The sequence below is a fragment of the Haemaphysalis longicornis genome, unplaced genomic scaffold (assembly GCF_048455015.1).
Source record: "Haemaphysalis longicornis isolate Haplotype H1 unplaced genomic scaffold, Haemaphysalis longicornis Haplotype H1 scaffold_10, whole genome shotgun sequence".
NCBI lineage: Eukaryota > Metazoa > Arthropoda > Arachnida > Ixodida > Ixodidae > Haemaphysalis > Haemaphysalis longicornis.
Window position 1 is genome coordinate 59,185,721 of NW_027526204.1, and position 117,990 is coordinate 59,303,710.

The 117,990-nt window shown below is 48.0% G+C and overlaps 1 protein-coding gene and 1 non-coding gene across 4 annotated transcripts; one reads left to right on the forward strand and one right to left on the reverse strand.

Moving 5' to 3' along the window:
- Nucleotides 1-40,174: 40,174 nt before the first annotated feature.
- Nucleotides 40,175-105,742, reverse strand: LOC144158609 (uncharacterized). 3 transcript variants are annotated; one of them, XR_013320148.1, is made up of 6 exons: nt 105,408-105,742; nt 101,516-101,670; nt 97,515-97,580; nt 79,432-79,555; nt 42,543-53,727; nt 40,175-40,310 (listed from the first exon to the last, which is right to left on the reverse strand). XR_013320148.1 is itself a non-coding variant. In XM_077689619.1 (5 exons), the coding sequence occupies exons 2-5, from the start codon at nt 101,595-101,597 to the stop codon at nt 71,884-71,886; spliced, it is 297 nt and encodes a 98-aa protein (XP_077545745.1). In that variant the 5' UTR covers nt 101,598-101,670; nt 105,408-105,726; the 3' UTR covers nt 67,522-71,883. The 3 variants fall into 3 exon arrangements, 2 of the variants coding, with proteins under 2 accessions (XP_077545745.1, XP_077545746.1); XM_077689619.1 differs by lacking the exons at nt 40,175-40,310; nt 42,543-53,727 and adding an exon at nt 67,522-71,908 and having other exon boundaries at nt 105,408-105,726; XM_077689620.1 differs by lacking the exons at nt 40,175-40,310; nt 42,543-53,727 and adding an exon at nt 79,046-79,099 and having other exon boundaries at nt 105,408-105,725.
- Nucleotides 105,743-106,333: 591 nt separating this feature from the next.
- Nucleotides 106,334-106,436, forward strand: LOC144160178 (U6 spliceosomal RNA). The gene has a single exon (XR_013320365.1). It is a non-coding gene; the product is annotated as a U6 spliceosomal RNA (small nuclear RNA).
- The last annotated feature ends 11,554 nt before the right edge of the window (nt 106,437-117,990 follow it).

The window sequence follows — 117,990 nt, forward strand, 5'->3', positions numbered from 1 at the left end:
AAGAAACGCTGCTAATTTCCTGAGACTCATTTTCTGCTTCAAATGCGCGTAATGTTCTCGTTATGATGAATAGTTTATACGTACAAGGCACGATGTCATTTTCAGTGGTGTGGAACATTTTACTATGTGTACTTGTTCTAGCATTCTTTCAACATTTTGAGCGGCGGGTGAATCGAGAGGTTGGTGGACAGGCCAAACGCTCCATGTTTAAGTAGTCCGGGAATGTCTTTCGTCTTTCAAGGGGTCCCTGTCAGCGATCATGCATGGCAGCGCTCAGGAAAAGTCTGTCAACATTTATAAGCGCTACTCCTGGCGAACCTTTACTGAGACTTTCTGCATCGAGAGAGGTGGTGCACAAAATACACACGCAATTGAACGATGAGGTTTTACGCAGGTTGTTTTAAGCCCATTTCGCTAACAACATGTGATTTTTTCCCCTGGCTGTTGCCCGTACTTTCGCTTGGTTGAAGTGTTTTCGGCTAGCTCTCGGGTTTACCCTCAAGCATCTATCTTTTGACTCCAATTGTGTGCGAGGCAAAAGATTTTGTTGAAATCTAAGCTGAAACAAGGCGTACATCTTTGTTGAGGGGTTCTATTTTATATATTTATATCTGACGCTTGTGTCTCTTAAAAACACATAACAAGCAAGAGTACCCGGGTTCATGTCTCCAGATTTACAGGCCAATGCCCGAGTGCCTCTTTCAGAAAAAGTCTTGTGGAAATTCCACTAATACCGCTTCTCCTTATTCAGGATAGGTGATGTAACAAATCGCAGTTCTGGAAGTTAAATGAAGGGGGCGACACTAGTTTTCCGGATTCTAGTACTTTTTGTATTAATAAACAACTTCCGCTGGTGAGAGAGCTACATTTGTATTCACGACGTTCAAATCTACCAGTAAAGGACAACTCCTATAAGCAGTTTAATATACTTTTAGGTTAGCGTGTACGCCAAAGTGTCTCGTCACAGACATAGTCTGAGGGTAGATTTTATATAGCAGTGACTGCTCCTACGTTTATAATTTCTACCCGCCGCTCTGCAGATACATTTGTAGAGACTAAATTCACTTGGGTAGTTACGTTCGGATATATCCCATGAGCTTTTTAAGCAAATCTTTAATTCAGAAGGCATAGAGAAGATAAATTGTGTTTCTCCCAGCAAGATTGGCGTCTTCGAGCAACCAACCGTTCAAAGAAGTTAGCTGTTTATAATGTTGTCCAGTATCTAGACAAGCCAACGAAAACATCAAAATAAAATAATTCGTGCGAAAACAGAAAGGCCGGAGATGAAAGAGGTTGCGCGCCTTCCACCTACTTAATTTACTTTGCTGGCTTCATTAAATTGAATTTGGTGCTAACTCCCAGCCCACGCAAGAAAGCACACATATAAACTGTGTTTTTAGTTGATATATTGGCGCACCACCATGTTAAAGCAACAAAAAATGAAGCATCTCCACTCCGCGGATGATGGCGAGGGTGCGGAGTACGGGGACTCGAAATGACATCGGATTTGCGCCCCGACCGTCATTCGATTTGAGCCGTCAGTTGCACCTTGATTATTCTCTAAATAAACCTGCAACTCACCGCTTCAATCGAATTTCGCTTGATATTCGCTTGATGGTGGTGTGCGCACGGATGGACGCGGACAGGCATTGGGAGGTCCTAAGGTACTCCGCACCGTTACCGGTGAGGGAATAGGCCGTTACCTCCATTTTTGGGGAGCGAAAGAAAACCAGCCAGGCGCGTTATTGCAGCGGGGACAAACATACCACTAGCGTAGCCAAAAATATTTCTTGGGAGGTGCGACACGCGGCATTTAAAAAATGAAAGGAAAGAGAGAATGCGGCTGTACAATGACGTCCTAATTATTCCACTTTATTAAACCGATACTCTTCTTATTTTCATTTTTATATTTTAGTAACTCCACGCGATGTGTAATTGCCACTGTCCAAAACTGGCGGAACGGAGGGTGGGTGCAGCGGACAGGAAATTTCGGGGGTGTTCTGACACCGAAACAAACCCCCACCCTCTAGACTGGCTACGCGCGTGAAACCGAGCGTGTACTTGCGTTTTTTATGACGCAGAACTCAAACGCAGGAAACTCTAGCCATAACCAGCGTCCCAATAAATATCTATCTTGGCCCCGAGTTCGTACGTTTGTTCAAAAATCTGTGTCACCTCTGCGTCGATCGCCATTCACTGTCACATAGTTAAACGACTCATTATAGGGCTCTTGCGCTGCCCAGGTGGCGCTGCGCAACAGCAACCGACTTCCCGTTAGCACTTCCGAGTAGTACGCAGCTGCAGGGGTCCCATAGGATTCCGTGATGACAAGCAAAATGATCTCGATACTCGCGATTGTTTTGCGACATGGTCTCCAGCCCATCCCCGACGCGTCCGACCTCTTTCGGCAATCAACTTGGCATTATGGAAAAAGCTTTGTACCGCTAAATACGTTTACAGCGTCGATAAAAGTGCTGGGACGTTAACGGCGCTCTGCCACTCACAGGTTCACCGATAGATGGTCGTGTGAAGTAAAATTTGACATCAAAGCTTCTTGTTTGAACTAATACACTTGATGACAAGGAATTTTCAACGACAGCCAATCAAAAGAAACGAGTAACGCGATCTGCGATGATCGTGCCTAAAAGTCAGCGGGCCCGGCAGACCGCAGGCTCGTCTGCTGCACTGTGCGCGCTTTTGCGTACCTGCGCACTACACGCGCACTTTCATTAAAAACTGAGGGTGTGTGTCGCCGTTACGAATACATAGTCCAGCGGTAGCTTGCCGTTTTGCATGGCTCTTCAGCGAGCGTCAGAAGGGGAAATCTCTTTTGTGATTCCGAAAGTAGTGGCCGTACAACAAAAAGGTCGGGGGAACTGAATGGACGCTTGTTTCCATGTTTGCTCTTACTTTATTCAGTTACGGTCTTGAATCATATATTCCCAGTTCGCTCTTAATAGAACAGAATAAAGGTCGGCAACGTTGTGAGGTGGAGGGCCGAGTTGCATAAGTCGACACGCCGGAGGGCTGGACGGCAAATCGGTTGGGCGAGAGAGGGGTTTCAAGGCAAAAAAGAAAAAGTCTACGAATTTCAAATAATGCTTCACAATAATCTGGCTAAGTGTGAACATGGGGGACGATGCAACTGGACGCGATCAATTCGCTGTCCTTGTCTCGCCGTCTAACCCCATTTGAGGTGAAAGAAAACTAGCGTGTCGGCTTTCAGGTTGTTAGTGACAGGGGGAGGGGTAAGGATTCAGACCACGTGCTGGGGGCCGCATAATACAGCCCCGTACCCCACATACGGCCCGCGTGCTGTAGGTTGCCGACCCCTGCAGTAGAACATAACCAACACAGTCAGTGACGATCGCATGTAAACATTTGAACCGCGCACCGTGTATGCGAATTAGCGTCTCGACTGAGGCCAGTTGGTTCATTCTGAACTTGAACAACAGCGCAAATGACAACGACTAGGAAAGAAGCACAGACAAGCGCTGACAAACAACTGAGCGTAATTTATTGCGGCTCGCTTATAAATACGCTTGTCACACATAAAATACAACAAAAACAGAAGATTTACACAACCATGAGAAAACGTAATCACATCTTGTCGTATCTACACCACACGTTTACCCATTAAGGCAATTTATCTCTTTTTGTGTTAAAGCCACCGGCGGCTTACTGGCACATTTTTCTTTCTTCATCGCAATTTCGAACGCTTCGTGTATCTCCCTCGTCTCTGTATCTCTGTACCTCTTCAAAATGGCGCAGTCATCCAGATGGGGCACACAGCCGCATGATGTGCAATGAAGAGCGAGGTTGCTTCCCGTGCGTGTCTTCATCGAGTTGGCGTGTTCACGCAGCCGGGCATTCACGCATCTTCCAGTCTGGCCGATGTACGAGCGACCGCAACGAAGGGGAATATCGTAAACAACTTCTTTGGTGCACTCCGTGAAGCGTGTGGCATGATTCGTGGTGCACGTTCTTTGATCTTCATTATGCGACTCAGCATTCACTTTGCCGCACAAGTTACCCAACTTGTTTTTTTGCTGAGAAGACAACATTCACGCCCGCCCGGTTTCCTACTTTCTTGAGCCGATACGATACGCCATGAATATACGGTATAACCGCGACTTTCTTCTTGACTAGCTCCGGCTCTTCCTGCCTACGAGTCCGTCGTCCAGTAAACTCGGCTAGGAGCCTTTCCGCTACCGCCGTCAGGCATTCGTTCGGAAAACCTGCCGCCCCCAAACGCCTCACTTGGGTATAAAAACTTGTTGGAGCCTGGTGGGGGCACGAACGAAGCAGGGCGCTTCTTAGTGCAGCCGTGGCGATACCCCTCTTCACCAATTTCGAATGCGCCGACGAAATTGCGCATTCTTTTCGGCGAAGACCCACAAAGACGGTTGTCCTTTTCCGGTGATTGTTTCTGAAAAGCGGTCGCGGCAAAACGTAATGGGAAGGTACCTGCAAAAAGGCTTGTCCCTCATTCCAATCGTGGACCCCTTTCTTGTAGAAAGAGCGCCGGCGGTATCCGAATTTTTCGACCAGAAAAACCAGGAAGGTCTAAGCACCTTCTCGGTGGACGTGAAGGATCTTTATTATTCGATGCCACAAACGCTGCTTCTCGATGCGGTCAAGGATGGAATTGACGAGGGCGGAACTATTGGGTTCCAGAATTCTGTTGGCATCAGTGCGGATGACTTCGTCAGCATGCTCTCATTTTACCTGCAGTCTACGATAGTGAAGTTCGATGGTGAAGTATTCATCCACAAGGATGGGGTGTGCATCGGTTCATGCCTGGCACCCACACTCAGCAACCTCTTGTTGGCCCGCTTTCATCGAAGACTGGATGAGGCCCTCAGGGAATCAGACGTCGTGAAGGTGTTCCGCTTCGTGGATGATTTATAAATGCAGAGCATTTCTTTAACTCACGATGTCACCCGGCGTTGACGGCGTTGGCGTGCCTCGGCGTCCGCAGCAGCCGTTCCAGGTGCGCCCGCCCCCCACTCCTCATCTCCCGCATCACGCTACCCTCATCGCTCTCAACAACAGGTCCGCACCCCTCCCCCTACACTATATAAAAAAATAATACTTACCGGCGCCTGGTTTCGATCCCACGACGCTGCGGGCGGAACGCAAGGTACATGGTGCTCTACCCACTGCGCCACAAAGCCGACACAGAATGGAAGGCTACGAACGCGCCTTATATACTTGACTCATTCAAACTACGCCAAGAAGCTGCTGATACAACGCATTCACTACCTGTGGGCGGAACGCGAGGTACATGGTGCTCTTCCCACTGCGCCACAAAACCGACACAGAATGAAAGGCTACGAACGCGCCTTATATCCTTGACTCATTCAAACTACGTCAAGAAGCTGCTGATACAACGCATTCACTACCACCAACTCCCCAAACACTAAACGTTAACACAATACACCCACCCCCTATGCGACGCATTTACTCGTGTCCCTCTCGCGGGGAGATGGGCCCTTTTTGGTGGTGTACAAGCAGGGTGACGACCAGGCGGCACAGGTTGAGCGGATATATGGGATATTTGCTTCGGTCTTGGATGTGTTTACCCTCACGAAGGAACTCCCTGAAGAAGGACGTTTCAGGTTTTTGGATCAGAGTCTCCTGTTCGCAAAATACCACGTGTGCTGGAGGTACAAACCGCGTTCCCAAAAACGTCTCCTCCCATTTTCGTCGGCGCAATCGAAATTGGTGAATAGAGGTATCGCCACGGCTGCACTAAGAAGCGTCCTGCTTCGTTCGTGCCCCCACCAGGCTCCAACAAGTTTTTATACCCAAGTGAGGCGTTTGGGGGCGGAAGGTTTTCCGACGAATGCCTGACGGCGGTAACGGAAAGACTCCTAGCCGAGTTTACTGGACGAAGGACTCGTAGCCAGGAAGAGCCGGAGCTAGTCAAGAAGAAAGTCGCGGTTATACCGTATATTCATGGCGTATCGTATCGGCTCAAGAAAGTAGGAAACCGGACGGGCGTGAATGTTGTCTTCTCAGCAAAAAAACAAGTTGGGTAACTTGTGCGGCAAAGTGAATGCTGAGTCGCATAATGAAGATCAAAGAACGTGCACCACGAATCATGCCACACGCTTCACGGAGTGCACCAAAGAAGTTGTTTACGACATTCCCCTTCGTTGCGGTCGCTCGTACATCGGCCAGACTGGAAGATGCGTGAATGCCCGGCTGCGTGAACACGCCAACTCGATGAAGACACGCACGGGAAGCAACCTCGCTCTTCATTGCACATCATGCGGCTGTGTGCCCCATCTGGATGACTGCGCCATTTTGAAGAGGTACAGAGATACAGACACGAGGGAGATACACGAAGCGTTCAAGATTGCGATGAAGAAAGAAAAATGCGTCAGTAAGCCGCCGGTGGCTTTGACACAAAAAGAGATAAATTACCTTAATGGGTAAACGTGTGGTTGTAGATACGACAAGATGTGATTACGTTTTCTCATGGTTGTGTAAATCTTCTGTTTTTGTTGTATTTTATGTGTGACAAGCGTATTTATAAGCGAGCCGCAATAAATTACGCTCAGTTGTTTGTCAGCGCTTGTCTGTGCTTCTTTTCTAGTCCTTGTCATTTGCGCTGTTGTTTAAGTTAAGTACGATGTATGCGGCCGTGTTATATTATGTAAACAGAGAAGTACACATCTCTGCAGACAGCGGACGTGCAATTTGGTGCTTGTTTTGCGTCCTTCAATAGTGCTTAGTATACTTGACGCTATTGCCTCACCTGCTCGCTGGTATACATGTACCCTGCCGATGGTAAATCATGCGGCGTAAAATGTTAAGTAAGAACCATTTAGTTTGCGAAAATACAAAACAAAATTTCCACTCATTTTCAAGGCGGTGCCAGGCCAGCAGTGTCAGCTTAGTCGGCTGCGCAATTCTTGCGTTCGCTTGCATGCTCCCGCTGAAGCAACTTTTTGAAGTTACATCGGGTTATAGGATGAGCAGCGTTCCCTGTTTATGCTCATCGTGAACTTTCATTTGTCGACCGTACGCAAGGAGAAAGAACGATAATTATAGACGAGAAGTCAGAACGCCCGAACTGGCGATACTGCCCCACATCGCGACGATGGCGACAGCTCGTTCAAAAGTTAGCGGATAAATCGGCTTGTTGGAGTCTCTTTTATTTTGTTTAGCCTCTGCAACTACTTTAAGGGCTATTTTATTCAGTATGGAGTCATTTAAACGCACCAGAATGCGACTAAATTAAGCACAACCAACTTTCACTCTGGCTTCTACTTGAAAACACATGGAGGACGGCGAGAGTCGTCTTCTTTTGTACTGCCCAGAGGCGTCGGACATGAGGGGGCGCTGCATGTCACCAATACTCTGGAAGTGCAGGGGAAACGACCAAGGCAATAAACATGAAGTGAAAGAAACAGAAACAACGATTTGGAAAACGAGGATGGATGCGAAGAAGTCCTTAGATATCTACAGAATCGGGAAGCAGGAGATCACAAGGGAAAAATTATTCGATAATACCAAAGGGAGTGCATTGCTTTTTGAAGCGCGAGCGGGTTGCTTGCGGACAAAAACGCTTATCCGTGAGCCGGTACAGGAAGAACTATGCGCAGGCTGCGGAAATGAGCCAGAAACCATGCGACATATTGTAACGGAGTGTAAAAGTATCCGTGCAGTCCTCAGTGATGGAGCCATCCAGCTTCCGGAAACCCTTGGCTTTAAGGTTAGCGGAAAAATGAACTGGACAGCAGTAGAGGTTAGTTAAAGAATGTTAGAATGTTGGTGGGAAAAGAGCAGAGAACAATCTGGAAAGGCATGCGAACAAAGAAGTCAGACTAGCACAAAAATTTCGTAAAAGCATTTTCTTTTTATTTTAACAATATTTTTTATTTATTTCGTTTGTATTTTTTCGGCGAGGTGATTCTAGAGTGTCGTTGCGACTAAGGCCGCTGTGCAACGCCACCCCGTTACAAAGGGGAAGCTACTAAGCATCATCACCCTAGCGCCGGAGCTCTATTTTTTGTGCACAAATACCCGACAGGTTACAGAGTGTTTCTCATAGAGTGAAGATAAGCGTCGGCAGTATTTTGCCGTGAAGAGGGCAAACTCGTTGTATCGTGGGTAGAGGGTGAGGGGAAGAGGAAAGTGCTAGCATGGTTTGGGGAGGGGTTAAGGGCCCCTTTTGCAACCCCTGTGGACGGCCATTTATATGAGCCTTCTTAATAAAAGATATTCACTAAAAAGACAGCGAAAGATATTGGGAGATGCAGCCTAAGGTAAAATTGTCAGAGAGTTTTGGGTACAGTTCACAATCATGGAGCTTTTCTGCCTTGTATCATCTCGCATGCAAGATGGACTGTCGAGTGCAAAACCTTTTATTCAGTAATTTGACTCCACACAACCGAACAGATATGATTACGTAATTGAAATTTGTTCTCCACACATGGAGAACGTTTTTATTCAAGTAGGCAATAGTTAGCACACAAGACAGATGAGACGTGGTGATACCACAAGCACAACTTAGCTAAATTGTCGCTTTATTTAAAATGTCATAATTAGGCTCTCAAACCCCAAGTCAGCAAGTACACATTTGGCATGTTCTGGTTCATCAGTCAGCCAGAAATAGATCAGAGTGACAATTTAGGCATACTCCTGACAAGACCAGCTTACTGCTACACTGCACCAGGGATTGGCAGCTACAACAATACTGAAAAACAAGGCATAGCATGGAGTCCACAGCTTTTCCTCTGACTGCGCAGCCAGATTTTCTTTTTTTAAACGCTCAAGAATTTCTATTGCGAATTGAAGAAGTAACCCTTTCTGATCGTCTGTAACACTTGACATGTCTCATTTTCTAAGCATACGGCAATAGTTTTATAAAACGCGCGAGGTCCCTCATAATTTTATATCACATCTCCTACATTCCTAAAAACGTCTTTTAGCAGTTCATTTAGAATAGCAGTGAAGCCGACTCTAACGAGGCTTGGAGCATAGCGCCGCTGGGTGGGGGATGGACGGGGGGGTATGTTCGGACGTGTATGTATATGGCCCTGGCGCCTTCTTTCTTTTAAATGGGGCATCTGATGGAGCCTCTGGAATTAAGTTTTCTAAGCAAATAACTTGCTTATAGTAGTCAAATCGACTTTAAAGTGCCCAGTATAGACCACATTGTAGGCACACGTGGGGTGTCGAGTTCAAAGAAGTATTCAATGAAAGGTCCAAGGGCCTTCCTACTTTGGTATTGGAATACTTAAACGGCAGCTGAAAAATGCCTTCCCACGAATGCTTAGCTGTACTAGTGATCCATGTTTACCGGTACTCTGTGTAAAGCAAGGGGGCCTTAAACATTCCCTTGAATTTTGCCACATAAAAGATACCGCAATTTTTTTTCTTCGTCAGGCGCAACAACCTCAAATGGCTTTCGCGGTAGTTTGAACTTGACAACAGCAATTTGTTTTCGTTCTCTGTTTTTTTTCCCCAGCCACAATGGCTTTTTTCTGGCTACCTCTCCGTTGCGAGCATTTTCAACAGCACAGTTTATGTCGACTGGTAACTGCACAAACCCTTCATGACCTTTTGGCGCAAAGCCTTCCATATTTTCTCAAAGAGAGTGTATGGTGTAAGCAAGCCTTGCTATCACATTCAGCGCGCAGTTCTCTTCGTGAGAGTTCATGCTAGTCTTTATTAGGCAAAGCCGGAAATTAGGTCGGCAAAGTCCACAATTCACCCCAAAACATTGCACTGACAGTACATCAATCAATATTTAAATCAATATCAGTAAACTAATAGTTATGTTCACGAGATCTCGACACCCTAGCCCTGAATATTAGGAAACATGGTAATGTTATGCCCTCAGTCAGGTTTCATTTTACCAAGACAATATGTACCCGAAAAGGTACAAAAAATTGATGATAGTACACAGCCAAACAAATATAACTACTATATTAAAATATATTAAACACAAAGCTCACAGAAAAAAACTGTTGTACGTTGGGCTGAACGAAGTTAAATTGTTCGAACAAATGATTCGGAATTTACGTCGTGACGGCAGTGTCTTGCTGCCTAAAGCTGAGCTATCACCACCAGAAACAATGGTGAGGAAATCTTAGTGATTAGGACACTCGGTGTCTGAGCAAGGGTAACGTGTTCATAGTTTGTGCTCTTGTTTGGCTCCCATGAGGTCAAAATTAGCATTAGCGGAGTTCTTATAGCAATGCTAAGTCTTGCATCTTTTTTCCCTTCAGGTAAATAGGTATTGCTCATGACTAGTTATCGGAACTACAGGTTGCCTCAAATTAGTTACCAGTTATGTTGGTGCCTTTTTCTAGAGACAGTACTTGCTGAAAATCTTGCTACTACCAGGTCTGTCAACGGTGAGAGTAGTACTCACGCGGCAGCATTGCATGCAGGATTGAGTCGACTATAGTTGCACTCCAGACGGGATTCTATCACGGCCGCTGGGCAGAGTCCTTAATAAACAGGAATGAACCCATGACAAACAGATCTAATTGGTAGACAGTACAACGAAAAATTAATTGCAAGCTGTTCAATGCAAGAGTCCTGCATAAATTCTTGCATAAAACTGTAAAAGCAACATAGAGTAGCCGACCAATTTTTCGAGCCTGGAGGGCAACGAAAAATAGTTCGAAAAAAAGAGGGGTCCGAAAAATCCCCGAGTCGCAAAAACGAACTTTCTTTTATTTAAACAATACTCAAGAAGTCGCGAATGGTTCCTTGCATTAGATTCCTCCTTCGTGTGAGAGCGTCTGCTTGCATCTCTGCAAGCAGACGCTTACGTTTTTTCGTGGACATTGGAAGAGAACGGGGAAGCGTTGGCAATGTCTTTCCTTGTCGGTTGCTGGAGGTTGGAAGTGTCTTCGTAGAGGTCAGAGTCGCTTTGCGGCAGTGCGTTAACTTTGTGCACCATCTCGTCGTCCATTACCTCGACGCACAACAGTGCGTTTCTGTCCCATGTATCAAACTATCGGAATGTCGCAAAAGATTGAAGTTGGTTACCCCGCCGGGAAAGCGGACCGGCATCCAATCCCAACCTAGCCAGGTGTTTAGGATTCAAAATGGCGTCGTCCTGTAGTCCCACAGTGGCATGTCCGCAAACGTTTGTCCAAAAAAATCGAACTTTTGGCGTTATTTTCCTCTACATATCCGTTTTTTGTACACATTACTCCTATAGGACAACTTGCGGTTCCTCGGGAATGTCCCGAATATCCAGCAAGTCCGAATTTGAGTCCAAATAAACAGTCGGCTAATGTATGTGTGTATCGTGCACAACGAACAACTTCATCAATTTATGGCGAGATATCGACAGCACGCAGGATGGTACAAGAATCAAAGTTTTGCGTGCCAAGCCTACATTTTTAAAACTGTTTCTGACACACCTACTGGTGTTCCAGTATGTTCATTCGTTGTGCCCAGCTGCTGTAATGAGATATGAAGGTCATGGCTGAAAAGTTCCATTAGTGACTGGAACAATCTAGCGTTGTCTTGCACCTAAAATTCCCTGTGAGCACATTGTCACAGCGAAAATGCATTAGCCCCGCCCCTGTAGACAGCACGTGTGTGAGCGTGGCCAGGTTATGGGACATATTTGCGCCTACATATACTTACTCACCCGCAAGCTTGCGTTAGACTGGGTACAAAGAATGTGGCCAAACAAAGCACGCCTGCTGATGCACCTGACCTTGAGCTAACCTGAGCCATCTCGTCGAGGGGTGTGTATTGGCTCAACGAGGGGTGTGTATTGGCTCAAAATGAGGGGTGTGTATTGGCTCAAAGGTGGCTCCTATGCTTAGTAATATATTCCTAGGTAGGGTTGATAAAATATCGAAAGAAACGTGTGCGGCTTGGCAAAGAAAATTTTTCGTTATGTAGATGATTTTCTAATAATCGTTGAAAATAGAGATCTGAATGCAGAGGGCCTTTTAAATGTGTTCAATGAGTGCGGTCTCGGATTACAGTTCACATTTGAGCTGCCAAAACTGAACAAACTGCAGTTTTTGGATTTAGAATTAACTTTCAATACAGGTCATGTATGCTGGTGTTACCGTCCCAGATCTCAAAAACCAGTGCTAAACTTCAAATCGGGTCATTCTAAGGTAATAAAAAATGGGATCGCATTTTCTTCATTACGCTCAGCCCTTTCAAAGTCATGTGACCATCAGCTGAATGACAGCTTCTCGAACCAGATAAGTAGAATGCAGACGGCTGGCTACCCTGACAATGTTCTCCTCATGGTCGTGCAGAAGTTAGTCAAATGGATAAAAGGGAAAGATACGGCAGGTTCTGTGACGCAGCCACCAAGGCAAAGAAAAAGATACCCCGTTGTGATACCGTATAAGCACCGGCTCTCTCATAACTTAAAAAACGTGGCAAAAAGGTACGCTGTCGACGTGGTATTCTCGGCTCCAAATAAATTAGGAAAATTGTGCAGTAGGGTTGACCGAAGATTAGCTTCACGGAATACAAAAAAAAGTGTGCCCGATAAATCATTCAGACCCATTTGTGAAATGTGCAATGGGTGTCGTGTATATGTTACCACTTCGGTGTGGACATATATATGTGGGACAAACCGGGAGGTGTCTGAACACCAGGTTTTCCGAGCACCAGCGTTCATTTAAAACGAATCCAAACAGCCACCTGGCAAAACACTGCTGCAAACAAGATTGTGAGCCGCTTTTCAATGAAACCACTGTGTTGTCGAGACACAAAGATAAAACAACACGGGAAATTATCGAGGCCTTTCAAATCAGACGAGCTGCTGACCGTTGTATAAGTATGCCCTCAATAGTGCTGCATGACCGGGAATACGCGTATCTGAGTGACGCCTTTGCATGACCAAGTAAACCAAAGACTACACATGTGCAAACCGATTAATTATTGCGTTTTTTTTGTTTGTGGTTAGCGGGTGCAATAAGTTACCGCCACGTGGGAGACTGATCTGTATATATGACCAATGTTTTCTTCGAAATAAATCAGTTGTGAGTGCAGCGCTGTCCTGTCTAACTCTCGTTCTTTTTGTGCCGTGTTTTCGCGCGCTGGATTGTCAATCATGAACTTTCACCAACTCGCCCAAATCACAGTCCTCTTGAAGAACAGGTCGAGCAAAGAAGCCATTCTAAAATCCCTACGAGGACAGCAATGCAGCACACTTTCGCTTATTACTGATATAGCAAAGCACGCAATGCAGAAGTACGTTTCACCCGAAGACGGGAAGATGCAAACTCAATTTCAAGACACCCATCAACAATATGAAAACACGTGCAGCGTAACCGAACTGGCGAGCGCCATTGTGACTGCAACGCGTAAGCCAGCGTAATACGTGGCCAGACACGAGCTCCTTGGCACGACGTTGTAGACGTCGGTTTCTCAGAACCCCAGGGCATACTGAATAGCCCTTTAACAAATTGTGAGTCATTCTCTCGTGCAAGCGCAGCATGCTTCTCGTGCAAGCGCAGCGTTCTCTCGTGCAAGCGCAGCATGCGCTGAGTTTTGTCTGTCTTTTTCTTATGCAGTGTACAAGGATATAGCGTCATGCTGTTTCTCCCCGCTTTTGAAACTTTGCGAGATATGCTTTCACAAGCTAGTCATAGGTGCCACTTTTTGTTGACTGGTGTCAGCTATATAGCGTTGTAGACCGCTTTTCGATACTGTGCGATGCCACATAATATGTGCACTGTTTACCTTTTTCTTTTCGCAGTGTGCGGGGCTGCCTTAGTGTGTATGTTTTATTTATACTGATTCTGATTTTTTTTTTGTCATTAGTGCTTAACCAGTTCGCTATTAGCTTGCTCCCTGTGATTTGGGTAAGCGTGGAGAGTTTGCTTTGGTGCTAAGTATCATTTTTTTCTCATCTACAAATTGGTTTTTACAAAAAAAAATGTTTTTGGGCCATCGCTCCTTTTTATTTATTTTTTATTGGCGGTTAACCTGCCATAGCTTGGCTGGAGCGGGTTTCGTTCCCCGAATTTTTTTTTATGGGGAACACGGAATTAATAAAGGAATAAAGGCGTTCGCTGCAGCGCCGCTGGAAGCTCCAACGCCACAACCGCACGCTGCGCAAGCGGGTGGCGGCTCTCGGTCGCGAGATCGAGCGTTACAGCCGTCAACTGAGCGCGCAGCAGTGGTTCGCGCTGTGCAGCGAGGCCGACGGACAGCTCCACCGCGGAGGCACGTGGAAGCTGTTGCACCACTTAATGGACGAGAGCAAGAGCAAGGAACATCAGCGCAACCGCATGGCGCAGATCTTACACACGGCGACCAAGCAGCTGGGCGAAGAAGAGATGCACAAGCGCCTGAACGAGCGCTACCTCCCTTCGACCCCGCACGAAGACCACCCGGAATACGCGGGCCCGCCGAACCCCGCCCTCGACCGAGACATCGAGGAGTGGAAGTGAGGCAGGCGACGCAGTCCCTGAACTGTCGATCGGCCGCCGGCCCCGACAGGGCGACCAACAAGGCGCTGCGGAACCTGAGTGATGCGGCCATCTCGTCGCTGACCCGGTACTTCAACGAGTGCTAGCGCAGCGGCCGTCTCCCGCGCCAGTGGAAGACGGCCACGACCATCCTGCTACTGAAGCCGAACAAGCCGCCGGGCATCGAGAACCTGCGCCCCATCTCGCTCACGTCGTGCGTGGGCAAGGTGTTGGAGCACGTCCTGAACACCCGGTGGCAGAGGTACCTGGAGCAAGAGGAGTTGTACCAGGACGCGATGCTGGGCTTCCGCGCGAAGCTTGGCACCCAGGACGCCATGTTACTGCTACAGCGGGAGGTCCTGGAGCCCCCCGGGGGACTCCCGACGAAGGACAATCCTGCGAGTCTGGGCCTGGACCTGCAGAGCGCCTTCGACAAGGTGCGGCACTCTGCGATCCTGGCTCAGGCGTCGCGCCTCGGTCTGGGGCGCCGTTCCTACGAGTACATTCGTTCGTTCCTGTCCCGGTGCACGGCGCGGCTGGAGGTCGGCGGAGCGAAGCTGGAGGAGCGCGAGCTGGGCAACGTGGGGACCCCGCAAGGCTCGGTGATCTCGCCGCTCCTCTTCAATCTCGTCATGATCGAGGTGGCGCGGCGACTGGAGGAGCTCGGGCCGGCCATTAAGTACCGCATCTACGCGGACGACGTGACTATCTGGGCAACGGGCGGCAGCGACGGCGACGTCGAGGCCGGGCTGCAGTCGGCGGTGGACGCAGTGGAGGCCGCGCTCTCGGGCACGGGCCTTCGGTGTTCGCCGCAGAAGTCGCAGCTCCTGATCCTGCCCCCGCCCGGTCGGTGGAGGAAGCGGGCCGCCGAGGAGGCGGAACGCACCATTGTGGTTCGTGCCGGCGACGGGGCGCCAATCCCGCACGTCTCGGGCCTTCGGGTCCTGGGCATGTTCGTGGACGCGCACCGGACCAACGGCACGGCGGTCAAGCACATCGTGATGAAGATGGGCATCGCGACGCGCCTGGTGAAGCGGGTGTCTTCCCGCTCGCAAGGCATGCGGGAGGCGAGTCTCCTGCGGCTGCTGCAGGCCTTCGTGGTCAGCCACGCGGCGTACGCGGGGGCCTTTCACCGCTGGACCGAGGGGGAGCGGCAGCGCATCGACGCGGCCATCCGCAAGGCCTACACGGGGGCCTTGGGGCTCCTGAACGGCACGAAGACGTCGGCCTTGCTGTCTCTGGGGGTGCACAACACCCTGTCGGAGATTAGCGAGGCGCAACGAGCATCGCAACTGGCGCGCCTGGGCAGCACTGCCGTGGGACGCCGTATCCTCGCACGAGCGGGCCTGCAGCCTCCTGACACGGGTGGCTGCGGAGGGCCCACGGCATCATCGGCTGCCGGCGGCGTTTCGGAGGCGGACGAGCTGGTCCCCCTTCGGGAAGAGATCGCGAGAAGTTTGATCGTGTACCCGCTCCCGAGGAACGTGGACCCGGAGAGAAACGCCGGCAGACGGGCCGCGCGCGCGCGCGCGCTGGCTCACCAGTACAGCGAGGACGACGGTGCGGTGTTTGTGGACGCGGCCAAGTGCCGTGGGCGACCGTGCACGGTCGTGGCGGTGGCCGTGCGGGCCTCCACCGGTGAACTACTGACGGCGGGCAGCGTGTGCGCCCGGTCGGCGAGCCAGGCAGAGGAGGCGGCGATCGCCTTGGCCCTGGGCCTGCCCGGTGTGCGCACGGTGCTGAGTGACTCAAAGACGGCCATCTGCAACTTTGCTCGCGGCGTGGTGTGTGGTGGCACTGCGCGGCTCCTGGAGTCCTGGCGGACGACGGCGGCGGCTGCGCAGGGGGTCACGAAGACTACGATCATCAAGTGGTTCCCGGCCCACGCTGGCCGGGAGCTGGCACCCGGACTATGCAACCGCAACGAGGAGGCGGACGCTGCGGCCCGTGGTCTCGCCACGTGCCGGGTCGCGACAGCCCGTCCGCTGTCGTCATCCCTCGAGGACTGCGGTGAAACAACTGACATCGACGACGACGAAGAAGCGGAGCCTCTCACCGACTACGGCGGGGTGCTTCGTTGGCATCGGGACCAGAGGCGTGCTTTTACGCTCCCGCACCGGGACCTGTCTCGGGCGGAGGCGGTGAAGCTCAGGGAATTACAGACATTGTTCTGACGCCGGCGCTCGCGCGGCACGTGTGTCCGGACCTCTACGAGAGTGATCGGTGCAGTGTGTGTGAACGCGAAACTGCGACCCTGACCCCATATCATGTGGGGCTGTGACTGTGCAGTGCGCGACGGTGGGGGTGATGGACAGGACCCACAGGACCCGTACCCACCGGACGTGCGCGAATGCGTGGGCTAACAACAGAGGAGGGCCATCCAGCGGCTCGAGGCGGCTCTGGCTCTGCAAAGGCGAAAGGGGGCCCCGCGCCCGCCCGTCCCTCCCGGCACTCCGTCCTCCCATGCGGGAGGTGGGGGTCGGGGGCCGACGGTGGCGGCCGGGAGCGCACCGAGTAGCTCGAGCGGACGCCGAGACCAACCGCCTCGGGGTCTAAGCCCGATGCCCTAGGACTTTTGCGACTTAGGGTGATTAGATAGAGGGGACGCCACCGAGCCCTGCGTGGCCGGGAATCGTGTCCTTTGCACGCCGGATGCTTGAATAAAGTTCCATCTCTCTCCCTCTCTCTTTTCTCCGCGTTTTGTTATTGTATTTCCCGCGCTCAGGGCACTTAATGACACCTCCCAAGAAAGCATTAAAATGCTCCCATAAGCTCCCTGAGCCTTGGTAAAACGCCATTCAAAAGAATAAAATTCTTCCCTGAAACCCTGGTAAAACATCCCCCAAGTTCTACAAATGCTCCCCAAGGAGCAAACATAGACTTCAGCCAACCATCTGAAAATTCCATTAAAATCAGTAAAAACGCCCTGGAGGAATCAAAAAATACTCCCTTTTAACCTCCTTAAATTCGCCGAAGCTTTTCTTAAACACTACTAAATACCATTTTCCTATCTCCTGAGAAGGTAAGCAGAACCTCTCTAACCCACGTACTAAAAAAACTCCTAGAAGGAGGATCACTACATGACAGGTGATTGAAAACCTCTAGGGAGTATATGGAAGGATCTATTTTTTAGCGTGTAGCCTGACGGATAGAGAAAAGTGCATAACTTTGTGTATGTATGTTATCCTTTCCACTATAAAGATTTAAGGCTTTCTTGGTGCAACCAAGCACGTCCGCTGTATCAAAACACGCCCCGAAAAAAAAACATTTTGCCAGGATGCTGTCAAAGAACTTTCATTTGTATCAGAAGGTTGGAAAGCGGGGAAGCGGAGGGACATAATCCATCAGCGCCGCCATATTTGGAGGCTTCTACCCTCTACAACATTCATTTCTGCCCCGGTTGTAGTGTTTCGTAGGTATGTACACTTATAAAGTTATGATAGACGCCTTTTCCAAGGAGCGTTCGAGGGCGGTGAAGGAGGTCGGTGCGGTCCCACTAACTTAGAGTTTTGTGCGCCTTCCGCCATTGGCGCTGTGCGGTTGCCCGGCAAACTCGAGTGACCGGTGCCTATATCGTATGCTCCCCAACATTCTGATAGAAGCTATCTCCAGGCAAAGTAGACGCGTCGTGTTCCGGGTGCCATTAAAAGGGCACTGACACCAAAATTCTGCACCTTGTGTTTTAATGTGATAAGTAGCTAATGACCAAGTTATCGCGTGTACAAACCTCGTTCGCTTCAGCACGCGAAGGTTGTTCAGTCAGAGACGTTTTAAGTGCAATGCACTTCTTAATTAAGCGACCCTGAACCTGCGTCCACCGGCGATGTCCGCGCACGGGGAGATGGGCGCGCGCAGCCTGGCCGCTGACATGGCACATACCCACGTGGGGGATTGGCCAGGAATCTCCTCGTCTTCCTTGGCAACGGGGGGAGATGGGCGCCCAAGTTATCGCGTGTACAAACCTCGTTCGCTTCAGCACGCGAAGGTTGTTCAGTCAGAGACGTTTTAAGTGCAATGCACTTCTTAAGCGACCCTGAACCTGCGTCCACCGGCCACTGCGTCCACCGGTCACTCGAGTCCGCGCACGTGGATATCGGCGCGCGCAGCCTGGCCGCTGACATGGCACATACCCACGTGGGGGATTGGCCAGGAATCTCCTCGTCTTCCTTGGCAACGGGGGGAGATGGGCGCGCGCTGCCTGGCCGCTGACATGGCACATACCCACGTGGGGGATTGGCCAGGAATCTCCTCGTCTTCCTTGGCAACGGGGGGAGATGGGCGCGCGCTGCCTGGCCGCTGACATGGCACATACCCACGTGGGGGATTGGCCAAGAATCGGGCGTGAGAAGGGCTAATGCACCTGCTTAAAGGAGTACTGACACGAAATTTCAAAGCTGAGATCCGCTCTAGCAATCAAGTACAACGACAACACAAATAGATGTCTGTGAATAAATGCATCTTTCTTTCTTTGTAGTTGTGTGTGTGTGTGTGATCTCTCTTTCGCGAACATTACCGAACCGCGCAAATTCAACTCGTGCATTCGCACTTTCACATTCTTCCCCTCGGGGAAATGCGGGGAATTTTTTTAAGGAGGTCAGTCGCAGTTTCGGTATGAGCAGGTGCCCCGAAAAGTAGGATTTTCCATAAATAAAGCTCGAAAAACTGTGACGTTTGCCGCGCCCGCCAACGCAAGCACCTGAAGCGGTGTTCCCATGTAGCGGAAGCCGCTCGGCACCCGCGCGCATTCCTTTCTCTTTGGTCGGCCACCGGCTCGACGACATTGCGCATTTGTCGAAGACGTGTATTGGCGACGCCACCGCCGGCTTAGGGTCCTTACCCCACGCTCTTCAATGGTCGCCTTTGCGGGGGAGCGCTTAACTTGTCCGGCCGACTCCTGGCATTAGTCCTGTCCCCGTTGTCGTCTGCTGGCTCGGGGGGCCTTTTCCTCCCTCTTTTGAAGGACGCGGGGGTTCCCCTTCTTACTCTCGTAGGGGAAAGCTCTCGGCGCACGCATCTTTTGAAAATAGAGTCTTGTCTTGAAACTGCAAACCAGCTCCACGTCTGTTTTCCCGCCTCCTTCAGCAACCGAAATTCAGGGCGGCTACTAAACCCACGAGGGAGAATTTCAGCCGAGAAATACGACGAACATAGTGATGTCACCGCTAGCGGATCTCCGCTCAGCCAGCTCTTTCGCTCCCACAGAGCATGCGACTGTCGAACGGATATCACAGAGGAGAACTTCCCTACCACTGTCGATTCCGCGTCGGCGGCACTTTCTGATAATGCCCCTTACGCTCTGATGTCGTCAGCCGCCTAATTAAAAAGCGACTGTGGATGTGATGCTGGCGCTGCGAGTGCAGATTGCTGCCTCCGACAGAGAACGACGTATGACGCTTTAGGCAGTGGATGGGGAGACGCGCTCTGGGGGCCTCCAGCCGGTCTTCCTAACGGTCTGCCTACAGATGTTAGGAATAACACTGCGGCAGATATTCGATTGCCGCTCTCGCAAGCCATCAGGAAACAATTTTTATGCAATTCCCTAACACAATTACCGCCTTTCCCGTATGTGCACCTTTGTTTGGAACTTGTGTTTCATTTGGAGGAGCGGTAGCAAGATATCACTCGAGCAACCTGCGCAACCCTGCGCCACTTCACAGCCACGCCCGCCGTGCGCGCAACGACCCTGCTGGTGGTATACGCGGCTTACCCACTATGTCTCTCGTATTCCTTGCCCGTTTTTGCGCCCAGTGTAATGAAAAGGAATAAAAACAGTGCTTGAGGTTGTTGTAGAACTTAGGTCACGGGGAGCTTCCCGATGAGCCAACGAAATCCCGGGGCCCCTACGCCGCGATTCTCGGATCGTTTGTTTGCTCCCGAGCAAAAGCACCGACCTCCGATCGGAGAGGCGAGACAGCGAGAGAGAAATAAAATCGCGTAAACGCGCCCAGAGTGGTCGAAACATGGCCTGGGGACTCCGGACTACAATTTGCGCTAGTAATCCGGCAATGTTTACATATCACTTCAGTGTCTTTTTAAACGTCTGCACCATCGAGCCTCATTAAAGCGGTGATACAACTAATTATTTAAGCCAGGCATCTTGTTGCGCCATCACCATCCACACAAAACGGCTCATCCTAATCTGCGGTCATCCGTCGTTGCTTCCGCTGAGGAGCGGGAGCGGCTCTCAAGAAAGTGCAGTGTCGCCTGTTTCATTGGCTGGGACACGCTTGGGGCCGTCCCTGCGCCTCACCTCTGGTAGAAGGTACTTATGGAACGAGATGACGTTATGCACCAGATGAGTTGCAAAGGGTGCAGGTTATGATCGGTGGCTGTGAATTTTCGGTACTACCACGTCATTGGGTGCACTCCACACCCTCTGTTGCAGCTGGACTCGAGGGCAGGCAAGAACGCGATGTTTGCTGAAGTGGTTTGCGAAACAGATGGGCAACTTCCGAACTGTACTAAATTGCTCCAGAGTAATCCCACGGGTTGCTTGGGGAGCTGTAGAAGCCGCCACTGGCTCCATGGAAGGCGTCATAGGGGAACTTTGAATAGTTGGATGCAAGGTCACAACTGTGGCTTTGGTCTGAAGGAGCCCGCCCTGTTCTCCTACAAACAGGCTGCAACCGGCGTACTGACCAAACCGCCTGTGCACTTCACGACTGAGCACCGTTGAAGATGTACACAGGAAATATCTGTACACGGCGGCATTTCTCTACGCGAACGCAAACACCCAGCCCGCTCGGCAGAGACTTCCGAATAAGTCTTTGTTACTTTTTGCTGTTTTTTGTTACTGGAGAACCCGAAAAAGAGACTTGCAACCAATTTTCAGAAATATTACGAGGTGGCTTCAAGAAAACCTTGCAGTCCTCGGGGCCCTCTAGCATTACATTTTTTGCGCTGTAAGTTTACTCCGACCAAAATTCGTGCTGCGTACACACAAAAATCCGAGCGCACGCTAGGCGTGCCTCGCGGCGACCGCCCTGCGTCGTCCAAGCTTGAGCGTGGTCTTACCCCACATGAGGAGTTCTCGCCTTCGTCGTCGTCGTCATCGTGTAGCGATCGGGGAGACACGGGGCTGCCGCATCGAATACGAGGATGATGAACATGCCAAGCCATGCCTACACAATCCATGTGTGCAGACGACCACCGCACCAACTTACGAAGACCTAAGAAGTGGAAGTCCAGCGAGGGGAGGACGCACTACAAGAGTATTTTTCCTACGCTGCTCTGACGTCAGCAGACGACGACAAAACGGATGATTACAATTGCTAATGAACAAAACAGTTTAAAAACTTTAATGGTCGTTTGCTTTGCACTGCCCTCCCAAACGGCTTTCAACTCCCGGAGTCCGGCTGTTCCTTCTCACTTGGGACCTGCTGTCCGAGTGATGAGGAGCTCGGTCGACCCCCAGCCTCACAGTTTTTCTAGCCTTCCATCACTAGTGCAATTGCTGCGCCAATTTTTGGAAGCTGCGTCAGTCCTTCTTGGGCTACGTAAACGAAGAAATAGTGGTCTGCCTGTCAGTCTGCTTGTCTGTATGCGACTCAATTCAGCCACCCGGCCAAAGTGAAACAGAAGCTGCGCAGAAGCTTTATATACCCACAGCCAAATCTAAAAGTGTACGTACGGTGGCAATGTTCATACTTATACATAAGCAATATTAGCAGTGTTCCTTGGTTTAAAAGTTTATGGATGCTTGTAATTTGCGATATCAAATGGAATAATACAACTGCAGAAAAAACGATTGCCACGTATCTGCTCCTTTCCTTGCAGATGTCGACGAAACACGATAGTCGATTGGCGGCCGGGCCAATTAAATGAATTTAATAAATTTATTAATTTAACACTATTTAATAAATGAATTTCGGGGTAAACTAACGCTGATACTTAAGCAAGGCTGCGCTGAAGGCTGGACGGCTGGTGGTTGCGCGCGGACTCACTTTAATGTGGCTGGATTGAACCCAAAATGCTGGGTTTGTGCTGCTGCACAGCGCGACTGAGTCATCTGCTTGCGCGACATGCAGTGACCGGCCTCAGTACAGTTAACGTACTGTGGTTGAACTTCAATGCCCGCAGTACGGCCGTATTTCCAACGGCAGCGTTAGTCCGGCTGGAGTCCGACGACTTCTCGGCTGTCCTCCGGTGGCCGTACTTCACCCGCACACGGGTGGCTTTAGAATGGCCGGAGCCCTACGGCTGGAATCTGGCCGTATGAATCTGGCCGTAAGCCGGTCGACGACGGACATCGGCCGTTGAACAGCCACGGGAGTACGGCCGTATACGGCCAAAAGGCTCACATTTGAACACGGGCCGAATATGGCTGCCGGAAAAAGGCCGGACAGAAAATCACCGGCCAAAGTACACCGGCTTGATTGAGGCAGAGCAGTCCTGTGCTGCCTGAGGTCATGCGGGGTTGTCTTGTCATGCTAGCATCACGGAAGGTTCCAATTTCAATTGGTAGTTTGGACGTCTCCAGGTGATCATCATCGTCATCACCAGCCTATCTATGCCCACTGCTTACCAGCCTATCTTTGTCCAGATGATGCATGCGTTGTAATCTGGCTGCTGCAAGCGCCCGTGAAATTGTCTTGCGGGATTGTCTTGTGTTTTGAGTTGGCCCGAACGCTATGCGCGTCGGTGCCATACACAAATCCGCACCCTTCGGCGCAACAAGTTTTTTATTCAGACACGCCCATCCCAGTCCCCGTCACGGGTGGCGCCACCAGACGGCTGGCTGAACACGGGTGACCCGACAACACCTTCTTCAAGGGGTTGTGTAGCCTTAGAAGTCAAGACGGGCTTGTGAAAGTACGCAGCGGCCACTACATGTTCTCATAACACCCCGTCTCGATAGTCACTCCCGACATCCTTTACTGCGTTCTGTGAAGTGCCCGGTATGTCCGCCGTTGGATTTGGAGGGGAAGCACCCTGCGTTGTGTTAAAAGGAATTGCATGGTCCATTAGATTTTGCTGTGAGAACCCCGACGGGTGTCGCGGTTTACGCTTCAGGACTGAACCTAGATCAGTCTCTACAATATAGCAGCAAGGTCGTTGGCCCTTACTTAACACTGTATCTCGAATTCCTTCAGGTCGAACCCACACTAGTTCTCCCCTCCCGTGTCCAGAGACCGATGTTCTGATGACTTCGAATTTTTACCGAGATCCCATTCAGCTTATGGACACCGACTCCGCCGCCTTCACATTGGTTGGTACCCGTCCCACCAGCTTGGTAGCCCTGCCTTCTTCCTTGCCGGACTCCCAGGCACCATAGGATGATGAAGAAAGCAGCCCGAAGCCGCCGTAAAGGAAAATCTCTACTCACTTCATACTAAGTTTCTTTATACTACTAACATGGCGCCAAAAAGTTCATCGCCTTTCTTTCTTTCTTTTCTCTCGGCCCATTTGGTACGTCCTCTTCTTCCTCTGGGAATTTTTTCTACATCCGATGAATGAAATATAACATCCTCCCCGCACCACACATAAATGCGATTAAGCAGTCACCCTTAAATAAGTGAACCTCAAGTCCCTATGAGCGTCCATCAGTCAGATAAAAGACCACACAGGCTCCAACCACAATATACATTAACGCCGCTTCATTGAAATCCGCTGAAACAGTCAAATGTGCAAGCTGCCAATTAGGCCACACCTTTTGGCCACGCGCCGAGAGTACCGCTAGAGACGACGTATCCAGGTTGAAATTCGCATCCCGTCTTGTACGGTCTTGAACTCCGAGGCTAATTCTTCGGTTGTAGTAACAGGTGCCCTAAAAGGGATGTTTAGTGATTTCTTCCTCTTCATTGAGCTTTTGGAAATTCGACTGTTCATGTGTGATGTATTCTTACCGCCCCGACAACGCTCACTGTGACTTGATGGTCACTACAGCGAAACTCTGGTTTTCGCTTTGCACCGGTTTACACCTTGACGACCAAAGAACAAAGCAGAATCCAGCCTTGGTGCAATATCTCGGGCGAAATCGGCGATTGGTCAGAGCCGTGTTCTAGGAAGTTGCGGTAAGGCTTCCCCCTTCATGAAGTGTAGAACGAACACATAGTCGAACGGGTGTGGTGGCGGGTCTACGTTATCTTTTACGTCCTTTAGATCACATTTTTTTTGTCGTCTGTTTGGACGGAAGCAGTTAAGTAGTCTTTGTCTGGGGGAAACATATCCTCGTGTTCTTCATGGCTGTATGTCGCTCGGACGCTCTACGCTACATCGGTGTTGGCCCCCATCTGGATGTTCTTACCATTACCCTCACCTTCGGCATTCTCGAATAAAATAGCCTGGGCTGTAAGGGTGGCTTGTTCTTTTGCCCCCACTTGGGAGACGTTACCGGACAAATTGTGTTGATCGCCTTCTTTTGTGCCGATAGCGGCACAATGCGTTAAACCCGCGTGGCACGTCGCCCTGTAGAGAGGGGGTCCTCGCACCACCCACGCGAGCAGTTGTACACTGACGGACCTGTTGACTTCACGCTACCCCCCCTCGAGGCTGCTTACATCGGTATGCATGCAAAGCGGTGTAATGCATTATCGATACTCGTCGTGAACACTAACGTATCTTGCTCCTGCACGTTGACAACATCAGAAACATTATGGTAGCTCTGGACCATCATCTCGACACGGTAACGAAACCCCTTGTACCCTGATGACTCACCGTTGAAAGTAGAAGCCTGCAGCTTTAGCAGTACAACTGCCGAGTGTGATGGGCGTGAGCCGCAGGGAGAGGGGTCGTCTGAATGGGTTTGCCGTGAAAGCGCCGTTGGATACGACGGTCAATGGTCAAAAGTAAATGCCTTCGCTGAAGTACCGTTGCTGTTAAGTATCATGGCGGTCGTCTTCGAACACTTCAAAGCACAGCGCATCCGGCAGAAAGCACGACGTATATTTCCTTACTACGACAAGACATACACGTAGTACTCTTCCAGTTAGTCCTGTTCAAGCCGCTCTATAATTTTTCTATCCGCCTCCCACAATAAGGAGCCTTTGCTTCACTCACGAGCAAAGATGGTGATTCACCGTCAACGAGATCGGTCAGTTCGTTAAGCAGTTTTGTAAGAGCGCCGCAAAAGGTACATTGCTCTCGGCGGAGCTTATCCATCGTATATTCTTATGGTCGGACTTCATTAGCCGACCAGTGCCAGCTATGCCAAAATCCAGCTGAGGGTGGGGCTGAGCAGACGAAACAGTGGTCAAAATAGCGGGTGCGGGTTCTACTACCCTCAAGCCAATGGCTCCGTCAGTGGTCTCCTTCATGGCATGCAGTTATTTTCCGGGTTTAACAGCACTACAATGTATCGGAAGAGCCACGCAAGGTGAACCGGGGCTAAGGCTGCCCGAAACGGTCACGAAAGTAGTAGTAGTTGTTGCTCCTTCACTGATCGCACATACCCACGTAAGAGAGTGACCAAGAAACGCTTCACCCACACTATGATAATAATGGTGATGATTCCGCATACCCATCGGGGGATTCAACGGCATGAATGTTGCCCCCGTATCATAGCCCACCCAGTTACTGAGTGAATGCCCCTTACACAGACGTGAACCATTTTAATGCGTGTTGTATGCTGCGTCAAGCTGTCTGCTCTACCCCAAAACTATGCGCGCAAGCTGGTGACACCTGGAGAAGAACCACAGCAGATAGAGCTGGGTGAGTGACATCAGTCCTCACCAGCACGCTCAGACGTGTGCTCGTCTCGGTTCTCATACGTTATCAGCCTTGTCATCAAAAATTCCCGGCATTTCCCCGAGGGGAAGAATGTGAAAGTGCGAATGCACGAGTTGAATTTGCGCGGTTCGGTAATGTTCGCGAAAGAGAGATCACACACACACACACAACTACAAAGAAAGAAAGATGCATTTATTCACAGACACCTATTTGTGTTGTCGTTGTACTTGATTGCTAGAGCGGATCTCAGCTTTGAAATTTCGTGTCAGTACTCCTTTAAGCAGGTGCATTAGCCCTTCTCACGCCCGATTCTTGGCAAATCCCCAAGTGGGTATGTGCCATGTCAGCTGCCAGGCAGCGCGCGCCCATCTCCCCCCGTTGCCAAGGAAGACGAGGAGATTCCTGGCCAATCCCCCACGTGGGTATGTGCCATGTCAGCGGCCAGGCTGCGCGCGCCCATCTCCACGTGCGCGGACATCGCCGGTGGACGCAGGTTCAGGTTCGCTTAAGAAGTGCATTGCACTTAATAAACCTTGTCAGCCCTCTCCCGGGCGTTTCACAGTATGCCTTACAAGTGGTGGGGAGCTGGCATTATGGTCCCACTTTGGAGCTTCGCAATCGGAAGCGGCCTGGAATGTACCGAGAAACAAGCCGGCATAGTCTCTCATCGGGACGACAAATCTTGGCTCATACTATTTAAATACGCAAACCGGATGCGGCCATCTCTAGAGGCCCACAGTACAATGTTGAAGGCTCGTTTTCGGCGTGCATATATACGAGTGCACACTGCAAATGAGATGCTAACACCAAGCACAGCAATGTGAAATTGTATGTTGCTGGCTTAGCTTATTTATAGACAGAAGCCATGAGTACGAGATCCTAACGGAGTATGCCTTCTGAACTATTCTAAGTTTTACTGCACAGGCAGTATATGTCTCACCCCCCCCCCCCTCCAGTTTTCATTCCGGTGTCATCGATTTACTCGGCACCGCTCCGGGGCTCCTCCTCACCACCACTGACACCTCCTTCACAACTATTTTCCCCCTCCTCTCGACCGATGCCCCTTTGGCAAGTTACGCAGTCGGCAGCTAACGGCGGTAGTGCGGTTATCAGATGATTCCGAAAAATAAACAGAAGCCCGGATGGGCGTAAAAAATTCACTGACGATTACTGCACTCCCTAATATGAAATTTGTGCGCAGCGTGAGCTGCAGTCTTCTCAGTCACGGTGCATTTCTGCTGCGTCTCAGGAAGCGTTCGCGTGGTCAGTGAACGTACGGCAGCGTGCGCTACTCCGCTGCTACCTCGCAGTGCGCCGCCGGCGGCGGCCAGCATGTTGCCAATCGTGTTTGAACCTCTTGCGCAAATGTCACGTGGTTCGTATTAGCCCCACGCAAGGGAGCAGCAAGCATGTTGCTACATATCGTGTTTGAACCTCCCGCGCAATTGTAACATGGTTGGATTAACGGAGAATGGAACAGCGTCTGGGGAAAGTGTCAGGGGGAGGGAGCTCCTTGGTGGCGACACATGAGACATGTGTGAGGGAAAGGCAGTGAGAGAGATGACGCCGTAGCCGCACGTGTCGTACTCCACTTCACCCTTCGCTAGACGCTCCTCTCCGTTTTCTTTCTTTCGTCGCTGCTGCATTCGCTCGCTCGGTTACGCGACCATAAACAGACGGCGCTCCGGTGAAGCCCGGGTAATGGATGCCAAAGGGCTGCCCCCTAAAACGACCAAAACCCTCCGTCGCGCCGTACGTCACTTATAAGCACACGTACATGACTGGTTCTCTGTTTATCCGTGCGCAGTTTTGTAGTGAAAAGTAGTGGTAGGGAGGAGGGGAGGAGTGCACGAGCAGCTGTAGGTTTCATGCCCGTACTGATGGATGGTATGTCTGTTGTGATGGTACGAGATTTAAACGGGGACATTAAGCGGCCCACTGTCCTGTCCGGAGTCCTTAGTGGTAGAGCGGATTGGGTTTGTTAGGCTAAATTCATATTACCGACGCAAAACCAATATCGTGATCTGTGGACGTAAAAAAAAGCCATGTCACCCAGCTCGGTTAGCGTAGACGTGAAATAACGTCATTCTTTAAGTCATTGCGACAGTTGCGGCAGCAGTCTGAACCCGGCCTTGCACAAACAGTAAGATGCTTACGATGCGGGAGGGACACAGGCAGTTCCATGTTTATCTGCAAGAACAAAGATTGGATCCGTCAGAGGGTCATTCAGCTAATGAGCTAGGAAATATACTCTATCGCAAATTACGACAAACGTGTTTTGTTTCGTGCGCTTTGTGCACTACGTCCAGCTTTGCAGGTCATCCTTCATCACAGAGTGGAAAGGCATTAATTTTTTGGATACTCTTTTTTACGCAAGCTTCATTCCGAGAGCCGCTCACGGGTGCGAGTTCGAGAGACTGGGTACCGTTCAGCAGCGGTGTTGAAAATGTCTTTGAGCTTAGCAAATATGTCGACTACTGTACGTCAAAAGCATACAAGGTCCGGCACAACCAAAACAAGGTTGATGGCCAAGCTTTCCAGGTACTCCTGGCCCGGCACTGCACGCTTTCGCGGATGCCCTCAACCTGTTCACGAATTGTCACCACCCCTGCAAGCAACTAGCTACAACCCGGCAAGTTGGTGTTTGGTACGATTCCATCGAAGGCGCCGCGAAAATCGGTTAGGAGGACTCTACGCTTGTTGCAGGAATCGAGAGCTTCGTTGGTGAAGGAGTGGCAGCGGAGGAGTCCTCTCCACGGCACTTACACTCCCCGACGTCAGCGCAACAGGTATTTGATCCTCTACCCCTAGATATTGGACACGAGCCCTTAACCCTCTCCCGGACAGCAGGATCGTTGCGCCCTGCTTCGTCTTGCCACGGCAAGACTGCGATAACACGCCGCGTTCGTCCAGCCTCCAGTGCCCCTTGCACCTCTTCACGCACCAGTACGACCTTCGTCAGCCGCTGTGATCAGCGCTCACCTTGCATCTGCGAGACGCACGGGGTGCAACCGGGTCATCTGTGCTGCAAGTGCCACACCCGAGCATGCCGCTCGCGACTGGCGCCGACACCACCCCTGAGAAGTTCCGTCAACCTATTCCCTTAACCAATTTGACAAAACGGACTTACTGGTCCGTCATTCTAATCAGCTAAAGCGCGAAATAATAGAGGCGCTCAATATAAGCAGGCTTGGTGACGAGTGCATCAGTCAGGCTACCGTCACATTACATAATAACGAAGTGCCTTATCTTGCTTGTTGTTGATACTATGTAGGGGCAATCATGTTTCCCCTTTTTTATCTGTATTAGTGTTTGGCATGGCACGGATGTTAGCGCATGCACCGTTTCAATGTTTTGCATGTATGTATGTCTTTTTGTTCAAATAAATTTTCACTTGATAGTCAGCGCTCGTCCTGTCTAGTTTCTTCCCCGGGTATTTCGTTCTACCGCGCTGTTTTTAGATCATGCCGAAGTACCAACTCGCCCAATTTTCCATCCTGCTGCTGCAATCTGTTCAGTGGTCGTACACCATATTCTCTTGTGAGGAGCGGGACTGGCTCCCAAGAAAGGGCAGTGGCGCATGTTTCATCGGCTGGGACACGCTTGGGGGCCGTCCCTTCGCCGCACCCCAGGTAGAAGGTACTTATGAAACAAGATGACGTTGCACATCAGATGAGTAGTTGCAAAGGGTGTCGGTTATGATCAGCATCTGTGCTCGGCACAACCATGTACCCTGATGCACTCCACACCATCGGTTGCAGCTAGACTCGAGGGCAGGCATGATGCGGTGCTTGCTGAAGCGGTTTGCCAAACAGATGGGCAACTTCCGAACTGAACTAAATTGCTCCAGAATAGTCTCACAGATTGTTTGGAGAGCTGTAGAAGCCAGCCACTCGCTCAACCGGCAGGCGTCATAGGGGAACTTTGAATAGTTGGATGCAAGGTCACAACGGTGGCTGCAATGTCTCAACTGCGGCCTTGGTCTGAAGGAGCCCGCCCTGTTCTCCAACGAACAGGCAAGCAGCCGGTGTACAGACCGCCTGTACACTTCACGCCGGAGCACCGTTGAGGCCGATGTAGTTGTACATAGGATAATATGTACAACTGTGGCATTTCTGTACGCAAACGCGAACACCCAGCCCGCTCGGCAGGGACTAGTCAATAGGTCTTTGTTGCATTTTTTACGTTTTTTATTGTTAATGAAGAACCCACAAAAGACTTGCAAAAAATTTTCAGCAAGTTAGTCCTTCAAACTGAAATATTCGGAGATGGCTTCAAGAAGACAACGCAGTCATCGCGGCCCTCTCTCTGTCCTTTTTTGCGCTGTTAATTTAGACGGGCATAAATTCTTCTGGCACGGACAGAAAACTCCGAGCGCACGTGAGCGCGTGCCGTGCGGTGACTGCCCCACGTTGTGCAAGCTGGTGCATTGGTGGTGGTGGTGGTGGCCCGAAACATGGCGCATACCCACTTAGGGGGATTGGCCAAGAAGAGTTGTGTTACAATAAATTATGCGAGGCAAATGAATGGAGCAGAAGAGAGAATTTGGTCTAGGTTAATGGGTGAGAGAGAAAAACACAAGAAAAAAGAAAACAGACAGAAGAGTCGGAAAACTATAGTAAAAGTCAGCCTAATCGGAATGTTTTTAACACTGCAGACGAGCTGTCTCCGAAATGGAGTGGATGGCGTTGCACACCTCCTTATGGCATCAACCCAGCCTAGTCCCCCCAAACGACAAAAGCACCGGTACAGTCAAAGGCAGTCCAACGCGTAGCAGGGGAATCTCATTGTCTTACTCCACATGCGCAGCTCCCGCCTTTGTCGTCGTTGTCCTCGTGTAGCGACTGGCCCGCCACAAGTCCGTTGCATTGAGAACGACAAAGACGAATCCGTCAAGAGAAAAAGAGCGCGAACCATTTTGTTGTACAACTGAGATTTAGGAATGAGGGAAGGCCGAAACCCATATGACTGCTGCGAACGCAAGGGCCCGTGCGGTTACAATTTCTTGATACGCCAGGTTCGAGCTCCCCGAGGCCTGTTCCCAGTGGTGGGGCGAAGGGTAGGAGGGAAATGGGTCATGTGAACACCCACGGAAGAATGAGAGTGTGTATCACGTTGGTGGCAATGAGGGCAGTGGGGTGTTTGAAAGTTGTGTGGGTGCGTGTGTGTTAGAAATGTTCTGTGGGGGAAGCAGGGGCCCCTCCAAGTCAAGGTCGCTTCACACAACCGCTGCACAAGCGCACATGCGACGCTTCGCTGACTGGTACGCCAGTATAAAAATATAAGGCCTCTTGAAGGGGGAGAAGAATCAGCGAAGTCAATATAGGTACTAAGGAAATAAAATCAACTGATACTTTTATCGTACAGCGTAAAACTAGGGTGCGGGAAGCACTTTTTTGCGCTGGGCGAACAAGCACAGCGGTCAGCAGCACGACTACGCATCTGCGAACGCTTTTCCGTCTACGAAATGCAATTGATAGACGTGAGCTATTGTGGAAACTCGGGGGACACTTACTGCACGAGCGCAATACAACAAATAGTCACCTAAGCTGCTTGAAATACTAAAAGTAAATAAAAGTGTAAACTGGTTATACATTATAGAGCTTATATTTCCCTCATCGGCATCGCCCGCCCGTAGCCTAGTTGTTTGGAGCGCTAGGTATATCACACGAAGTGTTTTGCCAGTCTCAAGTTCGAATCCCCGCGGGTACATGCCTTTTTTTATATAAGTTCACTTTTAAATGCATAGCATTTTAGTAACTCACAATGTCACGCGGCGTTGGCGTGCCTTGTCGTAGTCCGCAGGGCGCGCCTTGTCGTAGTCCGCAGCCAGGCCACTACACTATAAAAGAAATAACTGTTTCCGGCGCCCGGTTTCGAACCCATGACGCCGCGGGCGGAACGCATGGTGCCCGGCGCTCTACCGACTGAGAAACGAAACCGACACAGATTTCGATGCACCGAACGCGCCTTATATCCTTCACTCATTTCTGGTTTTGCTTCGCAAGCGCCACAAGTTGTCCCGCGCCTCCGAAAGATGGCGACACGGGTCCCGCGATCGAGAGTTACGACTTGCCGCCGCACCCACACGGAAATGCTGTGCATTTGATCGTGCCCCTCGCGAGGGGGATGTCTTTCTTTTTTTGTTTTTCACCGATGTTTTCTATACTGGGTTCAGATTTTTTTGAGCCGCAACGTTCATTGCTCCACGAACTAGTCCACAGAACTCGCGCAGGCTGGCACTGGAGCGCTAGCGAGTTCTCGTTGGCGTGCTGTTGCCATAAGCACCGACTGCTTGCGGGCAGTGGGCACAGGCCAGAATCAACAGACCCTTGGACTGGTGCGAACACGCTTTTTACGATACAAGCATGAGTGAGGCAAGCTCCAAATATGGGGGGAAAATGCATGCATTTGAGCGTCTGCGGGGACGCGGAGGGCGTTCATGCACTGCGTAGGGCTCAGCTAATGAATGCTACGATTCCAAGCCGTCCTGGGAGGCTTATCTTTAGCATTTTACAGCCGATAACATGGAAGCGCGGTACTACGATTACTGTGATATTGAGAATGCCCATCCAACGATGCCATCGTATGTCAAACATGTTTTTTACAGAACCGAAACCGAAACCGAAACTTGTTTGATTGCTAACCTTGGGCATCGTCCAATCACGGTGCCCCCTCCTCCTAACGTCACAGCTTAGTTGGTGCGGCCACCGCAAACCGCGCATGGTAGTTTTTCTTCTTTCGCGCTTTGTAAAATAATTACCGATTAGTCAACCGGATAAACGATGAAAAGTGTGCTAATTTGAGCCAGTCTACGCAGTGCAAGCAAAAACGGGAGCTTGACAAATTCACTTCAGTGTCCCTTTAAAGACATAAAACGAGACCCCGAAGCCAAAACCGCACTAATATGGACTCCAGCGCACTCCGGAATGCCTGGCAATGAAGTCGCACATGAGGCTGCTCGAGATCTAGTCTACCGCGCCCCCAAACCCCTTGCGGACACACTGCCAGATGAAACAGCGGATGACAGAGACCCACTCAAGTCACAACATATAGAGAAATTTTGTACCACTATAGATGAAGCAGGAAAAAGTACCCAGAGGCACACGGCAATCTGAATAGATCCCAGGCCATCGCTTGACGACAAATACAGACAGGAACTTTCCCTAACCCACTTCTGTATAGCTACTACTACCCCGGGACAGTCAGCGACCTTTGCAAAGCATGCGGACAAAGGGCAGACCTCAAACATAATATGGGCATGCAGAGAAAAGCAAAAACACACACAAAGAATAAACATCTTTAATGAGAAGCAATGGGAGACGGCGCTGCTCAGCTCCGAAGAACTACTACAGCAACTACTGATCCAAGAAGCTGAAGAAGCCGCCAGGGGTCAAGGACTCCTGGCCGACGACTGAAAAGAAGGGCAGGAAAATCCCACTCCTTCCCCTTCTGGCTTTCTGGAAAAAAAATAAAGTTGTTTCTCTCTCTCTCTTCCAGAAGATTTGCAGTGCTACTTTAGAGATGGTGCCCCTGGCAAAGCTGCGAAGTGCTTGTTGGGAATCGGTGAGAATTTTCATGGGGGTGGGGTTTGTGTGTGGGCGAGGGCCACTGCCGATTCCTCCGCTGTCAGCGCGGAGTTAGTGAGGATGGTTAAGCAATTGGTTGGTGCATCCGCGAGTGAAGTAAGCACCACTTCAGCGAAGGCTTTCTTGGGGTGATATTGTGCTGCGTCCACGTACAAAGTGTGCTCCGAGGGTGGGTATTGGGATGATTTGAAACGAGTTCAAGACGCCATACGCTTCTGCCATGTAGTGTTATGAAAATGCAGTCTCACTGATGGTAACATTTGGTCCGTGCGCTGCACAAGAGACAGTAGCTGCGGTTTTCGACGCGTCGCTGAAGAATTCGGCGCACCTGTATACTTGCCTGGCAGAAACAGTGCTGCAGAATTGCACTTCTGGGTATACTATTTTTTTCTACTTGTGTGAATGACAGGTCGCATGATATAGGGCAGAGATGGCATGGCGGAATGAAATTATTGATGGGTGTCTTGTGCGAGTCTGAAGGGGGCACCTGAAGTTCAGAAGCCTTTCCCCTCCCTCTAAGAGAGAAAAGTAATGAATAGATGGCCTGTTTAAAAAGCGTGTTCGCACCAGTCCAAGGGTCTGTTGATTCTGGCCTGTGCCCACTGCCCGCAAGCAGTCGGTGCTTATGGCAACAGCACGCCAACGAGAACTCGCTAGCGCTCCAGTGCCAGCCTGCGCGAGTTCTGTGGACTAGTTCGTGGAGCAATGAACGTTGCGGCTCAAAAAAATCTAAACCCAGTATAGAAAACATCGGTGAAAAACAAAAAATTCCCCCGCATTTCCCCGAGGGGGAGAATGTGAAAGTGCGAATGCACGGTTGTCGGCCCGCTTGCGGCGCTTGCGCTCGGCCCCCGCAGCCCATCGCCTCGCCGCCTTCTCTTCCATCTCTTCCATCGGGTTTGTAGTATCACGTGTACACCACGCAGTTATCAAGCCGCTATAACGCCGCTGAGTCGCCAACGCACGCCGCTGACGACGTAGTTTGAATGCGTTAAAGATATAAGGCGCGTCACTAACACTGATATCAGCGTCGTGTCCGTGGCTTGGTCGGTAGAGCGTCGCGCTGCGGCCGCAAAGTCCTCGGATCGAAACCTGGCGCCGGATGCTGTTTCTTTTTTAAATATAGAGGAGCACTGCGGACGCCGACGCCGCCGACGCCGCCGCCGGCGGTGGATGGTTTGGGGTCGCTTATATAGTGCATTCGCACTTAAAAAAGAAAGACATCCCCCTCGCGAGGGGCACGATCAAATGCACAGCATTTCCGAGTGGGTGCGGCGGCAAGTCGTAACTCTCGATCGCGGGACCCGTGTCGCCATCTTTCGGAGGCGCGGGACAACTTGTGGCGCTTGCGAAACAAACCAGAAATGAGTGAAGGATATGAGGCGCGTTCGGTGCTTCGAAATCTGTGTCGGTTTCGTGGCTCAGTCGGTAGAGCGCCGGGCACCATGCGTTCCGCCCGCGGCGTCATGGGTTCGAAACCGGGCGCCGGGTACAGTTATTTCTTTTATAGTGTAGTGGCCTGGCTGCGGACTACGACAAGGCGCGCCTGCGGACTACGACAAGGCACGCCAACGCCGCGTGACATTGTGAGTTACTAAAATGCTATGCATTTAAAAGGGGTTGGAATTGTCATGTTGGAATTGTCGAAGGGGTTGGAATTGTCGTTATGATAGGATTTAAAGGGTGGCTGGTGGGAGACACAATTTTAGACGGATACAACAAGTACACATAATGTCGCTGATGCTCTGGTACCATTTGTCACACTCTACATAAAGTCTATCGACAGGGCTAGTGCGGAAAGCGTCACAGGAAAGGCGAAGCGCGAGATGCAGCAAAGGGTCGAGCATTATCAGTGCTTTTTTTGTCGCCCATCCATACACGACCGTGCCCTAGTGAAGCCGAGACTGCCAAGGCAGTATAGAGGCGCAGCAGGAGCTGTTTGACGGCCCCATAAGATTGCTGTGAGAGGACCTTAAGAATATCAGTTGTTTTTAAGCATTTGCATTTAAGTTTTATATGTGAGATCAATGTCAGCTTATCGAATAAAATACCAAAGCATTTGTGTTCCTTGTTCACAGCAATCGATACGCCAGTAAGAGTAATGTCTAGGTCTGGGTGGAACTCACGCTTACTCGAGAACACAGCACAAAAGCTTTTCCCAGGATCGAGTTTAAAACTCTTCAGTCTACCCAGCTGGAAAGTCTCTTGATGCCAAGCTGGACTTGAAGTTCGCAGATTGACATAATACATGATTTAAAGGAAATCTGGATGTCCTCTACATACATAGCACAATAAATTGTAGGTGAAAGTGCCTCCCCAAGGCAGTTCATCTTGACTATAAAGAGTGTGCAGCTCAAAACACTGCCTTGACGCCCGCCGTTTTCTTGAACATGTACCTTGGGGAGCGCACTACCAACTCTCACACAAAAGGTTATCTCCGACATAAAACTACAAAGGATGTTCAACGTATGCCCGAAACACCGATCGACTTCAGGTCACTAAGGATGCCGTAATGCGAAGCGGTGTCGTAGGCTTTCCCGAAGGCATCCTTGATTCGATTCAAGAGCGACAAGTTGCTCCTTGGTAGATCGCCCCACCCTGAAGCCTGCCTGGCAGCTCTCGAGAAGACAATTGTACTCCACAAAGTACACAAGCCTCTGGTTTATCTCCTCGAGAAGCTTGGACAGGTAGCTGGTCAGGGCAATAATTCGATAGCTAGCGGGAAAGGTAGGGTCCTTCCCCTCTTTCAGGAAAGCTACAACTAGAGCCTCCCTCCAAGAATTTGGAATTAGCCGGAAAGCCATTTCTTTTTATATAGGTAGAGGAGTGTTTGAAGAGTGTGCGTGTAGGCGCTGTATCATTGTATGCGATGCTGTCTGGGCCTGGAGCTGAGAGCTTACACGTTCACAGAGCAGCCCTCCGCTCGTGAAGCGAAAACTCGGAGTTATAGGAAGTGGTTGATCTGTCATTGTCACGTAAAGGCTTTTCGGCTGAGAGTTTGTGTTTAATGAAAGTTTTTGTGTAGTATGCTGAACTGGACACGGGTTGGAAGTGTTGTGCAAGTGTCAGCCTGGTCTTCGAGTGTGTCCACTATTGTGCTGGCCAGAGGAAGGCTGTTTGTTGTCCTATGAGTTTGAGTATTCGTGTCCTTATTATTCGTATGTCTGTGCACGATTTAATGGATGGTAGGAAGTTCCGCCAACTGTCTCGTTTTGCATCACGGCGCACACGTTTTCTTAATTCCTTTGCCATTTTGAACAAAAGGTTACTTGAAGTGGGGTACCGACGAAGGATACCCAACGCGTTGTTCTGCGCTTGTTCTGTCTTGTTCGCGCCAGCCTACAAGTGCCGATTCCACCACGGCCTCGTCTGGTTGCACGGGGCAACTGAAAGTTGGGGAATGAACTTTTCAGCGCCATCGAGGATGTGCGCCGGGTTGCCTCTTCAACGTGTAGGTGTCTTATGGACCTGTAGTGTAGTTTAAATGTTTCTAAATGTATTCCAGTTTGCTCTTGCTTCATTGAACCTGCTCTGGGAAGATTTACTGCTTGGACCTTTACCTATATGTGGGTCAGTGCCCACACCCCATTCATGAAATGGAAAGAGAACTGCACATCCAATAGCCAAGTCAAGGTGTGAATAACTGCTGTCCTATATGTTGGTATGTAGGCTGTTTCTTATTGAAAAGGCATGCTCCCGATGATATTAAGAATTTTTCAAGCAGGCAACCTCGGGCATCCATGCAGGAGCCCCACAAAGAGTTATGCGCATTCAAGTCGCCTATGAGAATGAAAGGTTCAGGTAACTCATGTATCAGGCCCTCGAAATCTGAGCCTGAGAGCTGGAAGTCAGGAGGGTTGTGCACAGAGCATAGTGTTATAGCCCATTAAAGTTTATGGTTCGAATGGCCACAGCCTCAAGGATGGCCTGTAGTTGGATGGTGTGGCAAGCCAAGGATTTTCGGGCAATAATGGCCACACTACCTGGGGATGTAGCTCCACCAACCCTGTTCATCCTAAATACTATGTGATTATTCAAGAAATTTGTCTGCTTGGCGTTTGTGTTTCGTGAAGACACATCACACGTGGCTGATTGGAATGCGACAACTCATAGACATCAAGATTTTTAAGGAGGCCTCTCAGTTCCATTGGATGATATTTTCTCTTCCCATTATAGACATTTAAGAGTTCCTGGAGTGTCTGTGCTCATGTGTTGTCTTTCAGTGCTTCAACTCTTGGACGGGGCTTTTGGGCCTTTTTGTTGGCTTGGAGGTCGGAGACCGTTCCTTCCACTGTGATGCAGGCAGGTACGCCCTGACGTCCATCTCTTCTCCAGATTTCCTAGGTGTGCCAGACAGACTGGGCTCCCTGGACCTGGATGTAGCACCCTCTCGGGTGCTCTTCTCTTCAGCCACCACTACTGAGGGCGTTGCGGGCGCCACGGGCGGGACAAGTGGTGAGGCGAGGACTGGAGATGGCACAGTTCCCTCCGTGTTAGTTTCTTCAAGGCTCCCAGGTATGATCGAGGCCTGTGAGAAAGGATCAGGAGTGACTCCGCTCCCATCAGTGGGGGTGGCCACCTCAACCTGTCTCGGTCTGGCAGGTGGTGTGGTGACGGGTGCGGCTGCCGCAGGCAGCGCAGCGGCGGTCGGGGGCGGGGGCAAGTCATCTGAGCTGTACTGTGTCGCCGCCGAAACCAGGCGCCACTCCGCCCGTCAGCGATCAGCGTCGGCGTGCCTTCCGGAGCTGAAGAGTGCAAACCGCTTTCAGGATTTGGTAAGCTGATATTCTCAGTGACCTTCAGTAATTATTTCTTTATCCTGTTGGAACTTTTTGCATGATCGTGAAAACGCGGCAGGAGGTCCATGGCGATTGGCACAAGTGAAGTTTTTCGCGTCGCAGTTGCCTGTAGGATGGTCAGTTTGCACACACTTCACATGTTAGTCTAGCCCGGCAGGAGTTCGTACAGTGTCCATACCGTTGGCGTTTGAAGCAGCAGTGTGGGTTTGGCACGTGCATGTGCGTGGGACAACGAAGGAAACCTGCCGTCACGGATTCTGGGTAGTAGGGTTCTGTCAAGTCAGGATTACGTGCCTTTTGATTGCTTTACCATCTCGTGTTATTGTGATGCGCCGGACTGCTGTGTCCCCTTGGTCACTTAGTCCCTTCAGGATGTCGGATTGTGTTTCACTGACGAGATAGAGTTCAGAGATGGGCCTTCAGAAGAATTTAGGGTGCTATGAGGTGTGTCTGTCATTTCTAGATCATGATTTTGGTTTGCTTCAGAAGCTTATTTGCTGCTCTTTGTGGCCGACTTCAATGAGCACATCTTCAGACGTAAGTGTCTTTGCCTTGTAGTTCTTTCCTGCAAAACTCTCGATTAACGTTGCAACGAGGAAGACCGATTTTCCACTTACAGGCGTTACTTTGTCCACAGACTGCATTATGAGGAAACGAGGAAAGTTGTCGTTGCTTTGGAGCTCAATGTTCGGTAGCGGTTTGAAAGTTACTTCGGTGCAGGGCTTTCCAGCACCCGATCATTTGGTGGGGGGGTTAGAGAATACCATACGGCATGTAATAAAAACAGGGGACAGGGGTACTTTCTTCTGCAGCCTTACCCTGATAGCTGAAGAGGTCGCCGAGCTCCCTGCCTGGTAAACAGACAGGGAGGCCATCCGCCGGAGCTCGACCACAGCTCTGATGGTCACCGTTTCTGGTTTTTTGCCCTTCACCTTAAACTCATTACCACGGTTGGTTACAGATGAGTATGGGGGCTTGGGGTCCGCGCTAATTACTCAAGGTGCCCAGTGCAGGGTCTGGGTTGGTAGACAGACACCCTGTACAGCTTCCAGGAAGCACACGAGACATTGTTTGCCCTGTATTGCTTCCAGTAAACAGAAACATTGCAAACGTGTGAAACATTTCAGACAATTTTATTAGTGTTTTAATGCCTATCGCTTCATTACAAAACATTTTCAGGCAGTTTCAAGCATTTAGTGTTCCACAAGTGTGCTAGTTCTCGTGCCTACATAGGTTTCTTTCCTGTACACTATTTCTGGCAAAGGTTGCCGGCATACATCTCTTTAACGTGCAGCCTCAGGTGTTTGAGCAGGGCTGTCTCCTGAGCGAACCTTTTTTCACAGACACTGCAGGCATAGGGCCTCTCACCTGAGTGCAGTCTCCCATGCCTCAGAAGTGTTGACTTTTGGGTGAAGGTTTCTCCACAGACGCCACAGGCATACGGCCTCTCACCAGTGTGCACTCTTTCGTGTTTATTCAAGTCTGCTTTCGTAAAAAAGCTTTTCTGACAAATAGTGCAGGGATAGGGTCTTTCATCGGAGTGTATTTTCTCGTGTTCAGCCAGGTGCGATTTTCGAAGAAACCTTTTTTGACAGCTATGGCACACGAAGGGCCTGTGGCCAGTGTGAATTTTCCAGTGGGCCTGCAGGTCGTACTTGTCACGAAAAGTTTCCTTACAGACACTGCACATCTTGGACTTTTTATGGCCACCAGCTCTATCAAGAACAGTGGAAGTAGTTTTCCTCGGGCTGCGTTGCTGACAGGATTGGCAGGAATGAAAGTCTCCTTCAGACAGGGCTCCCTTGTGGCCGTTGGCAACAGCTCTAATTGAACAAGAGAGGGCATACGAAAAAAATATGAATTTGACAAGCAATACGCTGCGAAAAAAGCTAAGAGCAAAGTGCTCAATGTAATACGTCCAGGTGAATTCCTGTGTAAATGGAAAAGCTCAAAATCGTTCACATTATGCACAAGGCACAGCTTTGATTTTATGGGAAGATACTTTATTATTTTATGGGAAGGTACAACAGCAAGCACAGATTAACGCAAGATTAATAAAAGGCTTCTCGTATTAAGCACAAGGAATCGTAAATTCTATTGTGGCACTAGTTTTCTTCCATATTCATTTGCTCTGCTTAAGGGGTGAAGCAGACAAAATACATGTTTGTTTTATACGAAAGATTTTGTGTTTTATGGTGCCCCCAGCACTAGTCTGGAAGCAAACGATGCTTTATTCACTGACAAATTAATCAATTCCACCTAAAATTTTCATTCTCCCACCGATTCGTGTGTTTTCGTGATGTCTGCAATGATTTATTATGTGCTTGGGCGCCTTGTTTACCGTTAGTCAACCTCGGTAGCGCCACCATGCCGTGGCGGGCCATTTTCTGCCTTTGTTTTCGACCGTATTTGTACATGGTTTGTTTTTATTAAGGTAGAAAATAATCGTTTCGTGAAACATGGTGTTCTTTCGACAAATATGGTCACGTAAGACACCATCGCTTTCGTCAATCGGCCACTGTCCTCTGAGACAACCCAAAAGCGTCGCAATGCTGTGCAGCTAAAACAGCGTAGTGCGCGCAGTACCAACACTACTACGTATTGGTACTCTATGTTCATGTGTACTTTCGTAACTTGCACTGTCTACCCCACCATTCTCACTGTTATAAAAAGAAGGTTACCTTAAAAAGTGCAAATAGCTCATTCGGCAAGCTTATAAGCCCTGCTAATTTGCGTTTGCGCTTGCCGACCTGAGCCAATCGCAGAGCTGTCACATATGATATCATAGGTTCTGTAGCGGGAAATGAACTACTGGGTCGCATGGCCATTCCCTTTTTTCCTAATTATGCAGCTTATTTGAGTGAAGTTTACGTTAAAAGCGGGGTCAGTATGATTATAACGAGGCAATGTTTCGAATGAACCAAACTTGTGTTTTGTCTGCATGGCCCCTTTAAGTAGACCATTGACAAACGAAATACATAGCCAGCAAGCACAGTAAGCAATGCTGACAAGCTAACACTATGTTGTGCTATCTTGATAGTGCTACACCCTAGCACCGCACGTCACACAGAAAACAAGAACCATCACGCCCAAACCTTTTGCCTTTTGCACCGCAGGTCAACTGCCTTAAGTACGTCATCACAGAGGAAACCCAACAGGTCTGTGGCATTGTGCTTCCCAGTGAACTAGTGGAGTGCCACAGCACATAAATTGCATTGAGGACTTCAACTCTGCTGGGGGTTTCAATGGTATTGGCATCAGTGTCACTGCCTCGGTACCCCGTAGCAAGCTTTGAAACACGTCCTACACGAGAGTAGTCACTTTCTAGGAAGCAATGATGCAAAAGTCGACACAGAAGCCCTCCGAAGTGACGTCACCTGGAATGACCGTCACTTTGCAAGCTCCTCTATGCTTGTTCAAGGCTAGTACGATCATTTTCCTTGCCATATCCGAGTGCAGGTGCAGTGAGGAGCCCCTTCATAGGCCCCTGCCCTGTCGTGTTCTTCATGGGTGCTCACTGCTGCAGCTGAACTTTTCTCATACTTGGCTTTCTACAAGCAGTTCTGTGTGACTCTCTTAGAAGTTGCCCGTAAAGATGCAGAGAACATATCCAAAGCTTGAAAAATGTCTACTTCGGTGTGGCTTTAGTTCACATATTGGTGGCTGATGAGCAGGAGCTGACTCCCTGGTCCAGCAGATAAATCAGTGAAGCATGGTTCTATAAAAGAAATCGTAACTCGTTCATCAGCTCTACGTCGTTGACATGATGGGTGGCAGACTCACAACTTCTTTTTCAGGTAAAAGAGATTTATGCTTACGACTACTCATGACAGAGATGTACATGGAAACAGAGGCAAAAATTAGAGCCAACATAACCAGCTTGGCACAAATACAGAGAACATCAACTGTGGGAGCCACAGTCAGCAAGCAGTGAGAATGGCTCTGCCAATGCAAGCCAAAAGAGCTGTAGAATCGGAAAACACAGCTTTTTGGCCCCATTGTTCCCCAATAACAGACCAACAAGGAGTTTAAGAGTGAATTTTTCTTAAACTCACTATGTGCTTGTGTTTCTCCCATGCAGCATTGCTGCGACAAAGCTTCAAAGGGCATGAGCATGCCACATCACAAGTCTTGATGTGAGCACCACTGGGAAAGGATGCTCCCATGACAGGGTTTTTAAAGCACTTAGGTCCAGCAAATCCTTCTTGGCTGATCCGCACGGATAATGTTGTAGCATACAGTTGATCGCCCTTTTCAGTAGCAGTACGGGTGACAATATTATAAGCTTTCTCGTACATAATTCCATTCACCACAATACCATTCTCGTAAACAGCAGCAAGCTGTAGTTGCCTAACTTGGTTCATGCACACAGGCAGCCCCACAATGCCGCCACAAACCGTGCTGTGCACCAAGCGCCAGGTGCGAGTGTGCTTATGGCCGAAATGGCCATTCTGCCCGTGAAGCATATCTAAATGCAGAATACACTTCAAGAAACTCAACTAAGCTACCATAGTAGACTGCAATGGTAATCAGGAAAGAGAGCAGCCGCCTTTGCTTCAGGCTTTGCAAAGGTACAGCAAAGTGGAACACCAGACAAAAAGACAAAAATGGGGGAGAGAGAGTATGCAGCACTGCCGTTCTGCCGGTGGCGAAAAAAGGAATGGGAGGGCTGCTTTGCTGCTTATCTGCTGCTCTTAGTGGAACAAGTGCTGCGTGCGTTTCCCTCGCTACCCACTGTCCAGGTGAATTTTCTTGTACTCCGTTACAATGAAACTACACCAACACTTAGTTATATCGAGATTAAACAGTTTGGGGTCGGTCACAACTAAGGAACGGCCATACTGGTAACTATAGAGCTTAGCCCTAGCCCATAGAAGAGCAAGGCATTTTCCCAGTGATGAAGTAAATCACGTTTTGATGGTGACAAACGATGGCTGGAACATCCAATGATGCAATCCAAGCCGTTTGTACATTGGCTGAGGACGGCTTTAGTAACATGCCCACATGCATTAGCGTGAATGTAGGTGGAAGAGATGCATTGAAGAAAGCAAACAGTATATAGCCATTCTTGTTGCATGTGAAAGCATTAAATGTTCCATTAAGCCGAAAAATCAGCATCCTGTGGCTGCAACAGTCAAATGGCTTCTAAAGTGGCTCATGTCACAATGAGAACAAGTTAAAACAATAAAGAAATTTGGCGGTCAATGGCATCTGAGCCCATGCCTTTGGAATGGGAGTAAAACATGCATCTCACCCCACTAGTTTACCTCCAAGACTGTAGCTTACTAAAAGTGGACCTAGTAGACTTCGACTAAAAGTATTGATAATCAGCGAATGCAGCTTGGCACAAGAATTTGACGTTGCTTGGCACGTAATCAAGCTCAAAACTGAGGTAAGCACGTGTTAAAGCGGAATATAGGCATAACAACATCCCTGCTAAGTTGCCCCAGCTCCTGGCAATGACATCTGCCATCACGTGCTAATGACTGTTTCACCAATTACTATTTGGTTACGATGACAACATGCTTATTGACAATTCCGACATATACACTGAAGGAGATTTGAGAACCTCCTCAACTTCCTAGTTGTGACAGGACTAGTGAAGCGTTTGTAGCCTTGGACAAGACAAATGCGACATAGACTAGACTTGTCCCCCACTCACCTTCTTCTTCCCTCCGTTTCTCTCTCCCTATCCTTTGAAACCCCACTTCGGTTCCCTGGACTGGATTGTATGAGGGTGAACTCCCCCTTGTGTTCAACAATATCCCCAGTTCTTTTCTCTTCCCTCCTTTCTTAATAAATCCCCACTACCAGATTCGAGCATGATAGTGACAGCAGTCAGAATTCTGCTTACAGCCCAATTACAAATACCCATGAAGCTGCGATGTCAACATAACCAATCAAGGTCCTCACATGCCTAAACCACCTATAACCTACGATGCATAGTGCATACCTTTAGAGGTACATTGGCCAACCCACGATGACAAACCAACACAGAAAATACCATCTGCTGCAACAAAATGCCTGGCCAAGAACATTGGCAGCAAAAATGTCCGGTACCACTCATTCTCCATTCTGCTGGCAAGAGTTGCCAGTAACCCAGGCTGCTCAGTGGCAGCTCACATCATACCTCGTTAAAGTTTGAACATCTACTCATCAAATGAAGACACCATGGCCACAAAAAAAAAGACTGGTCATGTGGATTGCCCCATAGATGTTACCAAATGCATTGCATGAGAATAAATAAGGATTATAAGTAATACAGTCCCAACGGTTCTGGTCTACAGCCAATGTGCTACCTCAGAAACTCTGAAAAGTAGCCAGCCTTTATCCAACACAATACTGCAATACATACCACACAGAAAACTAAAAACGTTACTCACAGCACAGAACACCCAAGGAGCACGAAGCAGCACTCAATTGAACATTGCTTTCATGTCAGAGTTCATAGAAGCACCTGGGTGTCCTCAAGGTCATCTTAAACATATATGGGATGCTCCTGCTGATATAAAATTGTTTTGTGAGCCTTCATTTAAACAAGGTCATTGTAGTTTTAGCTAACCAGCTACTACCGCAGATGCAGCAAAGCGCAGAATGTACAGATAGGCAGGCATCGGCAAGCTAAACAAAGTGTGATATATACATGGTGTGTTTTTGCCCACCATGCATGTGCATCTGCGGCCGTCTTTTGACAGTCGCACTGAGATTCCACACCAGTGGTTGAATGTGCCTCGGCTATAAAATTACGTGCAGCAGTGTGGCAGTGGGAGCAGCCTGACGACTTCTGCCAATGGGGAGATGCACGCCTTATGGCGGCAGTTCCGAAGTGCTCAGAGCAGCCAGCTAGGCCAAGCAAGCCAGCCGCGTCATCTGAAAATGCGCAAAGCTGGCTGCGTGACCTGCAGATGCAAGTATTCTGCAGGTTCTATGGCTCAGCTGTGCACCAGGACAGCGCCCATTGGGCACGTAATTTTTCTTCACCAGAAAATGCTCCTTTCCTTCCAATGCAGGAAATGTCAGCCCTGTGTGCATAGATGTGTGCAATATCCAATGTTCTCGGCTGTCGTGGTGACACTTTTTTGCTCAATAGCCATTGGCTGGTAACCCATGCGAGATCGAAACATAGTACTGCTCTTCAATGATGGAACAAGCAATACAACTCCACAAAGAACCCTCCATCTTATGGTTTAGAGTACTAAGTGATGAAATAAACCAATAGCATGCAACTGATTCAACAGGAAATCATTTCTAGATCAAGAAAACCACTTGGAAGTCAATAGGTGGCAATTTTCTAGCACTTGGTCACCACTATACGACACTGCTGTGTCTTTTGCTCCAGGTTTCTTGTTACACAAACACGAGGCAGTTGTTTCCATAATCAAACGAGTGCACAAAAAATGAGATGAAAACATTTATTTTTTATTTCGGAGCAATTAAGTCACATTTTACAGACAAATACATGCTGAAAGGTACACAGAAGGGTCGTAATTTTAGCAAGGTTCCCTTCTAGTTGTCTGTAGTGTTTCTTTAATGTGGAAGATATTAAATAACCTTGACGTGACAATGGCTTGTGAGATTGAGGTTAACATTCTTGACATAACAAACAGCAACCTCCGAGACAGAGACATCTAGACTAGCCTAACGAAATAACAGGTGAGCTAGAAGTAGCATCTTACTATGCTAACGAAGGGTCAACCACATTTTACTTAGTTTTATGTGAAATCATTACGCCCCCCCCCGGGGAAATAACTTGGCCATGTAAGTAGCAGAGGTTAATTTCTACACTTCCTGGACAAATGATGATGCGCACCATCATCTAACCAGGCAAACCAAGGGAGGGACTGAAATTGAATTTGGGAATATGCACAGACAGGCAAGTGACTTTACCACTATCCTACACTAGCACCACATGGAAAATGGCTGTTGAGGTACTTTTAATATTCACTGAGGGGCGCCAACACGAGAAATTAAACCCAAAACGAGTATGCACTCTCATGGCTCCACAGCACACCATAGGAAGCTAAAAATCTTTAACGTTCAAAGCATATGAGCACACTTATATGCCTCGAGAATATTTGTTCTCTTTGGCCAATGTCAGTGAAGACTTAAATTTCATAAAAATAAGTTTACCGAATGAAAAACCATTATAGAAATTTTTGCTCTGTGTAAAACCACATCTAAAATCTACACTTCAAAAGTAAAAAACCCTGGCTTTTACACAAGTTCACGCATATGTGGGTATGTTTACTCAGCACCGGTGAATTCTTCTGGACTTTTACACTGGAAGCAGGCATTCCGCTAAACTCCCCTTCACACCCCCGCCTCTCCAACTGTTCCACTCAGGAGTATTTTTCAGGCATCTCCACAAAAGGCCAACCATGCCTGTAGCTTTGTAATTCCAGGCAATAAGCAGATACTGAGGTGTAGTGGTGAGCCTTAGGCAATGTTTTTCTTCAAAATTCTTCAAGAATTCCCCACTGCGTTCAACTGTGCAATGTCAGCAATGAAGACAACAGAAATGCGTGACATGCACACGAACAAATGTACATACCGACACGATTCATGCGTGGATACAGGAATGCATCTAGAGCCACAACAATGAAGCAGATGGCTATGTGAAGTGCTAATGCAAAACAAGCAGGAGCTGAGCTCACTGTGGGGCGACACCTACAGCACCAATGCCCAACTATGCTGCACCCCTTCCAAAAAATTCCATTGTGCAGCCACTCTCACTGCTGTATGAACGGTGTGTTTCCAACAAAGAGGAGGTGTTTGGACAAAAGGAGCCCGCATCGAGACGTGCTAGCATCGAAAAAAAGTTTGTGTGGGCATATTTCAGGACATATTTACGTATTACGACAGTCACGCACAAACACCGATGAAAAGCACTAGCAACAGTTATACAAACATTTATAGAGGGGCCAAAAAGACAAAAAAAAACTTCATTCAGTTTGAAAGAAGCAGCCTTGGTAGCTTACTCAGCTTCGTTGCAGCCATGAAAGACATTTTTGTACCAAAAACACAATAGTGAAAACTTTTCAACTTCAGACGCATAAGCAGGAGTGACAAAATACAGGCAATCACTGAAAGCACTTTTATCAGTGTATTAACTGCACGTCGGCATACAGGTGTGCGATCAAACAGAACTATGGGCCCCAATACAATCGCTCAGTTATGTTTCCAGGTGGACTTGGGTCAGCAGCCACCAATTGAACGAAGCTAAAACGGAAGATTGGGTGCGTTGGTGCATATTCATAGTACCAGCGCTAACAAAACGAGACAGAGAAGAGGGCTTCTCGTTGTCTCGTTTTGTTAGCGCTGTTACTATGAATATGACCAATTGAACAATGAAGATTCTGTGGTGTCATAAGGAAGTTGCCAGAAAGTGGCTAGGGAGTTTTTGCTTCAATCGTTTTTCCTTAATAGCCCCTTCTGAAACTTGCAATAAAATTGGTATCCCTGTTAGTGGGATAAAGCAGTCTTTTTACTGGACCAAACTTGCATTTTGTTTTCGTGGCCCCTTGAGCCGTGTGAGCGACTAACAAGTGAAAACAAAAGTTCTCCAAGACAAAATGAATGACAACACGACACCCTGAAATGCAAATACAAAGCCACACTGGCGGTGTCTGCTCCCGATGCAATAAAGAAATTCACCCAGACAAGGCATCTCGGTAGCAAAAGAGAATGTTCTGATCACGTGGCTTCTTGTGCCATTACTGGTTCACGTGACACTGTATACTACTAGCCAGACAGATGGCAACGTGTCTGTAACCAGCCAGCAAATTGTTCAATAAGTAGTTATTGCGTAGTGACTGCAGGACAGTTAATCAGTCACTATACAATATCTTGCTAACTTAAGAAAACGGCAGTTTGTGAACCATTTCCATGTGAACAAGGATTCAAGAAAGAGCTGGAAGCATCATTTCCACCTACTGACTTTGTCAGTGACTGCATGGTACACACTTTGGCACACCTTGATTGCCAACAACCAGCTACATAAGAAAGTCAGAAGAAAACTTTGCTAGTGTGCCGAGACATAAGTACAAGACGATGAGCAGCTTAGTAGTTGGGGTGCTTCCATAGCGCTGCATCCAAAACAGTATGAAGATGTCTTTTGGTGTTGGCAGCACCAGCCACACATTTTCTTTCGAGACGTGTCCTACAAAATCTCTGGTAATCACATTAAGCCATTCGCACAAGCTAGTAACTCATTCTTTGTTCTTCTAAATGAAAAAAATGATACTAATTTTTCACGACATCAGCACAGATTACATTTTAGAAGATTTAAATGGCTCACAGCTATTTATTTAAAATTCTTTTGAAAGAAAAAGCATTATCACCACAATCTTTATTTCTTGCTGTGAGACAAATTATAAGCCCCAATGTGATATCTCTGGGAAGGAGAGTTATGTGTCGATGCTACATTTGTGCTATAATGTGCACAGTTGTGGAGGGCTGCAGATTAATTAAGACCATCTAGGGATCCTTAATGTGTGCCAAAGTCTTGACAAACGGCAATCAGGTTTGTCTCACAGCAAACATAACTCCTGTCGTCACTTCTACAACTGCTATGAGTTCAATGAAAACCTGAAATACCTTCTCAATTTATTGTATGCATGCACTATGAAGCTCTATTACTTTTCGACAACCTTCCCCAATGCTCAATGCAAGTTTCCTTGCAGTTACAAAGAGCCTGAATTTCTATAGAAAGTAATTTCTATAGAAAGTAACAGAACACTTTTGGAAAACCCATCCCACCAACTGCGATCTTCTCACTATGCATAAACTTGCTGGTGTGGCGCCCTTAATAGACTTTCCCTGCAATAATAAAAATAACAATATTAATAAAAAATAATAGATTCCTATAATATACCTCCACTTCGCTATAAATTTCAAGAGGTTCCACACCTTCATTCAGCCAAAACGGAATAGCAGAACACTGTCTCGCCCCTGGAGCAAACTTTTAGTGGTGCGGTCACCTTTGCACTAGTACTACGCTAGAGTTTCTGCGTTCACACAATGCTGTCACCTAGCGCACTGGCACACTGAAAAGAACCCATCTGCCAACTTACAGGGAACTTACACGATACTAGCACCATCTCTTGCTTTTACATTGCAAATTTAAGTTTTTCATTTCACTGACACTCTAATGGTTAAAACATCATGACAATGTATTCATCAGAAGTGTCATAAATGAAATGTGCACATTTGAGGAGCCTGAGTGAATTAGGTTAAGCAATGCCTAAAACCAACATCGCCAATGATCACTTCTCTTCTTGCCCACCTGCTCAAATGTCCCTATTTCTCGTTTATAAAAACACTGTTCTAATAGCTTTTGATATATTTGTCATGCCAGTTACCATATCAATCACATTTAAACTAGAAGTGAAATTTGTAAATGCTCGCCTGCCTTCACCTAAACACTAAAAACCAACCTAGAAACCCCCACAAGTAAAAAAGATCTATTGAACTGCCCCGCAGTACTTGGAACATATTTCCAAGAAACATCCGAAATTTATTTATTCATAATCCCCAAGGTATACGAGAAGGCTGTACGGATATTTATCACAAAGGAGTCATTAACAAAACCATCAACAGAGTACTCTTCCGCATTCATAAACACGGTAGAAGCTTGGTGATAGCATTAAGAAAGCCACTGGTACAGAAACACAGCCAAGAACTCCCACTGGTTTGCAGAAATACAGCCAAGAATTTCCCATTCGCTGTATTTCCCATTCGCTGCAAATGCAGCTATGCATGGGCTATGAACATGAGTATGCGCACTCTTAGCATCCTCATGGGCTATGACGTGCCATGAACTGGCCGCAAAGAAAAGTACCATGATGTTTAATTCCCCATTCAACGTCCTGGGTATGTGCTCATCTGACGTTAAGCCTAATACTATATTTCGAGGTCTTATGTCACCAAACACCAAAACATCCTAGCTTAACACATTGCTTGGGAAAAATGACAAAACCAGCCAAACTGCCGGCCTTGATGCTTCAACATCCTATGTCAACTGGTAACCGCAGATTGATGAGGCACAGAAACACAGCCAAGAACTCCCACTGGTTTGCAGAAATACAGCCAAGAATTTCCCATTCGCTGTATTTCCCATTCGCTGCAAATGCAGCTATGCATGGGCTATGAACATGAGTATGCGCACTCTTAGCATCCTCATGGGCTATGACGCGCCATGAACTGGCCGCAAAGAAAAGTACCATGATGTTTAATTCCCCATTCAACGTCCTGGGTATGTGCTCATCTGACGTTAAGCCTAATACTATATTTCGAGGTCTTATGTCACCAAACACCAAAACATCCTAGCTTAACACATTGCTTGGGAAAAATGACAAAACCAGCCAAACTGCCGGCCTTGATGCTTCAACATCCTATGTCAACTGGTAACCGCAGATTGATGTACAAATGTAATTTGGCACGTATAATGAAGTAGCCACTCGAAATACTGGCGCCACAGTGATGGCTGGATGTGGGATGCGTGCTGGCCTGACACAAGGCTTAACGTTGCACTCTGAGATCAAACATCATCAATGGGCACTTGCTGCTTGACGTACAATAAGTCTGACGTCGTTGGGCTTAACGTTATGGTTATCAAACATTAAGCCAAACTGTACGCCCTACCAGAACGACTCTTAGTCATAACGGGGAAAATAAAAAGACACAAAAAGGGAAAAGTTGATAACGAGAGAACACATTTGGCAACTGAACACTGATGCTTTTGCATTCACTACAACATAAGAAGCGATTAAGTGCCCTCAATTTTTACAATGCTGGAGGCAATCAATCATCACGTGATGTAAATAGCTCATGAATAATTAACAGCCTGTTTAGGTCCACTGCAGGACAAAGGCCTTTCCCACTGACCTCCACCCGCTCCTGATGGCAGCGCTGAAGTCTATTCTGTGCCTCCAAATTTCCGCATTTCGTCCATCCAACCAGTTAATGGCCTTCTCCATCTTCTGGAACCATCCCTCGGTAGTTACTCCATTAACCTGGTGGTCCACCAGTTATTAGTTTGTCTCACTACATGGCCATCCCAAGTTATGACTGACTGTATTTACAACTAGCAGGCAACTTTAGTATACACCGTGCCATGGCAAGCTTCCCACTCCTGCCGGTACTTCATTTAACAGCACAGCAGTAACCAACCAGCCAGCCTATTTTCCTCAGCACACCGACATACACCCTATGATCGATGTGTCTACTCCTGCTTGTCATGGTGCAGCCCATGGCAGTGTTTGCGATACCATGGTATTTATGAAGCAACTAGACAAGAATGCTTTTGCATTGGCAACTTATAAGTGCCTAGATGTGCTTGGAGGTTTTTTTATTGAGACAATCATTCATGAACAATATTTTTGCTACACAAATTATTTGTTACAAAGAGGTATGCACAAAATTCTAGACTGTGTGCAATCTCTCGTGGCCTAGTAGTTCGAACCATTGAGAAAACCGTATGAGCCACTGCCAATGTAGGGCTTTGGCCCACTGCAAACGAGTGTGTACTTGTAGGCCACTTTATAAAAGAGCACCTTTCAGTGTCACTAAGTTTCTGGTGCATAAACAGACATTGAATGGGAGACTTGGCGTAAAAAAGACGAGAACACTGGCGGACAAGGCGGGCGACAAGCACGTCTTGTCTGCTACCGTCCTCATCTTTTTTGCGCTGAGCCTCCCATTCAGTACCTACCAACTAGCCCAACGGCACATTTCATTCGACCAGACATTGCTTTTCGGGAAAAACATTTCGTATAGGTATTACACACCTGGGGACTCTAAGCAGTGTGCACACTTAGGTGCGCAATCAGGTATTTTTTTGCAACAAATCTTTTCCCACAGATACTTCACATATAGGGTTTCTCACCTGAATGTGACATTTCATGCTTAACCAGTTCTCCTTTACTAACAAAGCTTTTTTGACACATAGGGCAGCTATATGGCTTGTAACCTATGTGCAGTTTCAAATGATGTTCGAGAGAAAATTTCCGGGAAAAGGCTTTCCAACAAATCTTGCACACGAAAGGTTTTGCACCAGTGTGAATTTTTGTGTGCTCCACCAAATAACCTTTGAAAGCAAAACTCTTCCCACAAACATCGCACACATATGGCTTCTCACCTGTATGCATCCGTTCATGCTTATCAAGCCCTCCTTTAGAAGCAAAACTTTTATGACACACGGTGCAGGGGTATGGCCTGACGCCTGTGTGTGACCTCTCATGCAGAACCAAGTTAGTTTTCTGAGTAAATCCCTTCTCACAGATAGCACATGTGTACGGTTTTTCGCTGGCGTGTAATTTCTCATGTACGGCCAGATACGTTTTCGACAGGAAGCTGTTCTGACAGATGTTGCACGTATAAGGCTTTTTACCAGAGTGCAGACTTTCGTGCTTAACCAGCTCTCTCTGAGTACTAAAGCCATTTGGACACATAGTGCACATATAGGGTCTCTCATCCGTGTGCGATCTTTCGTGGCAGACCAGGTTCCACCTATGGGTAAAGCCCTTCTGACAGATGCCACAGGTGTATGGCCTTTCGCCAGTGTGGCGCCTCATGTGTCTGGTTAAAGAATCCTTGCGGGCATAGCTCTTTCCGCAGACAGCACATGCGTGTCGTTTTCCACCTGTGTGCGAACTCTCGTGAAAACGCAGGCGCTTCTTTGTGGTAAACCCTTCTTGGCACACACTGCACACAAAAGGCTTCTCTCCCGAGTGCAGCCGTTCGTGCATGACCAACTTGGATTTTGTAACGAAGCTCTTTTCACAAACATCACACACAAACGGCTTTTCACCAGAATGCACTCTCTCATGATTGAGAAGGTGCCATCTTTGTGTGAACCCCTTCTGACAGATATTGCATGTGTACGGCCGTTTTCCAGTGTGCAGGCGTTCATGTCTGGCCAAAGAACTCTTCCGAGTAAAGTTCATTTGACACGTACCACATTTATGATTTTCTTTACGAGTCTGTGATCTTTCACCATCAGGTACGCTTTTTTTTGCTGTAAACGCCTCCTGAACACCTTTGTGCGCTGTCATGTGGGTTCGCAGGCTGGATTTTTTACAAAAGCCTTTCTTGCAAACAGTGCAGATGTGATGCCTCTTTCTGTCATCCACTCCTGACTGAACAGGCAACATTGTTTTCGGATGATTCAGTTGCCGACAGTACTGGCAGGAGAAAGGCTTTCCTTTGGGCTGCATCATTTCGCTGTCATTGGCAAGTTTCCTAAGCAGACAAAATAGGGTGGAACGGAGAGAAAAATATGACAGGAAACAGCTTAACAAAGAGAAAACTACAAGCAGCTCAGACAGAGGTGTATGAATAAAAATATTTCAGGCGAAATCAAATTAGAATTGTGTAGCTACCAGAAGTTACGAAAGGTTTGAGTGGTATAATCTTAAAATTAAAACTTGCCAAAAAAATGCGCTTTGAAATGTCTTCATACTGAAACTTTTCTGCCAACACTATCAAAAAAAGTATTTAAGAAAGTTTAAACCATAAAATTCAATGTAGCCATTTAAAAAATGCACCTTCTTGCCCATTATCTGAACAAAGTTCGGTTGCCGATTGCTGGAGCCTAGTTTGTGCTAGCCACTGCAGAAGCTAGAGATGCAATGTAGAATTTTCATGACCTGATCGCTGCTTTCCCCGTCTCTTTGGAACATCAAAACTTTACTGCTCAAGTCAAAAACTGAAAAATACTGCATGGAAGGCAACTTTTTCTGCTAGACGCCACCAATCACATCACCCTCCCTCCCCCACAGTTCTTCAGCTCCAGGGAAGAAGGCTCCTCACCTGCAAGTGCTCATATAACACGCTCATCACAACTCTCATGCCTCATTACATTCCACGACTTTCATGTCGATCAGTTAGCAACGCGGCAACTCTTTCCCCCTAAATGAAAAGTAGTGTAGCTCTTCACTGGTTGTTCTTCACAGGTGTTTCTGACAATAACAGGTGAGTGTTGTCAGGACTACTGCGGCAATAAATTGGTGATGCCGTTACTTGCAAGCAAATGCCTACTGCAGGGAAGCTTGAGCCGACGTCAACTTTTTCTGGTCCGAAGCTATTTATCCAGCTTCTCGCCCTACAAAGCAAAACACAAACTGTGTAAGAACAACTCATGGGATATTAATTTTTTTCTCGCATTCTGCTTGCAACTCGTTTACCGATACTTGAGCAACAACTGAAACCGCTCGAAGCATTCTCCTGGGGGCAGGCCAGGGTTACTGCAGGTTTTACAAAACACTTTTCCCTTCTGCCTCCTTGTTTTTATCATTATATACAGCGCAGTCCTTGCTACTTCGGCCTAGGCGCTTGAAGATAAAATAGATCATCCCATTTAGCTTTTCCTCACACTCAATATGTGCACACAGGCCCTGCTTATTGGCTCAAGCGCTTAGGTCACCCACCAGCGTTTGGCCAGTATTTCAAGTTTTGCTGCTCTTTTTCACCTTGATTCTGCAGCTATGTGCACCCCAAAATAAAACTATTGAGAATCGAAACATCTAGAAGCCAGAGAAATCCTTTCATTGTCTTTCGAAAAAATGCATAGCTCCTATAGTAATGACCCGCAAATTGCTGCCTCCACTGCTGTCGTGGTCTTCGTCCCTCACTCCTGTCGACTACCTCTCATCACTATCTGATGGAGGCACATAATTCTCTTCCTCACTAAAAGCGTCATTGCTTTCACTAAGTGCATCACCATAAAACTCGTGCGATAAGAAAGCGGCCACGCTTCTCAGTGAATGGCGCACATTTGAAAATGCTCTGGGACCCAGAAGGGTCGTGCTGAACATTGTGCTGCACCCTAGTGCAAAAAGAAGTAAACTTCAATGAAGTTCACATACACCTCCAGAGATGGCGCAACGATCTTGATTAAAAACGTGTGAACATCACAGAGCGATAAACTGTGGAATTTAACCTTGAAGACCCAAGTCAGGTGAGCCAAACAACCGCTAGCTACAGCCAAGCTGTGGCCCATTTTCAGCAGAGCCTGACAGTGGGCCACAAAGTTTAGATATTGTTGGGTTTCACAATAAAGATTTATTAGATGTTACTGGCTTTTACAAAGAGCATTAGCCCAAGTCAGGGGCTTTTATTTGTCGTTTTGGACTGATAAAACTGTTCCGAACTAGAGAAGTGAGCGGCGAGAAAAAACATTCAGAAAAAAAACTTTTTTTTTCTTTTTTTTCATGCAGGATAGCAAGGAAGAAAAAACAGAGCTTCCCCAGGGAAATTCGTTGTGATGCGACCAATCTGCAGTTAGGGAAACACTTTCTGAAATTGATGATTTGACGTGAAATCATCAGCAGATTTCAAGAGCAAAAGCTGCGCTGGGACTTTTGTGATGCAGCATGGAGCAAATGTATTCTCAGAATTGATAGAAAAATTTATCAGGCACTCAAGTCTCTTCGGTGATTTGAAGGCAATTAGCAAAGCAATTAGCAAAGACATCTTCACTGCTGCGTCGTGTTTGCGGTGCCGTCACGTTTACCTATCATGAATAATTCTTCCACCTGGCACGATATAGGGTTAGTGCTGTAGTGACCAACTTGGCTGTAGCTCTAGGAGACCCGGGTTCAAATCTCATTTGAACCCAAATGGGTTTCTGTCAATATTTTATTTCCCTTTTTTACAGCGGCCGTAATTTGGTTTCATTTGTGCAGTTGCCAGCAACAATGGTCACTTTTTGCATTTGATGAGGCATCTAAGGCTTTCTCCTTCATAAGTATGTCAAGTTTTTATAGATGTGGGCGTAATCCTTTGTTAAATTTTTCATACTTTCTTGAAAAAAAAAACATGAAAACCTGTTCTTTCCATACCCCTCAGAATTTCATAAAAAATCAGACCAGCTTCATATTTCATTTGCCCGTAGAATTTCTATGGCGAGAGCAGCTTTGGACTGAGCAGGAGTTGCTCATGACTGGCAAAAGAGACACTAGGTTGAGCTCTGAGAGCCTGTGTGCAAAATTTTAGGGCATTTTTCGAGAAAAAGTTTCACGTATGTTTCGAATATTTGTGAATTTCATTATTAGGAATTCAAAACAAAATTATTTGTGCTGTAGTGGCTAAAGAGGGTGGCCAGATGCGATCGAGCAAGCAAGCAAATAATAATCGTTTCAAAACAAGCACAAAATACACAGCGCGACTTTTGTGATAAAGCCCAAAACAAGCGTGAGTTCCATATATGCCCGCACTTATCAAAAATGTTTAACAAATATAATTACAAACTCATTCAAATGTGATTGGAGAGTACACTGAGTAATTTGTATCGCAAAAGTATCTAGTCATGAACTTATCGCAGTCTCTTAGTAGCCTTTGAGCGACGCATGTTCGGCAGCAATGCAAACGTGCAAGTGTGTGATTGCCTTAATTGTTGAGTGAGAACACGTTTATTCCATTTTGTTGCACTTGGGCGCTACTATGGATGAGCGTAGGACTAAATAGGGGGATTTTTATGGAAGGGGAAGTGGGAAGAGATAACTATGCCTCCAATCACTGTATCAGCAGCCTGGAGGCAACACTTCGGTCTCTAGGAGTCGTAGTCATCTCCTATGCATCGCCATAAAGCCGATCACCGACGACTGGCGCTGCAGGGTCCAGAAGGAAAAACAGCAGTGCAAGCCACATGCTAATACCGCACCCGGTAGTCGCTTTAGGCAGCAGCCCAGACCAGGACTGGGGAGACGTGAGCCATGGTCCCAATAACACATTGGTGAGAGCAACGTACCAAGGAGCAGAGGTCGGCGAACTCACTCATGAGTCCACTCACTCAGACTCATTTGGACTCAAACTCACACGTGAGCTTGAGGTTGAGTGAGCGCGAGGCTATAGTGTAGTAGGGTGAGTTTGAGTTTGAGCGAGTTTGAGCCCGACTGAGTTTGAGTACGCCCGAGACCGAGTGAGTTCTGAGTACATTTTGAGTTTGAGTACATTTTGAGTTTGAGTGCATTTTGAGTTTTGAGTACTGAGTACATTTTGAGTTTGAGTACATTTTGAGTTCTCAGTACATTTTGAGTTTTGAGTCTGAGTGAGTTTTGAGTTTTGTGCTCACTGTGAGTTTGAGTTTGAGTGAGCGCAGATGTTCTGCTCAGCATTGAGTCTGAGTTTGAGGGAGTGGTGATTCGGAAAAAAAATTGAGAGTGACTGAGTGAGCCGCGCCAACTTTGCCGAGGTATGCCAAGGAGTGTTGCAGCGGGGGAAGTCCCACACTAGACGTTGTAGGCCAGCCCCAGTATGGCAAGTGCTGTAGGTGCTCAGGACACTGGGAGAAGCCCCACAGTGATGAAAGCAGTGAAGCAAAAATGGAGTAAGCAACGAACCTGCCTGAATTTCCCATATGGGGACAGTTTCCCACCGCAAAAACTCACGGGAAGGGACTGAACAGATGTGGAGTGGGTTTGCCATTGCTGCAATGTAGACTTTCCGGTGAGCTTGACCTATCTGTTTTTCAGTTGTGGGATCAACTTCTTGAAGGACGGGCAAGGACGGTGTTGTCCCGGCTAAGGAGGGGTGGCTAGCCAGCGTGGAGAGTAAATGCATGCTTGCTAGTTGGTGCACATTCTCATTTCCAAGGATGCCGCAGTGTGCAGAGACCCAGTGAAGTGCAGAGTCACAACCCGATTCCCTGAAGACCACAATTCTATGGCAAATGGCTTCGGGGATGGAAATGGTCAATTGCACGACACAGGCTGGATATGCTGCTTGTGAGTCCGTATACAGCTCACTAGGTCTTCCTTGACTGCTGCATCATGATGGGCAGAAATGGCCTGCAGTTCATATTGTGTGCTGTGGGCTGTAGTGTAACAAACACAGTGACAACAACCTTGAAGTGCAGCAGTTTCTATTCACCAGCCCGTGGCGTGCATGATTGCGAGTAGGCTAAAGCGGGCATGGCTATATCCATGTAGATGACACACTCATGCTTAAGTGCCGCCCGCCTGTGTGGAGAGGATGCCACACTTCGCATGGGCTGCTCTTTGACTGCGGTGATGAGGTCCCAAGTGAACAGGCAGTGGCTTGCCATCCGTAATGGTAACATGCTCCCATAGAAGTGTGCGCCTGCGCTGCGGGAGTACTGGTAGGCCACCGATGTTATACCTAGTGTTATACCACTTGTGTTCCAGCCCAGACGGCAAAGGGTGTTCCGGCTGGCCTCTGTCGCGCAAAGCAAGGCTACCTGCGTGTGCCAATAAGTGTCAGTTATTTAGGGCAAATCACTGATAAGGCTCCAGCTCTTGAGCGTTTGGAGGCAGGTGTAGTGGGACGTTTTGTGACCATCCATTGCGATACATTGAGCAATGGATGTCGAGTGGAAGCTTCTCATGCGACTGACAGGGTGGAATGGAAGTCTGTATACAAGGCGAGATACAAGAAGTGCCTGCCCAATCTGCCACATCTCCCTTTCTTTGACTCCTCGAGTATGGTTTGAAATACAATCAAGAATGTCAAGAGCTTGTTTGTGAATCTTCGTCTTCTTTTGAAAGCAGGTAGAGGCGGCGCAATTCTCGGCCAGGTACATATTGAGAAATGTGTTGGACAATTTCTTGACACAGGCAGGGCAGGAGGCATACCGATTGCAAATTGGAGGCACCTCTTCCTTTTCCCACTGGACACAAAATAAAGTTGTTCTCTCTTTCTCTTCATTGCATGTTTCGTTCCAGACATCAACTAAACACGGTTATTGTCGCATGTGTTCGACTCGAATGAAAAATCCTCAACCCACTTCGGCTGAACCATGCATGTTTTCCAGTTGAAAACATTATATTTGCAGTCAATTAGAATTCCTTCCAGTGACACTTCAAAGATTAATGCCATAATTTATATGCAAGATGACTCTTAAAGGAGTACTGACATGAAAATTTCATGTTCCACTTTTATTGCTTTTATCGATGCTTAATGATCTGGCAAACGCGAAGCAGCACTTTAAAATACTTCAGTGCGCGATGATTACATTGAACGGCCTGAAAATCGTTTGTTTCACATTCCCGCGATTTCATCTGAACGGCCTGAAAATCGTTTGTTTCACATTCCCGCGCTTTCATCCCGAAAGGCGCATATGACAGAATCCTGGCATGACCTCAACGCTTCGTGCGCACGTCAAAACACTGGGGAGGCCGGCGGAGGCGTTTCGACCACGTCGCCACCGCAGCGAAGGGCTGAGCTGCCTGAAGGTGCTAGGCCTACCATTGCGGCGAAAATTCGATGACTGCTTTCAATAAAATCCAGATGGCGACTTCTATTGCGATGCCGGGCTATATTATCTCTTCCTCTCCCGTGTGTGGAACTTTATTTTTGCCACCAGTTCCTTTCTGGGCAGCGGTTATGCCTGTAGCTCTGGCTACGTGCACGCGTTTGTGAATGCGCCGGCACCCGCTCGACGCTCGCAGGGCCGCGCGCGTGAAGCGACGCCACAAGTTTTTGACGATCGGTGTCCGCATCACTTCTTTTGACTACCACAGGATGATGTCACGCTGATGTCCATTTGCTGAGCGCAGCTCTGCGCGCTGCCTCATCGGCGCCATAAATGAGATCCAATTAAAGTATGTTCTTCGCGTCGCAAACCGCTCATATTTCAGCCAGGGTATTCTGTTGAGTAAAGGGAGCGAAGTGTGCAATAATATTAACGCCGAAAATTGGTATCAGTACTCCTTTAACGTGACATTGTTCATGTTTCAATACCACAACATAACGCGTTCACCTCAGCGTTGGATTTGCTGATGGGCATGGCCACCAACTGAAGCAGTCAAACCCTTCTACCCAAAATGTTTGCTGTTTTTGATGAGAAATGTGCTGGTGAATGCCGGGAGTACTACAGTAATATTTTTACAAAAAATGCGAATAAAAATAAGCCCAGAAAAAGCGACAAGCAGCTGAAAAAATTCTGCAAGTAATCTGCAAGTGACTGGGTGAAAAAAAGTTCAAATCCACTTATAATAAGCATAATTCACAACTCTGTGGCTAGGCCACTGTGCAGCTGATCCCAAGCATGTGGGCTATATCTGGGTCATGTTTTTTTTGTTTTTCTGATGCAGGCACAAAATAAAAATCACCTGTGTGTTCAGCATTGAGACTTCGCTCTATTAAATCTCCAGGTGGTCTAAATTTGTACCATACCACATAGCCCAGGTGTAACTTTGGCCCGTAAAACCCCAAAATATTACTTTTTTTAACCTGTGCTGTGAATCCATGTTTCGAAAACGGTCACACAGAATTTTGTCAGTCATGCACACACCTATACAATACTTTGTGTACCTTTTCAGTTGAAATTTTTACTATATTGACAGTTACACACACTTTTATTTGGAAGTACTTTCACCCCACGCCCACCTTTCCTGAGCCGAAGCGACCACACTCTAACGCCTCCAGACCAACTCCTGCGCCCATTCAACAGTCCCGAATCAGCCGACCCTCGGCCTGGAGCAAACACGCCTCTCACGATACAGGCACAAGCCAAGCAAGCTCCAAAGGTGGGGAAAAAATGCATCACATTTCAGTGTATTAGGTGACATGTGGGGCATTCATCCACTGCGTACGCCTCTGCTAGTGAACGTTAACGATTCCAAGCTGTACTGGTAGGCTTAGCTGACCCATTTTACAGCTGAAAACATGGCAGAAGTGCAGTATGCCGATTGCTGAGATATTGAGAATGCCCAGCCGACGGGAACATCCGATATTAAGCCAAGCATGATGTTTCACAAAACCAAAACTGAAACCGGTTTGTATTCCAATCTTGCACATCATCCAATCACGCAGCACCTTGTATTGATGTCACTGCTGTTACTTGGTGTAACCACTGCAGACCACGCATAGTAGTTCTTCTTTTGGGCTTTATAACATAAATACCGCCATATCGACTGAATAAATGATGAAAAGTGCATTTATTTGAGCCAGTTTTTGCAGTGCAAGCAAGAACAGGAGCCTGACAAATTCACTTCAGTGTCCCTTTATGCCTCAGGCAAGCCACCTATGTTATCCATACATGTAGCCTACGCCCATTACAACAGACCCCTTTTAATCCATTACAACAGACCCCTTTTAATCCAGAAAACGATGTCTGCTGTATACGAAGCATGCCGTATCCAAACAAAAAGGGGGGTACTGAGTGTCAAGTGGGAACTGTGACTAGTGTTGCACACAAATGCTACAGACAATTTATCCCTTTTACATGCCTGCAGCTTCTATGCGCCGCATTCATGTGGAGAAAGGGACAGCCTAACGCCATTTTCTAAGCTGAGCAGTGCCACTTGGAAAAGGCCTAGCGCATGCGGTCCAGCATGCAGAGATGCTTGCTAAGTTGAGCAAATAAGGCAAAAGTGTTGATAGGAGCAGCTACCAATCAGTTATGAATTAATAAAAGCCTATTTTTGCAGGATAGGTCTTTGGCCTATTAGGGGGGAAAGGGGGTGCAGGAGGGGAAAAAAAATTAAAATGTGCATACACAGTCACCATCACATGCAATGATCAATGTCTGCCTCGTGAGAAACGCCCAAAGGGAGAGCAGTGTGTTGCGGCTGTTGTTGAAGGTGGTCCTTTGGTGCAGGGTGGTGACGTGCGGTGGCAAGTATTTGGCACAGAGGTCCTGGTAGCCAGGACATTGCCACAGCATGTGGTGCACTGTTGAGCACACTTTTATGGTTCACGTGGAACAGCTCCGAATGGGGCCCTGTTCTTGGCCGCCGTCGTCCCTGTCATCGTCAGCAGCCCCGGGTCTGTAGCATTGGTGGGCCCATTTTGCGAGCACATACTCTGTCAGTGCAACCCCCACACGTGCCTTGTGGATGAGGACCTAAGCCCCCCGCAGCAGTCCTCGGGGCAGTGAGTGGTCCTTAACGGGGATTTGCTGCCGAAGGGCGTGCCTTTGCTCCTTCTTGGCTGCCAGAATTTTGGCTGTTGGGTTGGGGTCATCTGGTGCGGCCAGTTTCGGTCGCCAGGGCACAGCAGTCGTCCATATGCTCGCTTGCCAACACTTGCGCGGTTCCATCGCCAACGCCAACGCGTGATCTGATACCCAGTCCACCCACCCCTCCACTCCATAGTGCCTGCACAGCTCTGTGCTTTCCATTTTGATCCCATGAGCAAGTGTGCCAGTTCTGGAGGTGCGGCCAAGGATTTTTATAGCCTCTCTACTGTCCATGTAGATGACCACCCTCTCCCCTGTCTGCCTCAGTCACTGACGAGTCTTCCTACAAACCTCGTCTACAGCGCACAGGATGGCAGACAGTGGGCTGGTGCTCATACTCGTGTATCTGTCAGCAAGTGTTGATTGAGGAGATCGCAGCCAGCCTGGCTCTGCGCGTGATGGGGTCCCAGGTAGCTGCCATGAACACCAGGTTCTGTCAGTATGGGCCACTCAGCTATAAAAATCCGTCTTGTATTCCTGTAAAGATCAGTGCACATTCCTGTTCCAGTAGATGGCACAATGCCAGCAAAATCAGCAAGGTGCTTTCAAATATTTCATTCCGAGATAGGTTTACCCCAAAACCCATTTGTAGAACAATTCTGAATGCCGCCTAACATTCCCCAATACTGCTTGCACATTTTTCTAATTATCGCATTCTGGTTAGTAAAACAGTTGATAGTAAAACAGCTCCCCTCACAGTTTAGGAGGGGAGGTCGCAGAAGACCCGAGGTCGGAGGACGGTCTTTGAGGTGATCTATTAAAACTTTCCTGTGTCTTGAGCCGAGCGGGAACAACAAAAAAGAAACTGGCAATTATACTCCTCCCAGGATGAAGCTGGCCTACCCTTGTAAAGAAAGACCACTGCAGAGGAGCCCACCGAGTACAGGGCACCCATAATGACACCAAGGGTGCATCAACTGAAAAGATGCAATAAAATTATGCGTACACAACGATTGTTGGTGTTGGGCTTGAGTGTGCCTCTTTTTACGTTCCCGTCATCTGGGGTTTTACCACGTGCAATGTTGACCACCCGCATGCCTTCGTACGCTTCTAATAAGTACTAAAGTCGATCATTTGGTTTGTGATCTATAACTTAGTTTGATACAGTAACAGAAAAGTAACGAATTTACTTTTTCACAGTAACTGTAACAAGTTACTTTTGGAAACTTTGTAACTGTAACTGTAACACAGTTACTTTTTTTCGATTAGGGAACTGCAACACGGTTACTTTTTACTGGTAACGTGCCCATGACTGGTTTAATTTGGCCTAGCAGGCCTAGCTGCCTTTGCCTCTTTTCTCCTTAGTTTTGTTGGGTGTCGATGGCCGATCGGTCGCTCTTCACGCTATTCCTGCGTGCGGGCAGGTGTTTGTTGCGGGTGATCTTTCTGGAAAGTTTGTGCGAGATCCTATCATGAATGCAGCTAGTGACAGCGCCACGAAGAAGCAAAAGCAGTTCTCGCAGAAGGACAAATTGGACATATTGCAGGCAATTGACGCAGGGAAAAATGCAAACTGACATCTGCAGACAGCATGGCACTGCCCCATCGACCGTTATGACGATTTTGAAGGACCGAGACAGGACTGTCAAGCCTCACTGGGAGTCGCAACTTGCTCCTACGAGGAAACTGCTGTGACTGGGAAACTTTCAAAATGTAGACCAAACTGTTCTGATGTAGTTCAGAGATGCCAAACTGTAAAACATGTCTTGCCCAATGTTCCAGAAAAAAAGCCCGCAAATTTGCCGATGCACTTGAAATAACTGGTCCGACACCAGTGCAGGTTAGCTTTTTCGTTTCCATCAAAAGAACAGCATAACCTGGCAGAAAGTCTCGGGCGCGGAAAAAGCTGCTGACACAGAAGGCATGGACTCCTGGTGACATGACCATTCCAAAAGGCGGCTGAATCAAACTCTGAAGATGATATTTGTTGCAGCAGGACAAAGAGATGAACCATGATATAGGCGAACACTGTATTTACAGTATTTACATTTACAAAGCGGCTGTGAAAGCCAGCACTGTCTGCGCCCACTCTCATCCTCATCGTCATCAGAGGCTGAAACCATACTGCCATGTTTCTCAGCTCAGATCTTCCTCCTCTTGTAACAATAGTTTCGATGTGGACAATACAGCACGTTTTTGTCAGCTCCTGCCAGATCGGCCGATGCACTTCAAAGGGAAGCAGTGCAAAGAAGGTAAGAAGTCACATATTCGGGTGACAAGCCTGTTTGCTGCGATGCAACCGGCATGAATAAAATTAAACCCCTCGTCATCGGCAAGTACGCAAAACCACGCTGCATGAAAAACGCTCCCTGAGTACTGTACAACTATGTGCCAACAGAGAGAAAACTCTTTTCGAGTGGCTATTGAAACTTGACGACCTAATGAGGAGGGATGACCGAAGAATTCAACTGCCTGTTGATCACTGCTCTGCTCACATTGTGAATGTTCACCTGAAGCAGATTCCCCTCAGGTTTCTGCTTCTGCAGCCAAATCAAATGTCCTTGCTGCAACTCCTAGACCAAGGAATTATAAATAGTGTGAAGGCAGACTTTCATAAGCGGCTTGTGCAGCAGTTGATTATCAACCTCTGCCTAAAGCAGCCGAGTGCAATCAATATTCTTCAGGCAGTGGAAATGCTCACGGGAGCTTGGTAGAACTTGAAGCCGCCCATAATTACAACTGCTGGCGAAAAGCAGGGCTTCTCAAAGCACCTGTGCAGCCAGAACGCAACCTGGAGGTGACTGACAACAACCCAGGAGACCTGCGGACCAAGTTTGCCGAACTGCTGCCCAGAGTCTCTCCCTTTGACGAATACATGGAGTGTGACAGTGCAGCACTAACAACGGCAGACTGGACAGCTGAGGAGATTGTAAACAGCACTTGCGATGTCCCAAATGGTGATGATGACCCGACTGAAGATGTCTGTAGGTCACTGAACACTGAAGAAGGTGATATCGTGTTGAACGTTGATGTTTTAGTGCACATGAACAAAGTCCGCATCTTCATCGCTCGGTGCCATGACATACCCAATGAGGCGTTGCACAAAGTGGAAGATGTAGGCATTCCTAATCGGTCGTGCATGCTGCATGTGCCAAAAAAAAAATAACTGATTTCTTTAAATAAAGCAGCTCTGAAGTCAGCAAAACATTTTTATTTGACAGTTTGCTTGACTGCACACGCATCTATGGCCAAGATATGTCATTTTCATTCTCATGTTTGAGCACCGGCTTTAACAAGTTTTTCATTATGATATTTCAAGATAACGAAAGATTTTCCGCAGTCGTGTACTTCACTCAGCAAAACTGTTAGCCCAATGCCAAATGAAACTTAAGGCTGGAAGTGAATTCTGTGGCGTTAATACCAAACTAGATGCCGCAAAGTATCTTTTGGGTCGGTATGTTGATGTCACAGCCAATGGGAATAGAGGAATGGGCCGTAAACTTGTGGTGGAAGCTTTTATTGCCGCTGGTTCATCCCACTGAGCAGACATGTCGTTACCCATATATTCAGATTTAACGCGTTTACCTAAATTAACGTGAACCAAATAATGTGCAAGCAACGTCGAATTCGTTGAAAATCGATCTCCACCCACCAGTTATCGACGCTTTCAAAGTTGAAAGCCACAAGGCATTTGTTAGGTCCATCTTTATTAGTCAGCTGCAGCCACGGAGCTCTGTTCATTCCAATTTCCCGAATTTTCCTTTCACCTTAAAGGAGCCATGAAGACAAAATGCAAGTTTGTGTTATTCGAAAGATTTCGTGTTTTATAGTGCCCCCAGCGCTTGTCCGAATGCAAACGATGCTTTATTCACTGAGAAATTAATCAATTTAGGTAAAAATTTTGATTTTCCCGCTCAATCGTGCGTTTTCGTGGTCCCAAATGACATCACAGGACCCGAGCGCTGTGCAGCCTAGGGTCCCTTGATTCACGCATCCGTCGTACAGGGTGAAGACACGTATGCGTGGGCGCCGCCATTTTGGTCCACTCGCTCACTGCCGAAACAAGTCATTGTATCAAAACCGCGCTAAAATTATCGCAGCAACGAGGTTAACTAGCGAAGTTTGAATCATCTTATCTGTTTCGCGTTGCTGGGTCTCGTGGGAAATGAGAACAACGCGTTGTGCATGTTGACCCAACTGCAGCGGCACGGGACCGTTCAAAGGGTGTCTCCACCCTGTACGTTGGCGCTGGCACTGAGGTACTCGTACATTTGTTTACGTTACTGAACCCAGATGGCGCCACCATACCGTGGCATGTCGTTTTCTGCCTTTTTTTTCGTTCTGGGAGAAAATGGTTTCGTGAAACATAGTGCTCGCTCGACAAATATGTTCACGTAAGACACCGTCGTGTCAATCAATCAGCCAGTGTTTTTTGAGACAACCCCAAAGCCCCGCAGTTCTGTGCAGCTAAACAAGCATAGTGCGCGCAGTACCAACAACAGCAGTACGAAGCAGTACTTCTATGTTTACATGTGCTTTCGTAACTTACACTTACCATCATTCTTACGGCTTTAAAAAGAATGTTCCCTAAATTTAGGCGCAAATAGCTCGTTCGGCAAGCTTGTAAACTCTGCCTAATTTGCGTTTACTTTCACCGGCCTCCGCCAATCGCAGAACTGGCTCGAATGACATCATAGGTTCTGTTGCGGGAAATGAGCTAGTGGGTCGCATGGGCCATTCCCTTTTTTCCTAATTATGTAGCTTATTTGAGCGAAGTTTGCATTAAAAGTGGTGTCAGTATGATTCTAACGAGGCAATCTTTTGAATGAACCAAACTTGTGTTTTCTCTTCATGGCTCCTTTAATTACCTTTCTTCTCTCCACACTGTTGGCCAGTTTGGAAGCAATTTTGTGCCTACAGACATTGTTACCAAACTGACTTTTCTGCATCGTTTCGATATGGTTGCATTAAAAAATTGCATGACACGATGACCTAGCAGTGAATTTCTTAACAGCCGTGCAGCTGATTTTGAAGACTTGGAGACAGTGCTATATAAACATACAAGGGGCCATCATTTTTAAAGACAATAGCCTTTCTTAAGCTACTCAAATGCGAGAATTTTGGTCTGTCTGCATGTCGGCCTGCCCCCCCCCCCCCATTCTGCCACCCGGCCATAAGCTAAACAAATTCTTGGGCTAGACGTTTATATGGGCAAAGCATTTTAAAACTATCAAATCTGGTAGCATACTCCGTACTTGTCAACACTGTTCAGCAAAAGGAAACCTCATATTTGAGGCAAGACACGAATACGCAACTGATACCAGCAATTTTACTACAGAAATTGAGCACAATTTTTGCAATTATGCTCACAATACTCAACAAAAAATGCGTTAAAAACATTTCCCAACAAAATATAAAAATGGCTCGCACCCGAGCGCCGTGCTCATGGCTGAAGCGCCAAACTTAACAGCAACAAGTCCCAACAAATGGCGCCCCAGCAGTGCGAACACCGGAAAAATTAAATAAATTAAGCGAATGTCCACTGCATTCATTGTGGGAGGACCGAGACAGGAGGAGAACAGCGCAACAGGAGGCCAGGAAAGAGAGGAGAAGCAGTTACGTCTCTGGCAGCAGCCGCAGAAGACGTCTTTCGACGACGTTTGAAGCGAAGTGCGCAGATACGCAGCCAATTTTTTTATGCAAACACGTCACGCTGCCTTAAGAAAAATGTCTGCCTAGCCATGCATTTGTGTGAAATAGTTAAGCTGAGTTTAGTGGGGCCCAATGGGTAGCACCGTGGCTGGAAAGTATCCTCCCACATTAATAGAGAATTATAAGAATTTCTATACCATCTCTAACCACAATTATCAATTATAAATGTAAGAACCCTTCGTATGCTTCAAATTTTTTATATTTTTTTCGTATGTGTCCTCTATAAAAATTTTTCTAAAAGTTGCCAAAAGAATTCCCCTTCGAAAAACCAAATTCTGAATTTCAATGCCTTACTTGGCTTCAAAAAATATACCATTAAAAGGTAGATCTATGTATTAAAGTTCATTTTAAGCCCTTGTGTACTCTTGAGCCAAACAGTTTTACCATAAAAGAAGATTACTGGAACTCGTAATAGCAAAACATTTTTTAGGGTAACAAAACAGACTCGAGTAGATAACATCAAAGTTAGAATTAAGAAAAAAAAGAAATAGGCTTGGGCTGGTCATGTAGAGAAACAAACTGACAACTGGTGAACTATTAGGGTAACATTGTTGATACCGAAAGATGGGTGTAGAAGAAGGGGAAGGCCATTAACTCGATGGAGAGTTCAAACAAAATTCGGAGACAAAGAATGAACTCGGACAGCACAGGATAGAAGCGGATGGAGCTCAATGGGGGAGCCCTTTGCCCTGCAGTTGACCTAAACAGGCTTATCATGATGATATTGATAATAATGAAACAGTTACGCCTTCTAGAAGCAATTTCCGCTCCGTTGTCTTTTACCACCCTTTCACGACCAGTGACTGATAAATGAAGGTGTTCATTCAATCACCGTGGGAAGTTCACAGGAACGCCAAGCATGGTAGGAACATAGGAACACAAGCATTCCGTCCACATGGCGAACGCTTCCTACTGCACACCCTATACACTACTCTTCGGTTCATTCCGCCGGCAGGAAGTAATAAAAGTTGAATGTGTATGACCTATACCCCTGCTTCATGGGCGTCTGAAACGAGGTTTGAGCCAAACAGCATTCGAAATTTCAACTGTGACTAAAACAAAAAGAGTTCCGCTGACCTACACGACAATTATGGAAGGCAGTTGAAAGCTTCTGCGTTCACCTGTCACATTTTGGTGTCCCCAGTGCTTCCTAGTTTCGTTCTCGTAAATTGACAAAAAATTTAATTTTAGAATAGCACTGGCCAAAAAAACACTATTGTGAGTGACAAAATCAATTTAAAACCTACAAACCTGCAAAAAGTATGCACTAAATATAATTGACAATATGGCTGAGTAGGCCTTTTTTGTTCCTTTTTCGCAATGCTAGTGTCAAGAGTACACAGTTACATTACAACCACACACTGAACAGAAAACAAAAAGGGAAAAACGAAGGGCATGCTCTTTTAAAAACCAAATTCTACCCGTAAGCAACTATTTTTGTCACAGCAAGCAAAAAGTGAGCCCGTTCGCGTTTCAAAGACCTTCGACAACCTAAAAGGTTGGTGATGGCGGTTCTTTGACTCAAGTATCATTACAACCCAATGCCTTCGGAAAACGTTGTGCAGCAGCTCAAAGGAGGCATTTGAGTCAGATGACACTCGGTTCAAAGGCCTTCATAATGAACTAGTAGCAGGGTAACCGTCAAGACACAACAAAATAAAAGAAAACAGCAGGAGAGCTTAGATGAAAGCGTTGTGCAGCAGCTCAAAGGAGGCATTTGAGTCAGATAACACTCGGTTCAGAGGCCTTCGTAATGGGCTCGTAGAGTAACCGCTAAAACACAAAAAAAGAGAACCCCAGGAGAACTTAGACGAAAGTGTCGTGCAGCAGCTCAAAGGTGCCATTCGAATCAGATGACACTCGGTTCAATAGGCTTTGTAACGGTCTTATTTATTTATTTATTTATTTATTTATTTACAATACTCCTGATCCCAGTTAAGGGGTCGTAGCAGGGTGGAAAGAAGAGTGTGATACATTTCACAATAAAACAGACAAAAAGAACGCATAACATCAGCAAAAAAACAGGATTGAACTGAATGCCAATTCACAGTGGCGGGTAGATAATATTTGGCGAAGGGCACAAAAAAGGAAAGAGGAAACCGACACACGCATTGAAACGACACACGCTGCAAAAAGACGAGCACACATCAATGCCCCGCGAACGCAATATACACCGAGAACCAGAACACGTTATGCACATATCAAGTGAACAACGAGAAAGAAAAGTTTAAAAGTCAAGTAGGGTTTCAAATTTGTTAATATCAGTTTGTTCGACAACATGACTTTCAACGTTATTCCATTCATTAACTGTTCTTGGAAAAAAAGAATACTTAAAGACATTGTTTTTCGGCTGGAATGGGGTTAAGTTCAGCAAGTGACAGTGGCGGGATGAATGACCTGAAGAAAAATACGTTAAGTATTGATGAGTATTGCTTTTGAGAAGGTTCTTCACAATTTTAAAAAGAAAGCGTAGGCGGCATAATTTATTTCTATCTGCAATGTTCAATAAACCAGCCTTGGCTGTCAGTTCCGAAACTGAAGCGCGGCCATAAGAATTAAAAATAAAACGGACTGCTTTATTTTGTACACGATTTAATTTAGATAAGTTAGCCGCCGTGAAAGGGTCCCAAATTACATTTCCGTAATCGAGAATGGGTAACACGATGCTTTTATAGGCTAGTAATTTTATGCTTGTTGGAGCATTTCTGAGAGACCTTTTCAAGTAGTGAAGTTTATACATTGGTTGATTAGCAACGTTTGTAATGTGTTTATCCCAGTGCCAGTGGCAGGGTAGCCGTCAAAACTCAACAAAACAACAAAACACCAGGAAGACGAAAACATTATGCAGCAGCTAGCTCAAAGGTGGCATTTGAGTCGAATGGCACTCAGTTCAAAGGCCTTTGTAATGGCCTCGTAGCAGGGTAACCGTCAAGACACAACAAAAAAGAGAACCCCAGGAGAACTTAGACGAAAACGTCGTGCAGCAGCTCGAAGGAGGCATTTGAGTCAGATGACACTCGGTTCAATAGGCTTTGTAACGGTCTTGTGGCAGGGTAGCCGTCAAAACTCAACAAAACACCAGGAAGACGAAAACATTATGCAGCAGCTAGCTCAAAGGTGGCATTTGAGTCGAATGGCACTCAGTTCAAAGGCCTTTGTAATGGCCTTGTAGCAGGGTAACCGTCAAGACACAACAAAAAAGAGAACACCAGGAGAACTTAGAAGAAAACATTGTGCAGCAGCTCAACGGTGGCATTTGAGTAAGATGACACTCGGTTCAAAGGCCTTCGTAATGGCCTCGTGGCAGGGTAATCGTCAAAACACAACAAAAAAAAGAGAACACCAGGAGAACTTAAGACGAAAATGTCGTGCAGCAGCTCAAAGGAGGCATTTGAGTCAGATGAAACTTGGTTCAAAGGCCTTCGTAATGGCCTCGTGGCAAGGTAACCGTCAAAACACAACAAAAAAAAGAGAACACCAGGAGAACTTAAGACGAAAATGTCGTGCAGCAGCTCAAAGGAGGCATTTGAGTCAGATGAAACTTGGTTCAAAGGCCTTCGTAATGGCCTCGTGGCAAGGTAACCGTCAAAACACAACAAAAAAAAGAAAATACCAGGAGAACTTAGACAAAAATGTCGTGCAGCAGCTCAAAGGTGGCATTTGAGTCCGATGACACTCGGTTCAAAGGCCTTCGTAATAGCCTCGTAGCAGGGTAACCGTCAAAACACAACAAAAAAAAAAGAGAACACCAGGAGAACTAAGACGAAAACGTGCAGCAGCTTAATGGTGGCATTTGAGTCAGATGACACTCGGTTCAAAGGCCTTCATAACGGCCACGTAGCAGGGTAACTGTCAAAATACAACAACAAAAAAAGAATACAGCAGGAGAGCTTAGACATCCTGTATATTAAACAAACACTGCAAAGTACATATCCACAGTATGTGGCATTTTAGCGCTATTTGTAGCTGCTACCCCAGTCCATTCAAAGACCCTATGCAGTGCTCGTGAGGCCATAACTGGCATTAGCTAATGAAAAGAGAGCATGCAATGAACACCTGCCAGTTAGGGAGTGCATTGACAAGCACTCTACGTCCCACCTCACACTTGCAGCATCTATTTTAACGAGGACGAATCAGATGACTGTGGTAAAGTGTGGGATTTTACTGTTGGGAAAGCGGGGGAAAGTGTAAATGACGGGCGGGACCGACGACGAGAAGGAAGAAGACGGGGCACGCGAAGGGAGAATGAGAGAGGAAGAAAACGAGGCTGCTCGATCAGTGGTTCGGGCCTGCGTCTTGGACCTCCAGGCCGGCGAGAAGACACGGCGTACCTCTCGTCCTTGTTCCGGAGGAGCGCTCAAACAGCCCTGGTGCCCGCTTGCCTCGCGGCGTAGGCCCAAGGAACTCCGCCCCCTCAGCAGTCGTGGCCAGTCACCGACGCTGACATCCGAGCTGGGACTGGAGTTTGGTGAGACGCCGAGAGGACATTCTCCAGAGACTTGTGTTTTGCCGAACCGCCCGGGTGGGTGTGCTAAGTCCTGAGAACGATTCGCTAGTCTTTCGTTTGTGGTCTTGTTTTCGTGCCGGAAATACAAGTGCTGACAATGTGCAACGGAGCGAGTCGTACGTCTGGCGCGAGATTCTAGTTGGACCTCTAATCATTACAAAAGTGGCGAGCCTTCCAGGATCCAGCTAGCATACTAACCGATACGACTTCCGTACCATACAGAAAGACCACCATGGACCTCGAGAAGCTTACAGCGCTAGGCGTCCAGTACAGCCTATCTGGGCATAAGCTCCGCGAGTGGGTTGAGAAGGAACGCGCCAACCAGCGCGCTGAACGAGTCGCTCAGCGGGAAGCAAACCGCGAGGAGGACGAACGGCAGAAGGCCGGGGACGAAAGGCGCAAAGAGCTTCTGTTGCTGGAGCTCCGACTTCGGGAAACGCCGGCAACTGCAGGGTCCCACGAGAACGGCATTGGACTGGTCGGCACAACACCCCCTGGGGCCATGGTCAATCCTCAGAAGCTTCTCCCCATCTTTGATGAGCGCCGCGATGACCTACATGCATATCTACAGCGCTTTGAGCGGGTAGCTACTGCACAAGAATGGCCACCAGAGAAATGGGCCACGGCCATCAGCAGTTGCCTCTCTGGGGAAGCTTTGACCGTCATAGGCCGTCTTACAGCAGAAGAATCGCTGGATTACCCCGCAGTCAAAAAGGCTCTATTGCAGCGCTTCCACTTCACTGCCCAAGGCTACCAGGAGAAATTCAGGGGAGCGCAAGCCATGGACGGCGAGACTGGACGACAGCTGGCTGCCCGGCTCTCAGGATATTTTGACCATTGGATTGAGATGTCAGGTGTGCCGAAAACATTCGAAGGACTCAGAGACCTTATCGTCTCCGAGCAGTTTCTTCGATGTTGCCACGCCAAGCTCATTGTGTTCCTGAAGGAGCGAGACTGCAAGACGCTGAGTTCTCTCACGGACCATGCCGACCGCTTCCTGGAGGCCCAAAATATCACTAACCTTGGGAATGACAGTGAAGGGAGGACCACAAGAGACGGAAGGGACGGCCAAAAGAAGCTGCTGAAATGCTACCTATGCAACCGCATCGGCCACACTGCACCTGACTGCCACGTCACTTCACGGGGCCCACCCAAATGCAAGAAATGCGGCAAGTCGGGGCATTGGGCTGAAGACTGCAGATGCAAGCAACCCGACCAAGAACATGTAGCCGCTTGTGCCCTCACACGGCCCCGCAATCATGTTCGTAGCCTCAAGGACCTTGAGATCGCAGACCTGCATAGTTCAGCAGACCGGAAGGCGCCTCGATTCTTAGTGGATGGACTACCCGTCGTCGAAGGATGCTTACTCGGGAAACGAGTACGCGTCCTCAGGGACACGGGAAGCAACACAGTCATTGTTAGACGGGAACTCGTGGCAGATGAGAGACTCAATGGAGAAACGAAGGAAGTTTTGCTTCTCGACGGGTCTGCGAAATAACTGCCAGAAGCCGTCATTCACGTTGATTCTTTGTTGGAGAAGTCACTGCATCCTGCATGGAAAACCCGCTATACGATTTAGTCATTGGGAACCTACCTGGCGTGAGAGAACCCCACGATCCTGACCCATGCTGGGAACCCTCGGCAAGCACCAACAAGGGACGTGCCAACCCCGATAACCAAACCGTGCTGCTTGACACTCCCGCGCTGATATCTGCAGTAGCCAGGGAAAACCAAAACAAGGTTACACCTTTGAAGCTTCCATCGATTAGCGGCTCCCAGGTGTCGCGAGCCGAACTGGCGCAGGAACAACAGAAAGATGGGACACTACGTCGCTGCTACTGCAAGATCGGCAAGCCGTTCTTTTCTGGGAAAGGACACTCCTATAGGTTCCTGGAGGAAGACGGTATACTTTACCGACGATATGAACTGGAGACAGGTCGAACGTTCCGTCAAGTGGTTGTCCCGAAACCGCTTCGCGAGCCCATACTGCGAATCGCGCATGAGACCATCATGGCTGGCCACCAGGGAATACGGCGCACAACTGAAAGAATTCTTCAGGAGTTTTACTGGCCTGATTTACACGGTGACGTACGGCGGGTTGTCAGGTACTGCGACGCCTGCCAGCGGACCACGCCAAAGGAAAAGGTTGGCATCGCACCGTTGCGCAACATGCCACTGATTCGGACACCATTTCGCCGTGTTGCCGTCGACCTAATAGGGCCTTTCACCCCAACGTCAGAAAAGGGGAACCGATACGTGCTCACACTTATTGACTTTGCCACCCGGTATCCGGATGCCATTGCTCTGCCAGCTATTGACGCTGTGCATGTCGCCGAGGCACTACTTGAGATACTTTCTCGGGTAGGCATCCCGGAAGAAATGCTCAGTGATCGGGAGGAAAGTTTTACGTCCGACCTAATGCAAGAGGTCGGCCGCCTTCTCTCTATTGAGCTGTTGCGTACTACCCCTTACCACGCAATGGCGAACGGCCTCGTTGAGAAGTTCAACGGCACACTGAAAACAATGCTGAAGAGGATGTGCCACGAAAAGCCCCGAACATGGGACCGCTATATTGCGCCTCTTCTTTTCGCCTACCGAGAGGTCCCACAAGCCAGCCTCGGGTTCTCCCCGTTCGAGATGATATACGGCCGGCATGTTAGAGGCCCTTTGTCTGTGCTCAGGGAGCTATGGACGAACGAAAAAATTGACGATGAAGTTCGGACGACATATGGGTACCTCGTCGATCTCTGGATGCGACTGGAAGAAACTTGCCAACTTGCTCACGACAAACTGGAAAACGCCCACCTGAGGCAGAAGAAATACTACGACCGGAAATGCCAACCACGAAAACTTCGTGTTGGCGATAAGGTCCTAATTTTTCTACCCACCGACTCGAACAAGCTGCTTATGCAGTGGAAAGGCCCATTCAAAGTGGTTGAAGCAAAAAACGACATCGACTATATAATTGACGTAGGTGGGAAGACCAAGGTGTATCATGTCAACATGCTCAAACTGTACGAAGACAACAACCTTTACCTCCTAAGCAAGCGTCAGTAGCAGCTGCTCTCAACACCACAAACTTTCAGTCCAGCGCTGACGAAGGGGAGGACGAGACCAACATTCCGTTCCCCTCGCTCCACTCATCGCAGTCCATCACTGACGTCAAAATTTCTTGCGACCTCGACCCGAACCGTGCTAAGCAAGTGCGCACCCTACTCCAGGCCTACCAAAGCATTTTTTCTGATCTGCCTGGGAAGACCGACCTTGTAGAGTGCACATTAAGATCTACGAGCACCAAGGCCGTTCACATAACTCAGTACCCCATTCCACTGGCACTAGTTGAGGCTGTCGAGGAAGAGGTACAAGAAATGTTGAGACTTGGCATTATCGAAAAGTCCAAGTCTTCCTACCATGCCCCTGTTGTGGTTGTACGCAAACCAGATGGCACTATCAGGCTTTGTATTGACTTCCGTGAGCCCAACTGGCTCCTTGTCTGCGACCGGGAACCCATCCCACGGATAGACATTCTCCTGGCCCTGGTGGCGAAGAAGTTTTTCTCCAAGTTTGATTTTACAAAGGGGTACTGGCAGGTCCCCATGGCCCCTGAAAGCCGCAAAATGATGGCATTTTCCAGCTCATCTGGTTTATACCACTTTAAGTATATGCCCTTCGGTATCAAGACTGCGCCAGCCGTGTTCGCACGTCTCATGAGGGCTGTACTGGGGAACTTGAATCATGTATACCACTACTTTGATGATGTAATTATAGCCACGGACACGTGGGACAAGCACTTGGAAGCCCTACAGCAAGTTTTCCAATGATTCGAAGCGGCCAAACTCATGATCAAACCATCCAAGTGTAACGTCGGGGAGCACCATGTTTCGTTCCTCGGCCATCAAATAGGGGAATCCAAAGTACAGCCTCTTGAGAAAACCCTAGACAAAATCAAGGACGCCAAGACACCAGTCACCAAGAAGGCCGTCCAATCATTCCTCTGGTTAACCGGCTACTACCGGAACTTCATACCCAATTACACCGAGCTAGCTAAACCCTTGACGGACCTTACGCGGAAAGGCGAGAACAACACCGTCACTTGGGGATCAGAACAGGAGAAGGCTTTCCACGACCTGAAAAACAAGCTACCATCAGCTCCCATTCTTCAAGCCCCACATCACACCAAAGAGTTCATACTGCGCACAGACGCCTCCAATGCAAGCCTTGGGGCTGTGCTTCTACAAGCGGGAGAGGATAATACATTGCATCCTGTTGCCTACGCAAGCCGCAACCTTCTCCCGCGAGAAGCGCGATATTCTACTATCGAGCACGAGTGCTTAGCGCTGGTCTGGGCAGTCCGGAAATTTCACATTTACCTTTATGGTAAATCGTTCATTATTGAATGCGATCATCAACCTCTACAGTACTTGCAGTCTGCAAAACACGTAAACAACAGGGTTTTGCGATGGAGCTTGTCACTTCAGGAGTATGCTTTCACCGTACATTATATCAAAGGCACTGAAAACGTTGGTGCTGACTATATGAGCAGGGCATAGATGCGAGGAATACGCGTTTTACGTCGTGACCGTTGAATGACGTGTGTGCTGTGCGTCTTTTGTAGTTTCTCCTGTACATTTGGGGTGCAATTATGTTGTAAGCGGCCCCTATGTTGTAAGCGGCACTTTTAAATCATTCCTTCAAACCGCACATCTCCGGAACATGGAATAGTTGTGTTCACAACTTTCTAAAAAGGGGGGTGATTGTGGTAAAGAGTGGGATTTTACTGTTGGGAAAGCGCGGGAAAGTGTAAATGACGGGCGGGACCGACGACGAGACGGAAGAAGACGGGGCACGCGAAGGGAGAACGAGAGAGGAAGAAAACGAGGCCGCTCGATCAGTGGTTCGGGCCTACGTCTTGGACCTCCAGGCCGGCGAGAAGACAAGGCGTACCTCTTGTCCTTGTTCCGGAGGAGCGCTCAAACAGCCCTAGTGCCCGCTTGCCTCGCGGCGTAGGCCCAAGGAACTCCGCCCCCTCAGCAGTCGCGGCCAGTCACCAACGCTGACATCCGAGCCGGGACTGGGGTTTGGTGAGACGCCGCGAGGACATTCTCCAGAGACTTGTGTTTTGCCGAACTGCCCGGGTGGGTGTGCTAAGTCCTGAGAACGATTCGCTAGTTTTTCGTTGGTGGTCTTGTTTTCGTGCCGGAAATACAAGTGCTGACAACGTGCAACGGAGCGAGTCGTACGTCTGGCACGAGATTCTAGTTGGACCTCTGATCATTACAATGACGCACCCAAGGGCTATTTCCTTCAGTGTATTGCAAAGCTGCAACTACACCTCACAGCTTCGACAGCACTGTCTGGAAGCGGTTGATTGAAGATTGCTAATAACTGCAAACTGCAGCCAACCCGACAAGGGGGTTGAATTTCATGGATACCTCACATAAAAAAAAACAAAAAAAAACATGGAGGGCCTTAGCTCAAAAAGATGTCTCTTGAACATGGGTGAGGTGTGCAATAATTTTGGACGTTGCCACCGGATAGACGATACAGGACATCATGGTATTCCCACTGGCCTACCTTTGCCTACCTTGCGGCGGTGTGAGGTAACGTCAGCCGTGGTGAAGACCTTATGTTTGTAAACAATGTATCTCAAACTGTCGGCACTCGTAGTTGGAATGCCAATACTTCTGCCAACATCATGCTGCCGACACGCCAGAAAGTAGGTTTACAATGCCCCTAGCACTTTTTGAATTTTCAAATTCAATTTCGTCCAAATGTCAGGAAACATTATGAAAAGTATGGAACGAGTCTGAATCTGCGTTATTCACGTTACGGTTCTTATCAACTGGTCGCTGCTCTGTTAAAAAACTCCCATCTGCTGTACCCCAAGCCATGGCCATTGTTACTACTTTAAAGGAGCCATGAAGACAAAACACAAGTTTGGTTCATTCAAAAGAATGCCTCTTTAGAATGATACTGACACCACTTTTATTGTAAACTGCGCTTAAATAAGCTGTATAATTAGAAAAAAAGCGAATGGCCATGCGACCCACCAGCTCATTTCCCGCAACAGAACCTATGATGTCATACCAGCCTGCTCTGCGATTTGACGAGGCCGGAAAAAGCAAATGCAAATTAGGCAGAGGTTATAAGCTTGCCGAACGAGCTATTTGCGCCTAAATGTAATGCATATCCATTTTTCAGCGGTAAGAATTGTCCGGGAAACAGAAAAAATTTCTAAAATACACGTAAACATAGAAGTACCAATGAGCACTGCTGTTGATACTAGGTGCACTATGCTTGTTTTAGCTGCACAGCAGTCTGGCGCTTTGGAGTTGTCTTACATGACGCTGGCCAATTGGTGTAAGCGACGTTGCCTTACGTGGCCCTGTTTGTCAAGCATACCCCAGGTTTCACTAAGCAATTACTTTCTTGAGTAACAAAAACAAGCCATACAAAAACAATACAAAAAATGCTCTTACCCCATCTTAGACCTTGTGGCGGCATTCCACAAGTCCAACCATAACTAAAAGTTCCTGTAGATGGCACGCAAGTGGTGAAACCCAGAAAAATTGCAGTGAGTTGATCTAACGCCCACTATGTTTATCGCGGGAGGAACGCGACAGGTGAGCAGGAAAATGAAGAGAGGTAGAAAGACCATCATCTTTTGACGGCATTTTCAGCGAGGTGAGCAGATAAGCAGCCAATTTTTTAAACCTGAAAGACTACACAAGTATTGGGCTAGCACTGTCATAGTGAGCACACAGTATACAAACTAACAAACTGCAGTTGCTTTTATTGCTTGACCACTCTCCCCTATTTACATTATAGAGGCAACAGCGGTGAAACCACTGCAAGCTGGACTCACCGTGAGCTGCAAGTGCAGGTTCCTTGCTGTTCCTTCGGAGCCTGAGATGTTTTGCTTGTGACATTTCGTGAAGAGTGCAGTCTCTTAAAGGAAGTGCCAGACCGAGTGCAGCCGACTTTAGGGACTGAAAAAGAGACGGCAGCAGTTAGAAGCTACCGCTGCTGTGCAAATCCTTGCATGTGAGCCTCGAAAGCACCCAGGGGTTGAATCTGTCAAGCTCCTGTTTTTGCTTGCACTGCATAGACTGGCCCAAATAAAGACACTTTTCATCGTTTATGCGGGCGATAAGGCGGTATTTATTTTATAAAGCCTGCAAGAAGAAAACCTACCATGCACGGTTTACGGCGACCCATCAACAGCAGCAGTGACGTCAATACAAGGTGCTACGTGGCTGGACGATGTCCAAGATTAGAATTCTAACCAGTTTCGGTTTCAGTTCTGTGAAACAGCACGCTTGGCCAACGTTATCGTTGGCATTCTTGATGTCTCAGTAATCGGCACACCGCGATTCTGCCATGTTGTCAGCTGTAAAGCGTGTCAGATAAGCTGACCAGCATAGCTTGGAATTGTAACAATCACTAGCCGAGGCACACGCAGTGGATGAACGCAATCCGCATCACTGCAGACACTCAAATACGATGCGCTTTTCCCCCACCTTTGGAGCTTCCCTGGCTCATGCCTGAAACGTAAAAAGTGTGTTTGCACCAGGCCAAGGATCGGCTGATTCGGGGCTGTGCCCGCATGCAGTCGGTCCTGGCAACACCACGTCAACGAGAACTCGCCAGCGCGTCAGTGTCAGTCTGCACGCGCTTGGTGAACTTGCTCGTCAAGCAATGAACGTTACAGCATAAAAATGGTGATTTCAGTACAGAAAACATTGCCCAAAAACAAATCAATCAATTTAAAAAAAATGCACTATCGTGGATTCGAACTTCAATTTGCAAAGCAATATACCTAGTGCTCCAGACCACTCACCCATAAGCCAGCAATGCCAGGGGCGGAAATATAAAATAATTGCGTAGCCAATTTACATTTTTATTTATTTTTAACACTTCAAGCAACTTAGACGACTATTTCTTGTATAGCGCTTGTCCAGTAAGCGTCCCCCAAATCCCCACAATGTCTCGTGTCTACTGACTGCATTCCTTACACATAAAAGCATTCGTAGATGTGTGGTCGTGCTGCTGACTGCTGTGCTACTTCACCAAGCGCAAAAAGTGCTCCCTGCACCCTGGTTTTACACTGTGCGATAAAAGTTTCAGTTGATTTAATTCCTTCGCACCTATATTAACTTCGCTGACTCTTCTTCCGCCTTCAATTGGCCTTAGATATTTCTACTAGCGTACAAGTCAGCGGAGCGTCGAGCGTCGTATGTGTGCTTGAGTAGACTGACTTGGATTTAGAGCTTGATACAGTCTACTAACTAACAAACCAAAAACACATTCTTCCAGGCTGTCATGTGGCAAAGTGTGGGGCGAGAAAAAGAAAACCAGACCATACCCTAAGGGGGATTGGAACGAGAAGAAGGATTGAAGAAAAGACGAAGAGAATGAATAAGCAGCTTATGGGATGGCGAGAAGGATTTTGAAGGGATTAATGAAGACACACAGGGTGATCGAAGAGGAGGAGGAGGAGGAGGTTAGTTGGACCAACAAATGGGAACCTCACATGGTACAATGCGAGCTGAGGAGGAGGATGACGAAGTTTGAGTAGGGGGTGTGGAACGAGGTCTTGGGAGGAATGGTGGCAAGTTCGGGTCGAGCATCGGGGCTTCCAGGTGGTTGTGCTACCGCCGCGATGAGAGCTGGTGGACCAGCATTGAGCCCTCTGAGCCCTGAAGGTGCCCTTTCGTGAGCGCACCGGCGGCATCACACCGCCGGCAACCTGTCGGGCCGTGCCCCACAACGCACCAGTGGCATCACACCGTTGGCAGCGGGCAGCTCGAAATCACCTATAACCAGCAGCTTCGCACTGCTGGCCTCCTGCTGAGCCGTGCTGCTCAAGGAACCCGTGGCATCGCACCACAGTCATCCGGGCCACTGGAGACCACCACGCGCCAGCGTGACGTGCTGCTACGTGCGTCACCGCGTAAGCCAGCCAACCCACTGGGCCTGTCACTGGCATTGCACCAGGTTTGTCGTGGTACCAGCGGTAGGATTTGTTTGAATTTGGCATAGACAGTTATAGTGACCTTTTGACTAGATTTCTGATAGTGCGAGCTTGTGCTTGCTTCTTTTTTGTGTAGTGTGATATGCTTGTTCATTTTCTATGATCCCGTTTCTTTGAGGTTTGGTTTTGTAAATATATTGTGTGGACATCGAATGCCTCAACCCGAGCCTCATTTCTTTGCTGTGTCAGACACGTGACACAGGCACAAACGTGTCGTGGCTTAGTTTCAACTGAGTGAACGAATTGCGACGGCCCGCCGGCCACCGGCAGGACTAAATGCCTGGCCTACTGATTCTATCGGAGGGTCAGCGAGCCACGCAGTAGCGCAGTCAGGCCAAGCCATCTTGTTCTGACGCCATATGAAACGTCATAGGAAGTCGGCAAGGAGGATGCAGAGAGGACAGCATTTTCACATTGATTTTTCTACTGGATAAATTCGAAAATGCTACATCTATAAAAAAGAGTAGAAGCTCGCTGCTACCGCTACAAGAAGAGGCTACCCTACTGCTACAGATGATAAACATAAGGCCACCGCACCGACGTGTGCACTACGCCTGACATTACGACATGTGAATGGTGCCGCCCCCGGGACCCACAGTCTCACCATCTCTGTAACCCCAAGTGTGACCTGCGCCAAGGTGATCCCCTCACTGCCAGCAAGGCCTGCAAGCAGTGGTTTCATGAACCATGCCTCCTACAGAAAAAGAAATGGGAACTAGAGACAACTCAATAGCAGATTACCCGCAGATCCCACAGCACCACCTGAGGGGGTGGATAGGCCGGGTGCTCCAGCTCAAGATCAGCCCCTCTCACTACTTTCAGCGACGTAACGCAACACTACAGACCATCTCGACGCACTTACCCGCCAGGAGCTGACCCCCTGTCCGAAGAACAAGAAGTGACCTACCACCGACAACAAACACGTTTCCACACCCCACGAGAATACACGCCACTAACCCCACACTCTATGTCCCCCGTGCAGTTACTGCGGCCAACGTGCTACTCTATACGATCAGGCCTGGGAGTGCCAGAATAGCCCTGGTTTGAAACCAATTCCCAGTTCTACCTACGAGCAGTGGGAGACCCCAGTAGGCAGCTATGGCTGAACAAAAGCGCGAAAACGGCAGGTAGAACCAACGGAGTCCTGGACTAAGGACCCTGCCCACCTACCAGCTATTAAGTCGAATAGAGATTTTTCCTCCTCCTCTACTGAATAAAGTCGCATAAACGCAGTGAAAGTGGTCATAAACGCAGTGAGAGTGGTCGAAACATGGCCTAGAGACTGCAGACTACAATTTGGGTTAGTAATTGCGCAATGTTGTGGTAACTGGCTCCACCTGGTGACGCTAAACAAATGAACTTCCATGCACACCCAAGAGAGGCAGCAGTAACTGCGCTAATAAAAGGTAGCGCGCATGACCTGTGTGGTCAGTGTGCCTACGCCCCCAGCACTGGCTGTTGTGTCCTCACTGCCGTGCACTATGTTCGCAGGACTTATCCCCACAACTCGTAATGAGGAAAAACGCTTCAAGTGAACAGCGACGCAAGAGCAGGCATTCCAGTCACCGGGACGATAGACAAGTTCAACGCGGACACCATAGACTGGACGGAGTACCGGGAGCGGGTGGAGCTGTACGTCACGGTGAATGACGCACCCGACAGTAAGAAGACAGCCGTATTTCTGACGTGTTGCGGAGCCTCGACGTATGCCTTGTGCTACGAAGTTTAATGGTCCCAGGGAAACCTGCCGAGACCAGCTTATCCAGAATTTTTGATATCCTCAACAACCACTTCTCGCCAAGAGTGTTGGAGGTGGCAGCAAGTTTTAAGTTCTTTTCAAGACAAGCAGGAAGGGGAAGCGGTGGGTGACTACGTACCAGCATTTCAGGTGTTGTGGAACCGCATGGTACGAGACCAAATTGTCAGTAGCATTAACAACATGCCGATGCAAACGCAGTTATTAAAAACAGCTGAATTGAACTTATAAACCACAAAAAGCACGGTGAGGGCCATCAAGGCTGCTCACAAGGACTCCCGTACGCTGAGCACTCAACTGACACCACAGTCCGTGCCAGCCCAATTGACAGTGGAAACGGCCACGGTGTCGACAAACATCTTGCAATCAGGGCACCAAAAATGCGGGTGTTTCTGCTGCAGAGGTACCCACCAAGCGCACCAGTGTCAACACAGGAAGTCAGCTTGCTACAAATTCGGGCGGCAAGGGCATCTCGCAAGGGTGTGCAAGACTGATCGCAGGCCCACAGATTAACAGATGTGCCACACAGATTCGAAGCACGTGAATGCCGTGGATGAAGTGCATGGTACGCCAGATGAGACGGAAATGCTAGCAATGTATGACCTTTGGTCACTACAGACAGCCGGTTCGGTGCCGATGCCCATCAAGGTTATCGTTAACAGCGTGCCGCTATAAATGGAACTGGATACAGGCACCAGTCTGTCAACAATAAGTGAAAAAAAGTTCACGCAACTGCTTCTGTCAGCCATTCTGGAACCATCTGACATAAAACTTTGGAGCTATTGTGGAGACAAGCGGCCAGTCGCAGGTAAGTTCGCGGCAGCTGTAAAGCTTGGCAAGGAAGAGAGACAGCTACCACTGTTTGTGGTAAAAGGATCTTGCCCCTCACTGTTCAGTAGAAGCTATCGGATGAAGGAATTGCACTTGGGGATCAGCAAGCCGGGATCTATGTTGTCTCTGTCATCTGCAGAAGAGGTGGTGGCTCTGTACCAGGAAGTGTTTCCTGACGGGTAAGGCACGCTCCGGGCACTTAAGGCTCACATCACGGCACCACAAGACGCTAAACCCAAATTCTTGAAATCACAGCGAATTCCGTTTGCTCTAGAGGATAAGTTTGATGAGTCCTTGCAAAGACTGGTCCATGAAGGCGTGGTCCGACCAGTGAAGTTTGCTAGATGGGCAGCGCCCATTGTTCTGGTGCTGAAACAAGACGGGCAGAAGCCAATATGTGGCAATTTCAAGATAATGGTCAATCCCATAGCACGTGTGGAAACGTATCCTGTGCCACACATCGATGACTTGTTCACGAAACTCCAAGGAGGAGTAAAGTTCCCAAAGCTACTCAGATCTAGACTAGTACTTTTTTTAAAAAAAGTTGTTTACGAAAGTCGGGGGTCCGCTTAAATTTGAGGATGAGGCTTTCCTGCCACCGCTACACACTCAACGCCATCTCGCGGCCACAGGCTTGCAGGTTTTCAATGAGTTTCTAGAACTCTATGTTTTTCAGGCTCCATTTTTCCTGCTTGAACATTGCGAAACATTTGTTGTGAACCCAGCCCTCAACGTTTCGTGCTTGCTTCCGTACACCATTGCGTGGCCTCGAGAAGTAGCTGTGTTCGCGGCACAATGGCGCCCGCCAGGTGGTGCCACGGCTTTCAGGTGGAAGGTAGTCTAGGCCGAGAGAACTTCCAACCTCACACAGCATGACTTCGGAGTCAATGAGAAGAATGCATGCCGATGGTGGAAGCAGTGGAACGAACTTTTCAACTGTGCCGCCAAGCGAATGGCCTTCACAGGACACAATAGTGCAGTGTTGCCACCTTTCCCCGAAGAAAAACCGACCGGACGTTCGGGGTGGGGGGGGAGGGGGCGTGCTATATAGGAGGTTGAATTTGTGCAAAGACATCATGGTTCTTTTTTTGTTTTTTTACATGCAATGCCATTTATTGTAAGGTTTTTCCTACAGAGAAATCCACATAACGTTTGCACTGAAAAGATTGAGATTTTGGTTATTGCTCTGAATGTGCTGCAGTGAAAAACAACCGCACTTGCTGACCGCGCCAGCGGCATTTCGTTGTGTTGTTCCTCCCTTTGGTCCCCTTCCATTTCAGGAATCGCGCTCGGCCACATATTTTCTCCGCTCGCGTCCCTTTGCACGACTTGTCAACACATATTTATCGGCGTACTTGCTGTATTGACACTTACAAAAGACCAAAAAAGGAATACCCACGGCACGATGGCCAGAGAGAAAAAAAACGGCCAATGTCGGCCGGTTTTAGGTACACACCGGCAACCAGCCCACTGTCCAAACAACCGGTCGGACCGGTCCAAAACCGGTCAGGTGGCAGCCCTAATACCACGAGGTAGAGAAGGAAGTTGCTGACTTTACCCAGCAGCAAAGAGAGGGTGGAATGCCTGTGACGACGGAGATAATACAGGCGAAGGTGAGGGAGATCACAAACATTCGAGGCGTCGTGCGGGCTCAGTTCAAAGACAGCGGGGGCTGGGTCACTCGTTTTACAAAACGGCTCGTGGTTCAAGTTTAGCCTGCCAGTGAGCTTTGAACATGCTACGACAAGCATCGCAAAAAAATAAAGTGCATGCTGTAGTCTCGGTCCAGTGCCTTTTTTCATTCGGCTTACATTTGAGGTAATTTTTTTTTTTTTCTGGCTTTCTGAATTTCGGGGGTCGGCCTAAAATCGAAACCGGCCTAGATGCGTTTTTTTTTTTTTTTTTTTTTTTTTAAATTCGAAAGTTTGCCCTGCGGCATAATAGATGTAGGCGCTTACAGAAACACGAACAAGTTAGTTTCGTGTATAAAGTTCAGGAGTTGTCGGTGACACGGTCCATGCACCCAGCCTTGCAGGTCAGGAGGGCGGCCAGGGTGGAGACCGGTTGCACGAAGGTGCCGCAGGCGAACTTGATGCAATCCCGGGCAGGCCCAGAGCAGTAAAAAAGGTAGATTTGAAGGACACCTACCAGCACATTGAGCTGGAGGAGGAATCGCGAGAGTTCGTCACCGTAACACACCAAAAAGCTTGTTTCAATATACAAGGCTGCCCTTCGGGGTGACATCAGTGCTGGCAATATTTCAAAGAGAGATGGAAAACCTTTTGAGGGGACTTGATCGTGTCACAGTATCCTTCGATGACATCTAAGAAACAGGCGAAAGTGACAACAAACACTGGGAAAATATCTGCAAGGTACTAGAGCGACTGCTAGAAGTGGGCCTGAAGCTGAAGCTCGCGAAATGAAATTTCTGTTAGCCGAGGTCAAGTACTGCTGGACTATGTCCAAGTCTCGCTAAGACTGAAGCGGTTGAGAAAGGCCCCGTACTGCAAGGTATAGAACAGCTTCAAATCTATTTGGGCTTAGTGAATTTCTGCAGGAAGTTCCTTCTGAACCTGTCAGAGGTCCAGCAACCATTGAATCACTTGCTGACAGCTGGGACCAAGTGGCATTGGACTGCAGTCGAACAGCGTGCCTTCATTCGCAGCAAAAAAATGCTCGCATCTGCCTGCGGCCTGGCCCATTACGACCCATCCAGGCCAATGGTGTTGGTTGCTGATGCTTCCCCTCATGGCCTGGGGGTGGGTCTGGCATGGCGAGAGGTTTGGGGACAGGAGCTGCTGATAGCTTTCACATCCTGAAGCCTCACTGCCGCCGAAAAGAACTCCAGTCAGCTGGATAAAGAGGCACTTGGACTCGTGTTTGAGGTCACTAAGTTCTTGGACAGTATCTGTGGGGATGGGAATTCGAAGTGGTTACTACCCACAAACCTTTCCTAGGTCTATTAGGAGCGGGAAGGCGGATTCCTGAAATGTGCTCGCCGAGGGTTCTTCGCTGGGCGTTGCTGCTGGCAGGGTACAGCTACAGCCTGAGCTATAGGCCTGGAGGCCTGATAGCCCCCGCAAATGGGTTGAGTCGCCGTCCTTTGCCAACAACATGATGTTCGGAAGGGGGCTCCTGCACAAGAGTTCATGTTGGAAGGTGTATATTCCCATGTGATGTCACCAAAAGTGGTTGCTGAAGCCACTACAAGAGACCCAGTGCTGTTTAGGGTATTACAAGATTTGTGGGGTCTGTACGTGAGACATGACAGCAGGGTGGGGGGGAGGGGCGTTATGTGGATCGGTTCAATGAGTTGAGTGTGCATCAGAACTGTGTGGAGTGGGGCAACCATGCTGTGGTACCCGCCTGCCTCCAACGGAAAGTCGTTAAGTTGCTGCACAAGAGCCCCCTTGGGGTCTCGAAGATGAAGGCACGAAGCCATGTGGTGGCCTACGCTGGACAGCGACATTGTGGCTACGGTACAACAGCGCTGTGCTTGCCAACAACCACAATCACCCAGAACGGTGCCCATGATGCCGTTCCCAGACAGGGCCTGGTCAAGAATTCACGTGGACTATACCGGATCTTACAGGAACTTGTACTTTTTGATTGCAATTGATGCGTACTCCAAATGGATTGAGGTGTTCCCCGTGTCATCGCCAACGGCGAAAAGCACAATTGCGTGCATTCAAGTCATGTTAACGAACCACAGTCTCCCAGATATGGTGGCATTGGACAATGGCCCCACGTTCCTGAATGAAGCCTATGAGAGTTGTTGAATAAGACCGGTGTGAAACGGATGCTAGCACTACCCTATCATCCTGCCTCTAATGGTGCTACAGAGAGGGCTGTTCGGACGATGAAGGTAAAACTACAGAAAGTTGGCACAGGAGACCTGCACACAAAAATTGCAAAAATAAGCATATCGGTCGATGCCCCACAAAGTAACCACGTGCTGCCAGTCTGAGCTGCTAATGGGATGGAAACTCAAGACTGCATTGGATCTGCTTCGGCCGGACCTACAAACAACAGTCTTCCAGAAACAACTCCCTCAGAAGTGAAATCATGATCAAAGAGCCAAGCCAAGGGAGCAAGCGCAACCAGGAGACAGGGTGTTCGCCAACAACTTCCATCCGGGTCTGAGTTGGATGCCCACCACAGTCACCAGGCAACACAATTCCCAGATGGAGCTGCAGTTCGACGATGGGCGACAATCGACCCGCCACCCAGATCGTCTCAGGCAACCCCAGCTGATACCAGACCGGCCCAGCCTCCATGGATCTGGCAGCTCCCCTGAATGCCTAGAGCTACAAGTACCACCGTCGTCAACGACCGGAGACACAGCTGACAGTGTCAATACCAACATGGTACCACCAAGTTCAGCTTAACAAGTGCTTCCTTCCAGCAAGCTGTTCTCACGGGAGGCCAGGAACTTAGGTTCACCGCACATCTTGTGCCTCTCGCCTCCTCCCACACCTCGGCTTCGCCGGAGCACCAGGGAACGCTGTCCTGTGCTTTGGTATTCTCCTTGAACTTTGGTATTCTCCTTGAGGGGGGAAGAAGCGTGGTAACTGGCTCCACCTGGTGGTGCTAAACGGATGAACTTCCACACACACCCAAGAGATGCCGCAGCGACTGCACTAATAAAAAGTAGCCCGCGTGACCTGTGTGGTCAGTGTGCCTACACCCCCAAAAGTGGCTGTTGTGTCCTCACTGCCACGCGCTATGTTTGCGGGACTGGTCACCACATGTTTACAAATCAGTTCAGTGTCTCTTTAAAGCGGCCACAAAAAGAAAATACAAGTTCGATTCATTAAAAAGGCTGCTTTGTCCCAAAACCAACAACACCAATATTATCGCAAGCTGTGAGCAACTAATGGAGATATTAAAGATTACATGTGAAGCAGTGTGGCGACTCCCCTTTACAGAGCAGAATCTTGTTAGTGCGATTGATGGCCCACCAGCAAAAAAACACAACTGGGCAATTGTAGTGGGGCCTGTAGTTCCACTTGCAGTCGAACCCCGCAATAACGAAACCGCCGGGGAAAGCCAAAAAATTCACTTTTGCGAGAACTTTGTTGCTGCGAGAATGAAACATCAATGACAGAAAAATCTGCCACAAATCAAGAATTTACTTCTGAAAGTGGTTTACATTACTTTGCGAGCCTTACCTAGCAGCAACTTCACAGCTCAGCTCTCACACTACAAAGAGTGGTTCCCTGCTAGTCATTGTGCACGCCTAAGAATGACAACATCGTGTCAAACGCATCCAAAACATCCCACGGGTTAGCCTTGTCTGCATGTCTGCATGTCTTTCTCCTTGGCCCTCGGCACCGAGTATGTTTGAGCATGCAAGCAAAGTCCAACTTCTTCTGTTGACGAACTTTGCCAGACAGCGGCACCTCGTTGTTCCAATTCTCTCCACAAAACTAAGTGAGCACTGCTTTGTTGACATCCAGAAAGGCCCCAGACATCAATATTTTGTTTTGCGCACGTGTGCCATTACAGGGTGGCATCCTTGCTTTTCAAAAGGGTAGAGCAAGCTACAGGTGGTTCCAAACTCGTCGGCACTAGCCTCCCTTCTACCACTTGGGTTGCTGCCTTGAGCAATGATTGGTGCCTTATCTTATAGTGATAAAAACTACCACTTTTGAGTTGTGGAGGCATCTTACTGAGAGCAAACATGCCGATCACCTCACATGCAACAAACGCATGTGCGCTGTTCAGCGGTAGCAGGCTAACGTAGCCAAAGCCAAAGCTGCGCTATGGTGGCTAGAAGGGGAGGTGGGATTTTCGCGGCAGCAAGTGCATGCGTAGGCGTGTAGCAGCGACAGGGGGCGCGTGCATCGTGTCTTAGATGCCTGTTGCAAAGCTCTTCGGCGTGTTGTCAGCTGTAGTCATTCAGTGGCAGGCGTTTGTGCATTCCCCTTTCCATGGTGCTTTTCCTGCTTTTGGAGCTGCACATTCTGAAAACGCTGACGTCGGGACGATGTGAGTGATGGCCGAACTTGCGGCTAAACTTTCAAAGCGTCAAACGCATTGCTTTGCGCCTGGCTGTACGTCGGGTTATGTTTCCGCACGCAAAAAGGGGCACCAAAGTGTCAATTTTCGCTGCACCGGACAATGAAGAAATGCTTCGAACGTGGCAGCGGGACATTCCGCGCGCAGACAAGCAGTTGGACAGATCATCAGGGCTTTGCGAACTGCACTTCGAAGAGTGCTTTATCGAGCGGCACTGCACTCACATAGTGAATGGGCAGGAGGTGAAGGTCGAACGCGGCCGGCCATGCTTAACCGACAACGCAGTACCGTCGGTCTTTCCTAACACGCCGGCCTACCTGTCCAGAAAACTGCCGCAAAAAAGGATAGTCAACGACTTCTAGAGGAGAAGTACTAGGAAAGAGAATCAAAAAGAACAACGGCGAAGCTGAACTGAATGAACTGATTTATGAAATGAAACGAAAATGAACGAATGAATGAAACAAAATGAACCAAGCTGAAATGAAAATGAACTGAATTACGTCGGTTGTGAGACTCACAGCAAGGAATTGACAAATGTCATCAAGTTTTATGTGCTCACAGGCTGAAAACAAGGCAAGGCAGGGGAAAACACAGAGGATGCGCGACTGAAGCTTCGGCGCGTGACTTGATACTACTGCCACTTGTTCTCTTGACTTTTTATCTTTGACTTGTCTTGTTTTTGGTTTGTTTTTTTCTCTTCACCTACACCTTGCACATTTTGCATGCATTGTGCGCAAGCTATACTGCTTTGTTGCCAGTTGCTGCCTTCCTGAGTGGGCAATGCAGCGCAAATAAATGCTCGTTACTGCCTTAGCAAGTGCCCCGTGTCTTCACTTCCTGCTGCAAAATGTATCCCAAACTCTGTTTAGCCAGGCTAGTTGGCCCGTACTGATGAAAACAAAGCAGCCTTTCACATCTGATAGAAGCGTCAATATTTCGCCTTTGTTTCTCAAATTTAGCGCACAAATATGAAACACCTGTTGCTGTCCAGGATTTTGTGCGTGTGTGTGTAAGAGAGAGAAAGATGTAAAATGGGCCTTGCAGCCTACAGAATAACCTACCGTATTTATTCGAATATAGGTCGACCTTTTTTTTCCGAAAATGTGCTTAAAAATTGAGGGTCGACCTATAATCGTGACCGAAGAACCTCGACCTATAGTTGTGATCAAAAATGGCGAGCGCACCGAGCGATCCGTTTCTCCGTCGCGTCCGGCGCTCCTCAATTTGAGGCGGCAGCGCGGAGCATCTAGAACAAAGACAGGCAAGAAAATAAGGGAAAAAATAACAAAACAATCAGCGTAAGAAAACCACCCACAGTCACTGCCGGCTATCGCGCATTACCTGCGGCTGAACTATAGTGCCTAGTATATTCTAGGCACTATAAGCGAGCTGACGTATTGGCTAGAGAGCCAGATTGGCTTGGCTTGGTGTCTTCGGAGCCGCGGTAGCGGCTAGCGCGAGGTGGGGGTAAAGGTGACTTTCGCCACCTAGCGTAGCCACCTCGTGAACGGAACGGCGTTGCCTGCTTCGCTCGCTGTCTCCACTATCTCCCGTTCTCCGTTTCATGCGCTTTCTTTGTGTTTGCTTCGTTGTGATTTCCGCACATAACGTTTTTCTCGTGCGCATTTCGCGATGTCACGTCGGACTTTAAGCGGCGGGTGATCCTGTTTGCTGAGAACTTGAACAACTGCGCCGCTCAGCGAGAGTTAGACGTTAATGAAAAGCTGATCAGGGGATGGCGGAAACAGCGGGACGAACTTTTTGCTTGTAGGGGACTGCGTCGTGCGTTTCGTGGCCCTACAATTGGAAGGCACGATGCTCTCGAGAAAAAACTCCAGCTGCCCGTGGAAGAGGAGCGTGCGATATTCAGACCAAAGCTCAACAGTTAGCGCTGCGAGGCAGGATTGGCCGTTCAGCCTTCAAAGCCAGTCGGGGGCGGAGGTGGGTAATGAACTGCGGCGCATGCGGCGCAAGTTCCGACGACGACGCAGTGTGTGGCTCCAACCAGTGAGGTGACCGCGTTGTAAATAAATGGGAGTTTTAAAAAGTTTCCTCAAGTTTTTTCTTAAAAGTATGGGTCGACCTATAATCGAATATATTATTTTTTTTTTCGGCGACTTCAATTTTTAGGGGGTCGACCTATAGTCGTGCTCGACCTATTTTCGAATAAATACGGTAAATAAAACCCCCCTAACCAGCGTCGTGAATCACGTTTTCCAAGTCCCTACGATACTTGCTACAGTAGCAGCTCATTTGTGACTGTTTAGTTGCTACTGCTGCCCAGAATATGTGCTGTTTCTGCTTAGGAGCAATGGAAAGCTGACTAAGTCTCGATATTGAGCGCGTTCGCTAACAGGCTGCTCCAAAAAATATGTGTGATGATTGATTGTGGGGTTTAACGCGCCGACGCAACGCAGGCGATGAGGCACGCCGTAGTGGAGGGCTCCGGATTAATTTTGACCACCTGGGGATCTTTATCGTGCGCCGAAATCTCGTACACACGGGCATTTTTGCTTTTCGCCTCCATCGGAAAAGCGGCCGCCGCGGCCGGGAATCGAACCCGCGACCTCGTGCTCAGCAGCGCAACGCCTTAGCCACTGAGCCACCGCGGCGGGTCAAAAAATATGTGTGTTCATTACAATTCAGCTGCAGAGCGGGTGGTTAATTTCAACAGAATGAGCCCGTCATCGCCAGGTACGCTGATCAGATGAGACAGGTATTGAAGAAACAGTTTTTGTTTTTCTACATTTTAGCTCATTAGGATATGCGATGAGCAGGCGTTGCGCAATTAAAGGCCAACTGCACTCAAAATTTCGACCACGCGAAATCACTGTTCCTGCATAGTATGACTAAAAAGACCACGATGCACGAAGTATGATGCCTAAAATGTGCGTAATTACGCCGCAAGCGACCAGCAAAAATCGACGATTTTGAAAACGAAACTGGGCAAAACGCGGCCATTACGGGCAGGTGAAAGTGACGTATCAGCCGTCGGCGCAAGTAGCCAGACGGCCTGGCCTGACGGAGCGAGCTGTGCGGACCGGCCGACGCGGCCGGCTCGGCCAGCCAGGAGGAGAGTGTGAGCGCGCGCGTGCGGGGGTGTGGGAGGCGCGCGGAAAAGCGAGCGCTTGTCCCGCAAGCACGACACTATTCGTGCGCTCCAACAGCAGCACACCACATAGGCATGATGTCGCGACGACACTCGAAAAGGAGAGAACCGCACGGTTCGAAGCCTCTTCGGAGCCATGAAAGCCAGGCGTACCGGCGGCGCGAAATACGAGTTTCCGGGTTCTCCCGCTGCGAGGCAGGCCGATCGGCCTGGACAGCTGGCATGTCACTTCCGCTAAATGGCTGCTTGCGCGACACGCCGGCAGGTGCTTTGTCGTCTGCAAGGGCGGTATTTTGAGTGCCTGAAACTGAATAACCACGCATTGCACAGAGCTACCGGTCGCGTCGCAGTAGTTCTCATGGTACCTACTACATTTCGAAGAAAATTAGCCAGGGTGAAATTTGAGTGCAGTTGGCCTTTAAGTGCAGTTCAAACGCCACGCAAATAAATCTCGGGTGCACGTATCGTATGCGCAGCGGCCCATCCAGAGACCCGTCATACCCCACACTGTACGCGCAGCAGTGGTGGCCAAAGCTGCCACCTCCCCTTCTAACCACCGTAGCTGCGCCGCGAGTCCCCATGTGCCGCCCCCTGGTAGTATTGCTGCGAGGCTGCCTCCACGGCCTCTTGCTCCCGCCTGGTGCATGGTTTTCTTTGTAAACAAACATGGTACAGGCCATGCAAGTGTGCTGTGGCCAAAGTTTACCCACTTTGAATTCGAAAAAAATGCATTTGACCCCTTTTTGGTGACTGTTAGCCTCAAATCAGTAGGTAAAATGCCAACCGGACTGGCAGCGAATTTCTTTAACGCGGGATCGCTTTCCAAAAACATTTCGTTGCAACGAGATATGAAATACATGGGCGTCAATGGGCGTTTGCCAGGGATTCTAAAATATTTTGTTGCCGCGGCAATTTCGTAGTCGTGGAATTTCGTTACTGCGGGATTTGGCTTATTATTTGAATGCTGACCTGCAGCTAACACACAGATAACTTTTTTGCGCTGGCCCATGCTACGTCACCCCTGCTTCTACTATATCACTGTGTCGCAAAACACAGACTTTTTCCAACATTTGTCTTTTTTCTTTGTGGGAGAGGAAGTGGGGGGGTTTAAAAAAACGTCTAGTAGCTGGAACGGAACCAAGTGAGTTATCAAAGGCCAGTTCTTAGTTAAACAAAGCTCTATTTTGTCTTCATGACCCCTTTAACAAGCAGGTAAAAGCTTTCTGCCAAATGAGATTTGGGTAACCCCAAGCTTACATTTCGTTGCGATGACCCTGCGTCCCCTCCTGTCCCTCAACCTTGCAATTACTGTTTTTCCTAGAAGCCTACATACATAGAAGCCTAGAAGCCTAGAGGCCTCATCCCAAAGGTCATGCAGGTGATCGGTCTGAGGGGTGATAAGGTCCCCAGGGTGATTTGTCCGCAAGACCCGAGACCGACTTGCAGGGTTCACCCGTGGATCGCAGGGGGGGCGCCGAAGCAGCCCACCAACCCACTCGCAGAGATACAACTAGTCTCCTCTCACGGTGTGACGGAGAGACGGAAAAGCAAAACCGCCCATCTCTCCCGGCAGGGGGGTGTGCAGACCCGCGGTAATTACCCGGGCTGCTTAAGGATCGATACCTTTTTTTCCACCCTGCGACTGCCGTCCAATGCCGCGCAGCCAGTGGGTGACCCCTATTAGCCGACTTCACCCCCTTTCGGAAGTTCCGCCGTTTCCCAGCGGGTACCTCGTGGAGGTTGGGGCCACCCAGGAGGGCCAGTTCTACCACCCTCCGTAACTCGACACTCGCGCTCCCCAGAAGCAGGGTTACAGGGGCATGCCAGCTCCCCCTGCGAAATGGACCAACACCCTTTAGGCCCCCGCATGGGTAACAGAGGTGTGCAACCTCCGGCCCGTGTCTCGATCAAAGAGAACTCGATGAGACACCAAGTGTGTACCGTCGAGTGACGTAGTTACAGGCAACTTTGACACCCCGGCCTCCTCCCACGCTGGATTACAGGAGCGCGTTACTGCTCCCGGCCATTGGGTAAATCTGTTTTTTATCACTGCTTCCGCGCGGATTAACAGTCACTCGTCACCCGCCCTCCCCCGACGTAGGGTTACAGGGGAATACCACCTCCCCCAGGGGTATGGCACCAACACCCTTGAAATCAGCCCCTGCATGGGGCACAGGGGTGTGCAATTGCCCCCGGCCGAAAGTAACCGAGGAGACGTGAAGGGTTGTAGCAACGAATGACGTAGTGACAAGAGAGTCATAGTTACTCCCGCCACTCCCGTTGGAGTGGCCAAAAGTGGCCAAAAGGGTTGAGTAATATAGCTGCATTGCAACGCGTTCCCCATTTTCGTGTGCTTGTGAGCAGGTACTGCATCCCAGCCCCTTTGTTATTTCTAGTTTCGGTCATTGTCGCCCCTAAAAACAGGATGCAGACGTAAAGGGGTCAAGTTCACATCAGTTCCGCACAGCAGTAGTTTTGTACAGGCCGCTACACGTACCTGAATGGTCACTTTACAATTCGCAGGCTTGCAAAGATTTGGGCATTTGCCACCTCTAAACTGCATGACAAGGTTATAGAAAAGACAGAGAGCATATACAGCAGAACCCCGATAATACAACTTTCAAGGAACTGTGCGAAGGTGCTGTATGACCGGGGTGTCGAATGATTGGGGTGTGGGTAAATGCCGGCCTAGCAGACAGCGCCACGCGACAGGTAGGATAAGAACTTATTTAAACTACTATATTTAGCACAATCTCGCGTAGTTTGTGAACCCTTAGCTAAAATCTGAAATTTCTATAAAAAAAGCCTATTTTGTGCCTCCCTCCCGGGACTCCAAGGCGTCCGCACTAGCCCACCAGCCATGCAACGCATGCCATGCAACCCCATGCCTTCCGGTGCTAGACCGAAAAATGTGAGAGTGGGAAACTGCCAAAGCCAGCGAAACAAACAATAATACAAGGTGGCGATTGAAAAAAAAAAAAGGAGGGACAGAAAGGAACCGAGCAACAACGTGGCTTTGAAAGACACCGACAAGCAAAGATCAGGTGGCAAGAGTGGCAGAGGCCGGAAAGAAAGGACCATCGTCGGGCGACGTGAAGGTTGAAATGATGCACAGGAAAAGAGAGGGCGTCATGTAAGGGAGAAATGTGAATCAAGCGCGTGAGGAAAGCGGCTGTTCGGTCATCGCCGGGGGTTGCAGCATATATGCTTTCACGTTCGTCAGATCGGTTGGAGTTTCACATTCCCAGTTCACCAGCCACCTGCTCTTCGACCTCTCGCGATTGGTGTAATGCTGCCGCGTGGGGCCGTCAAAGCTTAACTCCCGCCCTTCAGTACCTTGCTGCTTGCTTGCGTCTGTCCAGCAAGTGGTCTGGCCCGCCTGCGGACCTTTGTGCATCAAGCAGCGTCAAACCGGGGTTAAGGATGAAGAAAGGCTAGGACGACGCAGCGAAGTGGTGTAAACAGTGGGGAAAATGCCGGTTGGTCCCCACCACGGTCCGTCATATGAAGCGGACCACATGCACCCGAGCATTGTATATTCGGGGTTTTAGGTGCAGAGTACCTTATGACCGCACAATGTCCGTCCACGTCGGTGCGCTTAGCATTAACAATTGCAAAAAATCACACAGGCACCGACAGGATTCGAGCCTGTGTCTGGTGTACCACACAGAGTTAGTGTCAGTCGTCTTACCCGTTGGGATACGACCATGAGTTAGTACCCGAGAGACAAACGGCTTACTCCCTCGCTTGTAACAGTGTGGAGTACCTTAGGACCTCCCAATGTCCGTCCGCGTCCATCCGCGCGCATCTGTGCGTCCATCCGTCCATCAAGCGAAAATCGAGCGAAATTCGATTTGAGCCGTGAGTTGCAGTTTCACTTAGGGACTAATCAAGGTTTGCACCTCACGCCTCAAATCGAATGACGGTCAAGGCACAACTTGGATGTCATTTCGAGTCCCCGTACTCCGCACCCTCACCATCATCCACGGAGTGGAGATGCTGCCATTTTTTTAATGCACTGCTTCTATGGGGAATAATACTGGGGGACGTATCATTGGGTTTCCACTGTACTTGCACAGCACAAGGATGGCTTGGACCATCAGGACCCAAGTCACTGTTGAACGCTTATCAACATCAAAAACAACCGGAAACTACCGAAATGCTTGCACAGTATAGAAAAAAACCTTGAATCCTGACCTCCAATTTTTCCTGTTGCCTGGACTGCCACGCTGCTGGTGATGAACTTAAAAGCACATTGGGTACCTGTAAATAAAATTCACAGCCATTAAACAAACAGACCAGCCATTAAACAAACAGACAAGCCATCAAAAGACAGTAGAAGCGGTGGCACCATATGCAGGCTTTAATTTCAAGGGGGGGGGGGGGGGGGAAATCTCCAAAATGTGAAAGGAGAAAAATATTTAAAAAAACATGGGTAAAAACAAAAGCAATTGAATTGAATTGAATTATATTTATTAAGATGGGGGAGGCCACATGGCCATAGTTGGGGAAAGGGAAATGCAAGGAATCCAATACAGAGTTAGAAGCAAGAACTCTGAGATGTCATAGCTATACTCTATACAGAATCTTCCTTCTGCTTTCTTGATTTTTGATATTCTTCAGGGACTCTGAGCAGCATGACAAGGGCAGGCCAGTGATACTCCACACTGCCAAGAAAAATTCCCACTTATCGATGCAGAAATTCCCTATTTTTAGCACTTTTCCCCCGCAGGTTTCTCGGCAAATCCCTGTAAATTTCCTCGCATGCAGTTTCTGCAGCTGATTGATGTTTTACATGGATTTTTGTTCAGTTTAAGGCACTGGGCAGTGCCTTCTATGTTTACTTTAGGTAGCCTGGGGGTGGAGACTTTTAGTATACAGTTAAACCTCGATATAACGAAGTCGTACTTGCGGGCGAAAATTTCGTTAAATCGAGAATTTCGTAAAATCGAGGTTTCGATTTTACAGTTAATTTAACCAATTATTGAGGTTTCAAAACCTTGCCCACTGCTCAGAAACAACTGCTATGTAGTTACCTATCCACTTAAAGCAAATTTTGTACTAAAATTGGCCGCGAAAATTGTGTGAATTAAGAGCTTCAACACTTAGGCCATGGAATTCAGATAGCCGACAGTAGTTCGTGTCGTCGTAACACTGGTGCTTTTTCCGCAACGCCTCATTATATATGATAGCTGACTAGGTTTCCACTTATTCTTTTTTTCATTTCGGTCACTACTAAACGCCGCTGTTAGTCAACTGAACCAGCGTCCGCGGCCTGTGAACTTCACCCCGGCGAGGTGCTGGTTCGAAGTTACGCCTCTTTCCGTCCGTTCAGTGGTAGCTTAGGTGCGGCGTTGAGGGGTGCGGCAGGCCAACAGCGGAAGGGTGCTATAAAGCTTTCGAAAGACCTTTTCATGCACAAAGGCTCTGCAGTATGGGCACATGATGCAACCACAACACTCGAGATAAAGCCATGATTGAGAGTTGAGCGGAGTACACACAGACCGTTTCACTTTGTGGAGCAGCACTTACGTGCTCCCGCTAAAGCGGAAAGCTTACATTAAATATCGTCTGGCCAAATTCGATTAAGCAATTACTTTTATGCCCACTGAGCCCTAAAGAAACTGATTTCTCCACATCGCAGCTGTCTAATGAACACTTTTTGACCACGTTCGGAGAGCAAGTTATTGCCACCAGCACTCGATGTTCAAGCCGTAGTGAAGAAGTCCGTAAGCAGCGCTTGGCGTTTCTTGACCAGGGTGGGCTTTACGTGACGCTCGCATGCTGACAGCGCTAACAAGGCTTGCTCTTAAACATTCGCGTGCGCCTGCACGCCTCCGCAGAACGTCGATGGCATCCATCACTTCGGTGGCATTCGCTTTCACCGACACTTCCTCAGGCTCTTGTTCGGAACACTTTTCTTTCCCTTGGAGTGCTCATGCTGCTTATAAGACTCATCTAATGATGGACGAACAAAATATTAATGTGGTTAACAGTGAGCACAACCTAGAGCAGCAGCACCGTGAGCAAGGACACGTAGAAAAAAACACTTGAAGTAGGCTTCGGCAGCCTAAGCATAGAGGCCGCTGGCGTAGGCAACAATGGAGACGTCAAAATGTTGGCCACACTATTAAACCCTCCATGACCGCTAGCGGTTTTTGAGCAGCTTCTTTCATCGCTTTTAATTGTTGTCAACCGCATAATTCACCCCTTTTCTTTCATCTTAGCCTTTTAAGAGCTAATGTGAGTACTGAATGTTTTCAATGTAGGCTCTGAGAGGCAAAATAAAACGTGCCTCGACCGGTGGCGTCAATAAAAGTTTTTATCTCTCTCTTGACCGGAATACTGGAATTTCGTTCTTCCTCTCTCGACATGACTTTATTAAATCGAAAGCGCCACACGAAATTATTTCGTAAAATCGAGCCAAACATACATGGATTTAGCAAAATTTTGTTAGAAAACTTGAAAAAATTCGTTATATCGCGAATTTCGTTCGTTATATCGAGGTTCAGCTGTATTACCATGAACCAAATTTCACTACTTCTGGTACTCAGTCGTATTTGAAAAAGTGCAGTGTGTGGGGGTCACTACTTCCACACGAACCACTTTTGGTCAGCTTTCCTCGCAGCCGGTGTTGCATAGCACACCTCACTCGCGGAACAGGAACCATTGCGGGAACACGCCAGCAACCGGTGGGTTCGCTGTCACCAGGGTGGCGGCATTGCCCTTTTCCTCGCTGCCTTACCCAGGAACCAGTTCTCCCTCTGCACTAGCACCACCAATGAGTGAAGTGTGATGGGATGTGGCAAGACCGGAAGGCCTCTTGGGCTTTGGGATGGGGTAGTGCGCAACGTTTCGGCGCGCTACCCTTAATGTGTGAATGCGACACGAACAGGCACTTCCGAGCGAACAGACTGCAATCACGCCTGCATGCATGGCGCCCTGCTTCGGAGAGTGGAACGTTCTCGACCGCTAGTGCTGGTTAAAACACGGATGGTTAAAACACAGGGGGGGGGGGTCAAGTAGTGTGTGAATATGTTTAGCCCCACAAGTAATATAATACCCCTGCTGCACTTGCGTCTAAATGTCATTTCAACCAAATGTCATTTGACTCAAATGGGGTGCTTCGAATGCCATTCAGAATCCACCGTGCTACACTATAATTTCAATGGCATTTAAAAGCTTTAGCATTCGCTCGCCGTGCTGCATGGCGCTGCTGCTGTCGAGTTCTGGTTTAACACAATAATGCAACAATCAAATTTACCGGCAGTCTTTCGTATTAAAATGATATGAAATTACCAATAACGTAAACTTTGACACGGTTTTTGCTTAATTCTGAATCCCAATCGAGGTTTTTTGTGCTGTCTGGCCTCACTGGTTCGTTGCTTGCTCGCACTGGTGCTGAGAGTACGGAATTATTACATCTTGATATCACGATTTAAGTGAATGAGAAGTAAACAAAGTCCCACAATTAAGAATATTTTCCTCGTTTTAAGTACGCCAGTAATGTATTTGTTCATGCTGACTTGGAACGCTGGGTGCGAGAGTGCTAGAAATGGCATTTAAAATCCCAAATGTCTCCCTCGCTGCTCATTTGGCTCAAATGTCATTTGAGCCGAATGGCATTTCAAAACCTAGTGTAGCAGCACAATTTGGCATTTGAGTCAAATGACATTTCGTTCAAATGACATTCAGACGCTAGTGTAGCAGGGGTATAAGAATGTGCATTTTATGATTTGTACCAAACAGCATGCTTACTTCGCACGCCAAGAACCTAAGGAAACTGCCTGTACTGAAAGAGAACACGATATTTTTGGGTACTTCGGGCTTGTTATTCATAACACTTCTTCATAAACTGCCCTGACAATGTTGTGTTATGAAAAAATGATGCGAGTTCCAGTTTACGGACACTTTCCCCTTTTACTCCACAACTGTGAAGTTCCCTACCTCTGGCAGGGATTCCCTATTGGCCAAAACAACAGCCGAAAATTCCCTCAAGAAAGAAAAAATTCCCTGCCCAGAGCATCACTGAAGCAGACACCGAAGCTGCATAAGCTTGGTAAGGGGCTTACAGCAAAAACATGGTTGCCAGTAGTGATTATTTAATTCTAGATATAGTTTGTTACCCCCCCTGCCCCTCAAGGTAAAAATTTCCGGATTGTCTCCCCTTTCTTTACGTAAATGAGTGGAGGCAGTACCTATGGTAGCAGCCAAAACGGTGGCTTGAGTCTTTTGGCTGCAGGTTCCTCCTCCTTGGAAGCAGCATAGACCTGTAGCCATGGTGCGGCCCTTGATCACCACCAATCTTGGCTCACGTACCCCACTAGTCGGTGTCGGCCAAAACGATCCTTTTCTGGATGTGAGGAGTAGAAACAGCTCGGTAAATGTTTGCATTCCAAGACAGGCATCAAGCCAACTGCTTCTTTTACTCCCCACAAGAAAATGCTTATGCAGAGAATGAAAAAAAAAAAAACAGGTAGGAAACGAGTTCCAATGAAGCAATGCTGAAAACGGGGGCTGTTGGTTCATGATTTCAAGAATCATACATTATTAAACACTGTGCTCTTGTGTCCACGTCCACTTAGCTGGTCTTTTACCTGATTTATTGATTGATTGTAGGGTTTAACGCGCCGTAGTGGAGGGTTCCGGATTAACTTTGACCACCTGGGGATGTTTAACGCGCGCCAAAATCTCGTACACACGGGCGTTTTTGCTTTTCGTCTCCATCAGAAAAGCGGCCGCTGCGGCTGGGAATCGAACCCACGTCCTCATGCACAGCGGCACAATGCCTTAGCCACTGGGTCGCGGTGGCGGGTGGTTTTTACCTTTCAAAAAAATTCCAATCCCATTATTTTAAGTGGTTCAGCGAGCAAAATGCTCCATGACCCCTACTATAAAAAAACAAAACTAATGTGTGAATACGCACTTTCAAACTTTGCTTGCTACACAGCATGGCCAACACTATCAGTTGTCATTCTGCCTAACCAACACATTTGCTACAGGTAAAATTTCATGCTCTCAATTTTTTTCTTAAAGCCAACAACACAACGAGCTGCACTGTTAAGAAGCTGCTCTTAGCTACAGGCATGGAAAGTTGCACTGCACAGTGAGGACTCCTTGCAGCAAGCACAGCTTCCACGGCAGCTCGAGCACACTTCCTCAAGTGCTGAGGTTTCAGGTGCGGAGTACCTTAGGACCGCACAATGTCTGTAAGCGTCCGTGCGCATAGCATTTACAATCGCAAAAAATCACACAGGCACCGGCAGGATTTGGGCCTGTGTCTGGTAGACCAGACAGAGCTAGTGTAAGTCGTCCATCCCATTGGGCTGTGACCGTGAGTTAGTACCTGAGTGTCAAACGGCTTACCCCCTCGCCTCTAACGGTGCGGAGTACCTTAGGACCTCCCAATGTCCATCCACGTCCATCCGTACGCACACCACCATCAAGCGAAAATCGATTTGAGCCGTGAGTTGCAGTTTCATTTAGGGAATAATCAAGGTGTAACTCACAGCTCAAATCGAATGATGGTCGGGGCGCAAATGGGATGTCACTCAGGGCGCAACTTGGATGTCATTTCGAGTCCCCGTACTCCGCACCATTGCCATCATCCACGGAGTGGAGATGCTGCCATTTTTCACTATGCCCCACTCCTAGCATCAATGCCAGTGACTTACAGTCGACCTGCAGAAGCGATGCTGTACTATCAACATTCACGGCTTAACAAGTGACCTTGGCTACATAAAAGTACGTTATTGAAACCATTTCTTTAGCCAACCTGGGCCGTAAGAAATATTACTACTCACATGCTCTCCAAGCAGATTGGCTAACATTCTGTTAATGCGGAACCCCAGATACACGAGCCGAAATTCTAACACATGCTGAATTTCACTATACGTCCTTCAACCCTAAAACACAAGTTCACGGTTGCTCTGCACACAACAATGACCCCTGGCAGCAGAACTGCAGCACACGCATCATTTCATCATTTTGCAATGAATTTTGAGGAGTAAGCTCTGGTTGCCACATGCTTTTTTTTAAACTTCGCATCTGCTTGAGCCATTCAATGTCCAAGTAGCACTGAACATTTAGCCAAGGCAGTGGCTGCGCATCCACGAACAATGCATTCACCTGACAACCCTGTAATGCGACTCAATAAAACAAGGCAGAGCTCACTCTCCGGGATAGAAGAATTGACCTAGATGTGGTGGTCATCGTAATGGTGGTGCATATGGGATGGGTGACATACCCCGTACTTAGTACAGGTAGCCACCCCTCCCTCTCCCTTCTTTCACAGACAACTTGTATGCACACCATTCCCAGTTTTACCGTTGGAAGGTCAAAGACAATTGCAGCATTAATCTTGCACAGGTGGCTCCACTCCTGCCGAATGGCATTCATTTTAATTACAGGGCTTTATGGGTTCGGTGCCTTTCTTGTAAAAAGTGTTTAAATCCACTGCTGGCAGCCACTAAAGTTCAAAACGTGGTTGCTGAACTGTCTGCAGTGCAATGTGACGAGGGCATGGCAAGATCAAGAGCCATGACAAAAGTTGACGTATCTTTCTAAAACTCGTACTTCGACACAAGTGCGACAATGAAGGAATTTCTTTTCTTTTAAAGTCAAGGTTAACTTCTCTTCAAAATGAATGTTGTTAAACTGACATTATTCCTATCACTTTCTTGTTTATGCACATTATTTTCGTGTTTAATAACAGATAACCAGGGTATTACTGTCGGACTTCCTCCAATACAATTACTTCATGCAATATATGTTAAGGTGGTCACAAAAACCAAACTAAATCAATCACTAAAAACGCAGAATACAACAGCAAACATGCACACACTATGTACATATACAAGCCATTTTGAAACACTTCTATGGTTTGCCCAGGTATAAAACGATGCTGAAGCAAACTGAAAAGAGTGCAAAAGTCAAAGTTAGCAAGGCAAAACTTGGCACAGTTATAGTTTCATCTCTTATGACAAAATGGCCGCACCATGTTAGCAATTCATTACAGCACGGCTACAGTGTAACCACGGCCTTCTGTATGGCGCCAAAATGGAGTGGCAGTCGCGTCATTTGCTTTGTCACTGTCAGTGGCTTTCCCCTATGGTAATAAACTGCAGGTAGTCACCTTTATAAATGCTGAAAAAACCACGTAGAAATTCTGAGAGTTCTCTACTAATGCATGCACAACCTGTCCAACTGCTCCAAAGTCACCTTTTCTACTAAACACATGTGTATTGCTGGGAACACATTCCATCAAAATGAAGGTTTCCTAAGCCATTCTCTTTGAATTCCAACGTACCTATTCTGGAGGCGTCAATCGTTTGCACTTCCACTATTACAGCACTTTCATGTGTTACCTTGACCAATTATGAACTTATTTCGGAGACATAAAGCGTCACACTTCTTACGGTGGATTACGCGCCAAATATTGTGTACGGTTAATACGTTCAACTTAGCAAATTGGACTTCAGATAGCCTTGTTGTGGGGTTCGACGTCCCGAACACTCAGCCATTCACATCAACTACCGCGCATTGCTTCTGACCTCAGAACTCGCACAACTTCGGAAAGAGCAACTCTTACGACCCACAGGTGGTCGTCGTAGGTGAGCACACCTCGCCAGGCTTATGGATTACGCGCCAGAGATTGTGTACGGTTAATACGTTCAGCTTTAAAAAATAGACCAGATAGCCCTGGCGTGGGGTTCGACGGCCCAAACACTCAGCAATTCACACGGGTACCAACTACCGCGCACCGCTTCTGGCCTCAGAGCTCGCAACTGTGGAAGGAGCAACTTTTACGGCCCACAGGTGGTCATCGCAGGGGCGCACACTTCGCCAGGCTTGTTTATTCCTACAGGCCACTTGAGAACAAGCAATCGAACTAAACTGGATGCAATGCAAACGCATTGTTTCTTGTAAAAGACAGCAGACGAAGGCACATGGCAAACCACAGCGCAGCAAACGGACAGAGCACGGGGAATAACAGGACGAGCTACTGTCAACTCGTCAGCGTCCTTCGCCCCTGTTGCGCCGTGGACATCTATCAAATCGTAACAGTAGTACGAATACAGCTAGCGTTACCCTTTAGGAAGCAGAGGCCAAGTAAAGATGCTGTAGCGGTAGTGGCTTAAAAGATTCCAACTCGTCTCGACGCTGACCACACCGACCGACACACACGTTAGGTCACAGCATGTTTAGTAGGTCATTGAAGCAAGAACTATGGTGGCAGCAAGAACTTCGCCTGGCACAGTTTTCGCGCTCGTCTGTTCTGCTTGTTCCTGATTATGCACGAAACGATGAAAACGGCGCAGAACCAGTACCATGACACACTGCCACTGCTGTTGGTAAACAATGCCGCATCAAAACAAAACCAAATGGTAACTGCGTCAATCCGATCGCAAGAGCGAATCCAAGCCAGTGGCAACGGCTTGAAAGCTTTTCTTTCTCTTTTACTGCTCAAAAACGTTATATTATAAAAATTTGACACTGTATAAAAAGTACAGCCCCTTTCATTTCTAATTGATTTTAGCGATAAACCATGTAAAAATAAAAATGTAAACAACCATCTCACAAAGCAAGACTCCTCCTTTCTGGCACTGATGTGTCGCTTTGGTTGTTGTTTGGTACAACGTTTATAAACGTTAGTTTGGTACGTTCGGTTTGGTACTGTACTTTTAAGGAGAACCAGTAGATGCTTGCACTCTGCGGGCACGCAGGACATTTACAACACAACAGTAAACAAATGAAAATGCAAAGATCAAAACATGCTGATCCAACGTGAGATATAGATTAATTAGCAATAGTTGTGTAATGCTAGTTTTAAAGCAAAATATCAGTTTTTGAAATAAAAAGTTTATGTTCCGTGCAATCTTTAACGTATATGCTTCTATTTTGCTTTGTAAATTACGTTTGAGTTCAAAAATATTGTTTTATACGATGAGCCTCACTGGGAAAATGGCTGCCGCGCAGTGCTGGCTATAAATACAGAATCAAGCAACTCTAAGTTTGTACTTCCAAAGTACATATACTAAAATTGGAACGATACAGAGAAGATTAGCATGGCCCCTGCGCAAGGATGACACGCAAAATCGTGAAGCGTTCCACATTTTTTTTTCATGCAGACTGCATGTACCCCCAAGTTTTACCCACGTTGCAGTTGGGCAACGAAGCGGTCATGTAGGGGCAGCTGAAGATGAACAATTTTATTTTGTCCAAAAGCAGGTCGTGGGAGACCCTGGAAAAAGCCTCCAAGTTCACTAACGGCGGCTCCTAGCCCTTAAACGCTGCGAGGCTAGTATTTTAAATCTAGCCGGTCGGTTGGACGAGGGCTTCCTGAATGTCGGCATTGGAGCTGGGCAGGCATGTCTCCCACTTTTCTTGTCTGTGACGCAAGCATGGAGCATTCGAAATGCACGTACGGTAAATTCTGGAAAAAGTGCCGGCCTACGTGTACGTCCAGTTCTCTCCAGCCGGTAGACTGGTGGAATGTGTAGGATAATGGGAAAGGGAAAGCGTAGCTATTGCCAAGGCGCATTGCCAAGTAGTGATGAGTGATTTCTAATGAAATGTCAGAACGCCGAGGCTTCGGGAGTATTTTGAGGGGGAGTGGGAGGGAGAGGGAGTTGAAGCCATTTGATTACAATGGTGATTTTCGTTTCTTTTTCGGCCTCCGCAATTGGTTAGGTTTCCTCTTTTTTTTCTAGGGGAAAGTGGGGGGGTGGGGGGGGGGGCACAAAACAGCATTGGAAGTCCAATAGGACCCGCCGAAAGCACCATGGAACGAATTAGGAACTGCGTACGTACTTTGTTTCAAATGGTCCACTAGTATACTAGAGTTTTGACGAGTCCGATTTCCTTTTTTTTTTTTTTTTTTGGCTTGGAAGTTTATTCTCTGCGTGGCATAATTGGCACTTAAACTGCACGGCACGTGCAAGCACCTTCATATGCCAGTGATATATTCAGTTAACCATAAATTTCTTTAACATATAATTAAGCTTCGGCATTTCACTCAATTGCCCTCCAATGAGTTGTACTTCTGCGAATCGTCTTATAACTTCAACGAGTGGTCACTCAGCCTTCTAAAGGTTCGAAAATTTCGACCTGGCAAATCTTAATTTGCACGCAGCTTATGTGACCAATGCTCAACGCACAATGTGACGCTCTGAAACTAAAAAGAAATTGAGTAACTGAGATCCAGCCATACCGACCCAACGTTACTAGATACCGACCCTGCTTCAATTTTCAATATACAGCCAAGAAAAACAGCTTTATAGGCACACCAGGGTGTCTGCCAAGTTAAATTCCCCGAGTTTTTCAGGTTTTCCCCGAGTCCGTTAGCTCATTTCCCTGGGTGGCAGAAATTTGCTCTAGGTCAAGATGGGCTGACACCAAGTTGCCGAATGCTGTCACTCTCTAAAAAACATGTTATAAAATACGAAACGACATAATATAGTTCGAATAAAAACGAACGAGTAACTCTTATTTTTTTTAACAAGAAAACACAACGGAGTGGTGAGTAGAATCCCCAAGAAATAAAATGTAAAATAATAGTAAAACCGTACTGTCATGTTCTCAGCTCAGTACTGCATTTCAGTGCTTCGAGGAGTTCATTATGGTTTGGGTGAGGGGCACCTGCTATATCTAGGCATCAGCCAGCACTTCGTTTTTTGACGTCAAATTCTTTCAAAGCGGTGGCGGCAAGTTTCCTTGCCTCTTGATTCCCGGCTCTTTCTTTGCGAGTCCTCTCCAGCTCTTACTTCCACCTGCGTTCGCCCCACACATTTGAAGCATCCTCTTGGTCAGCTGCAAAGTGGCGAATAGCGGTGTGCAAATACCGAGTAGTAGCTCTCGAATCAAATATCGAATGCAATTATGAAACAAAGGTGAATATTGAATCGACTATCGAATATCTTTTTTACAGAACTCGAATTTCTGCAGATTTTTTAGCAAAAACCATGTTCAGGATATGTCATGACTTTCTCTTCACGACTCAAAGAACAAACTTTTAAACTCTCATTCGAAGCTGTCCAGTCGCCGAACCACTATGAGGCAGTATTACAGGAATCTGGAGCGGGCACACTACGCATTTGAAGAATGACTGAATCTAGAGTTGCTGTACTGCAATAATAGGCAACGACTAGATTGCGCATCTGGACTCCTAAGCAAGCACTTTGCAGGTATGAATAATAATGATGCGAAAACACGGCACAACCACTAAAACAGACCACGATAAGGCCCTTCTTTGGAAGCACGTGGCGAGCATGAAGTGTGAACGATACGTTCCAGGAAAAAAAAATCGTACCGAACGAGCCTGCACTATTCCGTGTAAGGGCAGCTTGCTGCGGTACCAGAGAGAGAGACAACCTTTAATAGAAAAGGATGACCACTGGTCACGATGGGGAGGGAGGGTAAGAGAAAAAAACAAATGCTGGTCGTTCTCAGTAGACTCATTAACTGGGCCATGATCAGGGAACGCCATGAGGCAGGATATGAGATGGGACGCTGTATCCGGCCAACAACAGCTAAGGGTTGTGAGTCATCACAGCCAAAAGTCACATGACCTTTTCGTCACTTCCTTTATAGTTTTAATTCATTTTTGTGGTACGGTCGCTTTGGCATTTGGTGTCTGAGTTGGCTTCTCTCAACATAGATGCTATGCGTGTGATAACGTTGTCGTGGCACGGACAGCGATTACTGCAGGTAGCTATAGCCTTGTGATGCGAACTTCCAAATACAAATGCCTCACTTTTACACCACCCAATTGGTGAACATCGTGAACATTAAAACAAATCAGCGGGAGCCTTAAGACGTGCCAAGTTTGATAGCTGTGCTCATCACGTACAGGGGGGATTGCTTCAGCAAGTGGTGAGCCAGTCTGCAGCCGCGACTGCCTTACCTTGCCTAATTACACCCAGTGACGGTACTAACAGAAAAGCCATCTACACTGACGCGGTACTTTTGTGTCCCTTTATTCCTTAGTGCAGGAACGCGCGCAGCTCCTCATCACCACGGTCTTCGTAAATCAGAGCAAAGAAGCGAAGTTCATCTTGTTGTGAGTGGCCGTAGCTGTATACTGACTTTTACGGTGAGCCTCCCCTGACCAAAACACCTTCTCCCATGGCATCATGCACCCATGATTACTGTTTCTCAGGACCACTTCATGGTGTACACAGAAGCAGCCATTCCACTGAGAGAAGGAACAGTCACCTCCGAAAGCCTTACCAATTTAGATGTTAAAAGTCACCTGTACTCATTCAATCAGCACTCCAATTGCTTTTGGAACTCCAAGATGTACGTTGCGCTGTCAGAACTGTAAATGCTCTACAACACTGGGTCACACGTGTACACTAGTTCAATCAGCACAGTGAAGCATTGGAACAGGAATATGCTTTGAGTCTGCCAGCATATTCATGCTCGCAGTTCGAGATTTCTATGCAGGGATTGCAAGGACACAGCTTGAGTGTTCCTCATCACTTTCCCAGCCACATTTTCCACCTGCCTTACCCGACTCATTGCCAAGTCATGGCCGGTTACTGCACGGACAAACTTTTAAACTCTCATTCGAAGCCGTCCAGTCGTCGAACCGCTATGACGCAGTACTTCATGCAGGAATCCAGAGTGGGCACGGTACACATTTGGAAAACGACTGACTCACTTTTTTTAGCTCAAAAATGTCTGCCCTGTAATTTGCTGATGCAACTGCTCCCTTCCTTGAAATGCTTCCGGGAGGAGGAAGTCCCTCTCCAAATGGAGTGGCCCTCGACACTTTTGCTATCTCCCACACTGGCAGATCTAGGGTGCTGCCGAAGTCTAGCCCTCATGGCTGAGAATGATGCTGATCACCGGGAACCGGCCCACTCGTCGCAGCCAACTCGTCCTAGGAAAACTGGTCATAGGGAAACTGGTCAAAGAAGGCATCTCGTTCTAGGCGATCCCGTACTAGGAAAAGTGGTAGCACTGACCTTCTCGTGCTAGGAAAAGTCGTCTCACGGTTCCATTTTTGGCCGATGTCGAGGAAATGGGGAGAGGAAGTTAGTGGCTTCTAATCTTATAATTACTCCCAGGTTGACCTCTTCAGAGTTCGGGGGGTCCCCTGCTTTTGTTAGTTTGCAGGCGGTGGTTGAAATGGTTTTTCTATTTTAAAACATGTTCCTCTGTCCCCTTCTTATTTCCCTTCTTGTTGCGAAAAAAAATTCAAATTTTTTTTACTGGGTAAGGGGTTTCTTTTCAGGTTTATTTTTTTCTTCTCCTTCCAAAAAATATTCGTCACTCTTTTTCTGTGGAGGGGGGGGGGGTCGACTTTTTCTTTCTTTTGCGTTTTCTTTTCTTTTTTTTTTTGCGTTATATTTTGAAGCTTTTTGCCTGCTTGTGTATATATCTATAAATAGGGCTGGTTGAAATAAGGTGTTGGTTGAAATTGGCTTTTTGGTTTCAGCACAGCTTCCGGTTTCTTTTTTGCTTGTCTTCTCCTTCTAAAAAATATTCGTCACACTTTTTTGTGTAAGCGTGTGTGTGTGCGGGGGGGGGGGGGGTCAACTTTTAAGTCCAGCCTTGATATTCAGGTGATATCAAGACTAACAAAATGAAAGTTACCCAGCTTGACAATCATCGTTTGTCAGCAGGCATGAAAACAAAAGATCAAAATACTAAAAAGCGTAAACACAGAACGAAATCGCAATCCCAATACAACGCCGTCACTTAATTACCAAAAATAAAAAAAAAATGTATTAGAAAAAAAAAAGAACGGGCAAACGAAATCTAATATAAAAGGCTCACGTAATTAGCTGCACAAAATAATAAGATACGCTGTCTGGCTGGCGCGTTCCTCGAAGGCGACAAAGGAAACATTAAGGGTGGTGAATTGAAGGAGGAGTGTAAGAATGTTTACGCATAAGATGAGAAATATACAAGCTTCTGTACTCTTTCATTTGAACATGATAGACGAAAAACGTAAATTGTGACGAGTTGGCCGAGTGTCCAGTTGCCCTAGGTTACGAGTTTCCCTAGTGCGAGATGGCCTATGACGACTTGCCCTATGTGACAAATTCACCTATGACGAGTTGGCTGCGACGAGTTCACTTTTGACGAGTTCTCCTAGACCCCTGATCACCCACCGTAGAACCAAGACAATTTGTGGCAACGTGCGCCATAGAGGTACTCTACTGCTTGATAACTTGTGCGACTTAGACTGCTGAATGTACTGCTTGTATGTAATCCACCCATTCCTACTATCAATACTCCTTACTCTTCCCTTCTTAGCCACTCTTCCCTTTTCTCTCCATCATTTTCTTTGCCTCCTGCCTGCGAAGAAAGTAAAAAAAGGGGCAACAGCACAGAAAAACTTGGACGCTAAACTGTGCTCAACTGAAAAAAGCAGTACGATTTTTCGATTTATTAGTCTTGGCCTTGCCGCAAGCTCCCCGAGAAGATATCTGGCTTCAGTTTCTTGCATGTATTCCTATGGTTTGGAGAGCCCTCAGACTACCCGTGGACTATCTGCGGTGAATCTGAGACTGTAGAGCCCTTCCTGTATGTTACGGAACTGAGTCAACTTGAAGCATATATGCAAAACTGCAAATATTTATTTGTCGTCAAAAGGTGATTGCAGGGTTTAACGCGCTGATGCAATGCAGGCGATGAGGCGCGCCGTAGTGCAGGGCTCCGGATTAATTTTGACCACCTGGGGATCGTTTACGTGCGCCGAAATCTCAAACACTCGGGCGTTTTTGCTTTTGCTAACAGAAAAGCGGCTGAGCCACCGTGGCGGGTCATTTATCGCAAGTGACAAAGTAGAACCATCTAATTGTTTTCCTACACCCTGGTTCCTACACCCTGGTGCGTGGAAGGGGTTGTTTACAAAATTCCACTCCGCTGCAACAGATTTTACGTAGGGCGAACCGGAAGATGTCTGAACGACAGGTTAAGGGAACATGCAAATAAGGTAAACAATGCACTTGAAAAGAAAAAGAAAGTGATCGATGGATATTTAGCGCAGCACTGCCACACGTGCGGATGTGTGCCGTTCCTTGATAGAACTGCTGTCGTAAAGAAATGCTCAGACCGTATCACACGGGGATTATTGAAGCTGAATTAATCCGCAGGCTTGGGCGAGCATGCGTTAGTTCACCGTCACTAGCCCTTACTACAAAAGAATTGGACTTTCTGCGCATGCGCCGTGTATAAAAACCCAGATAAGCGTGACTACTGTGCGTATATATAGGTGTGTCTTTTCTCTCATTAAAACTGTTGGTTCAGCGCTCGTGTGTGTCAAGTACTCTTCCCTGTGTCCGTGTGTAAACCGCGCTGTCTTCTCCTAATCATGTTAAACCAACACGCCCAGATAGCCACGTTAGTGCATTTCCTTTAAATGTCGACAAAAGACAATAGTCTTTATCGACCTTTGCCAAGTAAATGCCTCCCTTCGCTTTCCCGCTCACCTCTCATGTTGTTCCTCTAGCGTCGCGCTCGTCTCAAGGAAAAGACGCCAAAGGTTTGCTTAAATAATTTTAAATTTACCGCGTTCCACTGCTCCAGGCCCGGTGTCTCGATGCCAGCGCTGCCGTACTGCGGAGACGTGCGTGAATCGAGGCGCCGTACTTCAGCGTTTATAGATAGAACCACGTTGCCCTACTCCACGTGCGTTCTGAGCAGAACGTGGAACCTATCTAGTGGAACCTTTCGAAACTGCTGCTGGTTGATTTCTTAAAATGGCGGCAGAAGCTGTGGTGCGGGCGACAGCAGGCGATGGCGGAGTGAGTTTTTTTTTTCTGCAGTTGATGAAGTATTTAATTTCGCAAAAAACAAGAATGTATGATTTCTTTATAAAGGAACTCTTCAAATATCACTTCTGTATTAATTTCTTGTCTTATATTTGCGCAATGTTTTGTTCTTCAACAATGTTGACAAGTATGAACATTACACCGGATTAGACGGGTAGATTTAGCTGTGACTATATAAGACTATTGCGCAAGCCTTGTATATAATTTGGCCGGGTGGCTGAATCGCGTCACAGACAGACAGACAGACCAAAATTTCTGGGTTTAAGTAGCCCAAGAAAGACTATCGTATTTAAAGGAGCCATGAAGACAAAATACAAGTTGGGTTTATTAGAAAGACTGCTTAGTCCCAATAACAATGATACCAATATCACAGCAATATTCGAACAAATAACGGAGATATGAAAGAAAACGTGTGAAGCCGTGGTGACCCCCTAGCCAATTGCCCGCAACTTTTCTATGTCGTCACAGAACCTTGTTTGTGCGATTGGCGGCCGCCTGACTGACCAGTCGCGACGACACGTGACTGGACGTCTCTAATGGGGCCTCTAGTTCCATTTGACCGCTTCACTTGAATACTAACGTGCAGTTAACGCACTGAAAAGTATGTTTTATTGTTGGCCCGTATGACGTCATTCTTGCTCATAACACGTCATTGTGGCGCAAAATTTGAAAGTTCTTAAATACTTCTTGCTCTTTTTTTTTTCGTTAAAAACATCTTTTGTGGCTCTAATGGAGCTGAGTGAGATACTGAATCCCAGTTCTTTCGAATTAAACGAAGTTGTATTTTCTCTTCATGGCTCCTTTAAAAGTATCTGTGAACGTTGCGATAGGCCGCCGTCGAGGCGGTGGTACCATCTCTCAGCACAGCGGGGTACCTTTGCTTGGCGCAACGGTCATTATCGGCGGTCGTTGCAAGCCCCTAAACAGCTCCGCTGTTATAGCACTGCCTGTGGTTGGTGTGGAAAACGTCTATATGATTGCCCCCTCTGCGCATTGGGATCGCTCAGCACATTCTATGGGTTCGTTTTGCGCGTGTTGGCTCTGGCATTTGGCTAAGGCGTCTTTGGCTTTTGATTTGGCAGTTTCCTTTTCGTAGTTTCAGAGCACGCATTTTGGACTTTGATTTGATCCAGATTTCTAAGAGAAAGCTTCCGGTTTCAACCATGTTTCTCCTGAATACGGGCATTATTTTTTCGACAAAAAAGGTAGGCCAGGTTCTCGCCTACTAAGCCGTGAGCTGAATCATTTGCTGTCCTTTTCTCACCATTTCAATCAGCTTTTCGCCACCCTTACCGCTTCCGGGTACTTGACCATTCAACTGATTGTTGTTTCGTCTGCAACGAATCGGGTGAAAACATTCCTATCGACACTACTTTTTGGCGCCTTCCCTAACACCACCTTTTAATAGCGAGGGACGTCAATTACTGCTTGAGGAAAGACGAAGAAGAAGAAGAAGAGTAGGAAGAAGAAGAAGAAGAAGGAGAAGAAGAAGAAGAAGAAGAAGAAACCAAAGAAGCAGTTATCAGTACCGGCTCTCTTATCATTTTGGGCTTCAGAAACGGGATATTGCCGCCGGGATGTTTGTTCTGCTCTTCTGCGTTTCATAGAAAATTCCAAAAGATTTACAACCTAATTCGCATCTTATTCTGGCTCCTCACCTGAGCCCTCCAAAAGCATCCATTTCTGTTTATTTATTTATTTATTATTATTCTCCTCCTCCTCTCTCTTTCTTCTTCTTCTTCTTCTCCTTGTTCTTCTTATTTCTCTTTATTTAGTTATTTAGTTATTTATTTATTTCCTTTTTTTTTTGTTTCAATATTGACCAAATTCCAAACTCAATTACTCCAACACAAGTAAAAAAAAGCTTCCAAATTTTTCTAATTTTCGTTGAATCATCCACCTAGGCAGTAATCTCATTCGAATTAACGACTGATGTTTGGCCGATCCCCTGATTGGGTATGCGCCAATATCAAGGAACAACAACAACAAGAAACAGTGGCACCTTTGCATGTCCTCCTGGCCTCTTCAAAAGAGCGAGAAGATATTTCGCCAGTATAAAGCCGTTTGGATGCTTGTCCGCTGGTCCTTTTTCGATCGTCGACATCGAGACAAGCTAAGGCTTTGAGTGCGAGGAAGTATTCGACAGCGGTCAGTTCCAGAAGCGTCTCGATCTGATAACCGTGGTCGCGCTGTTGCCATTGCATTGTCAAACGCTTGCCATCTCGCTCATCTCCACGGATGTCGACCGCTGGTTCAAACAGCCCACCGGCGTGAACCTCTCGGCACACAGGTGGAAGCGCAGAGCAATTCCCGTCGAGGCCCAGGGTCAACGCAGCAAGTGCACGGTGTACACCAACCCGAGTGACCCTAATGACACCAATGTAATCGAGTGCGACGCCTGGGAATTCGATACCGAACGCGCCAAGAGCACGATCGTAAGCGTGTGGAGCCTAGTGTGCCACCGACGTTCACTAAGGAAGCTCGCAATGGCAATCTCAATGGCTGGTGCGCTCCGCTCACTGCTAACCTCGGCGTACTTCGGAGACTACTTTTGCCGCCACCCGGACATCCTGGTTTGCGTTGCCGTGGAGCTGCTGGCCACCCTGTTGTGTTGCTTCGCGTGGACGTATCCACTATCCGTGGGCACACGATTTTTTAAGTGCGAATAAGCGACCCCAAACCATCCACCGCCGGCGTCGGCGGCGGCGGCGTCGGCGTCCGCAGTGCTCCTCTATAAAGAAACAGCATCCGGCGCCATGTTTCGATCCGCGGACTTTGCGGCCGCAGCGCGACGCTCTACCGACCAAGCCACGGACGCGACGTGAAATCAGCGTTAGTGACGCGCCTTATATCTTTAACGCATTCAAACTACGTCGTCAGCGGCGTGCGTTGGCGACTCAGCGGCGTTATAGCGGCTTGATAACTGCGTGGTGTACACGTGATACTACAAACCCGATGGAAGAGATGGAAGAGAAGGCGGCGAGGCGGTGGGCTGCGGGGGCCGAGCGCAAGCGCCGCAAGCGGGCCGACAACCGTGCATTCGCACTTTCACATTCTCCCCCTCGGGGAAATGCGGGGGAATTTTTATATCAGGCTGTACCATGTCCCCTTGCGCCCTAATTGTCCCATCTTGGTGGAGACTTGCTCTTTCGCACGTCGACCTGCCTCACTATCTTTCTGTGCAATGACGAGCTTCATTCTGGTAGAGGCCTGCACCACCGTACTCAAGCGGGTGCCGAACCTCAGCTGTTTTTTTCTCCAATTCATGATGGCTGCGCCCTCGTTCCTCCTCCCCATCGCGTTCTTCTGGGTTCATGAGTCTCCTCGCTGGCTGATCGCTTGCCGCAGGCTCAAAGCGGCCGAACGCGTCATGCTAGCTGCTGCCAAATCGAATGGGAGGCTGAATGACTGCGTGACGCTCCTGCTACGACGAGTAGAACAGGGGCTTACGGCTGAAGAAAGTCCGAGTGCAACCTTAACCGTGGTCAGGGTTATGAAGACAGTCATGCGGCGTCGTGTGGTGATCACGTTTGGATCGTCTTTTTCCGTCGTAATTTCCTTCTGCGTCTGCCGTTTTTCTCTGACAGAACGGTGCACTGCGAGCGAGTGGCCCGAGTGGGCATCACTAGGCGCGACAGCGCTCGTATGCTGCTTGCTCTTGATGGTGACCAATCGGATAGACAAGCCGATGCTCATCAGCAGTGGCTTCCTCATCCTCGGCAGCTTCTGTTGCTTGACAAGCATCGCTGCCCTCGCCACCGCAGTAGAACCGTCCACGCATATCGTCGCCGACGTCATCCTGGTGCTTGCGCTCGCTGCTGCTTCAGTCGGTGTGGTGGTGAACTTTGACTTCGTCGCCGAGCTTCTCCCAACCCCCTTCCGTGGCATCGCCATCTGCTTAGTGCTAGCTCGTGGTCGCCTCGGGGGCAAGCTCGGCGCCCTTTTCTCAGAAGTTGTAGGGATCGCGCGCGAGGACCACGTCTTCTGGCTGGTCGCCACCGAGGTGCACTGTCCCGTTTACACCTTCAAATACTTGCCACTTGAGTACGGCACCTACGCGAAGCTGGCGGATGGCGAGAAGAACACCAGCCATGCGCTCGGGGAATGTAAGCGAAGCCTGAACACGGTCGAAGGAATGAAGCGTTATTGACAGGTATAGCCCCGAAAAAGATAAAGAATGAAGTCACTAGGAAACGCCGAGGACATGGCCGTCACAAGGGATCGGACTCAACTGGTTCTGTGGCTAGTACACCGACTCCTGGCTCAGTAGCGTCGCAGACTCCTGTTCTGGTGTCGACACAGCCGTTATAGAACTTTGGGGTGTATATAGCGTGCTCCTTTTTTTGTGCATAATCTTGAAATGTATATTTACGTCGTCGTCAAATGGAGTGCGAATACCCAAAGCACGACGAATAACTTTTACAGTCACTGCAGTTTATTTTCAAGGAAAAAGAAGGCCCTAAAATGAAAGTTCAGTGTGATTGAAAGCCTTATTGTCTATTAAAAATGAATTTAGCAATTAAAGAAACCTGTAGCAGAAAGACATGCTTGGAGAAAATTACATATGCATCCCTTTTTGCGTACCCCAAATTTCTGTTTGTCTCTTTCGGCGCTTTCGTTTCTTCATCTTTGTAGCGAGCTGCTCGGACAGGCAGACTGCCCACAAATTACACGTCAGCTCCCCATCGCTTAAACGCTCCTCCACGTGCACCTGTTATGCACACGTGGCATCACGTTCAACTGTCACAGGACACGTGTCAGGTTAACTCTTGTTCCATACGGGCAGAGTGCTTGGTTAGCCCAGCGCTTCGAGCTCTGGGCTGCTGCTGTGGCCAACCTGGTTTAAATCCCTTGCAAACACAGACCTGTTTTAGTGGTTTCCTCTT

Coding starts and splice junctions, on each gene's coding strand:
- LOC144158609 (XM_077689619.1), bottom strand. CDS start 101,597: ATGGCTACAGGTCTATGCTGCTTCCAAGGAGGAGGAACCTGCAGCCAA. Junction 79,556..97,514: donor GGCAACAGGAAAAATTGGAG/GTCAGGATTCAA, acceptor TCTCTTTTTCAG/TCCCTAAAGTCGGCTGCACT. Junction 71,909..79,431: donor ACCTGCACTTGCAGCTCACG/GTGAGTCCAGCT, acceptor GTATTTTGACAG/TTACCCTGCTACGTGGCCGT.